The sequence below is a fragment of the Pagrus major genome, chromosome 10 (genome assembly GCF_040436345.1).
Source record: "Pagrus major chromosome 10, Pma_NU_1.0".
Classification (NCBI taxonomy): domain Eukaryota; kingdom Metazoa; phylum Chordata; class Actinopteri; order Spariformes; family Sparidae; genus Pagrus; species Pagrus major.
The window spans coordinates 21,865,800-21,984,872 of record NC_133224.1 but is presented as its reverse complement, the minus strand read 5'-3'; the positions used below and the strand labels follow the sequence as shown (position 1 = coordinate 21,984,872).

The window sequence follows — 119,073 nt, the reverse complement described above, 5'->3', positions numbered from 1 at the left end:
TGCCTTGTCGTTCATTGTCACTGCGGGGTAATTACTGAAATGCACATTACACAGAAGGTAAGGCAAGATGGAGCCGAAATCTTAAGGTCTTTGCCTTTCAGCCTATTTTAAGAGGATTTGGAGAAACTGGGGATTAAGTTAGTTCCACCACACTGTACACCGACTCCATGGAAGTCACTTCTTCATGAAAATGCAACACAGTTTGCTCAAGATGTACGCCATCTGATATGTTGGTGTTTTCAATCAGTAAATGAATAAATAAGCAGTGAAATAGGGTTGGGCTTTTTATCTGTATCATTACATTGTTACATTAATAATCCAGCTTTTCTGCCAAGGTGTAGGCTGCACATGTGTAGGGAAGCCATGTGACAGTGTGTGCAACCGTTGCAGCCCTTTGACCAGAGAGGTATTGTTTACAGACCATGTGCAGAGAGGTCTCCAGTGTGGACGAGACAGGGACGACTCACATGGGATATGTTTGAGGAGTAAAACTGCAGAAAGAGTTCATTCATACGAGGTAAGACTTATTATGTCCATATGCATTTTAGTTATACTGAGAACTTATCTCAATTAAATGTGTTGATGTGTGTATTGTAATGTAACCCGCTCCTCCGTGACAAGTTCCCGGGGTGTTTACAGAGTTTACAAAATGGCTTCACTCCAAGTCTTTCTCTATTTAAGTGGTGTTTCTTATTTAAAAACGCGACTCTTTTAAATTCGCTTCGCCTGAGCGCAGAAGTGAAGAGTGTCAACTGTCAATAACAATATCAGCCAATAGCGTCACTCCACTCGTTTGAATATTGAACGAGACAGGCGTGCTGATTGGCCAGAACGGGACGTCACGTGCTCCAGAGACGTTACGCTGTCATGGTTACAATGAAAGACGCTTTGTGATCCGCCGCGGCGAGTTGAATGGAAGGCGGTGCTCTCGCGCGTTGCCATATGGACCCCTGAATCACTGCAGGGACATACTCACGTTTTCATTCATTTTTAAAAACAACATGGACGTGTAATGTGAGAAAATGTAAACGTTTGGGCTTTTAACAGCGTGAGTGGAAACAACGTGAGAGCTTTTTGTGGAACTTTTCGTCCCGGGGAAAAAGGTAATTTTGAAAAGTTAGCGTTAGTCGTTAAATAGCCTCGTTGTGGTGCGAGTTTCGGACATGCTAACATCGAATTAACTTCTTTAACAACTGACATTAAAAAAAGCCAAAAACCTCTACTAGGCTTCTTCAGGTGTGCCCGTTGTTGGAAAACGTTCAACTTGTGTGGTGAGTAGAGTATTGGAACATTTAAAAGCAGTGGTCGACCGAAACCAAAGAGTCTGGTTGTCATTTAAGTGTTGGTGAGCAGGGAGCCAGCTGGCACTGTGTTTTGGGGGAGTGGGCGGGTGGAGGGGTGGTGGATGTGAGTAATTTGCAAGCTGTGTTCGGACATAAAAGCTGTGTGTGTCTTATCTCTGACAGATAATTGCTAAAATAAGATTGATAGCAGCGTTTTACTTGGTTTACAGATTGTTTGAGTAAGATTTTTTAAAAAACAAAAAAACACCCTGATTCTTACTTTGACATTGTTTTTTTTAAAATGGTCACAGTATGAGAAAACAACTTAATATGATTAATATACTGTGTAATGTAAGAAAAAACAAATACAGAATCAATTTAGATGATTTATCAATTAACAAAAAGTCTGTTTTAGAGGAAAATTGCCAAAAGATTGCTGATTAAAGCCTCTTAAAATGGAAGATTTCATGCTTCATTTTGTTCCAAATGGCTGTAAATTAAACTTTATTGTTTTGAAATCATGTCGAACTCTGGAAAACTGATGAGTGTTTTCACTACTTTCAACAGACCAATCAATTTTTAATTCACAAGGAGTTTGGCAGATTAATTTATAATGAAAATAACTATTAGTTGCAGCCTAAATATGAGGCTATTTTACCACAACATGCCCCTGTCGAAAGCTGACTTATTGTGCAATCCTATGTCTTAACTCTTCCCCTTCTTCATGTTTTGTATAATTTGATGTATTGCAAACAAACTGCTTTTCAAATGTTAATCTCACTTTGTGTAACTGCAGGATGACAACAACACAATAGTGTTGGCAACCTGCAAGTGTTTCAGTTCCCGCACACTGGCTATCACAGCAACCCACAACAAAGATGAGGATACAGGGACAGCCTGAGGGCGTGAGGAGGCGCCTGGATTTAAATGCAGTCGGTGAGCTCAGGGGTGTGGAGGTCATCCGTGGCCGAGCAGGATATGGCTTTACCATCACGGGACAGAGGCCCTGTCTGTTGAGTGGCATCATGCAGGGAAACCCTGCTGACCTGGTGGGACTCAAACAGGGGGATCACATCATGGCCATCAATGGAACTGATGTGTCCACCGCTTTGCATGAGACTGTGGTGCAGTTAATTGGCACCTGCAAAGGACCCTTGCGGATGGTGGTGCACACGGAAGGCCGAATCATGGGGAACCCCATCCTCAATGATGCAAAATTTGGGATTGGCCAGAAAAGTGGTGTTTTCCAAAAGGTGGGTGTTCTGCGCACTATCTCGGACGATTCAAGCAATTCTTCCTTTAACTCAAGTCATGTTATGGCTGCCAAACAGAGGCCCGTGTCAGAGCCTGACATGTCGCACTGGTCCCAACACTGGAACTCTTTAGCTGAGCAGCCAAGGGAGGAAACCTCCAGAGTGGGGGACACAGACTCAGTGTTTACTGACACGGAAGAAGCTAATCCAGACTGGAGTGTTTTAAACATGACCTTGGTGGTGGGCTACCTGAGCTCCACAGAGCTGATTTTAAACACTACAGGATCAGAGGAGAACTGTTTAAAAGCCATTCGGGAGCGAATACGACAGTTGGGAACAGAGCAGAGTACCCATACACTGGTGATGATGAAGATCATGTTTGACTGCGTCCGACTTTGTGACGACACAGGGGCTGTTTTGGCAGCCTTTCCCACTGAGAACCTGGTTTTAGGGGCTGTGTGTGCTGAAGACCCACGTTTTTTTTGCCTGGTCACTACAGCACATATAATCAATGGCCGTGTACCCGATGATGGTCCTTTGCGTGCCTCTTGCCATGTTTTCTTCATCGACCCAGAGCTGGGAAACCACGAAGACCATTTAGGCATTGCAGGACGCTTTGGCTTCAACTGCACTTCAGATCCAGATGCTTTGGGCTGTCTGGAATTCCCTCAGACTCCCCCAGATGTTCTTCACTTTGTCACAGTCCTGTACAGTGACATGGGGGAGGCTGTGGAGAAGCTTCGAGCCAAACTGGACGCTGAGGCTCAGCAGCAAGCCAAGGAGAATGGCAGCACTGGCAAACAAGGCAGCGCCAGCAGCAATGGGGACAGTGGAATTGGAAACGCGTCCCCCCCTGAGGAGAGAGCGGACAGGGATTTCCCTTCCGCGGTCCGAAACCACCCCGGGGCCAACCTCCCCAGCTGTCCATGGGATTATCTTCCGGCTGAAGACCTCACCCCAATAAACCTGTCCAAGAACGGCCAAACACTTAATCCAGAGAACAGTGCCAGCATACATTCCCTTTCAGAGTCACTACCTGGGCCTGACTGTCTCACTAGCTTTTATGGAGGTCCCCCACCCAGACTTGAGTTCCAGTTCAAGCCCCCACCACCTCCTCTGCCTCTGGATAAAAAGCCAAACTTCTTCGGAGATCCTCTCAGAGCTAGCCAAAGGTGGTTCTCAAAGCCAAAGTGGCCAAAAGCCCAAAGTAATGATCCTGAGCCTCAGGTAATACCTAACATCAACTGGCCCTCCAGCGTTAGTCTTAGCAACCTGCCTCCCCCCATGAGCCAGATCCCCTCAGACAGGTACCAGTCCGCAGAGGTCATGATGCTCCCTCCCCGAGAGGAATGGACCAAAAGGTTTCTTGAACAGAGAGAGAAACAGCGGAAAGATGGTAACACCAAGAATGTAAGTATTTTTAGTTTTTACATTTTAAACATGCATCAAGTAATTATGTTTGAATCTCAATCCCAGCCTTCAAAAATACAACAGTAGATGCTCTGCCATTTTTGTTGTTGTTTGCATATCTGAAAAAAATCTCAGATTGCCCCTTTTAATTTTTTGATTTTAAATGAAAATATTTTACTCTTGGCTATTTACCTTACTTTAAAACTTGATTTGTGTGTAATTTTCTAGATATATCCTTGTTTTTGCTCATACAGTATATATGCTGCATCCTTGCGATTTTTGTAGCTATGTGTTAATGAGAAATCCTTACACACAGTTGAATAGTTCCATTGTAGACAAGAGCATCTGTTTCTGTACTTCATTCATGTTAACAGCGCGACACAGGAAGTATTAAATGGTCACACGGAGTTGAGTTTCCAGACACTGAGGGGGTGTTAGCAAGCCTGTTTCTGGTGGCACCTAAAATGAAATACAAAACCACTATTTCAACGGTCAATTGGTGCTGAGTGTGAACTGAATTCAGAAAGCACCTGTTGTGAGTCAATGATGTCATTGTCATAAACGTGTGGAGAGAAGGAAACTGACTGTTATAAGCTATTGTACTCTTTGTCCACAAGATGGCCCTGTTTATCCATGTAGTCCCGGAAACAAGCCTCTTGTATGAACATGTTTGCAGTATCTTAGTTTCTCTCAGCAATTAGTCAGCTTGAATGTGACCATGTTTTTTTATTAATGCTACGAAACAAAATTCAGGGCATTTCAGGATATGTAAAGTGTCTGTTGGATACGATTCGGCAACAAAATTTGTAGTTTTTAAACTTCCCTTTACAATTTTTACAGTATTAACTTCCATTTACAGTATTTAAGCAAATATTTTGCTGTGTTTATAAATCAGAAGTGTTTTTTGTATTTGTCCCCCAGCTTGCAATGGATCAGAAAGACGACAATCTTGCACAGGAAGCCAGCCAAATTACAGGGTAGAGCCCATGCCATGCAGCACTAATTATCTGCAATTCTTGAACTCTCGTTCAGACATTAGACAGCCTCTCTAATCATAAGAATAGAGTTGGCTGGTTAAACTGAGAAATCTTTTCAAGAAGTGAAAGGCAGAAAGCGTCTGTCTCTGTGCTGTTGAAACAGGGTTGTTGTCATAGTTCAGGTTAACTTTATGACCAATCTGGATGTTGTCAGAGAGAGCTGTGTGTCATGACTGCCATTATATGTAAATGCAGAAGCTTCGACAGAGAAATCTGTCAAATTAGTACAAGATCTGACATTTCCAAACTCCACCAGACTAACCCTAAAGTCACTCCTCACTTTGGTAATTCTGTTATTTCCCCTTTTGCTTACACTCCCTGAGTAAAAGACTGGTAGATGAAAGTAGATGAAAGCATGTGAGTGAATATACTAGTGAAAAAATGTGTATGCAAACTATAATTCTCTTGACAGCTTGACTCCACTTTTTCAGCAAGATGCATTTTGTGTGAGTTTCAAGACCAATAATGACAAGTAAAACAAAAACAAGGGTATTGATTGTGCTGTCAGTTGCTGTGGTCTTTGTGTCTTTGCTCATCCGTCTCTCCTTTATTCTGACAGGGCACCAGGTTTTGGGGTAAGGGTGCTGTCCGTGCTTCTAAACGCCGCTCTTCTAAACGTCTCAGCCTGGCACGATCACTGGATGACCTTGAGGTAGGCACCAAGTTTTGATCTTTGTTTGTTTTCACCTTTTCATCGGTTTTCCAGGAGGTTGCCGTGCTCCTCTTTCACAAAAGTTGTTTCAAAATGGAACATAATCAGTGGTTTTCTGTGTTTTTTTCTCATGTTGATGGGAATTATGATATTCATTAAGTCTGACAGTGTTTTGTATTTGTCGTTCTAATGGGCTTGTGTACAGAACATGCTTCTCTAATGTGGGCATTCGGTTGAACCATCCCCCTTTCTCATTCTGCTCCACTCTCAGCTCTTTTTTAACCTTTCATTTCCGTCGCCTTGAACTCTGCGTTTGCTGCTGCACTTGTGGCACGAGGGGGCTCACAAAGTGGTCTTTGTGCGGGCCAGAGCCACGGTCCTGTTTGTTTGGCCTCGCTAATGAGCACTGCTGCACGAACGACTGAATATCGCGCTCACATTTTGCTCATATTAATGTTGCTGAGGAACTCCCTTTTCCTCCAGTGGTCTCTGCATGCGTGCATTACTCATGCGCGCTGATTCATCTTCACAAAAACACACGCACACTGTTCCAACAGCTCGTATTTGCTCTGAAAGCACACGAAACAGACACAAAAACAAACCAGAATGTGGTGTACTGTATTGTATGTCCATGCATTAGTCACAGTCACACACAGACACACCCACAGACCACACATTTGAGTCAATGAAGCACACCACAGATCTCCTCAGGTTTGTTGAAGCACTGCATGTTCTGAGCAGGTCTGCCACAGGATTAAAGATGGGTTTAAAAAGTTACAAAAGCTGCAGTTTCTGCTCGCAGCACACAACTTTAATGCGTTCTTTCATTGTTGATTCACTTAAATCACTAGGTCACAGCATCACTCCAAACTTTAATGGTTCTCCCCCCTCCATTATCCTTACAAACTTTTAAGAGTTAAGTTGTAAGTCATCTATTTTGGTTTTATTTCTGAGCTCCAAGTCAGCTTATGTGCAGACAGGGTAGGATTTTAACATTTTAAAATGCGAGCATCCATCAGCTGCTGATGATAAATCTTCACATTCACCAGCACCTCAAAATAGTAAATCATTATTTTCTGTCAGAAATCTACCAGACCAGCATTCGGTCCGTGGCTTGTCCTAATTTCCCAACCTCTGTGCGGAGATCCCTCCACCGATTTTTTTTTTTATTTTTTTTTATTTTTTTTTTAGTCAGTTTGACGATGTGTTTCATTATTTTTAGTTGCTATGGTTATGGCTTCCCGGCACTCGCAAATTGGGTTGCGTCTATCAAGAGTGAAATTACATCTTTTATCATCTAGTTCATCATCATCCCTTACAACGGATTGCAACTGTTTACCACTCTCCAGTAAGCTTAAAATGCTGAGAACTGAGAAGCTTCAGGCCGCTCTAGTCAGTTTTCTGTTTCACACTTTCACTAAACAAATTAACACATTAGCTGGAGAGAAAGCTGGATGCTTTCACACTTGTAGCATTGTATTGAGGCCTCTTTCTTACACCTCCAGTTTGCCTTGTTACACAATGTTTTGTGAACCTGCTATACATGGACTTGAGACCTCTGCTCTATCAGGAGCTGCTGTGACACCGACAGGGAGAGACAGGCTCAGGCATGTCTAATATGTTGGAAGTGTAAGAAAACACCCTGGCTTTTCACATGCGAGCATCATTGGTAATATGATTGCTGTACATTTTTCAAGCTCTGACATGTTCGGTGTTAAAAAATGGACCTTAAACAGCTTAAAATTTGGTTTGGCATTTATGCATTAGTGTGTTAGTTTGTGTTAGATTACACAAGACTTGGATTGTGATGCTGGAATTATGAGTCTTGAATTTTTCACTGTTAAACTTGTCATTATTTCAAACTGGTTGTGAAAATCCTTATTGAGCAGTCTGCATTTATTCTTCTTGGCTTAGTGGTATCACCATGTTTTTCTGGTTACATAAGACAAACAGAAGAACATTTTTATTGTCTGCTGAAAGGAAAAGAGTTTTTTTAATCAAAACACTAGTGGGAATCCATTTCCATTTAAACAGTTGAGTGTATTCACTGCTGTGCAAACAGAGGTGTTTGCTGTTTGTTGAACACAGAGCCATATTGACTGCAGTTGTTGGAGTGAAAAGCGTTGGATGTTCGATTTGCCCCTCTAAAACTATGCAAGTTTATATATCAGTCAGTAATAGGTAAAACAATACAATCAGGATCCCTTGAAAACATATCCATGTTCAAATTGAGATATTTTACGGATAAAGAATACAATTATCAGCACATACTGTTGGATACTATGTAACTAGTAACAACACAACAGGTGGGTTAGGGTTAATTTTTTATGTGCATTTTCAATTTACACAATGGTTTCATGGAAGCTGACTGGAGAATTAGTGCCACCAGCTGTTTAGATGAACCAACTTCTAATAACTGAATAATAGTAGAAACATGCATAAATTAGCATTTTCTTTTGTCGAGCGGCACTATGTAACTTTTTGCAGAAAGGTAGTTGATTGCTGAGTCTCTTTACATCATCCATTCATTTATCATCTGTAACCACTTATCCTTTACAGGGTTGTGGAATTCTGGAGTCAACCCAAGCTACTAGCTATTGGGCAAGTGTTGGGGTACGCCAGTCTCATGCCCAGATTGTCAAACCCCAATCAAAACCAATCCCGAACCATGAACCCAAAGCATTGGTATTTGACGATCTGGGAATGAGACTCAAAAATTAACTCTCTCTTACTTTAAAAGTTACATAGTGTTGCTTTAAAATAAAATGTTTGCTACATTTGGATGGAAATCTACTAGCTACCTACCTAAACTACTGTTTCTCAGTTTTCCGTTACGCTGCGTCAGCAATTTCTTACTGAAATGCCTTTGATTACCTAATATCCGGCATTAATATCACTGAGGCTCTACTTCCTGTGATCAATTCTTACTGTGCATCCGACTTACAGGTATTAAGACCGCATCTAATCAAAAACAGCCATTTACCCCATGCAGGTTTAAGTCATGGATGCCCTATACATTACGGGTAATAACACCACAGGGAACATTTTATGGTTGTTAAAGGCAATTAGATCCTCACCTAGCACTTGCCTCTGGGCTCTTGTATCAAGGGCTGAGCTTCACCCTGGGTTCATGGTCAGAGATCAGATGGTGATCTCTGACCATGAACCCAGCCCTTGCCACAGCAAACTAAACCCTGTTCAATTGAATTACCAGTTATGTCCATATAAAGGCTTACACATATGGAAAAGTTGGAAGCGTTACCTTTCCTCAGTGGTTTACAAAGTGGAGGATGGACTCTCCTACAGGGACATAGAGCGCTGTGGATGACCGGGCGGAAAATGACTTTTATTTCACTCAAATTCAACTTGAATTCTTTTTTTTTATCAGTTGCTTCTCCTCTTGTTAACGATTGATTTTAGACAAAAGAAAAAGTTTGAGAATCACTGCTGAAGCAACAGATTTTAGAGAACTACATGTGTCCGGTTGGAAGCAGTCCAGTCTGTTCGGAGAGCGTGACTACAGAGTAAAGCTTGAGAATGTCTTTTCTCTTTTGAAGGCAACTCGCAGAGATAACAGACAATAATGGTCAACCTATAATACCTATGAACAACACTTAACTGTTGACCTTAAATGACTCCCTGCTACTCAGTGAAAGTATCGGGGCATTAGCTCAAGGGGTTGAACTATTTGGTTTCTCGCTTGTATATTGTTGTGAAGGATGTTCTGAGGCACCGTTCTCATGGCGAGTTCTGCAGAAATACGTGATAAGCTCTCAGTCAGCGCATGCATCTGGACTCACAAAGACACCGTGAGACTATTTTGGAGTTCACCATCAGCAGACCCCTGCGGATAGCCCCTGTTTGTGGCCTCGCTGCATGTCGTGGACGAGCGCAGAACCCTTAGGACGTGTGTGGCCGTGTTGCTCTTTCCATGGCCGGTGGTGTGCGTCACAGTGGCCAGCACAGGAATGAGCGAACGCTTGTTATTTTTCTTCACATTACAAAAGGCTCTGACACTTAGCTTTTGCAGCCCCCGCACCGAGTCGGTACAGCATAAATATAATTTTTTGCTTTTTGATGTCTTCCTGTGTGTGCCTTTCTGGTTCAGCAGAGGGAGAAACTGCTGTATAATTCCGTGCTTGTATTTGCACTGATTCGTTTCCCCCTGCATCTTGTGATGAAGAGTGTTTTGATGCATGCTGTGCCTTTGTTGTCGGATCCCCTTATGTTTGGGCATGTCGAAGAATGTGCTGCTTTGTATCTCCTTATCTTATTTCCATAAAGAGCTTGTCAGAGACCTGCTGCAAATGCCCCCACAATCCCAACACACTGCTCCACCACTATGATCTCTGGCTCGTCACACGCTCCTCGTTACTACCTCCTAGCAGCTGCTTTGCGCTCCAGATGACGGTGTGTTCAACTTTGCATTGGTGGTGACACCATTAGCAGGCTGCTACGCCAGTGTTCTCACTGAATCTGTCTTCTGAGGTGTTGCTGCACGTGAAAACATCTTCTAATTTGAGTTAAAAATGCACATTGTTTTATTCAAACATACTCCATAGGTGCCTGCTGGGCAATTCAGGGCACCTCTTTTCCTCTGTGAGTGTAAAGTTTCCCCTCTCCTGTTAGGTGTGGAGACATTTAGTAGCTCTTGTTTGCACGCCTGCGGGTAATAGATCTATCCTGTGGGCGTAGTAGAAACCAAGAGAAGGCATGAAGACACAGACAGGGAGGGAGGTGAACAGAGAGGGAAAGAGGAGGAATTTACAGCAGAGAGAGAGAGAGAGAGAGAGAGAGAGAGAGAGGGAGGGAGAGAGGGAGAGAGGGAGGGAGAGAGGGGAACCGGCAGCAGAGGAAGAGAGAGGGAGCTTTTGAACTCCCAGTAGCTGTCAGGATTTTCGGCTCTCATGCACGCTCTCCTCCTGTTGAGCCCACATCTCCCCGCACTGCAAACACCGACTCGCACAGGCACCGCGGAGCTCCAGCGGATGGACTCGCTTACACACACCAGGCGTGTGGAGCAGCGCTGAAGACAAGCCAAAACACACGGCGCCATACATGGAGCAAACTTTAACTCTCAACTCTGTAAGTCATGAAATTCTGGAGTCTTCATTATTTTGTCTGCCCGCACTTCTCTGCTGTTTGGTGATGCCATCCTCATCTTTCACTCTATCTCCCCTGCCACCGTTACTTTTCCTTCTTTGGGCTCTTTGTGGCTCCTGTTGTAGCCTTACAGTGGTTAGCTTGTGTGGTCTGTCAGAGGAATGTTTTGACCAGTGCCAGCTGAACTCTCATGTGCTGTATGACACACACTGCGCCGCTGTATACAGCAAAATGTGGTCCAGTATCTATATCAGGATGCACGCTGACTTTAAATTAGACGCGCCACTAAAAGGGTTTTGTGAAGATTATTCTTGTAAATTGCACATCAAGGGTCGCTTTCGGCCTTTGAATGAAGTGCGCTCGGTTGCACTGCGCTCGCCCTGAGAAGTGACCCTTTTCGGAATCAGTTGGTGGCACTGGGAGAAGTTGGATTTGGCATGAGTGAAGGCGAGATCAAAGGTTTTCGTTGTCAGATAGAATTTAATGTTCAGTGAATGCTCAGTGGGGTTGTATGTTTTAGGTGTATGTGTGTGTGTAACAGCCACAGTTAAGTTTGAACTTGAAATGGTTGCCTGTGGTTTTGCCTTGCCTCTTTTGGCTTTGTGCAGGCATGTCCCCGCTCTGATTCACCAAAATACATTTTTTCTTTTGGTGCCGCATGACTACTGCGTAATCTTTGTGGCTCATCCAGCATGTCTGACATACACTATAGCCTGTATGCACTTCCAAGTTGAGTTCTGGTTGTTATTAATAATATAATAGCTGCTAAAATTAGATTAAATTAGGGTATTATGACTTGAGAAGACGAGCAGGAATGGTGTGTTCCTGGGGATTAGCAGCAGAGGGAGGAGAACACGAAGCACTTTTATCTCGCTGACATCACATGGCCAGCTTTCTGGAGTGTGGGTGGACAGTTGCGCTCACGAAATGTGTCCTTAGGCTAGCATTACGGGATGCAAAAGACTAAACAGCCTGACATTTTCTAAATGTCTCCACTATGATTCCTCTTCTTCCTCTCTTCTCCCACAAGAGGTTTCACTGCAATTACATAGACTGCTCTCTCCAAACCCACCGACTGGAAAAACAGTACATTAACACAACAAAACTCGAGTAGAAGTTATTTAACTGTCCAGCTGCTCGGAGTATGAATATGCAACAGCCAATATCCAGATGACCAGATGTGGCTGTGGTTGCTGAGTTTGCTGTTTGACCAAACTGTAACCACGGAAAATACCCGTTGGATGGAGATGCACTCTTGGCTGCAGTCACACCAACGCAATGACATCATCTATCGACATTCAGGATTATGATATACTTTTTTAGTTAACCACACAGAGCTCTTCATCGTCCCCTGAACCAAGACGTCTGTGGATGTGATACACAACCTCTGGAAGTGATTCATTCCCCACACACTGTTTACCTTCCTCCATCATACTATTATTAAATTTCTCTGCTTCACTGGAAGGGAATCTACTGACAAGGGTGTGGAGGTTACTCAACACCGAACAGCGTAAGAAGTGCCAGAGTCTTTTATCACCTCCCTGGTAACAGTTAAGACATGTCTGGTTTACAGTGGGCTGCTCGTCGTGTTCAACTCTTTACCTCGCACCTGTAGCTCAGACGGCGCCGGGAAGCGTTTGCCTCACCGCTTTGAGGCATTGAGCAAGACAAGCTTGTCTTGTTTGAACTGGAGAGGAGTTGCAGGGAGGTTTGGAAAGTGAATGTAGTTGGTATCTTTTTGACCTTGTGTTGGCGCAAGACGCTGCAGAACCAGGCCAAGGTCTTGTCTACTTCTCACTGTGGAAGTCATAAACATGGATTTTTGGGGCGGCCAAGTTACTCTCCCTGCGATATTGGCTTGGTGCCCTGCTTTAGCAGTGTAAACACTAACTTTCTATAACATCTTCATCCTGTGGTCATCATAAGGAAATAGGATTTATCTGTTTTTATAGCTTGGTTAATACATAGCCTCATTGCTTTAGGTTGAGGAAAGTGCTGCATATTGTTCATGTTTTGACCTTAAGCTTGTGTCATGGTATTTCTTAAGGCAGTAGATAAAAAGGTTGCTTTGAAATGCAAATGATGTAGTGCAAGATGATTATATTATGAAATATCCAGGTCTAATGTGTAGGATTTAGGGGCCGAAATGGAATATAATATTCTTAATTATGTAATTATATTAATATGACAAAGGGTTACACTCTAGTCCAATATATGTATTTCTGCATTTTTTGCCACTGTGAGCATTGTCATGAACTTGTCGCCCTGCCAAACACCCATAGAGACAAAATGCCATCTTATAGCACCTAGCCTGGAGGGATAACGCTAAGCCAAACTTGTCTTCTTTCTCAGTTTCAGTCAACCAGCTCAGGTTCCAAGCGTGACCAAAAGGATTAGACAGTAGGGTGTAAGGTCAGTGGGACTTACACAGGAAGTAAACAAATATTGCAAATCCTTGTCATTGTCAACATATAACCCTTACTACTTCCCGGAGGCAGATATTCATTCATATCATGCTTGGCCTTATCATTACACAACAAATGTACCCAAGCGCCCAGACTTTTCAAAACACTGTACACTAAGCTTTCGTGCAACTTAGTTTTGGTGGAAAACCGGGGGGGACTCAATGGGCTAATTATAGGTGTCAGGTTTCAGGTTGGAAAGTCCATTTCTGGTGTTTTTTATGGAAGAGAAAGAGAGCAGCAACAGGGTGTGGTGGCATCTTATGTGGTTTTACCCACCTCAAGCCCTCCAGGCTCATGTGAGCGCAGCCCTTTCTCTATGATAATAAATGGAGATGGGAGGGGTCGTGGTCACTGGGACTAGTTTCCCTCTCTGAACTTATTCTATTTTTGCAGAGTCCAGCTGTGCCTTGTAAATCCAATGTATTTAATTTGTTGCTTGTTTTGTATCCAACCTGCCCACTTGTGACATGCCTCGATTCCTTTTTTATTACTCAAAACAAAACAAAGGGAGTTCAGGCAATGTTGTCAAGCTGTCTGATAGCATAGCTGTACATGTTCAGGCAGAGTTAATGTTATGATCAGAATTGACATTGTTGTTTTAGGTGGGGAAAGACAAATTCTGATCTTGGGTAAGGCGACACGTTCGTAACACAGCAAGAAGTAGGGCAGCAAAGGGAAAAAAGGTAAACATCTCCAGTCAGAGGAATGCTGGTACTCCCTGTCAGCTTTTTTTTTTATCAGCAACAAGTGGTTAACACACACGCACACCAGCAGCACTCAACAAATCATTGTAATGCTCCTGTAATCCAGAAAGTAGCAGAGCCGTACCCATCTGCTGTGGCTAACCGGCTGGAGTTAGAGAACAGGCAGTAGATTACTGCCGATCAGGAGGATTAAGAGATGAAACGCATTGTGAAGATGGCCTGAGTTTGCATACAAATCACTAGTGTCTTTAAAGGCATTGAGAGCAGCCCATTTGTTGGTTGAGGGGATTACACCTAAAAGACACCTCAGCACAATTCTGGACTCATGGCTCAGGTCCAAGGGCCAGACACTGATCTTCCTGGCATTGAAGATCTTTAAATGTTTGTTCAATTAAGAAATAATTTTATTGTATTATTTTTTGATTAAATGCCTCAGATCATCATGATTGAATCACAACTGATTCATGATGATGACAATTGCATCTGTTTGCATGGATAACATGCCAATATGTTAATCTCTAATTTATACACTGGAGAAAATAGATGACGTTTTTGATTTTTATTTTATTTTTTTAAGTAAATATGAGCATTAAATTCTTAAACTTTTCTCGTAAACAACTGAATACCACTGCTAGTTGGGTAAGATAATGAGCTTATGGAAATAAATCCAGGGCCATCATTGAAACTGATCAATATCATTCTTTTAATGTCACAGCTTAGCGACTCTGTAAAAAGGGTGGAAAAATACACTCATGGGAGAAGTTATCCTTTCAAACACGTTTAAAATTGTGAAAAAGGTCTGTTTTAACCCAAACCATGTTTTCCTAAACCTAACCAATCATTTAAGTTCACTAAACCTAACCCAGTATTTTTGTTGCCCAAACCTAACCAAGTATTCTACTGAGGGGATTAAACACCTCCCTAACCTAACCAAACAGCGACAGAAAACTGTAAAGTAACAATGATGGTCCTGGAACAACATTAAGTATGATGTTCCAGGGACAACAGCAACAGGAGTCACAAAGCTATGACATCACAACAGCATGATTGTACATGAAATTGATTGGGTTATTTCAGTGACGGTCCTGGAACAACGTTAATTATGATGTTCTAGGAACAACACCAATATGGCGATATCAGATTCACATTTTGATACAGTGACTGCTGACATCTTGAACTGCCAAATTAGCTGCAAAACACCATTATTTTTTACTAAAAGTAAAACCCAGAAAGACTTGTATTGTATTGATTAAGATTGTTGCCCAAATCACATGCCTTCTGTTTTCACCATTTTCCAGTACAAGATAAAATTTTCTTGGGCAAAAAAGTTTTCTTCAGATCAAGAGCATGTGAAACTCATTTAGATCATTTGAGAAGTAGAATCACACCACTGGCATCATTCCTGAGGCACTCTTGATAAAAATAGGATTTCTCAACAGAGCATGACCTTAAGTCATGTATCATAATGTGCTATATTTGTTTCACAGTTTCACAGCCCTTGATCTATAGACACAATGCAGATAGGAAATCTAAAGGGACACTAATTGTGTTCATGTTGTTTACCATTCCTGGCACCCTAGCATCACATAAGCATGCTGACCTCATCAGATCCTTACAAATGTGATAGACTGTCTGGCAGATTTGCTGTGACAAACAAGATTTCCCACAGTAAAAACACTGGAACCCACTGCTTAGCCTCCTAAAGTCAAACACACGCTTGTCTGTCTACAATATCTTCATTTAGATATTGTCAGTGGAGTTTCCCTAAATAAATCTGTCTCCCTGTCTCTCCTCTACTCTCCTTGCTTGGTTGGTAAAGAAATGTCTCTTCCATCTTATCAGTCACCGCACCCTCGCCCTTTCTCCCTCAAAAGGAAGTTGCCTCCATGCGAGGCTCTCTCTTGATGTTATTTTCAGGGAATGGTTTGTCATCTGCGGCAGATAGAAGATTATTTTCCGTCCTCGGTCAAGATTGTCTGGTGGAGAACTTGAAATGCAATTAGCGAGGTCTTGTGACAAGCAGCGCTCATTGTCGCTCTGAAGCCTGTCTAGAAATGTTTCACAAATTGATTAAACCGAGCGGTGGCTCGGAGCTAACATGAAAACTCTTTACTTTGTGGCAGCAGTTTCTTCAGTTAGCAGCACTAACACAAGAGATAGAAAAATGCTTCTCCTGAAGGCATTTTGCTTTGAGAAGTTCCAACATGCTTTTGCTCTTGTTATGTGCGTATAGATGTGCTCACCTGGCTGCAGTGAGCTCTCCGCCTCAGGGAGGTCAAAGGGCAAAATTAAACCTTAAGGGCAGAAGTAGACTGTTTTTGTGCACTGTGTTCTGGGTTCACAGTTATGGTTGACTCAGCTTAGCACCATGAATAGCTTCTAATTACTGCGTGGCTGATTTTATCTGCACAAAACCATATGAACATTCTGTCTTTCTGTGTAGCAGTCATTATAGCATAAAGTATGTAATTATCTTCATTTGCACAGTGTCGTCAAATGTAGCATAGAAGGGACATTGCAACATGTGCACTGATAGACGTCAAACTGCGACTTTGGATGGCACTGTGTAGGTTAATCAGCGCACATTCCTGATTGATTACTTCATTCGTCACAACAAAAAAGATAAAGACAGAGGTGTGATATACATGATATACAAACAAAAATTTATATAAAGTGTTTTGGTGTCTGATAAATGTTCAATCTCATGGACCTGTTCCTTGACTTTCTGGGTCATATTTCTAACATTGACTTGAAACTTGAAACCCCTTTTCTGGCGGCAGATTTGGGAATGTGGGCTGTGTCCTACACTTTTGTAACGTCCTAAAAACTGCACTTTGTAAATCCTGCTCACTTTACAAAGTAAAAGGTTGCGTGTGCAGAGGTGGGAAAGTATTAGTATTAGTAGTAGAAACTTGTACTTCTCACTGGACCTTTTTTGTTTTTCAAGATATAATATGTTTTTAAAAACGAGCAGAGCTTTCTATGATATACCTTGTGCCAATTGCAAAATCAAACTCTTATTGAAGCCGGTCAGGAGAAGAGGGAAAACATCTTTTCCATGAAGAAAAGCCTTCAGTGCCGTTCCTTGCTCTACTTTTAATGAAGAACTGTTGTCCAGTTCTGATAAAACAGCATCCACGCTAACCTCTTCGGGGGCAGCCATTGTTTACAAGCTAGCAGTCGCTTCTCGCCGTTGTAACATCTAAACCACACCCGTTGCTGCTGCCTCTATTTCCTTAAAGGATGCTGACTAGTCCGATCATTTTTTGACCGGCCACAAGCATATAGCTTTACAAGCCTGCCTGGCAAGATGGGTTTGCGAGATTGCATACCTGTGATCTCAGGAATCCAGCTGCCTCGCACGGTAACACTTACATTGTGTCCAACAATGTTCAAACCCGGGGAAATCTGCAATTTTACTCAAGGTAACGGTATGTTCCATTTAGTCGCCTGTCACTGTAACTTCTGGGAAAACATGGGAAACACACGATGATTCGTCAGAGAGTAAAGAAGGAAGTTGGTAAATATGAGAAAACATAATGTAAATAAAACTAACGATTTATTTCTTTATTATATATTTGTATTTGTACAATTAAGTACAATTAGTCAGATTGTACAACCTAGTGTGTTTGAAGCATACGGTGACCTTGTCCATGAACACACAGCCCTACTGACGGGGTTGAGATGTCATCTGTGATCGCCCCCTCCGCACCATCAAAACAGCCGTGCAACATATGACAGACATCCAGTTTCCAAAGTGATAGACCGTGTAGAAATCTAATTAAACGGGGGAGATCTACCATGAAAACCAGGCTGTTAATAATCACTGCATCTCATCCATTATTTACGGCAAAATTAAGTCCAAAGAATGCTACGGGAAAACCTCAGAAAGAGCCACCCATGCTTTAAGAATAATAGCTGGTCCAGAAACAGTCGCTGATTGTACAGATCTGCCAGAAATGTGGAGGCACTGTGCTGCGGCTGAGACGGGGAGCGATGCCAGAACAAAAACCAATTTTCTTTTTCTGGTACATGAGCTAAATTGCTAGCAGAAAACACCACTTGATAGAATTATTACCATTTGGGGGCGTAAGAATGGCGCTCTGTGACAGCGGAGAATGAGGCTCGGAGTTCAACTCGTGGGCTACCAAACTTTTATTTTGATTAAGCAAAATTCATCTGGTTTCAATTTAAACTGACTGAGTATTTCTTGCCTCTGTCAAGTAAAGAGAGAGTGCCCCGACTGGAAACAAAACCAGAGGGAAAGGCCAATGTGGTTTTGACATGGCGAGTGTGTTTTTGTGAGGGGAATAAAGGGGGGGTTAAATCATCTGATTCCTTCATGCCACTGTGGCAGAGGCTGTATGTATTGTCGGGCGGGTTGCCATGGCAACAGCTGCGAAGTAAGGAAGTCTTGCTTTCCTGCTTCTCACCCTCCTCCTCCTCCTCCTCCTCTTCTCTCTCTCTGTCCAGTACCTTGTCAGATTTCTTCCTCTCTCTCTCCCTCCCTCTCTCTCTCCCTCTCTCTCCCTCTCTCTCCGACTTGTACAGACATGGTTTGCAGAGTTTTGGGTGGGGAATGTTCAGGTATGCGTTCGCACACACACACACACACACATAATCTGTCTGTGTGCTGCTGGTGGAGCAGACTAGGGAACAATGAGTCTCAAAAAGAGACTTTCCTTCAAGCGGACCTGGAACTTCAACACTGTAAGTAAACTGTGGTTTGCCGAGCGAGTCTCCTCTTCCTCCGCTGCGTGAAGCGGGGAGACTCCTTTTGTTCAGTCAGCTGTTTTTCTCATTAATCTCACTCTTTGACGCTCTCCCATTCAGAACAGCTGTTTGAAGCGGCGGGGACTCGTGGTTGTTTGTTTGCGGGGTGCTAGAATCAGCCTTGACTTGTGTAAAAGTTTAGAAGAGGCTTTTTTATCTGACTGTGGAGAAGTGTTGAACGTCTCAAACCAGTTTTTGAAGGAAGTGACATGCCTAAACAAGCCCAAGAGATAAAAGACATCACTTTTTAGAAGATGTGAAATACACTCAGTGAGCAGTGTTATTGGGTGAAATTAACATTTGTGTGAGTGCTGTTTATCCTTCAACGGATTTATCACTGATAAAAGTGTGTTTTTGTCGTGGTGGCTCACTTCAGATCATACACATAAATCTGTCTTGGTTTGCTCATCTACGTTCCTTCAGCATGTGGTGTCTCGGGATGCCAGACTGTACGGCGTGGGGGCTGTACCACAATAAAGCTGGAGGAGCGTTTTCCAACCAGAGAGCCAAATCCTGCTCTACGTCTGGAGCCAGGGTACTTGCTGTGACTTGAATTGTGATTTTGTCCATTTGGTTGATAACAACCTCAACGTGGACACGGCTTGCAGAGGATTCCAGCTGGGAAATGCAATTCAGCCTTGTATGAAAAGGATCAAAGAAGGCCTGTAACGCTGCAGAGCCACCCACGGTGGACTGGCTCGTCACCAGAGGTGTCAACAGAGGAAGGGAGTGTGGAGAAGAGGTGACGGTATGCCTTGGTCATCACTTTGGCCTTATTGTAGTGGAGTTGAGGGCAAGGAAGCAATAACGAGTTGAGAAAGACGCAGTGGTGTGTGTGGTCTAACCCCTGCAGCCTCATTCCTACAAATATACACACACCGGCCTCTTCAGCTCTACCTGGTCAACTTTTACAAGTGTCACAAGTGTGCTGAAGTGATTACTGATGGTGTAGCTGATCTACTGATTAAATAACTTGATTCCATAACTGATAAACAAGCTGTTCGCAGAGGAAAATAAGGTCCCCAGAACTCGTTTGAAGCTAGGAAGGTGGCAGGGTCCGCCAAATATAAACAAAGTAAAACATTATGAAATTGTCCTTTAAGGTCAGTTTGTCTATAATCTTTCGCTGAGTAGAATTTGCTAAATTGTGTCACAGCTATTCAGACTAGTTTCAGGATTTTGCAACATTACCATTCATTTAGGCACTTAAGTCTTCTTTCGAAACTGATAATGTATTTGTCATCAACATAATTCCCTGCTAACACACGCACGGTTTACAAGATCTTACATCTACTGTGTGTGTCAAGACGACAGTCGCTATTATTTATTGGAATACTCCCACTCTTATCACATGTCTGTGAATAAGTTTCACTCTCAGAGGAAGTGGATGTCTATCATATGTGTCACTATAGAAGTAAAAGCTCGACACAAATGTTTAAGGTGCACTATGATTGATTTTTTTATGCCTAAACAAACTAAGATCAGTTTGTTTGTTCTGTTTATTCAGTCACAAAAACAAAGAGAGTTTGTTTCTTTAAAAGGAAAACAAAATTTCATACTGTTTTACTTTGTCTACATGTGGCGGACCCTGCCACCTTTCTAGCTTCAAACAGTGTTCTAGGGACCTTTTTTTCCTCTGAGAACAGCTTGTTTATTCAGTTATGGAAAAAATACCACATTAATATTGTGAGTATTATAATTCTGAGTTTGAATTTCTTCCATAGTGCCCCTTTAAAAAGTGGGGATAGTACAACACACCAACGTTTCAGCCTGGAGACCTTTTGTTTGTCCAAAACCCAAATTGACGTCACATTGTGTGATGTCTGACTTGCTTTAAAGTGAACCACAGTCACAACACTGCATATATTTAAGGTTTGAGGTTTTGCCGCTTTTAGACCCAAAAGGACAGACAGATGGAGTGGGTGTTCTCTCTTTTCTCTCTCCTCTGTTTCGACTTCATGTTGGTCCTCCTCGTCCTTACCCACCCATGATTACTGTACACATGCTAACCACCACAGAGGGGCTGGCTTCTGGGTGTTGACTATGTGGGGTTGGACTCAGCAGCAGGAGCAGAGTTGTAAAGAGGCTGTGACAGACAATTAGTTGGTTTCGCGGTCTGTGTCTGATTGAGCTTTTACATGTGGTCACTCCCGAAATGGAACGAAGCATCACATCAGCACACATGACCGCGGTCACGTCCGCTGCCTTCGGATGACCAGTAGCATCAACAGAACCTACAAAGAAGGTGCAGGTCCACAATATGTCTGGGCTTGTTCTATGACTGATTGATTTAGTTGGAAACTATTAATTGGAAATGGAACAGGAAGTGAAACCAAATCCTGATTGAGTTTTTATAAATCTCCATTGTTGTGTAATATTGTCTACTATTATGCAATTCCACTGAAGCACAAACTGTGTACTGCTCACACCAAGGCACCAGCCTGGCAATAAGAGCCTTGTTTCGACGTATTATCAGCCTTGAATATTCACACTTTGAAGTGGCAGCTCAGAAAACACTCTTCTGGAAATAGTCTTCCCTTTTCAGATGAATCCTCCAACGCACCGATTTTTCAAGTGTTCTTGGACCAAGCCCGAAGATGCGCCTCTCATATCCTCCCCTGCGTTTAAATATAATTTTACGATACAGTTTGGGCTTTTAAATCTCTCTTTATTAGCCTCTCCAAAATTATGCTGATGGATTTTACAGGAGCCCAGTGCTGAGACGGTTATTTCAAATGAAAGTATTGGCAAGCAAATATTTGTTGATCCGTCATAAGATCAGTCACATGTGGTGTTTGATTAGCGCTATCCCATGGTTATTATTGAAGGGACACTAAGTTGTTTTGGAGAAGGAATTCAAACAAAGAATTTTGATATTTACAATATTAATGAGGTAATAATACAAACTCAGAGATTACGTTTTCCATCAGTGAATAAACAAGTTGTTCTCAGAGGAAAATAAGGTCCCCAGAACACTGTTTGAAACTAGAAAGGTGGCAGGGTCCGCCACATATAAACAAAGTAAAACAGTATGAAATTGTGTTGTCCTTTAAGGTCAGTTTGTTTCACAGTCACAAAAACAAAGAGAGTTTGGTTATTTAGTTTGTTTAGGCATAAAAATTGAGTCAGTGAAGATCTTTCTCTTCTGATTAAAATCTCTTCTCCAAAACTACATAGTGCACCTTTAAACCCAATTATGGAAAGTGGGCACATTCAATTTCCATGCCCACTGGGGGTGTTTGTGCTGTTTGCCTTTTATCCTGGGTCATCAGCACACGCATAAACCACTTTACCTGAATTAGCAAGTGAAAAGAGGAGCATTACGGCCCGTGATGGCCTCCACCATGATGAGCTCTGATCTTTGTGACTGCAGTTAGCAGGAATGCACACATTCAGGCCTGCGAGGGTCATATAAAATGAGGGGTGGGTCCTGCTGTGGAGGTGTGAACAGCTGTGTGTGGTAGAGGCCAGGGGTCCACCCACTTACAAATTAATGGTCCTGTGTGAGGACTCAAGATCCAACCCTTTCCCAGTAGCACACACTCACACACTCACATACAAACGACAAAAGACACACACCTCAGAGCGACTGGTGGGATGCCTGAAGAGACACTGCTATCAGCGCCGTCTTCAGTCTCTTGTTTCAACACAGGAGGTCATGAGGGCAGCCTCTCACTCATGTCTCTCTTTGTTCTCTTTCAGTCTGCTGCTTCCTCAGATGGTGGTGAGTACTATTCATTTATTAGTACTAAAACTAAACTGGACTAATTCTCTAAAAGTCTAAACCTGATCTTTTGATATGAGATGTAGAAAAGAATGCCAGCTGTGTGAGTCTTAGGTTGTGATTTAAATCAGTTTTTTCACAGCTTTGTCTTAATGATCCCTTTTTACTAACACAGTGAAATGTTTTGATCTAGTCCAGCCCGCAGTGCTCCGTCCAGCCTCTTCACCGTCTGCAATTTTTATTCCTCATTTTTTACTCCACACTCAACACAGAGCTTTGTAGCTGCCTAATAAAATGCTCTAATAAAAAGACTTAGCGAGGATGATGTATTCACTGTAGGCAGCATGCCTCATTAACAAAGGATGTTTGTCAAGCGTGTTTTGGGTTACGGTCGGGGCTAGCGTGCGTGCTGTCTGGTCTCCCCTTTCATAGCAGTTTTAATAACATTTGCTAACAGGCTGACCGAGGCTGCGGCGGGGGAGTGCAGCTCCGCTCCTTTTCACTGTGGATGTGGATCAGACATGCTCGGCTGTTTGCTTTCTAAAGCCATCTCATTAACCGAGCGGCTCACAATGTGGTAAACACAGATCCCAAAGCCTCAGTCCTAATGCATTAAACCAAGTCCAAACAAGTGGCTTGTCAGCGAAGTTTAGACAGCGACTTTCAGTGACACAGGGCAAACAGGTCATATGTTTTGATTGTAACGAAGACAAACTCTCAGAATGTCATCAACATAAAGCCTGTACAGTTTTAATGATTCAGGCGCAGTAACTGGTAAGAAAACAGGATATATTGTTTGATTTAAAAGGTCATATAAAGGCCAGCTTAGTCGTTATCTGTCCTCACTGTAAGGCTATTTACAGTACTTTTATTTCACAACGCCACAGTCGAACTACGCTTATTTTCAGATTCCCCTTACTTCTTGTGCAGGCGTCTAGGCAAGAATATAGCAAAAATATACTGCATCTGTTTCAGCTAACATTTCCGTTCTCGACAGCAGAGAGGCACACCTTTTAAAGGATAAGCTCACCCAAATAGAACATTTTCTCCTCACCCTCATGCAGATGGAAAGTCAGGTGAGGTTTTGTAGTCCTCAGAACATTTCTGGGGCTTCACAGCAAAATAGCATTGCAGCATTCTCCTAAATAACTGAAGTAGATGAGGACTTGTTTTAAAACAGGATAAAATAAAAATAAAAATGGCTTCTTCCAGCTCATTTGGCGTAAGGAAATGGAAAAGTAAAATGTTTTTCATAGTCTACAAAACTTCACCTGACTTTCCATGTGCTTGGGTGGAGTAGATAATGACTAACTTTTCATTTTTGGGTGAGCTGTTCCTTTAATACAAGTTGCCCATGCCAACCAGTTGACTTTGCACTATATACAGTATGTGTAACAAATCCCTGCTGTGACCCCTTTTGTTTTTGTGTTTTTTTTCACTGTGCGCGCTGCCCCAGCCCTAAAGTGGCCATCTGCTGCCATGATAGCAGGTACCATGCAGGCTGCAGCCCCCACTTTTAGTTCCTGGCTCCTCACTCACACTCTCCCTGCTCCCTCTTTGTGTCCCTTTAATCAGCCATGTCTCCTCCTTTTCTTTCTCCTTTTATTCTGCTCCCTCTTCTTGCCACCCCCTCTTTGCTCCTTTCCTACCGACCGAGTGACATCTGCTGTTTCAATCAGACCTGTTAGCTCCGCACTCCACACTTCCCTCATAACATGTTTTTGAACTTTGACATTCACTTATTGTTCAGCATTTGCCGGTGAGAGGTGTAGCTTTCCCCAATCCCTTGACATTTAGCTTGTAGTCTAATCTCTTTTCTTTTGTAATTATGTTTGGTGCAGTTATAAGGCACCTTTTGGCTCCCCGTTGTGAATAGATGACAAGTTCTTCCCTCTTTTAATTCCAACTGGATCAAGACTTTTATTAAACTGCTGGCACATTATTTGTCTTTCTCTTTTCCTGCAATCTCCTTAAGCCAAAGTGTATTCTTAAGGAAATTGCTGAAAATATTGTAGTGGGAGTATTAGGTGTACTAGTTGACATTTAACTAAATTAGCACTAGAACCCAAATCCAATATTATTCCAATATTGATCCATACATGTGGTTTTTTAGAGAAGGGTCAAGGAAACTGTTTTCTTTTTTTCTCATTTTGTAAGAGCTGTTCTCCTTCATGGGTCTCAAAAATGTCAAAAGGATGTAAATACAAAATGCTTAAAAAAGGAGAGTGGCTTCAACATTCCCTCTGGCAGGAATTAGCCTTCAATGACATTAGAGTCCTCTAACCTTTGTATTTCGCTCTCCCGTCCTGCAGACTACAGCGGAGTCCAGTTGCAGGGATGCTGCAGCCAGAGCAGCCTGAACAGTAATGGCAGTCTTCCAGGAGCAGGCAGCCACCGAGGGTTCCCGGAGCAGCGCGTGGCCAGCTGGGCCGGCTGCTTCGAGCGTCTCCTCCAGGATCCAGTGGGTGTGCGCTACTTCTCGGTAAGAAAAGAATAAAAGTTTCTCAATTTGATAAAAAGAAAAGTTCACCCCAATATTATAATTCAGTCATTATCTGCTCACTCTCATGCTTATGGAAGGTCAGGTGAAGTTTCGTCACATCCTATCACACTTTTAGCTTAGCATCAACCGTGGAGATTTCAGCTTAAAAAGGGTGCAAACGAAATCGATTTGGGATCTCAGTGCATGGATCCATTTTATACATTTCTTTTTAGAATTTTAGAAATTTCTAATGTTTTAAAACAAGTCCCCATCTAATTTAGTTCTTAGGAGAATGCTGCAGCGCTGTTTTGCTGTTAAGCTCCAGAAGTGTTTTGTGGTCAGACTTTACCAAAGTGTTGTGGAAAAACAGCCAAAATGTGTCTTAGTGTTTGGTATATTTTTTTTTTTTTTTGAACTCTTGTTTTGATTCATGTATGAAAGGAAACCTGCAATCAGTGGCATCTAAAGTGTTTCAGTCTGATACAATGCTCCAGTAAATGTTTGCCATTTGTCCTTAATGCATTACATTAGTTTCTATCATTACATTTTGCTGTATCACTTCTTTGTAAGCACGTTTCTTAACAAATCCCTGTTTAATATAGATCTACAATAGTTTCAAGTTCAGAATCAGTTCTCACTGTCCAACCTTAGTGAGTACAGGCATCTCATTTATGTCACCATACCGCCCACATAAAAGATGTGTCTTTGAATTTAGCCCACAACACCTTCAGAAGGCTGTAACATTAAGTTCTGGCGTCCCAGATCCACCTCGCTCCTCACCTTCCCTCAGCACTGATCAGAGCTGCACTCGCCCACACTATCCTGCGCCTACACTTACACCAGTCTTATTTCACAACATTACACCCAATAATTTCTTTTTCCTCACTCCGGCTCTCAACAACAACAACACCTGAAAGAAAAAGGAAAAAGTCACCAGTTGTATTCATATAGAAATCTGGTACTGTGTGTCTTCACAGGAGTTTCTCAAGAAAGAATTCAGTGAGGAGAATATCTTGTTCTGGCAGGCCTGTGAATACTTCAGTCATGTCCCTGCAACTGATAAAAAGCAGGTAAGTCCACAGTGTGAAGCTACAGATGAAGTCAGAGCTTTTGTTTGGTGCTTTAAAATCATACAGTGTGTGATATGTGAAGAATTTAATCTTAACCCTTCAGTTCCTGCTAGAAGTAATCATACAGATTTTTTCCAAACATGTTAGATGTTTTGGACTGAAATAGGCAACCTATGACATCACTTGTGTGTCCCCTGAGGGAGACATACCTGTAAATAAACATCTTTACCTGAAGTTAGCTTCCTTTTTACAAAGTTAACTCACTCCCAATTTCCTCTTCCCTTTTTCCTCTCCTCGGCTATACAGTCACTTACCCCTCTTCCATCCAGGATCTCAACCAAACTCAGTGCTTCATTCCCCTTCTTTTTTTGACATTTTTAATGCAAATACACATAAACAACAGGGTTTACGGGGTCGTCTGTTGTCAGCACTCCAGTCGTTCAGTGTGTTGCCTGTGTGTTTAATCAGTTGTAAGGTTTATGCTTCTTCCTGACTGTCAAAGACTAAATAATCTGCATGTATTTCCCATCAAAAAATGTGCACTTCCAACCAAAGTACCTGGAACTTTTAGTCCCAGTGTCGCAACCCCCAGAAAGACTTTTACAAAAGAGGTCGAACAGAAAGATGGGAGTCAGAGAGTTGCAGCAAAAATAAACATGAAGTGTATTAAGCATATACTGAATGACCACAAATCAACCAACTCAACGTCAAAACAAATGACTGACGGGCTGGCCAAAATGAACAAAAGGAATGGAAGCTACACAGACCAGCCCACAAAGGCTTGTTGGAGCTTGGCACCAACCCTCTATCCTAACAATACATTTAAAAAGCTGAACCAAGCAGAAATAAAGTTGTCAAAATTGAACTACGGCTACAGCTACTGGTATCATCAGAAAAATGAAAGAAACAACCAAAACTAAACTACAATCAGTAGGTCTCCAGACTAACTGCTGCTTCAAGCTGGATGGTGGAAAGAGAGCGAGAAAAGGTTCCTGCCCCCTCTTAATTGTTTCAAACCAGACCAGTTATACACTGAAGAGAACACAGAATACATCATGTGTCAACAACATGCACAGCATAGCCAGCATGGAGGAGCACGTTACACCAGGAACTTGAAGGTTCCTTTATCCTGCTGTTGTCGGCGTTTTCACCGCAGAGGATTAGGCAAATTAGTCTGCTGATTTAAATAAAAGCTGCTTTTACACGTCATTTTTGCACATCTTCAATGAAGCTACGTAGCGAAGCGACGGACAGAAACATTATTATATATCAGAGCAAAAACAAACTGGTTTGCGGTTTCAGATTATTAAAAATGGTGGTTGAAATAAAATAGTGTGAGTGCTGGATCAATCAAAAATGTTCAGTGCTGCAAGCCCCACCCCCAAAGTTCAGGTACTTTTGGAATGTACTTCCATCTAAGCAGGGACTTTTTTGGGGGTATAATAATGTCACCGGGACTTCATTTAAACCTTGATTGTAGTTCCTAAAGAGCTTCTAGTTCCAGGGGGGAAAGTCACTGAGGTGGAAATGAGGCAATATTCGTACTTTGAATAAATTATATTTGTCTCTGCAGCAGCGATTACCAACCATTATGCTTTATAACCTCTCCTCACCATTTTAAGATGAGCCCCTTCTCAAATTGTGTCATTTGAATCCTTTTAGAGGTTTGAAGGGCTTAAACTAACCACTATTCCATAAGCACAAAGAAATCTTTAGTGAACATCATTAATTTTTTGAATGTCAATCAGTTGTTAGTATGTTTTCAATAAAAGGATTTGACAAGAAAATACACAGCAACATCATTTCCCGCAGTTGTTCTTGATATTCTGCATCATCAAACCTCTTCCTGCAGCTGTCCCAGAGAGCTGGAGAAATCTACAACAGCTTTCTGTCCAGCAAGGCCACCATGCCGGTCAACATCGACAGCCAGGCCCAGCTGGCTGACGACGTCCTCACCTCCCCACAGCCCGACATGTTCAAGACGCAGCAGCTACAGGTACCTATAACACTGCAGCAGCAGTGACCTCATCTCTCTGAATAATTTAACTTTTATTCAAATGATTCACTTTTTCATGTCAACACTCAAGATCAAGACATTTTCTATTATGAATAGGAAGGATTCTGTGTGCAGAATGGGGGTTGGATCTCATTTAGCCTTTAGTCACTTTGCACAAGCATATTGGGTTCTTCTAGTGGCCATCTGGGTTTGTTTACGAAAGGGCTCTGAGCCTTTACCAGAGACATAAACACAAACTGGCATACACCCACAGAGAATCTAGCGCATACTGTACACACAGACACATAGACGTGTAGTCAGAGATGTGTATATTTTCAGCCTGCACATGATAAATTGTCAACTGTTAAGACACCTGTCATAACATAAGCCGTAACCATATGTTAACACTAGTAGTTTCTTCTCCCTTGTGTCCGTCTGTATCATTTAGTCATTCTCACTGTCTAATTTTTGACCTTATGTGCTTTAACCTTGACGTTTATGCGTCCATCACTTTCACTTACCCCTCTTCTCCTCCGTCTTTTGCTGTTTGTTGACTCTCAAACGCCACTCTTTTTCCTTCCATGTCCACAGATCTTCAACCTGATGAAGTTCGACAGTTACTCACGCTTCCTCAAGTCCTCCCTTTACCAGGAGTGCATGCGTGCTGAGGTGGATGGCCGACCCTTGCCGGACCCCTACCAGATCCCCTGCAGTCCAGCGCCCTCGAAACACAGTGCCAGCTCTGACCGCTCTACACTTTCCACTCCGAAAAAGGTGCCACTGTTGCTTTTTGACCGCACTAAAGTGACTTTTCATTGAAGTAAGACATTGTTGACATTGCTCATTAGCGTGGCATGGCAGGTTGAATCTTTGTTTTTGTTTTTTCAACCAATAGGAAGCCAGAAAGCAGAGGTCAGGGAGGTCGCTAAACGAAGACAGCCGAGATGAGAGTGCCGACAAGAAGCGTGGCATCTTCTTCTCGTGGTCCCGCAACAGGAGCTTCGGGAAGGGCCCGAAGAAGAAGGACATTGGAGACATTAACCTCGGTGAGAAGTTGATTAACGAGCCTGTTGCCTTCTGGTTACCAAGATCAAGAACTGTTCAAAGCTTTTGCAACACACAAACTTCCAAAGCGCTGATGTGTCCACGAACAAAGACACCAAAATCGCTGCCAGCTCCAGAGTTGCCATGAGCTACATACGGGGGAGGCATGTAGAAACACAGCTGCCCTGCAGTGATCAAAGTATTACACACACTCACTGCTGGTACATTGGCATACATACTTGTTGCAACTCTAGCATTCTGACACACTGAAGGAAGTATTATCCACAAAGAGACAGTGTCTTATAGGTGGCAGAATGTCAAAATAATGTAGATAAGGTGATAAATTATAAGGTGTAATAAGGTGTAAATTGCTAAAACAAAATGTTGCATAGAGCCCCTTTAACTTTGTTAAAGGGGCTCTATGCAGGGCTCTGTTGTGTTTTTTTTAAAGGTTAGGAATATCTACATCTACACAATAACTCATGTAAACCAAAAATCTTCTAAAGGTGCAATATGTCTTTTTTTGTAACTGCATTCATAGTAACAATTTGTCTGAAACTTTTGGTTTGCTAAAAGGTTTCTAAAAGAGCTTAAAAAGTGCACATAAGAAGTTGCATGAACCCTGTTTCAGCTTAGTTAAATACTTTAGTATTGATACTATACTACATTTCTTTGTTTGTAAATATCCTCTGAATCACGCAGGTGTACAAATATTTTAGATATCACACTTTTTAGAAAACGACACAAAAATTCAGCATCATTGTCGTCTCAGTTATCGCCATTTAAATCATGCAATGACATAAATGACTCCCACTAAATGTAGCTAAACTTAAATGTAACAAAACATCTTGTTTATTTTCAAACGTCTTGAAAATTGTCAAACGATGACACACCTTTCCGCCTGCCAAGATAGAAACCTTGTTATTAGTCACATTATAGGTCGACACTGTCTTGGTGTTTGCTTATTTTGTGTCATTTAATGCAAGTAGCGTTCAGATGTTTCTTATCTGCCTGAATTCATCATCCTCTGTGCTGTTTTCTCTGCAGACTACTGGGGCAGTAATGGGCGGAGGGAGTCCCAGGGCTCCTTGTCGTCCGGTACAAGTCTGGAGATGGCCACTTCCTGTTCTGCTGGCAAGATTGAGGTAAGATTCCTCTGTACATATCACCATGGCAACACAGAGCCCAGTGTCTGGTGAAGCTATCATAATAGGCTCGAGTTGTTTATTTTTTTATTCTTTACTTGTCAGCCCACTCATTTTTTGTTTATGGGTGGTAAATGTAGCCACGGATACAGCTGAATCTATGTATACTGAACACACACGATCCTATTAAATTGAGTCGTAACTTTTTTCCACCCCCATAGTCTGAAAACCGCCACTCAGTATGGGAACGCTCACCCAAAAACTGCAGCGTGATGCTCCCAGATGGTTCCTGCTCCTCCATCACCCTTCGGCCTGGTGCCTCCATAAGGGAGGTCCTCCAAGATCTCTGTCAGAGCATCAGCGTCAACATCGCTGCCGTCGACCTCTTCCTGGTGGGAGGAGAGAAGGTGAGGGACACAGATGCTGCCAACAAATTACTGACAAACACTAAGAACATCTGCTGGTAATACAACAGGAAGCAGAAAAAACGCTGCAAGCACCTCTTGAATTAATTGACTGAAGCCTCTTTTTATTATAAACCAAACCTTGGTAAATGCAGCATGACTACAGTTAAACATGTCTGATTTTGTACGGAGTCAATGTTTGAACTTAAAGGAGCGCTATGTAGTTCTGGTTAAGATATTCAAAATCAGAATTTTATATTTACAATATTAATGAGGTAATAATTCAAACTCGTAGTGCTACTTTAATCCTCTGTTATCGTTTCAATTCACTTTGGTTAAATTCAGCTTTTTTCAAATTAAAGTGGAAAATCTGCCTGTATAAAGATGCTACAGTGTCTAGTGTTTTGGTTTGTTATGAGTTCTTAATGTGCGATTTCATGCTTTTTTTTCCTCGTAGCCTTTGGTGTTGGACCAAGACTGCATGACCCTCAGCTCACGAGACTTGAGACTGGAGAAGCGGACCTTGTTTAGGTACAAATAATCAGTTAAATAATAAGTTTGCCTGTGAATTTCCCCTAAATTTCACTATGCTTTAATGTCTATGCTGTCATTCACTCGTGCTCTCTATCCTAGATTGGACCTGGTACCCATTAACCGCTCCGTGGGGTTGAAAGCCAAGCCTACCAAACCCGTCACTGAGGTCCTGCGTCCCGTGGTGGCCAAATACGGCCTCCACCTCAGCGATCTTGTGGCCAAAATAGTAAGTCGTCCCCGGTGGCTACAATGCCATAATCTTTTCAAAGCTCCTGTGTGTCCCCAGAGCAGCCTGTGCAGTGTGTGACAGTGCCACAGGGTGGAGTGTCATGGTTAGGGGTGGGAAGCAACCGCATCCTTTTCCATCTCTACACGGTGGTTAGCGCTCTGACTCAGCCCAGCCTCCGAAGATGGAGCACCGGGGCTATAATTAAGAATGACGACACTCCTCAAACATGCCGACTCTTTACTCCTCCCCTCAACCCCTGCCAGATGATTTATTTTAGTCCTGTGGGTTTCCAGGCATTAAAACTGTATTATACAGTTAGACCAGAGCTGAACGATGGTTTATGAATTAAACAAAGGCCTGTGAACACAAACATCAGTGAGGAAGGGTTGTAACATATTTAGACTTCTGTGCAACAGGTGAGGATGCTAATGTGCTCAACATGAAAATGTGTTTCTTTATAGAGCGGAGAAAGCGAGCCTTTGGACCTGGGTGCACCCATATCGAGTTTGGATGGCCTGCGGGTGGTGTTGGAGCGAGCAGACCCAGCTTCAGGCAAAGGTAACACTACCTGTAACACAATATACAACACTGGGGCTGCATCAGTTGACTGAGAATACAGAATTAGAAATTTCTTTACAAAGTTAACACAACTCGATACAAATTTAAAACATCTCGATACAACGTTAAAACAACTCGATACAATGTTGAAACAACCTTACCCCTTCTCTCTGTTTCTGTCTTTCTCTATTTCAGACAAGGCCAAGTCTTCCTCCCTCAAAGGCCACCCTCCCACCAGGAGTTTTTCTGCTACTGTAAGTACAGTATGACACAATGTGTTGCCTAAAAGCCCAGATGCGGTGTGTTGTCCTTTTCTACTGCTGTGCTGCTTCTGCAACATTCGGTATAATGAAATATTAACATTTACGAGCTTTGACAAGCTTTAATTCGGTGTGTATTTCCTGATTTTTTTGGTATTCTCTGCCCTAACACTGCCTGTTGCTGACTCACTTGCTTATATTCCTCCACGCTTGAGTTATTGCCCCATATGTAGGCAGATAGCACTCAGTCTGGATGCTAGCAAGGTCGGTAAAGACACAGAGCCAACAGATGGAGCAGGCTCATCTTCACATGCAGGTCCTCAGTAAAATCTGGACACTCGGCTCATTAGGGTGCTTGGCAGCTCGTGCTTAGTCTCCCCCCCCATACAACCCCACTCCCTCCCCTCCTCCCCCATCCCTCCATCTCCTAACAGAGTGCATTGTTATTGTTGCATCTGCAGGGAGATGAGAGGTCGACACCAAAGGACTTTTCTGTGAGAGCAAGTGGACCAGACTCAGCACTCCCAGGGGAAAAGAGAAAACAGAAAAAGATTAATATAGATGAAGCTGAAGGTAAATCGCCCTTTTCCTTTTTTCTCTCTCTTTCTCTCTTTTTGACTTGTTGGTGGGTTTCTTAGCTTTGCTTTGCCTCGAGACTAACTGCTATCTCTGGCAGCTCTGGAGGGTTATTTTCTCCGTCAGGTGTGAGACTGCTGTGCTGCATGTTAAACCCGACTAATCCTCTTCTTCCAGGTGCCCGCCTGTTAAAGTGAGATAACTTGTTTGATCTGCTTTTGCAGAATTCTTTGAGCTGCTGAGCCGGGCACAAAGCACCCGAGCCAACGACCAGCGCGGACTCCTGAGCAAAGAAGACCTGGTGCTTCCCGACTTCCTGCGCATAACTCCACCCGACCACCCCTGCTCCACCCCCGACTCCCTGAAACACACCCGGGAGAACGGTGTCTGCCCACGGGGGGCCCTCACCTCCAGCCTTCGCTCAGAGAGCCTGGACTCCTCCCTCAGCTCCAGCGCCAATGGACACTCCGGGACCAGGCGGTGCCTGTTACCCCCTCCTCGCCACCCAACTTTTGGCACCCACCTGTCCCCCATCTCCCGGCCCTTAGACGGCCGACCAATCCTCCGCACAGTGGAGGAGGACGCCCATACTGACCTGACCCTCGTGGGGGAGGGCGACATCAGCAGCCCCAACAGCACCCTGCTGCCTCCACCGCAAACCTCCATGCCGTCTTTTGACGGCAGCCTGCCTGAAGCCAACTTCACCCCGCCACCGCCCTGCTCCAAGTCTCAAGACGCAGGTGGAGAGGGAAAGTCCAGTTCAGGTATTTCTACAGTGTAACAAACCAGTGGCTCCGTGTGTTTGCGTGTGTGTCGTATGTGCATGTGTGCGCTCTCTTTCCCCAGTGGTCTAATGATAAAAATCCTCTACACTGACTCTGATGCACTTTAATGACAAATTGATCTTGACTCTTCCTCAGTTTGCCAATCATTTAAACTGTTTTATTGAACTTAGCAAAGCATGTACATGTAAATATTGATGTGTATATCTTGTTCAGTGAGTAACGTTTACTTTGATGTCACTTCCCACGCCACAGATTGTTGGGTCATGACTGCGATTCATCTATTCCAGTTTGTTCTGTAGTTCTGGGTGCATGAATGCTGATGTAACTGATTGCAGAGCTTATGAATATTAATATATGCATAATGCAAACAGATTCATGATCAATATTTGACAGTACTTTGGTCAGCAAATGTTGTACTGAAGATGATTCAGAACAACTGAACAATTGAAAGTGATGCGATTAGCAGCTGTGTTTCCTGGCATTATGGCTTCATTGTGTACAATTAGAAAAACATGGCAGCAAACCAGACCCGTGAAATTGTTTTACAGTGTCGGATCTGCGAATGCTAAACAGTCATTACAAAACAAATGCTGTATTCCTCTCCATCCCACCACCTTTATTCGAGGGCAATTCAACAATGTCAATGTCAAAAAGCTTTTTTTCTTCTTACGCAACTCTAACAATCCGGTGAGTCATTAAACGGTGTCAGCTCCGGCTGTAGCCATTTGAGTGACGGTGAAAATAATTAGTCATCCGTAGGACAAGTGCTCCTTAGCGCCGGTGACATTGTTGAATTGCCCGTCATTCTTTATCTGGGTCATTCACTCCCTCTCCAGATGCCTGTTGTAGATAATCACTGCCAATAAACTCTGTACCTGTGATTGAGTAGATCTAATAAATGTTAGAATCTGAAATCACTCTCGTCTGTCTTTTTACACGTTTTGTGATCTCAGTTTTCTCTCCCCTCCTCCTCCACCACCACCATCATCACCTCTCCTCCTCCTCCACCTCCGCATGCCTTCTCCCGTTCTCCCTCGGCTCTGTCTCATTTTGTCTTGTGGTTTCCTCCTCTCATCAGCTCCCACTCCTTTGTGTACTTTTCTGTGTGTGCGCTCGTTCTCAGGGTGTAGCTGCTCGCTGTGTGTGTTTTCTGCTCGGTGCGGCGTGTTTGTGCGGCCTTGTTAAACGTTGCTTGGTCTACCTGCTTGCCGTGTTGTTTCTTGATGGGGGTCGCGGCTCTGTGGTGTGGCATTGTGGCTCTTTTGAGTCTTCCCTGCTGTTAAACTTTCAAAGCTTGTGGCTCATTATGTGCGGAGTTCAACATCATTATCACCTCCTGCAGGTGGATTTCATTTTCTATTTCCTGTCCTTTCATGACATTATTCCCTCTCCTCCACTATGCCTGAAATTGTAAGGCAAACAATCAAGCGGGGAATTGATTTATAAAGGTGATGGTGTTTTGTGCAGCTGATCTGATGCTTTCAGAGTCCCCAGAAATGTATAAACTGAGGCCAAAACTCTCTCTGTTCAGAAATCCAATTAGAGACAACACACTTCAAAGAAAATCCCAGGAAGCCTTCTTTGAGACTCTCTGAAGTCTGCAGAAAACAAGATTATAGTGTTCAACGTGCTTTCCAACAACAGAGCTGATGTTGCACTTCAAAGCACTTGATGGAAGGTTCGCCCTGACCATCACTGCCCTGCACTAACAGCTTTAATGTAAGGTGATATGTACACAAGATTACGAGGAGGAATCGAAGCCTTTCAGCTCCTCCACAGGCTCGCTCCTCTTTTTTTCTGGTTGCTAAGTGCATCAGCCTGATTTTTCTTCCCACCACCGGGCGCCATGGTAACCTTATCCACGAGTTGACTGAGCTACAGATAGAAACTGTCACTACTGGTTTGCATCCATCTCTCTCTGCCTCTCTCTTTCTCCCACTAGCCAAAATAGAAACATAGCTGTGATTCGATATAGCCGGCTGAAGCTGTGAGAGGATCTGCGAACATGGAAATGCATCGAGTTTTAACACGCCTACACAACTTAACAACTTTTTAGAGACTTAACGAAGTTGTTACTTTGGAGTTTGGGCGGAAAAGTCACTCACAAACTTGCAGGCTTAATAATGTGTTTTAGAGACAAACGCCCTCAGAATAAGTCATCAGTCCAGACAAGTTAGCGGTGGTTTAGTGGTAATTATGCTCATTCACTGCGTCAGTGTGCTTGATTTCAGTCATTACAGACGTCCCCCTGCAGTTTGTGTATTACTTTTAAACTGACGCCCCCTGCTGTTGCAGAGGAATAGATGTAATTGCTGCTGAGGTGGATCGACACGCTTCTCCATTCAGTTGGATTGTAAATGCACATCATTAAAGGGGCACTATGTAGTTTTGGAAAAGAAATTCAGAAGCTCAGAAAGGTAATATTTACGGTGTTGATAAGGTAATAATACAAACTCATAACTGAATAAACAAGCTGTTCTCAGAGGAAAATGGGGTCCCCAGAACACTGTTTGAAGCTAGAAAGGTGGCAGGGTCCGCCACATATAAAGTAAAACAATATGAAATCGTGTTGTCCTTTTAAGGTCAGTTTGTTTATTCAGTTATGAAAACAAATACAGTTTGTTTATTTTGTTTGTTTTAAGCATAAAAAAAAATCAGTCGATGAATTCTGATTAAAATTCTTAATAAAAAACTACATAATGCACCTTTAATGTCATGAATAATTGAATATTTTAAATGGTGAGCATGAAGTCCAGCCGCTTACTCGTCTTCACATCAGGTCATGTAGATAAAGTAAAAAGTATTTGGGGCCAAATTATTCCACATCACCAAACCACACAAGTTAATGTTTAAAGGATAAGTGAGACAGAAAAATGAAAATTCAATCATTATCTACTCATCACAGTGCTGTCGGAAAGTCAGGTGGAGTTTTGCAGTCCTCAAAACATTTCTGGAGCTTCACAGCAAAACAGTGTATTCTCCTAAACAACTGATGGAGATGGGGAGTTACTTTAAAATGTAAAAAAACATAAAATGGTTCAGGATATTTACACGTTATTCAAGAAGGAATCTTCACTGTAGCTGCTAAGCTAAAAGCAACCTGTCTTACATGGGTGCACAAGCATGATCATGTGTCACAAAGCGAGGAAAATATTGTCTTATCAAAAATAAATTTGGGATCTGAGGGCAGTGTGCAGTGTTGCAGTGCTGTTTTGCTGTGAGGCTTCAGAAATGTTATGTGAACTACAAAACCTCACCTGACTTTTGACTTTGAATTTTTTTTGGGTGAACTTTTCCTTTAAGAGACACATTTATTGACATATGTACCGTTTATCCTTCAGTAAAAAAAAACAATACAGCCTGACATCAGCATTAACAGTAGCATTTAAAAACATGGGCTCTGAGGCAAGTCTGTAGTACTAAGAGTATTTCTGGCCCTGCAGGTAGTTTCTTGTGTTTACTGGGCCTATCAGGTGTAAATAACCCCCTGATTAGGCTGTTAAAATCAGAACCACAGGGGCTCTGGTCTCAATTCACAGGAACAGAACTGAGAACTGCTGCTTTGTTTCCACAATCGTTTTTTTAATCACGGCTGTAATCACCTCTCCCGGTCTGGCAGGCTCGGCCAGCAGGGATTAGGATGCCCACTAGGGGGCGACATCACACAGTATAAGTCCACTTATATGACTGATTAGAACTCAATGCATGGCGCTTGTAGTTCAGTCCAAAATACAGCTGGTCTCACAGAAATAACTGTAGAATTAATGAACTCAGCAAGTTCAGATTGTGTTTTCGTGTCCTCTCTGCAGTCAGGGTCAGAGGTCAGCTGCTCAGAGGACAGGTTTGGCCCATATGGAGAAGATTAAAGGATTCCTGGGAATAAACCCAAAACCCGCTCTGTAATGACTCAGCAGTGCACCTGAGGGAACATATGGCTCAGTTTGCCTTCGGGCCAGCCTCACTTTCTTCCTCCTCCTGATTCTGTGTCAGCTCTCAAAGCTGGCAGCCGCTGACCCCAGGCCAGCCTTATCATCCCTCCATCTGGCGCTCAGAGGAGGACTGGATCCAGATCTTTGGCAGTGGGCCTCTGTAAGGACTGTAGCTGGGTCCGTTCCAGTCTGGCTGGTCCGTCTCAGCTCCCGGCTGCTAACACGGCTGTGAGGCAGGACTCAGCGCAGCAGGAGGCACGGCCACGGTGAGCGGCTGTGTCGAGACATCATTTTTACGTGTCACAGCCGAGTCAGCAACAGGAACATTGAAAACATGTGAGAAAGTCGTATGGGTAGAAGATGACTTGCTGATAAAGCGAGACGTGCAGACACACTGGTCCACAGACTGTGCAGCTTTCCCCCCACTTCTATGAGTCGGCAAAATCAAGCACATTTGACCTATGTCAACATGGTCATTTATTGTAAAAGATTTTCACATTTTCATACAAAAAACCTCTGGCACTGGGGCTACGTTAGGACTGTCCCCTGCTTTCTCCCAGTGCATGCTGACTCTTAACAGTCATAAGTGAGTATAGAGCTGTTTCCCAACCTTTTTGGCTCATCTTTTGAAAACTGATCACGTTATTCTGCAAGCAAGACAAGACATGCGAAGATGTCACCTTCGGGTTCTGGGAAAGGTTTATTTCTAGTTCTGTGATCGATGATCAATCGAGGACATTACAGGCAGGTTAAACCACCCGTGAGATCCCTTGTGAAAAGTTATGAGCATCGAAAGAAGAGTGGCAATTAGAAACTACCTTTTAGATGATTGATTTTTGCCTGAATTGCTAATCACCTTAAGATCTATCTTGTGACCCCTAGTTTAGAGAGTAGGTTGGAGAGTGGATGGATGGATGAATAAATGTACAATCAATGCAAGAAAAGCCAATTCATCAATGTGCGTCATCTAGCAGCTCTGCATACCAGCTTCAATGCATCACATCCTGCGGAAAACCCTGTGAATCAGATCTGTGGTGATATGGCATCAATTACAGCTCATTTTAATCTACATTATGTCTTAATTGCCAAGTCAGCATCAGCATGCCCTTGAACTTCAAAAAAGATCTTGTTGAATGGTCCTTGAAGTTGTTTTAACGTTCACCTCGGTGGTTCCAGTCGTACCGTCGTCGTGTTGCTGCTGAGGGGTCCGTGTCAGGTCAGCTGTTGGAGCTCACAGGCTGTGTTTACATCTGCACTGAACAGCTGTGTATCACAGTCAGCGGAGTTAGGAGAGCCTGTGTGTTGAAGTGCTGTGTTTGAGTCACTCCGGCCTCTGTGTTTAGAGTCTGTGGGGCCACCGGGTTCACATGAGAAGTGGGGAGTTTATCGGCCATCGTAACTGTAACCAGCAACACGGAAACTTCAGTTTCAAACCCCCGCTAAGAACGCTTCAATTGGGATTTATTAACTTGTGCTCTGGGCTTTTTGATGAGCTAATAGAGCACTGAATCATTTGTCAAGACGTACGAGTGATAATGTTGAAACGCACAACATGTGACATCAAGGCAATTAATTCATATATTTCATCCTGGCCCAATTTCATTCAGTTCTTTCCCAAGTTTTGGCAAGGGAGTTTTGTCTTTTGTCTTGACAACAGCTGTCCAGATTACACAACTATACAATGGTCGGATTATACAAACACATTAGGCTGATGTGTTCACTTGAGCGATGTAGAATTAACAGCATGTGTACCCACGCGATGGGTGACAAAGATTTGAGTTCTTAGATCATCTGAGTCACACTGAGCATCTGGCCTTCATGCAGTTTAATGTGAAGCCGATGCTCACGCACAGGTCAAAGATTAAGCGAAAGCTAAGTGTGATTGGGTTTTTTTTGTATATTCTACATACATTTTTGGAAAATGGAGATCGTTTGTTTGTTGTAATTTGCTTATTTAAAGGATAAGTTCACTGTTCGGCATAATCCAAGTCTCTGGAAGCAAATTTATTTGAAAAGACAACGATTTACAACCTTTTCAAGCCAAAATCTTTACTATAGCTGCTAAGCTGAAAGCGTTAGCGAGTACCATGCCTGGAGTGGGTGCACAAGCTTGACCACGAATTGAGGGTGTAAATAGACTTGAGTTGCGTGCTGTATGAAGCCGATTTATGTTTATTTCCGTTGTTTTAAGTTCCCATCAACTTCATTTTTGGGTGAACTGATCCTTTTAAGCTGCAGTTATCAATATTTTTACATAGCAAATGTAAAAGGGGACACCTGTACCGTAGTGACAAACCCACAGAAAATAACACAATCCAGCAGCTTCACCTTTAAGCTTCTGTTCTTCCAATTTAAGCATTTCTTGGGCTACCTGCCCAGCACCAACCAGACAGGATTAGCAACTAGCAGGTGAACATGACGGAGCAGCTGGCAGCTAGACAGGATATTTTTTTCTCAGGATTTGGTGGAGACCAAAACAACTTACTTTGATTAGACAGGGGGACCAGAACACGACTCCAAAAGAACAATATAATGTTAATAGGTTATTGTTGTTTAAAGCATTATACGTAACATTTCTGCATTAAAGGTGCAATATGTAAGATTTTGGTTGAAAACATTCCCTGTGCTAGTTGTGTAAACATAAACAACAGTCCTCTGTGTGTCCCCCAGTGTTTAGTTACAAGATGATAATGTTGTGTTGTTGTTCTTTCCTCTCTAATGCCCCCTAGTGGACAAAGAATCAATGACTGCAGCTTTAATTGTTTGCCTCTTTGCCATTTTTTCACGGCCATCCTCATAAATAATTCAAACAGACATCTTGACCATGAACTCCTCTTAAATCTTCCACGTCTTTCTGTTCTCTCCTACGCAGAAGCAAGAACGGACCCGAGCTCCGACACCAAATCGACCGCCAACAGAGCCGACGCTGCACAGACGGTTCAGGAGGTGATGGATGTGGAGGGGGTACATTTAGAGGAGGGAACACTCGAAACATCCCAGGGAGAGGACTCTGAGCTCAGCCTGAGCTTCCAGGGCTACGTCGCCGAGCTGCGGCAGTGCCAGAGCAAGATGAGGAACGCCCAGATGCCCCATAACGGCCGCAATCCACCGGAGGGCAAGGACTGCACGACGGACCTTTACAAGGCCACCGTTGTCTAAAGGGAACCTCCCCACTGCTGCACTTTTAAAGCCTGAGGCACTGTCTTTGAAAAGGGAATGAGTCAAACGATGGGCTGCATGTACAAAGCTGTCAATTTACACTCCAAAAAAATCAATATTATGGTGATAGATATTGTATATTTGTTATGAATTTTTGCCGTCCTCTCGTTGATCTTTAGTACTGGTTGTAATTTTGGGACAGTGATTATGTTTTTGTTATGGTATAGTTTAATAATGAAGTGCAAAGCAATTCTTTGATGAGCCATGTTTGACTGAGGACAACCACGGACGAAGCCAGAGAGTAACTGTTGGGTACCAATTTCTAATTAGGCAACAGCTCACGAGCTGAAACGATGGTCCTTACTTTTTAATGAGACGTCAAAATGAATTAAAAAGTGTGTAAGTGAAAGGGATAAACCATTAATTAAGCTATTAATGTAATATTTATAATATTAAATGCTTGAATTCTGACAAGAAGATCCTCTAACCAGCTTTTTCCACTGGGCCTTCCACAGAGGAAGACCATGAAACGCAGCTGAAAGCTCCATTAAAAAGACAGGAAATGTTTCTCCTCAATAGCTAATGTGTGATCTCTGGAGCATTAGTAAATGACTTACTAACCTTTAACTAAGCTACACCAATAAAAGATCTTAATGTCCACTTACTTGCCTTTTCACTAGCCTTCCACTGAGGAAGACCATGAGATGCAGTTGAAAGCTCAGAAAACAGTAAGTGAACCTTGAGTTTGAAATGAACCCGCCCCGTTAGAAAGTGGTACCCACTTTTGTTGGACCGTATGAGAGGCAGGACTCTGCTTTCAGGATCAGAAGGGAGGCAAATCACGATTTTTTTCTTGGATATTTAAGTATTTCCTGTTTACATCTTCTTCCTGTGTTTTACAGATAATACATGACGGTACCTTTATTGCCTGTACTTCCTGCTTCTGTGGTGTTGAGGTTGTCCACATGTTGAATGATTAAAAAAGCTTTAATGGCTTTAATTCCAACACAACTGATGCTCTTTTTCTTTTGTGCATTGTGTATGATTCATTCTTCAGACAGCAGGGAAATCCTCAACCTCTCGTCCACATTGTAAAAAAAACGCCTGAAATGCTCCCGTGTTGTAGTTTATGACCTGAAGGCTTACGTAAAACACACTTGCAGCCCTGGATTCTCTAGATTCTCCAGCTAAATGTGTTTGCCAAGTTAGTCAGAATTGTCAATAATTAACTGTGTCTTAGATAATTTCTTCTTTGGGAACAGCGTACCTTTACCTGGGGATTTGTCACTAATGTGGAAGTGCTGTTCAGTCGTCCAGCCTCCCCTTCGTATTCTTAGCTCAGCATCTGGAGGGAGATTATTCCAGCTGGTGAAAATTAGAGGTTAGATTATGGGTCTGGAGAGTTTGTCTTGACAGAGCATGTCACTGCTGGAATGCTGACAACACACTAGGGCTATAAATGGTTGGTTGGCTTCACTTTCATACTTCCCTTCTTTCAAAGGTACTGTCATTATTGCATTCTTTGTACAACAGTAAGTTCTTTCCGGATCCTTGATACACCCTCGAATTGGACTTCCTCTTATCTTAAATACGTGAGATATAACTCAAACAACCCACCTCCGAGGGCTTTGATGGCGAGACTGCTTCCACTCTCTGCCTGTTCCCATAGCAGCCACTTTAGCACTGTGTATGATGGCGCTTTTAATTTGAAAAGGAGCACGCGCTTGCACTACTTCAGTCTCATTTTGCAGCAATGAACCACAAAACACCAGACTTCCACCCTGATGTAATACGTTTTTATCTCTTAGTTTTTACTTTTAAAACATAAGAAAAATAGAAAACTTACCTTTCTTAATCACCTGTGCTTGTATTTAAGTGTCATCCTTTATTAGGTAAAATTTAATAAGACCTATTGAAGGTCTAAGTGAGCACAAGTGACTGACGGTGTTCCAGATTTACTAGTTCTCTTTCTGTTTTGGATCCCGCTCACCTGTCCGTTAAGACTTTATGGCCTGTAAGAACTTGTTCCAATTGTTAGAGCGCTTCACTGATTTGGTATTGCACTTTCATAACGCTGGGAGAGATTTATAAAAAATAAAAAATAAGCCATAAAAGAACATTTATGTAAGTCTGCAACTATCTTAACATTAGCTTGCCTAATTTAACGTTATGCTCAAGAGACTAATGAGGTTGATTTCACAGTTAAAGTTATTGTTTTCATATGAGCTCGGTCTTCATACATGCTGTAATATTAGTGTGAATATTTCTGTTATAATTAGTCACTGCATTGATACAGCACTCCTGCCAAGAGAGGAGAGAGAGCTCACTAGTTCTCATACCTAGCTTAATATGCTAATCCTTAGCTCAATGTGAATTAACGGAACAGCTATTTAAACTTCAAATAGTTGTAAACTATTTATCTCAGGCTGTTTAAACTTTGAATTAGGTTTAACTAGGCTATTTCTCATACTTATTTAGGTTATGTAAACTTTGAATAAACTATATCTCATTCCTAGCTTAACATGCTAAACCGTGGCTCAATTTGAATGAGCCCCATTAGCTAACTGAACTTTAACCTGCCATATACCTACTACCAATGATGACTGCCAGTCCCGGGGAAGGTAGGTATTATTTGGGCTATTTAAACTGCGAATAGAGTTAATTTCCCCCCCATAAGCCTTCTTATTTAGACTATAGTTCGAATACAGCTAACAATATCTCTAGCCTAATCTGCTAAACTGTACATTAATCTAAACATTAATCTGCAGCATACTTCTGATGCTAATTGTCAAGACCTGTGGAGAGTAGGTATCATTTAGGCTAATTAAACTTTGAATATAGTCAACTATTTCTCAAAAAGTAACTTCACAGGGCAGTAACGCGTTCACGTTACACTACATCTGGCAGCACCATGTCCCGGCCGGCCGGGCGGCCCCCGTCCCTCCCTCTGCCTCTGCCTCTGCCTCTGGAAAGTTTCGCTCTGTCCTCTCTCCGCAGATGACTTGCAATGATAAACCGTGGGCGTCTGCAGCAAAGGTGTAGAGGGAACACCAGCAGCCGGGATATAGGATGCCTCAGAGATAGACAAGCCTAATGACGCAACCGGTTTACTCAATACAGCTTGAAATTGTGAGGGACAGGATAATACTTGCAGGGTTTCCCACGTTTCCTATGACCAAAAGCAGGCTGAGGACTCGGGAGCTGACAGATATAACGTGACGGGCGCACAGACCCTCTTCCGAGTCGTGGATCAAAAGCTCCTCCGGACCAACAAACTCTCATGATGGCATACATTATGTTACTTTTTCTACCTTGTGTTTTCAGTTCACGGGCGGTAAGTTTTTAAACCATCCTTCTTCACTTCTGTGCGCATTTAAAAAAAATCCACTTTACGCGTGCGTAAAAGGAAAAGACAAACTTCTCCCCTTCTCTCCGATTTCAGCGCATATTATCCGCTGGGACCGAAACAGCCATCTCCAAAGAGCCACAGAGGGAGATCAGGAGAGGTGAGATCTACCTCAGTGGTTGTGATATATGCTCAGCCAACTGAGAAAGCTGTAGGTGCAGGATACATGTAAATCATGTGCTTGTGTGGAAGTCTGCGACCTGCCATGTAACAGCGTGGTTTACTGTCTGAGCAGGAGAGGATCATGGATTTACTGTCCCCTCATCAGAGCTGTGGACAGAGTCAGAGGAGTGTTTGTGTGAGGGGCACAGGGGGAATCTGCAACAATGTATTCGAGGCAGTTTATAATCAGAAACACAATACTAACAAAGTGTTTCCCTCTCTGTTTCCAGTTCTTACTACATCTGGCAAAGAATGTAAATTCCCATTTCGTCAGGGTGGAAGGATGCATCATGACTGCATCACCTTCCTCTCCTCAAGCCCATGGTGAGTCCCTCATTAGCCAGCCTGTCTGGATGTCCTGTTTTGGTTACACAAACGATCAGTAATGTGTGTATAAGTTACCACACACCTGTCTGACTCAACTCCTGACAGGTAGAAGTGCCGCCTCGTCATATTTTTTTGTTCAGACCTTCTCCACGCAGGTGTTTCGCCACAGGTGTGTGTGTGCGTGTAAACAAATACGCTGGTGTTTTCCATCCCACGCTGTGGTTAATGGCAGGGATTTGCTGTATGGACACCGTTACAGTGTGTAATTGGGTTGTGTAGTCATATTTAATTGCAGCTGGGAGAGATGAGGGATTTATACAACAGTGTCATCAGGAAACATAATGAAATATTTTAATGAGGTAATTGGCTTTGAGAAATTGCTCGTTGGTGAATTGTAATGATTTATGTGTCATGATATTGTGTTATTATAACACGTCTATAAGGCGTTTTCTTCTTCATGCAGTTTATCTTCAGGGTGAATAAACAGCTGTCACAGTTAAACCATCACGGTGCGTTTTTTTATGGCCTCAGATTGAGACGCAGCAACACGATCTTCCTTTTATGAGAGCTGAAGAAAAACAACAGACTTGCTGAAGGGCTTTTTCAGTCATCGTTCCTAGGAAGTGAGACAAGAAGGGTGGTTGCCAGTGCGCGCTGGAGCAACATGAATGCAATCATATATGGCCCAACATCTCTGGTCCACCTACACATCACGTTTCTGCAATATGACCCTGCGCGTTTTTGCGACGTGCTCCTGAGCGCCGTGTCGAGATAGGTTGGTCATTATGTCCTGCAGAAGTACGCTGCTGTTACTTTGATTAAAGTAGTGGATGATTGACAGAGTTAGTCCGTTATGGTTCAGAGAGATTTTTCTCTTTTCTTTAAAGCCTACCCACCTAAAAAAACACTGCACTCCCTTCATAGAGACGTGTAGCCATTTAGGTACAAGGTACATTTGTTGAGGACAAGTTCAGGGGGCTTGAGGCCTGGGAAATGAAGCTGCTTCGTAGTCTGGTGGTATGGCAGTGGATACTTCTGTATCTTTGGCCAGATGGACAGTAGTAGGACAGTAGTCCTCTATTGTAGTATACATGATTTTATGCAGTAGCTGCTGAGACGTTTCACTTAAAACTACAAATGTCAACCTGCCGGTGGTGCTAGAAGAAAAGTCTGGGATACAAACAAAGACAAAGACAAGTGGCGAAGTGACGAAATGACCAATATTGCCAAAAAGCGGTCCTGCTCAGAAACATTAAAGGGAGAGATACCACAGTTAAACAATATGGCAACAATCTCTGACAGTTGATATATAATCTGTTGCACCACCCTAACGGAATTGCAAATGTTTCTTTCATTTGTAATCCAGGTGACTAGCTGTTGACTGTATTATATGCCTGCCTCTCCTGTTATAGGTGCTCCCTCACACACAATTTTGACCGGGACCGGCAGTATGGCTTCTGTGTACCAGAGAAAACTCAGCCAGATGGTTTGTTCGCTAAACACACAAGTGCATTTAATCAGATATTACTGCAGTTTATCATCAGAAATACTGTATTTTATTTGTGTTCCTCCCCCGTTGTTTCAGTTTTTGTCCACACGTCGCGCAGAGTCACAGGTCCATGTCAGGTGAATCCATGTCAGAACAGAGGCGTCTGCTCGCTGACCCCACATGGACGATCGTTTGAGTGTTCCTGTCCTGAGAGCTTCACTGGCAGACTGTGTGAGCAGAGTAGGTCGACTTATTATGATTTTATGAATGACAAGTATAATACCTCTGTTTTATTTATTCTGTGTATCATCCATTCGATATCACTGTGCACATTAAGCTGCTTATTGTCAATCACCACACAAAGTCTGCCAGGAAATGATTCCTTGAAAACACGTGAACTTACAAACTCATCACATTCATGATGATTAAAGGTGCAATATGTAAGAATTTTAGTTTAAAACACTCAAAAATAAACTAAAATTATCAACATAATGTGAAGAAATAACAGCGTTGACGCTATGTCAAAGACGTCTATGTACTGTGATGCAGTTTGCATGCTAACCAGCTAGCCCTGGCCCTGAAAGAACTCTTTCTTTCAAGTCCAGCTATCTGCCTGGCTAACTGAGCTAACAAGCTAATAGCTACAGTTGTGGATGTATAAACAGAATACAATGAGCAGCAGTTTTCAGTTATTAGACGTGATATGCTGCCTCTATTTGTTGGGAGTATGAAGTCAACAATCAGGTGGTAAATTCTTACATAGTGCACCTTTAAACAAAACAGTTTGGCAATTATGTCAAAAAATAAGGAAAAATGCCCATGGAAGTATGTTATTTACTTCTTCATTTGAAATCTTGTGAAATTTCATGCTCTACTTTTTCCCTCTCGTACCTCCTTTAAACAAATTTCCACCTTCAGTTCTAAAGAAGCCATGGTGATGGAAGAAAAATGTTATGCGTCATTTAAATTGTTCCTCTTAACTCATCAAACAAAACAAAACAAAACAAACTCACTAAAATGTCTCCACTTTGAAAGCATCTCGCGCTGCCATCAACCTCTGCTCCACACGCTCCACTGAGCTCTTCAGTCTCCTCTCACATTTCAACCTATTGCCTTTTATGTGTCGCGTCTGCTTTTTTCAGAAAAGTGCTATGAAACCATACACCTGCGCTATTATGACACCGGAGAGTCTTGGGGACGGATCCACCTCCGTAATGTGGAACAGTGCACATGTGTGGCAGGGGAAATCAAGTGTGAAAGGGTCCGCTACACAGGTAAGATGTGCTGTCAGATGTTATTCGACTGTGCTTTGTTTTTCTGCTTTTGTTGGGGTGATGAGAGTGAAACCAAGTAAGGGGATGTATTAAAAATGAGTTAAACGCTATGCACCTTCACAAACTGTTGAACTTATGTCAATGAAGCTTCCCTAAAACTTCATAGTGCACCTTTAAAAATGCTCTGTTAGGACAGACTTCTTTATGTTTTTTTTGGGTTTCACAAACTTTTTCTCAGATATCAGGCTACGTAAATACACGTATCAAGTCTCCTCCCAGCACCAAGAAATGCTTTTATTCTTTGATCACAGCTCCATAGTTACAAGAGTAACCTCACCATGGATGAAAAGACAGATTATATGACTCACTGTGACTCAGGCACAGTTGTTTTAGGACACACCCCATGGGTCCGTAAGGTGCTTTCATCTCAATGGGGGGATGTTCATGGGCATTTAACAGATTCCCTGGCACAAAGCAGAGAGAGGCAGTGAAGTGGTTCATGCTCCCTGAACTCGAAACACTTTTTGTCATGATGGTAGCGGCTTATTTTACAGCAGTCATGGGGAAAAAAACAAAAAACTTTTCGCTAAATTCACCTGAATAAGTTTTGATTTTCAGATGAACAGTTATCTTTTGGCTCATTTGAACGCAGATGTGGCGTCAGTGTTCTTTGGCATATTATACAGATGTTTCAGTAGATCGAAAGAAAATACCCCGGGGGCATTTACTTCATGCTTTATATGATTAACAAAGAACAGGACCATACTGAAAACATAACATTGACAGTATGATGAACAGTTGATATTTAGAAAATTTTGGCAGACAGTTGCTTATTTACACAACCAGGAGACTGACTCCTGAGGGAAATTTCTTACTTTTTAGCCACTAGACCTTCGCATATGTTTACCAGCTAGACGCCACCATCTGTCTGGTGTTTGGTGCTGGGCAGGTAGTGTACAGTCGGTTTATTAGAGCATCACAGCTGGCTGCTACAACTGGAAGACAGCACTGATTAGAGTGAACCAAAACAATGAAGTTGTGGGCCATAAAACCAAAACAAAGATCTGAATGAAACTGAAATGATGCGTAGCGACAAGGGGAAATGCAGAGAGTAATAATTTTCTGTAGGTTCTATGCTAGCTGCATGGCTAACTAAGCAAACTAGCCAACGGCAGCTACAGTTAGTGGTTACTGTGGCTATTATTTCAACAGGTGGTGAATTCTAACATATTGCACCTTAAGATTAGAGGTTATTGTGGAAATGTACAGTATGTGTGGTGTTAAGATGCGACCTGGTTTGCCTTCATGTGTCCAGTGTGCCGTTCAAACCCCTGTCAGAACGATGGAGCGTGTCGACTGATCGTGGCCACCGGCAAGGAGGTGTGTAACTGCAGAAATGGCTACAGTGGACCGTACTGCAGCTTTGGTGAGTAAAAGCAGGACTGTAGTTACAGGTAGTGATATTCTCTACCCTCCTGTGTATTTGTTGTATATGCGTGTTCGTGCATGTGTACGTGTGATAATGGTTTGATGAATGGCGGCAGGTGAAGACATGAGCGAGCTGCTGAACTTGTACTCAGTTGTTGCTACTGTTGCTGTTAATGCATACAAACAGGGCTTGTTCTGACTGATTCCAATGTGAAGGAAGGAGATCTGTCATCGCACAAGATTCTCATCTGCATCCGAAAATTGTCTGATTGCATTTTCACTGTTTACATACCTGTGTTGTACTGCGGAATGGAGACACGACTCAGACGTGTGTTTGTTTCCTATGCATGTGTGTGCAGAGCCGGAGACAGAGTGTTATAACAACCGGGGCACAGGTTACAGAGGGGTGGTGGGCACCACGGCGTCCGGCGCCCGGTGTCTGCGGTGGGACTCCGACCTGCTGTATGACGAGCTCCATGTGGGCACGGTGGTTGCTTCATCCCGTAGAGGCCTCGGGGAGCATGCCTTCTGCAGGTGTGTGTGGGGGCTGATTCATCCTGCTAATGTAGCATCATGAACAATGAAGGATATGAAAGACATGAGTAGATTTATTATTGATTTGATATTGTGGTTGCTATAGTACCGACTGTTTGAAGCTAGAAAGGTGGCAGGGTCCGCCAAATATAAAACAGCATTAAATTGTATTGTCTTTTAAGGTCAGTTTGTTTATTCAGTTTATTTAGTCATGATTATATTATATTTAGTTTTTTAACACATAAAAAACATCAGTCAATGAAGATCTTTCTCTTCTGATGAAGATTTCTTCCCCAAAACTACATAGAGCACCTTTAAAGCTGCAATATCCAACTTCTCACCACGAGCTAGTAAAGCCGTCTGCTAGTCCTACACCTTATCTGTCAAGTCCATGTGCCACCACTTGTCACTCATGTGGATGAGCCCTTTATACGAGGCCTGCTCAGAGGCGACGAGCCACCATTCAACCACCACGAGCATTAAAGAAGCACATGGTGAATCCAGCCTGTGTGTGGGAAAAGCAGGTCTTATCTCCTCCACATTCTCCCATTTCTTATTGCCTCCCTCAGTCGTTGTTGTCGTTGCTATGATTACCCAGCAGCCATATGGCATCCCTACAGCGAATGATATGTGCTGCAGAATGTCCCGAATATCAACGAAAAGCCCATTTCAAGCACACGTCGGGATTTAGGCTCAAACACACAAGCTCAGACTGTCTGTAAGGCTCAGACTCAGACGGATCGTGTGCCAGAAAAGTTGCATATTGCAGCATCAACATCATTGAAACACATTATCCTAATGACTGAAATAATACAGTAATGGAGCCCCTGTAAGCCAATTATCTACTGAGTAATGGACGGTGTACACACACTCTGTCCGCTGTGTTTCTGTGTGTGCAGAAACCCAGATGGGGACAAGATGCCGTGGTGCTACACGCTACAGGACAGCGCCATCTCCTGGGAGTACTGTGACGTCCCCTCCTGTGTGATGCCTGTGTGTGAGTAGACGGTTGACGCAGGAGAGGAGTTTCGTCGTGTTTTCTTGTTGAACTTTGGGCTAACGTGTGCTGTCAAGCAAGGTCGAAATCACAGAGCCTAATTGCGTCTGTAATTCATCTGTAACGTAGCTCGTTTCATCACTGAACGGGTGTAGTGAAGTACTTTGATGCTCTGCCATACGGTTGAGGCGTGATATATCTGTTAGCTTGGCAGGCGTTTTTTTTTTAGCTTCATTTTTCTTTCATCATTTGTTTATTAATCCTTGCCACCCCTGCATTGCTGTTTTTTTTCTTTTAGTCATTAGTTATTGGCCTTGGCCTCATGGACCCTCCAAGAATGGCAAATTCATCTAGCTGTCCTAGAGCTCAGTTTGAACTGATGAAAAGTTGAGACTATTCATCAAGGCCGCTTCGACATCTTCATTCTCTTGGCTTTCATTAAATGACACAGTCAGCTACATTTATCATCAGCCTCTCCAGACCTCATTAAATGCCTCTACTTTTAATTTGAAATCCAATGTTTGTGATTTTTTAAAAAAAGTGCAGAGAACACAGCTAATCTCTGCTCAGTCATGCCGCTCTGAAGTGTTGAATGCAGCCAGGTTGACTGGTTCAGTGGCAAAGCTTGTTTTTTTTTATTTTTTAAAACGTGGGCTAAATGAGATAAGGAGGAAATAAAGGCATGACTCATCATGACTCAACAAGTCATGTCAGGTGGAGCCGCATGTTTATGTGGTGAGTGGGGTTTTGGCGCATTGGAGCGTCTGTCATGACGCCAGGGGAATGCACAGAATCCTCAAGCTTCCCCCCATCTGGCTTCTTCAACATATGGTTTTTAACATGAGGCTGCTCTGTAAGTAAAAATAAAGGGAAATAAATAAAATGGCACTCCTGTGACTTCATACTATGTCACCTTGGTGTTATATCACCCTATAGAACGTCTTCTTTGTGTTCTTGCAGGGGAGAATCAGCCAGCGGAAAAATCGAAAATATTCAGAAGAGGTATTTAGGCAGTGTGTTAGCAAAATACATTAGCTGGTAGACCGATTTGTATTCTGGTGGTTTTAGTTCTTCTAGCTTTAGTTCTTTTTAGAAAATGTTAGAGTAAAGAGGTAGTTATGCTTCTATGTTTGAAATAATCATTTACTTTTAACTTGTTTCCACACGCAGCATCTTCTCGAAGGATCGTCCAGATTAATGTCCTGCCCGACATTAAAAAACCCAAACCCCGCAAGCCAGCCAAAAAGCCAGTGTGTGGGAAAAAGCACAAGAAGAGGTTATGGGTTGCCAGGGGGCGCATCATGGGCGGAAACGCAGCTCTGCCAGGTACTCACCCCTGGATGGCGGCCATTTACATCGGGCAGGCGGACTTCTGCGCCGGCACCCTGGTGTCTTCCTGCTGGATCGTGTCTGCGGCTCACTGCTTCTTCCGCAGGTATGTCAGGGAGGCGAAGCTTTGTAGCCTTTTTGAGTTAATATATAGTATAATAATGTTAATGTAAAAAAAAAGGTTGTACTTGGGAGCCCCTTTCAGTCTGTCCATGAAAGGCTGAAAGAACACCATTTCATACCAGAGCATTATTTTCTCTAAACTGTTTTCTGACCACTGCAGTTGAACAGGGGGTCAAAACTCAAAAGGCGTGTGATTTAAAGACTTTGACACCTCTGCATCACAGCTTTACGAACACACTATATTTAGACAAGCATCCAGTTCGAGGAAAACCTAAAAACGTGTCGTGCACAGATGCTGTTTCCCCTTTAACGTCAACAAACAGGCATCTGTTGTCATTGTTCAAGTTCAGAGACGTTTAGCTGAAGCTTGCAAATATCACTGCAAAGCTTTCTTTCTTTCAAACATACTGTCACTGCTAAAGTGCTTCTAGTATCCGCTGGGATTTGATTTAACTAATTAAAGCAGTACCAGAATCCACAATGTTCATCACAGCCTGCAGCAAGAAAGCTATGAACATAATGAAGAACATACTGGAGATTTCGCCATTATCAGAGTCTTATAATCAGTGGGGCAAAATAGACAAAAAATATTACAATTATTGTAAGTGCATACTTTGCAGTAGCATTTAGTGATAAAGGTGTGTCTTCTCTCAGCCCCCTGAAGTCTCAGCTTCGCGTGGTGCTCGGCCAGCAGAACTTCAACGTCACCGGTCCCAACACCAAGACATTCGGAGTGGAGGAGTACATCTTTCCAAAAGACTTCTCGGTGTTTAATCCAACACTACATGACATTGGTAATCATGAAATGCACGCACGCACGCACGCACGCACGCACGCACACACACACACACACACACACACAGAGCAGTGATTCACATAAACTAGAAGACCTCCTGTCCCCATTCAGAAACTCACAAACTCACTGCAGGCCCCAGAAGTCTGCGTGCACAGCTGTGCGTCACTGAGCAGCTGTGTCCCTGTGCTCCCCCGCATGAATTCAATCTCTCTCTCACACACAAACACACAAACACACACACACACACACACACACACACACACACACACACAAACACACAGACACTAACTGTTGGGTGTGGCAGTTTTCATTTGGAGAAGGAGTCTCCAAGTCTACCACTTGTTTCATCATTTTAACTTCACGTTTCGTTCTTTTTAATAACTCTGTGTTTTCTGTTTGTCAGTTCTGATCAAACTGAAGAAGCAGGACGGGCGGTGTGTGAGGAGAACCCCATTCATCAGACCCATCTGTCTCCCAGACAAAAGCATGACGTTCCCCGATGACTACTGCTGTACTATCAGCGGCTGGGGACACATGCATGAGAGTGAGTGATGAGGAAGTCATGGGAGTGCTGTTTAATTTCAGTGTCATCGTGATAACAGCGATCTAACAGTCATATATTGCAACAGAGCTATTGGAGCGAGTTTGTGTTTGCATGTTAGCTTCACTTTAACAAAAGTATTGACTGTACGCACATGAAGTTTTTGGAAATCAATAGCTTGTTTCAAACTATTGATTTAGTTAAAAGGATTGAACCAGTAAAATTTTGTAAAAATTAATCTCTGAAATTGGGTGGGGCTGTACTGTAAATAATGTGTAGTCACTAAAACATGAATAACAGTGATGACTGTAAACTGTCTGACAGATGACAACCAAGCTAACAGGAGAGCGAGTCAGTACACCTGTGTAGTTGGGCTTTGGGTGTGTTTGTGCCCTCAAATATAACTCGCAACAATACAACAATATATATACGACAATGTAATTGAATGACTAACTGTCAAAATGTCAAAATAGTAAACATTTAGACTTTCTTTTTGGTGTCTTGGCATTTTAATGTAATGAGTTGTCTGTGTTTTATTTGGCAGAGGCAGAAGGTTACTCAAGTCTGCAAGAAGGTGGCGTAAGACTGATTCCTCATAATGATTGTAGGAAGCCAGACGTTTATGGCAACCACGTCACTTCTGACATGCTGTGCGCCGGGCACGGTTGTGTCGACGCCTGCCAGGTAGGAAATAATTTCAAGAAAAACAGTGATTATTAAATCCAGTGCTGCTAAGTTGATGGTTATGTTCTTATGTTCTTCTTGTTTTGAGTTTTTAGGAACCCATTTAGAGAGTACGTACAGAAATGTACATCGTGTAGTACTGTAGCTCAGGGTCAGGTTGCACTAGCTTTTTCTATTTTCTTAGCATTCTTAGCAGGTGTGACATCATTGGCACGTTTTATATTTTGAGGTAAATTGTATTTTAATGAAATGTAGTTTTAAAATATAATTTTATTTAACAGCAGTTTGACCAATTGTGAGATCAAGTGTGTCAACCAGAACCCATTTACTGTTTTACTTTTCTTTTAAAGTGTGTTATATATGAGCAAGCTACCGTTAGCTATGTCAGTTGGTAATGTTAGCTACATAACAGTTACACCTAGGAGTTAATAGATGTAAATATGTAGTAAAATGATCTTAATGTACAATTATCTTTGTTTTTATTTAGTTTTTAGTAAATATCCGCTTATTAGACACCATAAAATGAGGCTAGTTTGAGTTTGAACTTACGAAGAGCTAGCACAACCTTCTTCCACTTCCTTAATCTTATCGCTCCAGAGAATTGGAGATTATGACTGATCATAAAGTAGACAAGGGTAAAAAAGACTCCTGGAGCCCACAAAGTTGTTAACCTCCTCCCTCGGCTCTGGAAGGGTCGATACCAGAAAGTTGACTCGAGGTATCAGAGTAATGGAGTGGCACTTAAGATGGCAGCAGGGATTCCCCCGAGTGAAGTGCCAGGGGAAGTTAGCGAGGGTCTGAAAACTGCAGAGATGTCTGTAGCGCCAGACTACCCACTCAAACCTGCTGTGTAAAATATTTAAGCTCCTTCCTCTTAAATTAAATGTCACAGTTATTTATTTACCTCATATATTAGGTTTCAAGTGTGTGACTCAGCTGTTTGTGTGGCTCCGCTTTGATCTGTGCATGTATGTTTATCCGTGCGGACTGTATCTACTTGTGTGTTTCCCCAGGGCGACTCTGGGGGCCCTCTGGCTTGTGCGAGGAATGATGTCAGCTTCCTGTATGGGATCATCAGCTGGGGAGAGGGCTGTGGGCGCTCTGGAAAACCTGGTGTTTACACCAAAGTGGTGAACTATATCGACTGGATCAATTCAGTGATCAGACGCAAACCCAAGGCTTCATGAATGGACCTTACCTGGACATTAGCTTGAATATATGAGATATTGTACTATATTGTATTCTGTTTTTTATTCGTACTGTTTGTGGAAGTTTATAGGTTATATTTTTTAACTGTGAAACATTTTGTGACTGAATAAACCTTTACTGACTTGATAAAGCTTTGAGCGTCTTTAGTGCACTTACTACCTTTTTCAAAAGCTTTCAACTGTAAGTAATGTCACTCAGTGGTTATGTTGCATCGTGGGTAATGTAGTCACCAGGTTTTGAAAAGCAGTCCACTGCTCTAGCATTGCACTCCTATAACGCTGTTGGACTCGTTATGGACAGTTTAAAAACAAATGATCAAACTCGATACAGCAGATCGAGAGATTTCACCTTTTTCTTCTTCCCTTTCAAAACCTGGTGCCTACAGTACCCACAATGCAATAGCCACTAAGTGACATCACTGGAGGTAATTTATAATATTACATTCAGCTTTGATTTAAAGTTAACTTCTGCAATGCACAAATGTGTATAAAGAAAGCCCACACGTGCTAGTCCACTTGCACTATTTAATTTTTGAGGTGTATTTTGCGACATAATTCACATTTTCTGACAATAATTACGACAATAACAGTGCATGTATATTTCTTAAAGGTGCAATATGAAAGACTTTTAGTTGAAAACATTCGAAAATTAACTACAATTACTAACAGAATGATAAGAAATAACAATTTTCATGTTATTTTGTATATATATTGTATTTCGGTGATATATACTCAAGTTAGTGTTGTAAACACCTCTCCTCGAGCTGCAGGGCTAGCTGCGCTAACGGCAGCTACAGTTAGCAGCAGTTAGCGGTTACTCTGGTGATATTCTTGTTTTTTTTTGTATGAATTTGTTCAGTGGCCAATTCTTACACATTGCACCTTTAATTTTTCAGACCCACAAATGAAACGTGGTATTTGTGGCATGAGAGTCATGCTGAGTGAGTCTTAGTCCAGTAGTCTTCCCTGCAGCAGCAGCAGGTGGTGTTAACAAGCCCAGGTGGCAGCAGCAGCAGTAGCAGCATGGTGGGGCACAGACGGACAGACAGACAGACAGTGGTCATGCCATTTTCCATGTGCCTTGCTGGGGGCGAGTTTGCGCCCCAGCAGCAGCAGCAGCAGCAGCAGAGAGAGCAGCTATTTTGAAAGTGACCCCTCATTCAGGCAGCGACTCTGCAGCTGTCAGGAACCATGACTGAAGATGACGGATTCTGTTGTCGTGGAGGGATATGCCAGACTCAGAGATGGAAAAAAGGTGTTTAGCTTGACTAAATTTGCGGACGGATATTGGCACAAGTAACCTCAGCGCACTTAAAAAAAAGTTTCTCTCTTACTTTTGTTTTTCTTCCACAGTGGAAAACTAGGTGGCTCGTTCTCCGCAAGCCGTCCCCTGTAGCAGGTAAAGACAGACACAGACTGTTACTGGTCAGGTTTACACATTTCACACTGGTTTGTCTCGAGACTACCACTAATATGTTTGAGGTTTTTGCGCAGCGGGTTCAACACTAACGTACATAAATGCGCATGTTAGCTGCGCCACAGTGGAGGAAGCTAGTTAGCAAGTTGGACACATCAGGTGCTATCATGCGTGTGTTTTCAACTTGCATCGACCTTCTTTGTCTTGAAAAAGCCTGGTTTCTTAATATAAATATGTATATAGGTATATATTCAGAAAATGGGCCTCGTCTATGGGCTCTCGTAAGGGTCAAAAAGGTAGAGTTTGTGAAATATAGTTCAGAAAGAGTTTTGGACCCTGTGGTTATAGTTCACCCTTGTAAAAACCCGTGGAAAAAACTCATAATGGGAAATTTAAGTAGTTTGTGAGTCAGTAGAAACAAGAAAAATGTTTGTATTTGCAGAAAAAGAAAGAAGAAAGACTAATTTGGGCAAAACAGCGTGGTTACACAAATTCGCTGAGAAAAAATGACCTTTTTTGTGTAATTGGCGTACAGATTCAAAGCTAAAAGGGCAAGTACATTTTTTTAAAAGTACATGTGAAGTGCAAATGTTTGACCTTAATTCGGCTGTAAAAGCAAGGTTAAAGTTCATACATGTAACTCAATGTTCATTTCCACTGTTGACATAGTTTACACTGATTTTATTTTGAAATTCTCAAGTATTTCCTAAGGTGCTACAAACACAGGTTTTGAAAATACCTTTTGAGCCTTATTTGTACCCATCCTCAGAGTTAAAGTGCTAAAGACTGATAGTCTGAGCCCTGCCGTATTTTTAGATGCACCGTGAGTGTGCTCTAAGTGAATTTGTACTTGTTATTCAGTCAGTCACATTTATTGAGGAGCAGTATGAGGTTGTCTAAACTCTTAGAATCATCAATTAACTTTGGCATTTTCTGCATTTTATAAATAAGATATTGGGATTCAAAGTGATGAAGTGACTATATTGCATTACACAGAAACATTTTCTTTTGGACATCTGGTGCTGGACAGCTTAACATGCTCCACAGGTTAGACTGAGGTTGAGTGCTGCTCCTCTTCAGATCTTCAATGTCAGTGTTATCACAGCTGTCTGTGCTCATGCCTCAGTTATGTGGGTTAAGAGGTGTGTGTGAAGGAAAGAGATGCGTGCACACACACACACACACACTCAAACACACTCACACGGTCTTGTTTTGTCAGTTGACACTGATTGTTTGAAGGTGCCAAAAGACTAGAGGACATCACAACAGCTACTGTATGTCAGAATTCATCTTATTAGCGTTTGACAGTGTAATTAAATCTGGATTTTTATATCAAACAAAAGAAATCAGTGTTTTTTTAATCCTTTTGTTGTGTCTTATACTGACTGTTTGATTCCTCTAGACTGCCTTGTGCTGCTGATTTTCAAAGACAAGTCAGACAAAGCGCAGGGCAACAAGGAGAGGGCCAGTGTCACCTTGGAGGAGATCTGTGGTCTGGAAGTAGGACAGTGGTATGAAGGCGTGGCTTTCACTCTGGCCATCCTCTGCCTGAACCAGGCTGCCCTACTGGGCTTCGACAGCAAGGAAACCCTGCAGGCGTGGGACGCCCGCCTACGGTACAGCCTCGGAGAAGGTGAGGAGATCCGTACTTTTTGCTCTGAACTTTTAAAGAAATGTGAAACACTATAAATCTTGCAGAATAATACCACATTCGACCTCACTCTGCTGCTGTAGTTAAATCAATTCTTAGCAACCAGATTGGTTCATCCATCATGTTGGAGGGTTTCAAAATACACCGCTGTCAAAAATAAGTACCATGCAATTTGCCAAACTTAGGAAAAAACAAGCAATAGCTCCAAATTCCTCAAGTAAAACGAAAGCAAGACAGTAAGACAAACAAACAAACTGCCTCCAACAGTAGTGCCTGTGCTACAGCCTATGTGGTTTGCAGGAAGATTATTCAACATTCAACATGAACCAATACAGCAAAACTCTGTTGCCCATATATTACATTTTTTATTGGGGAACAGTGGAGGAGAGAAAGGGTCAGCAGTCCCTGAACATATCCAGAGGCCTGATGTATGAAAGCCTTACATGTGATCAGCATAATCTTGAATTCAGTCCTCCGTTTCACCCACAGTGAAAATGAAAGAAGGCCAGAAACAAGATCAAAGTGGATAAAAAAGCATTTAGGAAAAGCTGCAGCAGCTTCTTGTAGCTCCTAGTATGGGAACCGCGTGGTACAGACGTCCAGCTGTGATTAAAAAAACAAAGGCATGAATAATTCACCTCTGAATCAAGATGAGGTAGACAAGAGCGTCATTTAGAAATATTTAAAAGTTGGAGAAAACAAGACCAACATGGTGAACAAGGGCTCCAGGGTGCGCCTGGTATTCAGCAGGTCTTATTAAAGATTGTGTAGCCTATAGAGATAATTTTTTACAAACACCAACTGGGTGTGTAAACAGTTGCCTTTGAACAAATATTAGCCTATAAACATATTTTCTGTAGATTATTTTGTGTGTGTGTGTGTGAAGCAGGGCTCTGTGCTGCTTCACACATTGCTCTTTATAATGGAAATATGTCTATCAAATAAACATTTCTGAGTTTGTATTATTATCTTTATTAATATTGTAAGACAAACTTTCTGCATTCAAATTTCTGTTCACAAACTACAAAGTGCACCATTAAATTAAAATAAATTATTGGATACACCTAAATCATGTGCAGCTAAATTAAAAAGTAAGGCGCTACAGACTGTGTAACCCTGCAACCTGATGTGTTGTTAAGGATTCATATACTGATCAAAAGTAACTTTCTTGATTTAAGCATTAGCGAGATGCAGTTGGTTGTTTTTATTGAGGTCATGAGTGATTTTCTAAAATGCTGTTTTCCTTTTAGGCTTCGCTAATTAAAATATGAAATGTAAAAAAGCTTTTTCGTCCATATTTAAAACATCAGAAGCTTTATTAAAAGGGATAAAAACAGTTTTAATGAAGGTGCAGAGCAGACATCAAGAGGCCTACACCAGTCACGAAAACAAGAAGTGTGGCGTTTTTACCAGTTTGCTACTTCTATTGGTTTGATATTTAACAAACTAACACTACTGATGCACTGAACGGACCGTCCCCTAAAAAACCTGACATGCCTCTGCTTCATCTTCTATTTAAAACAAATCACTTTGCAAATGATCAGCTCGTTTTCAAGCTCTGCTGAAGCCTGATAACCATCCATTCATATGAATCAGGCATGTTGGGGCAGGGAAACATCTAAAACATGCAGGGCAGGGAGCCCAGAGGAAAAGCACTGATCACATCGTGCAAACTTTTTTTATTGTCAGAGATCATTTTAAAACTTGTCCTAAGTTTGGCATGATGAGAATTATTGTTGTGATATTGATTTTTGTTTGTGTTTCCATGCCCTATAAATCTCTAGCATCACAGGATTAAATGTAAATTTATAGCCCAGTGTCGACACTCATTTGACATGTATACAGCGTGCTGTGTGGATCTGTTATATAAGTTATGTAAGTGATAAACAAAGAGGAGCTATTAATAGCATTGGGCTGTTCAGCTGGGGCCTTGGGTCAGTAATGACACTCTTATTATTGTGTGGCAGAGGACGTGCTGCTAAAGACAAATTACATCACAGTCGTTCCCTCTAATCAGGAAAATATACATGTGCTCGCTCGTATGCTTTTGCAGGCTTGCCTGGTTTTTAAGGGAGCTAAATAAAAGTGTGTGTTGTCTTTGTATGTGTGTGTTTGTGTGGCCAAATGAGAGTGGTGTGTGTCCAAGCCTGCAGTAATGTCACCTGCCAGCCTGTGGGCTGAGGGCCACAGTGGCCAGAGCTGTTGTTGTTGTGTGTGACACCATATGAGTGACGATGTGACGCAGATGGCCGACATTTCCTCATCATCGCCTCCATCAATCTCACCTGGCGAAGTTTGTTCTGATTGCTGCTGGGGAACTCGCAGCTCGAAACGCACATTAACATCCAGTTTTTCCTCTTGGTTTCTTATTAGCAACAGTACACAGACTCAATTACACAGATGTTTTATGACGGGCTTTGACTGATTGCATTGGGCCTTAGATCTGAGCCCATTCAGAGCTCAGCCTGCTGACTTCATTCTCTGTGTGCAGCTGTTTCTCCTTTCACTGCTGAATGAAATCAAATCCCCTCTGAAGTAATCATTGTGTGAGGATACTGTGTTTTCGGTCCCCTGTGAAACCTAACTAAAACCGTTTTTTAACCAGGGCTCTCTGATCCTTCATGTTGATGGATTCAATCATGTTGATGGATTCAAACCAAAGTCTAGACAGTTTGTTTACTGTCAAGCTGCTTAAATCTTGAATGTGAAGTCTGCAGTATGGTGCATTCCTCCACTGAACCCAAAACATGCCTTTTTTACAGAATGACGCTCACAAAGGGAAACAGCTCGCTGGCGCTGTAGTAAACGTAACAAAAAATCTGGAAAAGGGCCCCTTAACAGTTTGGCCCGTCTGCTATTGCAGTCCTAAAGACTTAATTTACTGATCATTGTATGTATGCATGTAGTTATTTGTATACTAAAAGTGAGGATATAGGGGATGTATGGGTTTGCTTCTCTGGCAGACTTTAATGGCCCAATAGGATAGTGTAGGAGAGCCACATCCAGAAAGATGCTCCTTTGTGTCTGAAAATTGATTGGGCATTGTTGGATTATGTTTGAAGTTTAAAGTTTCCGTCTGTTTCTGCTGTTTCCTTAGTTCACAGATTCAGTGTTGGAGTCTTACCAGGGACCAAGTTAGAGAGCGGACCTGCAACTCTTCATTTGTGCAACAACTTACTGGCTCTCGCCCGGGACGTCCCTCCGGTTATTATTGGCCACTGGAACCTTCCAGACCTGCGCAGATATGGGCCTGTACCCAACGGATTTGTGTTCGAGGGAGGAACAAGATGTGGTTACTGTAAGTTTGTTGATCTTTATGTTGTTTTTATGCTACATTTGGATGTGTTTAGGTTAACTGTCCATTTTGCTGTTATGTGGCTCCTTAAACTAATATTTTGCTGGCAGATGGTTGTTCAAGGCTTCAAGATAATTGGGTGTGAGGCTTGAAGAAGATCCTTGTTTTTAGGAACAGTTCTGAGACTTATGAGCATTGGACATCTCGTAAATGTAGTTGGGAGATAATACCACAAATAACAGTGAGTAGCTGACAAAATGGAGGCAGAAAAATAAAGAAATATTAAAGTTACAAAATAAGGGACAGAAAAAAGTCAACAATGAAAATCAAGCCAGTTTTGAGAAAAGACACACTCTGTGAGAACATTAAACACTATCTTCACCATCTTATGACAATAATGACTCTTGTGCAAAATTGGGCTGCATCATTAGAAGCTAATAGCTCATTAAATCTCTATCTGAGCCATGTTTTCCTTATGTCCCTCTCAAACAGACCATATAATCACCGGCTGTGATTCAGGATGATTCATTTGTAGCCTTTGTTTATCAGAGCCTGTAAAAGAGCGGCTCTTTCCCAGTACAATGACTGTCCCAGTACAATAACATTATGTGCAACGTTTTACAGCCCCTTCCTGCATCCCTTTGTGCCATTTTCATCTGGGGCTGCTTTTCATGGTTTTACAAAGGTGCAATTAAAGGACATCTTAATGCTACAGCCTACAGTTAGATTTCATACTCATGTTTCTGGAACGTATCATGTGCCCCTGATGTGGCCATACAAGTCATAGTCATCCTGGAATTGTTAATGTTTAGAGTTTGGTCTCTTTAGTCAAGTAGCCATCCATACCACTGTCCTTTCAGACTACTATTACTACTTAAATCAATTCAATTTTTTAGATAATCATAATCAATGTTGTTCCAAGACCATCATTTGTAAGAAGCTGTTGTGGCTGAGTGGGTTGTGTATAAGACTCTTACTCAGTAGACTGGGGTTTGTATCTCATTTGGAACATATGATTTACTGTACACTTGTTTTTACACACGTTCTTTTCCATTTCTTTTCAGTTTTCTGTCATTTGATTAGGTTTAGGCAACAAAAATACTTGGTTAGGTTTAGGAAAACATGGTTTGGGTTTAAATAGAACCTTTCATGTGTGTATTTTTCCAGTCTTTTTCCCCAAGTCGCTAAGCTATGACATTACAGAAACGTGATTGGTCAGTTTCAATGACGGCCCTGGAGCAACATTCACTATGATGTTCCAGGAACAACCATACATATAAGATCGTATAAATCCACATATTGGGTCAGCTATAACAATTAATTTAAGTGCTTGAAAGCTGCTTTAAGCGTTGTTTTAGCAAACTTCCTGTCTGTTTTGCAGTTAGCAATCCCCTCCCTCCTCTCTACGTCACCACACTTGCATGACTCCTTTCTTTTTTTTTTTTGAGGCAGCTCTCTTTTTTTCTTCGCTTGGTGTGTTTGGTAGTATAAGCCGTCACCAGGAGTGCTGGAATTGATGGCTTTCCATGTTCTGCTTGTGAGAGGATCCTGTTCTGTGCGTTCGCCGAGCAGACAGGACTGCCTCTTTTGGAGCTCTCCGTCCTGATTGGATAAAGTGGGCAGGGATACCAGGAAATGTATTTTCTCTTTAACTAGCAAGAGAGGAGAGGAGAAAAATACAAGAGAAATGAAATATCTATTTAATATATATTTGTGTATCATTATGACAGTAGCACTGCATACACCCGGTCCTTAAAGACATTTGGTTGCAGAGTTTGGTGTGGAGGAACTTGACCCCATCCACCACCAAACAACCTGAGCCTTATTGCCCAACAGTTAGTGTCCGACCATGATGATGCTCGTGGCTTAGTGGGAGCAAATCCCTGCTTTCAAAATGTTGTGGAAAGACTACAGCAGCACATTCATGCCTGTGGTGTTGGAGTCAGATGTTTAACAATGACATATGGGTGCAGTGGTTATGTGTAATGTGTCTGGGTGTAATCAAATCCAAATATTAGTAATACAACTGAAATAGCGGGCTTTTATTTGGTAATTTTGATCTATCCAGATGAGTAATGGCGAGCGTATGATGTTAATGGCTGTAAACAATTTTTTTCTTGTTCTCAAAAGAAAAACAACAAAAAAACAGCTGCTTCATGACAACAGGAAACTGTTGGAGGGAAATTATTCAGTCCGTGCAGGATCACCCCTGCTGTGCCTAATATTCAACTTAATGCGTCACTCCAGACAAGTTGTTTTTGAGAAACAAGAGCTCGTCCAATGCTCAGCCCTAACAATCTTAAGCTGTGTGTGTCCCTTTGATAAGCTACACCACAGTTTATGTATTTGCTTAAACATGAAACCATTAAAGCAGAGACGAGTGCGTGTCAACACCTGGAGGAGACAGAGACACGAGAGCGTTGTGGACGACCTCGCTGGAAACATGACACTTGTGAATGTGATGTGTGATTTATTTAGCTCCATTAAATCTTCAGCAGTGGATCTCACGTAATATCAAAACAGTCAGACATGAGCTAAATGTAAATTTACAAAAAGGAAAAGGAAATGTGTGTGAAGATGAAGGCGCGTCTGAGTGTTTGTGTGTGTGTTGAAGGGCGTGCATTCCTGTGACATGTAATCTCTCAGCACAGTTTATCCACAGCACAGGGAGACGTGGTGTAACGGTGTTGGTCCTCTCACTTCTGGTTGAGGCAGCTGTAGAACTGTGAGCTACATTCGTCCGACCTTTTGTTCACGTCCTGCTTAATCGTTTATCCTCAAGGTTTGTGGGTCTTCAGTAGGGAATGTGAGCCAAGTAGTCAAAGTGTGATGGAGAAGAAAAGTGTTTAACAGCTCCTTTCAACATTTACTATATGCACTGTGTATAACAAACTCAACTGAATCAATGCTTTATTTATCCCAATGGGAAATTACAGCAGTCAAGTCACACAGGTATCACAAACAAAACACACTCAAAGAGTTAGAAAATAAAAGAATTTTCTCAGCTGAAATGAACCAGCCCTAAAGAGACAGGAGCGTATGAGAAAACTGATGTGGTTTGTGGCATTAAAACATCTAAACATATTGTAGTAGTAACCCAAAATAAAATGATGAACCTGAAAATGAGCATAAAACGTCTCCTTTAATCATATTAGTAATACATTAAGTAAAACTGCCAAACACTTCCTTGTTCCACCTTCTAAAATTGGAGTATTTGATGCTTTTCTTTGTTTTACGTCATCTTAAAATGAAAATCCTTTGGTTTTGCACTGTCGGTAAACAAAACGAGCAATGTAAAGACATGATTTTGGGCTCTGGGGAATTATGATGGGAGTATTTCACTACTTTCTGACATTTTAAACACTAAACGAATAATTAAAAGTTGTGACACAGCAGTTTAGAGCACTTTGGCAGGTGTTTATATGTCTGTCTGTGGACAGATTTTGCCCCCACGATAGCATCCCAACCGTGAAAGATGGAGTCAGGAAACCTTACAGGTGTAGTTGAGATCAAAATAAAGGCCAAGTTTGAGTGCTTGTGTAATAATGTAGTAATGACTCCTGAGTTGTAGTGGGTTGGAGCGTGAGCATGTTGACGGGTGTCGTGGCTGGTGTGAACCGATTGCCAGATGGTATAGAGTCTATTCCTTGAAAAAATAGTGAACATATTTAAAAATAATTGTTAGTTGCAGCTCTACTTAATGTACTGCTTTTATATTTCTTGAATGATAAGTGACAGATCTCCTCAACAGCACAAACATGAGGTTTTAAGTCCAAATTTTTGTATTGACGATGGATCAGATACCTATGTGTAACGTGAAGTGTCTTTTTTGTAGTGACGAACCTGAACACCCAGCTCTGCGGTTCATCACAGCTTTAAGGAGATTTTTTTTAACACCTGTCAAACTGTCAAATTATGCAGTGCTGATTAAATGTGACTCAAGATTCTGTTACTGCATTGCCTATGTGTGCCTCAAATGTTTTTAGAAATATATGTTAGTGGACTGTTTAGCGGTAATATGAGAAAGTTTGTGTCCAAGCACACAACAGAGTAGCGAAAACAAAGCACGGCCTGTCATGTCGCACTAATTTAAAAAATATCTTTCTTCTGAATAGACAGTTTAATGAAGAGACCATCTTTCCAGCAGTGAAATACTTCCCTTAAGGAAGAGATTCATTTGTTGGCGACGGTGAATGTTTGTACCTCCGGAGGAAGCTGGCGCTAGACATCTTTGATTTTGTCTTACTTGTACATATTAGTGGATCAAAAATAAACTTTAATGTCTGCACGCTTGGATGACACTGCTGCCATAAGAATGAAAGGCCAGTCGTTGCTCTGAGTGAAAATTCAAATTAATTTACACTTCCCACGTACTGACTATGATTTAATAAGTTCTGTTACTTTATATGGATGCTGTGTTTTATCACTTTTTCAGAGGAGAGAGCAGAAGGGGCCACTTGTTTTTGTTCCCACACAGAATCTTTATCGGGTTGTAAACTAAACAGGCCCCGCCACCTGTTCTTTGTTTTGCTTGGTGTTTTTTTTTTTTTTCTTAACTCTAGCTTTTGGCAGCACACCTGAGTGCGTGTGTTTCCTCAATATTTGAAGGAATTAAACCTCAGAGTCTAACCAGAGTAGGTTCAGTGCTAGAGGAGGTAATAAAATGAGATCCTTCCTAATCAGATCCATATCATGACCACACTAAGCAGGCCATACATCCCCACTGCAGACATTTTGCTGCTGACCTTTGACCCTGATCACAGCCAGGGAAGTGTTGGGAATGTTATTGAGGTCTTCCTTGACATGGGTGGTCTCAGGGACAGGGCAACACTACGACCCTTTATAGTGACACCTTGTAATGGAGAGCCATTTGTATCGTCAGAGGGAGGTCGAGGACCTCTGTGGAGCAGCACCTTTAACCTTCACATTATTGTATCTTCTTTGATGACGTTCTAGATTGATGTGAAAGACGAACTGGGAGCAGTAAAGAGGAAATTAGATTACTTGTGACTTAATATGAAATCAATACGAGCAGCCAGGACCAGGACCACTTTTTTTCTTTTTTGGAGCAAATGTGTGCTAAAGTGCTAAAAGTTAGAACTTAGTGCTTGGTCTTGGTTCATAAAGTCCTTGACTACCAGATGGAGTGTCTAACCCTATTTTTTACTGTCTTTACACATTTATAGACTAGATGAAGAATCAATTACTTCAGAATGAAAATAATTAATTCCTACCAGGTTTAAATCTTACTAATTTAATTCTACCTTCTTGCAGAGTAAAGTTCTGGTAAAGTGGTCTGTTTAGCCCTTTAGTGGATATTTCAATGCAGCAAAAAAATAACGTAACACTAACAAAGTCTGCTTTCTACAGGGGCCGGTGTTTTTCTGCTCGCATCTGCTGAGAGCGAGCAGATCAGCTTTCTGTTCGACTGCATCGTCAGAGGCATCTCCCCCACCAGAGGCCCTTTTGGACTGCGGCCAGTTTTGCCAGGTCAGTGCCAGAGGTGTTTAAAGCTGCTTAGCTGGAAAGGACTAGAAAACCGACTACACGTTAAGAGAGGGACGGTTTAGAGGTACAGACTATTATTTAGAGAAAGCAGATGAAGCTCTATGCGATCCTTATTTGGATAATTACTAACCGTGCTGTTGCCAAGGGGTGTGGGCAAACACTTGAGTCAACACTGGCCATTTAGATTGTAGCAAACCCTGCTTGGCTCCCCTCCTGTGCCTCCAGGGATTTATCATAGCAGTTAGGTGCGCTGCCTTCCTGGAATCCAACCATTTTTGGCAGAATGAGTCAGAGGATTCCTCCATGAATGGATGTACTTTGATGTGACTAAATTATGACTGACAGCAGTTTTTTTTAACATAATTGGATAATCCTTTGAAGCAATTTATAATTTTAGTCAAATGCCCAAACCCCTGACTTAAGTGTACTGTGGTGAATGTAAAGCGTAGGGTCAGCTTAACATGGGTAAGAGAATAACTTCTGTACTTACTGTGATTATGGCAGCAAATTCAGTTGTAGTCTATGTATAGTTGAGGGTGAAGTGCTACTGTTGAGCGAGCTGGGGGATGGACGGGATCCAAATAGCCATTAGATATTTTTACTATTATTACAGCAGGGTTGTCTGGCAAGATTTCAATCTGTCATAGGTGTCCAGCACACTGGAGAAATGATGGAACTGAAATATAAACACCATAATCTTCATCTGTGGATATTTAATAAAGGAAGTTTTATAAGTTTTCTAAAGATTTAATAGGGTGAAATATTGCCGTACTTCCTCTGTAGGTTTGTCTGTTTAATGAGCACTGAACTCTGGCATGTCCACCCTCAGCTCTTCTCCTCTGCTTCTCTTGTGCCACACATTGTGAAAACTTGACAGTCTCTGTGCTAAAAAAGTTTATTTTCCACTGCTTAACTTGCTTGTGAAATATCAGCTTTGTTTACGTATTTTCAGTGCAGAACTGTAGTGATTAATGATTTTTAATTTGCCAAGAAAAATGCCAAACTTTATCTGGCTCCAGCTTCTCAGCTGTGAATATTTGCTGGTTTTCTTTGTCTTATGTGATAGGAAGCTTATAATAGTTGCATTTGGACTGTGACAAGCAATTTACAGACATCAGTGTGGGCTCTGGGAAACTTTTTTTTGGCTTGTTTCACAATTTTCTGCTGAAATGAATAATGAAAACAATAGTTGTTTAAGCTTGTTTCTCCACAACTTTCAGATTATCCAACTCACAAATTTAAAGCTGCTGTAATCAATGTTTTTATACTAAAGGACCATCCACACCAAGAATGGTAACTATAACAACAACTTTAAGTGCAAGGTTTTAAAAATTGTTTTAACTCAAGTGTAATGACAATGACAGAGGGGGACGATATCATTGAGATCACTTTCAGAGCGATGAGATGAATGATAGAAACACTGACAGCCAATCAAAATGCATCTGAATTCACAGAGCCATCAATCAGCTTAATTTTGGGGGACATTTTTCTACAAAATAATGTTGCAGGAGGTCTTACTTTCCAACTGCAGCTGACGTCTTTTATGTAAGCTAATCGACGGCAGAGTGAAAAACCCAAAGTTATTGCCCAACTCTGCAGTTTTAGCGGCTTTCCGATCTGCAATTTAATTGTTATGATTTGTTTTTGGCTGCATTAAGCAGTTTGTTTTCAGTGAAAAAGCTCTGATAAACCCACCGTACGCTATCTGTCCAGCTCCAAACAACAGAAAGGCAAAGTTAGCCACTAGCCTGTTAACATAGTCGAGCATTTAGCAGCTGAAGAGCCAGATATTCCCCTCACAAGCTGGTGGAGACCAAAAACAGAGCTAAAAAGATTATGTTCACTAGGTGGACACAAACATGACTCCATATAAATGTTTATTTTGCAAAAGGAGAATAATATGTCAATGTTGTGTATACAGTCTTGGATCTGTTGACCCCAAGTGGCCATAAAATTCAGTAATTGCAGGTTTACATTTAAAATAAACTCTTAACTTTAACTTTCCTATTTAGGTATCTTCAAACTGTCTCTATCGACCATATACTATCGAAAAAATAGAAATAGTAGAAATGTTCTCTCTTGCAAGCTGTTAAACATTATCGGCTCTCCTGCTCTCCACTTTAACACTTACAATTTTCCACACTATCAGTTTGAACATTTTTTTCTCACCTAGTACATAACTTAACAGGAAATGTGGAGCGGGCAGCTGTGGGGGCTTGTGGATATTCTGGATTTCACACATCTCGCCGCCCAATCACAGGTTGAGCTCATACTCCTATTATTGTGGTGCGTAGTAGAATAAATAGCAGGGAGGATGTCGGAGGGAGAGCAAGGGGTCAAAGTCACAGTTCACACAAGTAGAGCAGCCAAAGCCTCCTAATCACTCCGAGCATGTATGTAACTTCATCCACAGGATTCCAGTGCTGCCTCCCCCCTTCATTTCATACTCGCTCACCCTCCCCCTCCCCTCTTATTCCTATCTGCAGCATTTAATTGTGTCTCTCGTGCTCACTTGTGTTTCACCTCTCAGTTCTTGTCTTTGTCCCTGTCACTAAATTTCTCTGCCTCTACTGCCTCGATTGATTAATCGCTGTTTTGTCCGCAGGGTCAGTTATCCGTATGTCACCCTTGCGTGCCACACTGTTTCCACCTCTCTCTGCCTTTCACTGTACGGCTGTCTGTCTGTTTAGCCTCCAGGATACACTCGAGGGGCATTTTATACGAACGTTACTAGAACTAGAAAAATTGCAGATATAACAGGTGATCAGGCTGTCTAGTGTGTTGAGAATGAAGATTTCAATGGCTGTTTCAAGATAAAGTAAAAACATTTAGCTGAACAACTAGTTAGACTTACCTGGCTTTATATGTGTATGAAAAATCACTGTAGTGGGAGTAAACAAACAAGATTTTAACGTGTTTGTCTGGTTTTGTGTCTTTTGTCTCCTCCTGTTTCCAGTCTTTATGCTAAGCTAACTTGCTGCTGGTTGTTCGGGCTTCAAATAACGATTATTCTAAAGACCAATTAATCTGCCAATTATTTTTATGATTAATTGACAGTTTTTAAAATTATTTAAAAGGTGCAATATGTAAAAACTATGGTTTGAAACATTCAAAAAATAACTAAAATTATCAATAGAATGTGAATAAAAAAGAGTTTTGATGTAATGTCAAAGACGTCTATATATGGTGTTGCAGAGATGTCTACTGAAGTAAGCATGCTAACCAGCTGGCCCTAGCCTACCCTTTGTAATACCACTCTGAGTTCCCAATCTGAAACAGTAGCTACACAGCTAACTTAACTAACTGGCTAACGGCAGCCAATGTTAGCAGCATCTAGCAGTTTCTCTGGTGATATGTCAACAAATGGCCAATTCTTAAATATTATAATTTATAATATTTCCCCCTAATTGTGTATAGCATTTTTTGTTGTAATGCCACAAGTGCTGTTTAAGTGAGTTTATTTAGTTTTGATTCCTTATCTCATAACTGTAGATATGAGAAAAATGTAACAAGGACACATTTTCAAAGCCTGTTTTCTCTTCAAATTTAGGATTTTCTGGCTTCTGTGACTGTCTAAAGAGGAGGAGGCGTTAGTGCAGCTTAGCTGGGATGAGCAAGCCACAAAAATACAGCGTGTGACAGGCTGTGACACCTGTTAGTCAAGCAGATATTACCCAAGACGCTCCCTGTTTTGATCTGTCTGGCTGCGCTCCATTTGGTCGTGCTGGCGTGCCGCTTGTTACATATGCGACTTAGCGGAGTGCAGATGGCACATGAGGAGGCATGTATGATGTGAATCTCTATCAGCCGATAATCAAACAGCAGCAGGTAGTGGAGATGCTGTGGTAAATTTTAATTTCACTTCTTCACAGCTTGTAAGTGTTGGCAGAGGCTGTATTACCTTTTGATATTTGGATGCAGCCATGACGAGCCACGTGAAATATCCGTTTGTGTTGTTTTCACGATGGTGCTGGTTCACAAACAGCCTTTAATTTGTAAGGATTGTAATGCTGTAATTACAGCGGAGCAGAACTGCCATCTTTTGAAGAAAACTTCACATCTTTGTCATATTAAGGAGACATGTTTTCATCATGACAAAAACATTTGGTCATAATGAGAAAACAAGTATGTTAATGAGGACGTTTTGGCTGGATTTTACCAGTATTAAGAGGAGCAGTCCAGGTGAGCAGGCTCACATTTTTAACTGATAAATATCGCCATGAAACTTCCCCAGTTGATTACGTACATTAAGACAGTTATTTTTTGTATTAAACCACAGTACACTAATTAAAATGCACACATTCTCAGGCACTTTCAGAACAGAAGTTAAGTGTTCATGTCCAGAACAACATACCTGAAAAAAATAAAACCAAAACGTATTGCCCAAAATCTCTAAATGCTGTAGTGGAAGTTTGACTGTTACATCTATGATTCATTTTGTACAAACATTTCAAATCTTAGTTCGATTCTTTCTGGTTCTGATGGTGATTTGACCTCTAAACTCGTCAACAGTGGGCAGAATACATTTCCTGAAAATGTGAAGCTCTATCTGTTTGGATTCTTTGTTTTGTTGCGCATCTAGGGGAAGGGAAGGGAGAAATCTTTGCCTCCTCCTGTTTGTATGATGTGTGTCTTTTCACATAACAGTCGGACAAAGAGCTTTTGTCGTCTGGTTCGAGATATTCAAGGAGGGAAAATAGTTCATAATTGACATAAATGTCAAACGGAATAAAAAAGTTCAATGTTTGTGAAAATATTTTAAATCTCAGCTCTTTGTCTTTAGAGCTGCAAGTAAGGATTATTTTGATGATCAATCAATCTCTTCTCTCTTCTCTACGTCTTTAAATTGATTCTTTTGTCCAACCAATAGTCCAAAATTGAAAGACTTTTCATTTACAATTATAAATGACAAAGAAAAGCAGCAAATCCTCACATTTTAGCTTGAACAATGATTGAAACGATGAATAATTGGCCATTATTTTTCAATCGTCTAATTAATTAATGAAGTAATTGCTGCAGCTCTGTTTGTCTACAGACTGCAGGAGGTAGTTCAGCAAGTTCATCTATTTGGATTCTTCAGGTGCATTATTGTATAGCCACATTTTCAGCTGGGAATATGTGCCTCTTTAAAGTTTGTATGATGTGCATCAGGGTAAATACCACCAGCACCTACAGCTTTTTGTCTTCCAGGTGGCAAGGCAGGATTTAAAAGGGAAAGTCATATAATCAACATGTAACTATATGAGTTTGTCCCAGTCTTTCTTTTTTTAATTTAGGACACTGTAAGTGATACTTCACCACATTGCTGTTGCAGGCGCTAATGGATAAAGAAAAATAAAATCGATCCAGTGTTAGAGTTGACCTTGGACGGTCCAAGGTACATTAGATCCTTGAACAGCACCAAGAATCTTTAGCCACCAGCAGCAGAGTGCGTACCAACAGAGCCATGTGGCAGCGCTATTAATAAACCCTGTAGTGTTGCTCAAATACTGCAAGGTGTTCCCCTGTGTGACCCTTTTATCTGTGTTCGTACAAAGACCACATAATAGTACACAACGCTCCTGCCAACGTGTTTGTTAGTTTTCACTTGAGGCTGACATTTGATTTTAATGAAGACACAGAAAGATGAGCGAGACTCTCGTGGGGTGAATTGTCCCTTCTCGTTTCTCTGGAGTAACGGGATGTGTTTTCACAGCTGCGCCCGTGTCACCGCCATACAAAACGCTCAGCTGCATCACATCTGATCCCGTGTCTCAGTGACAGCAGCAGGACTCACTAAACTTACCTTGTCGTCACACATTAGTTTGATGACGGATGCTCTCTCCAACAGACCCCAGCGCCAGTCAGACGAGTTCGGAGGAGAGGCTGAACCACGAGGCCCAGGAGCTGGAGAAACGACTGAGCATGCTGTCTCACAGGAGCAGCACAGGTAGAGAGCCATGTTACCATGTTACTGAAACCAGAAAATGAGTTGGCATTTTTGCACTTCTGGTTCCCTCGTCTTAAAGTGACTGGGTTTTCTGTTCTAAAAAAAGTCTGTGGTTTACACAAGCATAAGAGATTTTCATCAAATAACGTAACTGTTGATTCAATTATTATTTAATTATTGTTATTAATTAAAGTCTTATCAATGTTGTCTTTCTGTGTAGCCTCATCCTCGTACTGCCCGTCTGCTGGGGGAGACGACCGCAGCATATCCGGTTCCTCCGACACGTCAGACACCAGCCAATCGGACAGCAGCATCGGCAGCCGGCTGGCTATTTGGAGCGAACAGGCCTCCAACCCACCTGAAAACATCGTCCACGCAGGCGCCAAAGTGGCGTTACAGAGCATCGAGAAGCTTTCCGTCAACCAGGGAGGCGGGACGCGACCTGCTGCCAAGCCCCCCCGGCAGCTCCAGGAGATAGGCCGGCAGAGCTCGTCTGACAGCGGCATCGCCACTGGCAGCCATTCCTCTTACTCTGGAAGTTTCTCCTCCTACACAGGCAGCCTGGACATCAACCCTGGGGAGGACTTTGGCTCTGTTTTCAGCTTGCCTCCCCACTTGGCTCAAGACCTGAGCCCTTGTACTTGCCCCACAGCCCCTGGACATGAGTACCAGGTACCCACATCACTTAGGTATGTCTATGACACCCCCAGGAATCTGTTACAGGAGGGAAGTGGGGGTGCCAACGACAATGAACCCTCCACCCCAACTAAGGACACTCCAGCCTCTTCAGGCCTCACAACAGACTCAACAAAGGAGGATAAAAGCTGCGCCGTGACCTGTGAGGGTCACTCAGAAACTACTGAAAGACAGTCAGGGGGTGAGCACGTACAGGGTCCCTCAGAGGAGAGTAAGAAAACCAAGGTGGTGCCCTCTAGTGAACACCCAGACTCATGTCACATCTGCAGCTCTGTCTCCAAAACCATCGTGACCATCTGCTCAGTTTGTGGTGGATTTAAGGTGAGTAGAGAAAAATCTTTCTGTGTCAGTTGTTGCAAAAAATAGTGGTGTATTTTTTAATTTTTTTATTAGCCATCTGTTTGCATCAAGACTTAGAAAAAACTCCCGTACAAATAGTCTCCTGAACGTGCTCTGTTGTGTAACTCTCTGTCATACAGTAGCAGCTTGTGTGAACAGGCCTTATCATCACTCTATCATCTGTTCCGCGGCACGCTGTCAGGATGACCTTTGTGGTATCGTGCAGGCGGTGACGGTGATGCCGCTCTACGCTCAGTGTCAAAACAGCAAACAGTCTCGTGGCCCATCTGTCTAACAAGTTAGCATTTTAGCAGCCAAGCGAGGTCGACGCTGTCATTGTATCCAGCAGATCTAGACCTTGTTAGTCACTTGAAGCTTTTCTCTTTGCAGACCTCTACCTCCTATTTCTTACTTGATACTTGCTTAAGGAAGTGTTGTCCTTTTTTATGAGAAGTAAAAGTAAACTCCAAGCTTTTGTTTTGTAAAAAAATAAGATCTGAGGTGTTGCTCTCAGTATGAACTTTGAGCTGTCTCCTAGGTGATATTGCTTTTTTTTCTTGGCTCGGCAATCATGCTGATGGTGCTGACGGCCATTTCAGAATTTGATTCCTCTTGGATTGATGACTATCTTCATTATCGATTCATTATTTTCTAAATCTTTGCTTCCTAAAATGTTTGAAGATAGTTATACATGTCCATCACAATTTAGCAATGGCCTAGTTTACATATTTAACTCACTTGTTTGAGTTTAACATAACGAGGTTGAGGAAGATGAGGTGTAAAGCAATTCGAAGCCTGTTAGATTTTTCAGATAATCAGAATTTGTTTTTCGTCTTTTTTATTGTATGACTGCCGATGAAATAAATGAATGAAAATGTGCTCTGGTGCAGTTCGCAGTTCAGTGTCAACATCAACTGATCTACTACTGCTGCAGGGTTGATTCACCTGGGAGCAAATCCTAATTGTATACATTCACATTGTGCACAGCAGCCAGATGTCAGCTGGTGTAAGTGGTTTTTTTTTGCCAGTGTAAAAGAGGTAAAAGTTACATTCTGTTGATAGTTTTTCTAATTTGAGATTAAGATTTTAATTTTCACAGCAAATGTATATGTTTCCAAATAACAGTTATCAGTCTCCTTGATTATTAATAATCCTGTCAGTATCGCTTTAAAAAAAACATTTGTCAATCCCTAAAGAAAATGAGTAAATATTCACATTTATGAAACCAAATCATATTTGGTGTTTTGCTTCAAAATGACCTGAATATCAAAATAGTTGCCAACTAATTTGCTTCCCTTGGTTGTTGTTGCTGGAAGTAAAGACAGACATGTTGGATTTGAGGAGAAATCAGTTTTTAGTCTTTGATTTGTTGCTTGGCTGTGATATGTTGTTATTTCATGTATTTGTGGTGTGAGAGCGCCACTGTTTTAAGGCTGAGCCTGAGCTATGATTTAGATTTCCTTCTCATCTGAACATCCATGTGCAAACTCAGTAAAAGCTTCTTTGTCCGTGATGGTCACTTTTATTGAATACACTAAACATATAGCTCCACCTGCTGGTAGTGCATTTATTTAAGAATACACGTTTGATTATCTAAATAAAATGTTCTGTTTCTCTTTGTTTCTCTTTAGTCGCTCCTCAGAGAACTAAATTAAACATGAGAGTTATTGGCCAGAAGCTGGTGGATCAGACATGAGCAGTGTGGGAGGGCATTTCTCACCCTCAGCGTGAGCAACACAATCCACCCCTGTAGTGTTTATTGGCTCACAGTTAGAGGGCTAGTTCAAAAGAAAACAATAAACCATAACTTGAATCCTACAACAAATGTAATTTCACACTTTTGACATTATTTACATTAATTATGATCATTTATCAGAATTAATTGTACTATAAAACATACTGAGGGGGAGTGTGGTTAATAAAACTACAAGAAAAAGTGTGGAGCGTGCTCTCTGTGATGGATGTAGTCATCTGACAGCTATGGACGTGACATTCACAGCCTTGACACCTCACAGAAACTAAACAGTCCACTGTGGTGAGCTTTCAAAAGGAGAAGGCTGGTGATATTGTATATCATATTGTATAACCGTCAACATATCCTACAAAAGAAGGCCAGAAACAACAAAGCATTGGTTTGCTAACAAGTTTTATCTGTGTAGCCAAAACCTGTTATATCTCATTCTTCGGTGCCACTAAAGCTCCATTGTTGTCCAAAAACTACTAAAAATGAACCATGCGGCTGCACTGGGTGATGTGTTCCCTTTAGCCTTTATGAAAATACTTTAAAATACAATTCAATTGCAGCAAACAGGTCAGACAAAGTTTGTAAATTAGCTTTAGCTAACGCGAGCTGTGGAGTGTAGTCACTCCAGCCTGTCCTTTCAAATTTTACATCTTAGTTTTTCATTTTTCTTTGGGGAATTACACGTTCTGTCGGCATAATAATTCTTAAAATTCAAAACAGACGTCTAAAAGTGAGATTCTCAATTTTGACCAAATATGTATGTACTGCATTTTGTCCTTGTAGGGCACTATAGATCACATAACTACCGTCTAATTAAGCCAGTGCGCATTAAAAATGTTAATTATGCATTTTTTTTCTGTTTTGTCTCACAGGGGACACCGTACATCCCTGCAAGTGGATCAGTGATACCTGCCATACCAGGTAAGTGTAATCACTTCAAGTACTGCATGCGTTGATTCCTGCATCTTTGAACAGAGTTGATGCATGTTTGAGAAAAAGCATTCACTGTTTGCTGGAGAAGCCAGAGCTGACTGACCTGATTCAGAACAGCGTTGAAGGGTGTCTTTGCCTCCAGAACATCATATTTTCAATCCAGCAGATCAAAGCGTTGACAAATCACCACGCACACCCAGCGCCAGTGAATATTATATTGCAGTGAAGGAAATTCTGGAGAAATCCTGTGCCTCCCCTGGCTCTGTGAGGACGAGTGAGGATTCACCGCTACCAAAGAAAGGAAGAGAGAAATTAGCCAGTCTCTTAGCTGATCTGTTAGGCTTTCCAAGTGCAGACAGGCAGCCAGAGGCAAAGGCTAACAGACTGAACTTGTATGAGTCAATGAGGCCAAGATTTGGAAATGAGCTCAAATCTGCACCAACCTGTGTGCCACCGACACAAGATTCACAACAAGACAGAAGAGCTGTCATTTATGAAAACTGTTTCAAGTGTCAGGGAGAGCGCTGCCACCCACTGCCACGGATCACACCTCCTGAAATGTACCGCAACAGGAACATTTCCACCTTAAGAACCTTTCCAACCGCGCTGCCCTTGGAGAGAAGCCGAGAACACGAAGTTGCTGCTAATGAGGAGCTGCTCCATCAAGCTCGCAGTGATGGATCACAGCATGTGGACGGCCATTGTCAGCATGAAGAGATGAATTGTCGGACGGCGACCAGCGAAGGTAAGAGGCCCTCTTCAAAGCTTCTGCAATTCCTCTGGTGTCCTTTTCCTCCTCAGTGCTTTGAAATTGATCTTCTCTTTGCTTCTGTTCTGTTGTTCTCTTTATCATCAATAAAAACACACTTTCCTCCTGGCTTCTGTTTTTTTTTAAATCAACTCCCTTGTTTTCTCTCTGCACTTTGTGATGTTTTCTTTTGTTGTATTGCTTTTACAACTAAACTTTTTGAGTGCTGTGAAGAGTAGAGGGGGATTACTGTGAGAGTTATAAAATCAAAATGGATTTGCAGGCTCTAATAGAGACTGTTTGTGCCAAAACAAAATTGAAGGAATCCTTATCAGAAATGTTTACCAAACAAAAAAAATGACAATTGGGCAGATCTATCTCTCTTTTTAATTCTCAGACATTTATCTACCTTAAAAATCCTCTACTAGTCGGGCTATAATAGTGTTAATGCTGATGTGTTGGTCAGGCTCCAAAATAAAACCTTTCTACATTAAGAAACTGAAGGTATCAGTGATAAGTGTTGAGATTTTAATTAAATGACGCTTAATTGTCTGCTGCATGTGAAGACTTTTAACCAGCATGCAGGTTGTGATTAGTACTGCTCTTCTTTCCCCATGTGAGTTAATAGTTTGTGATATAGTGAGATGATCTGCTGTTATTTGTTCCCATCACTGGATCTGCCGGAAATCTTGCATTTATTCCCAAGACGGCACCTTGTCTGCTTTGATTCACAAAGTGGATTAAAAAGGCACAGTGTGGGATTATTTTCCTCCCTGGCAAAAAAAAAAATAAGAAATGCAGTTTAGTTTCTTATTTTTAAAACACACTATATTTTTCTCTCCTACCAGACAAAAGGCTTAATAGTAAAGAGGAAAGACGCAGAGCTGATCCTGCTTATGAGATCATGGAGAGTCGGGCGCCTGAGAGGAACTCGGAGGTAGGCCAATCCAAAACTCTCTAATCCGCTTTATGATATCAACCGCTCACACATTTTGACTGTGTAACTCATTGTGCTCAGAGTTCAGCTAAATATTTTTTGCGGGAAAATGTCTGATATCGTGGGAATACCTATTGATTGGAATTATAATGATTAACCGCTTAGGGGTTAGTTTTTAAAGGAGGCTGAAGTAATATCTGAAATCATCATGTCAGAATGTGTTGCATCAGTTTTTCTTGGCTACTCTAGTCGAATAGTTTAAGCTTAACAAGCTGTGACTTGATTTACGCGTACATTGCGCTTCAAAATGCAATGCAAGCATGATTGAGAAACGCGTCTGCCTGTCTGTATCAGTCCCCACATGTTAAGGGTGAAAGGTATGGATAATTTGTTTGACAAACTTTAGCAAAATAAATGATGAAAAAACACATAACGAATATGACTGGTTGCACATACAGGGGATCCTCGTTCATATTTTCCTTCTTATTTGGTTAATTTTGCTCATTTGAGTGACTTTTACACAATACTTATACTCATTCCATGAACCAAACAGGAGCAGGAAGAATAAAACTCATATTACCAGTCCCTTTCTTAATAAAAACCTAAGATACTATACCTGTAGATACATCACCATCCCATTTTTTTCTTTTTTTCTTTTCACAAATGATATAAAAATGTCAACCCAACTTAAATGTTAGTTCATAATGTCCATTTTTTTTCTTTATAAATTCTCTTATATTGAATATTTTAGTAGCATTTTAAGTCACTGTCAAGAGAATTACAGTTTCACTCCATATACTGAAATACACATCTGCTTTTAATGTAGTGCCTGCAAACAGACTTTTACAATTAAATGTCCTACTATGATCCTCTTAATTCGATCTTAATATAAACAACCTCAATTGTGCAGAAAGCAATAAAAAGTAGCTACACCACATGGACGTTTCAGGGCTTAATGAATGGACAAATACGTATCTCTTTTTACAGCAGAGCTTTGTATAAGACACAAAGCAAACACTCCCTGAAACAGGCGATGTTGTGAAAGTAATAGGCCTTTGTCCTGAGGAAAGTCAAGGCGATGCCTCAGCCTTGCACTGTATTTTTAAATTTTAAAATGTCCAGAGACGCTTTTGTATTTTTGGCCATTGATCAATTATGCAAACTCACGTCAGATGCCCCAAGTCATAATAGCTATGTACATGTGTGGACTAAAGCGCACAAGAAGCCTAATTCACCTTTACAATAATTCACTACATGTGTGCAACCGGAGGCAAACTCATTAAAATATGCAGTGTTTAAGATCAGTATGTATGATGAAATGGTATCCCTTGTTGAAAGCCCCATCTGTGCGATGATCCCAGTCTATGTGATGGTCTGAAATCATACTGTACTTAATGTATGTGCAGTCTCTTAGGCATAACCTTATGCTCTATAGACTTGAGCATGGGTGTGTGATGAGACAGATTAATCTCAGAGGTGTTCGTTCAGCTAAAAGAAGTGAAGCAGGGAGCAGTAGGGTTGCATATGACCTCAGAAGTTGTCACTGCCATTTTATGTTGTTCTATAGAGGCTGAATCAGCTTTAAGGTCTTTATGGCATTAGTTTTATCCAGGTGCACCTAACTAATTGGCAGCTGAGGGTGTATCAGCCAAAAAGTTTACTACTTTCGAATTCTGGCCATATTCTACAAATTACACCTTTAATGCACAGACATGAGAGTGGTATCGACCTCCTCATCCAACTTATTAAAAGAGAGCAAACAAGTGTATTTCTCAAAGAAATAAACAACATAATATGGAATCTTTATAAAAAATTGATTCCCTTCATTCTCCAGGCTGCAAACTATTGACCCGTGGAGTACCCTGATATGGAGCACCATTATTACAAAACAATTCAAGCAGTCATCAAATGAAGTAAGCAACTGCTGGAAAAAGCACCAATACAATCATCTGATGCCCATTAGAGAGATCTGCTTTCATGTGCTCGCCTCATTCATTGCTAGCGTGATGAGGGTCCCATCAAGGAATCCCTCTTCGTGAGCACTGTGGCCTCTCAGTGAGACTAAAAGCAATATGGATGCACTCCACTGCCAATTTTCCCACCACAATAGCTGTGCTTACAGTGACTGTCTGGAATCATAGATTATGTGGCAGCAATCTAAAAGGCAAGGTTACCCCTCCCATTCTTGAAATGAGGCATTTCAGACATTGTTTCCACAAGTAATACAGTAAATTCTGAATATCGCTCCATAAATACCTGATGTGTCCAAGGAGCTGTTGAGGAGAAAGTCATAGTCACATACCTAAAGGAAATAAAGTAAATCAGCAGTTGTTTTCTGTCTGTGTGTCTTGCAGGGAGAAGAAAGGAGCAAGTACGAGCTAATGGGCAGCTGTGGTCAGCAGAGGTTCCTTCAAGAGACTGAAGGTGAGTGAGGCTGACATCACAACACCCAGTGATGACCAAGCCAGTTAAACGTAACAGATTGTTGTGACTGTAGCTGCACAAACGGATGCTTGGTTGTTTTTTTTTGTTCAATGGACCATTTTGGGTTTTTGGGTTTTTTTTTTTTTTTTTTTAGTGCCCTGAACGTTTCCAGCCGTGCATTATCCAGGTGTCTTAATATAACAAGGACACACTTAGAGAAAGTGAATTAAATGGATGAGTCATCGTGATGCACCTGAATCAACGTAGCTACAAGCGCGTCACCTGCTGCTTGGTGTGCATGAATTAAAATGAATGAATAAACACAATTAAGCTCCTTCAGTGTCTGAAAATAGCAGACTGGCAAGAGGCAGAACGGCCACTGTTGCTAGTAGTTACCTGTACATGACACGTACGGTACAGTGCTGCATACAGCCAAAGTGACATCTCCTTGCCCGCATTAAAAAGTTAATTTATTCTCATTATTACTTTACATAATCTTCAACCTAGTTGTAAATAAAAAAGACAGTTACTGAAAGTGCATACACCTTAAATATAAGATAGAGCATCTTGACTCGAGGTCCACTTCTTAGCTTTCAACTGCATCCCAAAGTCTTCATGGGTTGAAATCTCCGTTCTATGACTCCAGATTAGTTTGAGTGATAAAGATTCCTTTTCATTGTGTGGCAGACAGAATGCTTAGGATTCTGGAAATACCCTTGAAATAGAGATAAGGGTTCAGGGGATTTTTGTTGAGGTTTGCAAAATGGTAAGGTCCTAACTGCAGACTCAAAGGCAGGTAAGCTGATAGCTGATATCCAAAGTCCAAAACACAAATAACAAAAAGCAGGAAAAAGAGAAATACAAAACTGAAGACAAACCAGAAACCACAGAGAACAAAGTGGGAACAAAGAGGACACAGAAGAACCAACAAATAAGTAAGATAAAACACAGACTTAAATACACATTAGCTAAGGAGCAAATGAAACACAGGTGTACACAGAAGTGTACAAAAGGCAGGAAAATGACAAAGACAGGAAGTGGAAAATCATTGAAGGATGAATCTTCAAAATAAAACAGGAAATGAACAATAAAATGAAATTATGACAATTTTAACTAATAACCCTCTGTTTTATGAGTCTGTAAACGGCAAAATAATTTACCAGGTTGTCTCCTGGACAGAACAGTGTAATCTGACAATGAGACAGTGTGCAATTCTTACAATTCCTGTTAATTAATTCCAATTAATGCTATGCTAAGGTAGAGTTTTCATTAATAAATTAGTGATGATTAAATATTTGCTTGAGTTTAAATCGAGCAGTTCTTTGAAAGGAAAGTCTTTTGCAAATCTTTATCAGCTTTTGATTCATTTCTAAAAAAAAACAATGTGAAATTACCATTAAATAACAAACCATAAAACCCAAATCATAAATAATGTGTTATTTTCTTGATTTATTTCACTTTTTTGTAAAATGCTTACATTATAATTTGCAGGTAAATGCTTGTTTGTATAATACTTCATACTATCAAAAAAGAAAACTGGAATCAGACCTGTGGCTCAAATGCAATTATAGTACATTAGAATGACACATTGGGGCTAACTATGAGCCTGTAAAGCAAGTACAGGTGTGAGTCACATTAGTAATTTAAAGGTAATTTAGAATAAAGGACTCAGTTCAGCGATCTCTTTTCATTGTGTAGTGGAGGGCTGACTCTATTTCTTCATCAGTGCTTTATGTAACGCCTTAAACTCAAGTTACATAAGAACCAATTGTGTCAGGAGGAAACACAGATATGTAACCAAACAGAGAGTGCAGTGATGCGCGACAGGATACCTGCCCTGATGGTGAGGTGAGGGGACAGTTGTCAGGGGACGTTTGGCCACTTAAGCATCCCACACCCAGAAACATGCCCTCAGTCTAATGCACACCTGCTCTAGAAAGTCCCAGCAGCTGTCACAGTGTGGCACCAAACCCATCAGTCATGTTTCATGTACCTACACGCACACACGCACGCACACACACACAGCTTGCCTCCCATGTCATCTTTCCCATCATCCTGCCTCAGCAGGCAGTTAATGGACGGGGACGTGCTGGAGGCGGCCAAGTCCAGGGGCACAGGTTTACATGAGGATGCAGGCTCGATGGCAACTGAAATGAATACAAAATTTGTATGTGTTATAATAGTAGTTTGGTAACACTTCATATTAAAACAGTGCAGTTAGCAGTTACAACTAATGCTGTGATATTGACTTATTTTGGCTTCATATTAAAACTATTCAGGTTGTTCTAGTGTGCAAGAATTCAGGTTTTTAGTGGCCATTCACCCGTAGCACTACTAATCTTTAAGGCTCTAAAACATTGTGCAATAACAGCAATTTTAATGGTTCACCGTATGTCTCTCTCTAAAAAATGTATCTATGTATCTAAACTTTATGATAAAAGTGTATGTAGGGAAAAAGAATCCTATATAGACGTCCGCAATCAGCAACTTATTCAAACTGTTTGGCACTTTAGATGTTGAATCTGCTCGTGTTTTGTTCCATTTTGTTGGCGGGTGAAACTGGCGAGGACAAAGTCTTGAAATGATTGAAATTTTGGCTTTCGGCAAATTTTGGTATTTCAGTTTCCCAGAGAAGTTTAACAAGAGGTTTGTTCATTCAATGGTAATCTTTTAGATGACGTGACATTAAGCCACAGCATCAAAATGGACACGTGAAGGGTGGAAAACCGGATTAAACGGGCCTCTCACCCTGAAGACACAGCTGTCATTAGACCCGTGTTTTTCCCCTAAGAAGCAGTTGACTCTGTGAGTCCGGGTCACTGAGCTCAGCCAGGTATTGCCTCTAACATCGACCCTAGAGGCCTCACAAAGTGTATTATGGAAACGTCCCCTCAGCCTCAGAGCTGTGGGCAAACCCACTGTTGTAATGGCAGCCATTATAAAACCCCACAGTGCTGCGAGGGGCTGCTTGGTGCCTGATCAATTAGGTATCAGGCCTCTTAGATGTTGCCAAAGGCTGTACCCACAGAGACTCTGCTGGCGTCTAATGGCCTCTCACTGATTGTATGAGAGCCCCCTGGGGTTGATGCCTCTGAGCTGCAGGTAATGGCCACTGCCTGCTGCCATTAAGGAAGAGTCAATAGCAGGAGAAATCTTTTTTGTCACCCAAACGTTGTGTATTACCCAGCCTCTGTAGAAAAAGTACAGCCCCGATGGTTTCATCACAATACAGCTGTAGCAAAACAGAGAAATATAAACCCATCACTGTGGAAACTAAAATAAAGTATTTTATGCAGCATTTCATAGTTTGAAGATATGATTCTGACACAGGACTGAATGTACTAAATTAATTCATTTTATTTACTGCTGGAGGTGTATAAGAACCATCTTTCAGAGAGCCTCATGAGTGTTTGTGTTTCTCGCAGGATATATCCTCAGATGAACTGCCTTCTGTTGTGTAGCTAAACTACCTGTTTTCTGTGATCTAGATATTCTCTCTAATCCTCAGGCATCAGTAGTCTTGCAGTTACTGACGTGAAGTGAGCTCAACTGATTTTTACAGGTGCAGATGAGCGCTGTTTGTTGTGTTATGAAGTGGTAGTGCTCGGTTGAATTGTTGTATTGGTTAATGGTTAATAGTTTTCACAGTTGCACAGCGCTTGACATGAATTACATAAGCACTTTAATGGCAGGAGGGCTGATCCAAATACTGCAAAGCTTCTTCTGTTGTCATGGTAACTGATGCCTACATGAAGCGTTGAATATTTGCAGGTAATTCTCATTGAAGCTTCAAAGAATCCAAAAAATAGTATTGCGGTGAGCCGTAGGTAACACTTTATAGTAGTCATCATAAAAATAAGGTAAATTTATAGCTTTATAGTTACATTGTAGTTAATAGTTATTTGACTGTTTTATAAACTATCAAGGTTTATTAACATCAGTTGTAACTTTATAATGGCCATCCAAATAATGTTTATAGATGAGCTACACAGTATTTATTAACCATTTAAAAAGGGATAATAAACCTCAGCTGCATCTTTACAATAAACAATTGCTTAATAAGTGTTTATAAAGCATTTCATTGTTTGTTAGGAGTGACTATTAATTGATGTTTAACTATAAATCAACCGTTTATTGGCCAATATTCTTTTTCCCGTAACATAATCAGACATTTTAGATAAGAATCTTGATTTACTGGTTGGGCTCTAGTTTGTACATTCACAATTAGGACAATAAGTAGCTTAGTGATTTGTAACTAACTAAACTGCAACTGTTTTGATAATAGATTTTTCGGTTAAGTCCGTTATTTAATGAAAAAGTCAAAAAATTAAAGGATTGGCCGCTTTTCTTTGTCTCATACAGTATAGTAGTAAACTGAATATCTTTGGCTCGGGGACACATGATGTGCATTTTTCCATTCTTTTCAAAACCTTTTATAGATTAAACAATGCAGCCAGTGACACACAAGCAGAGTGGATTCTGTTTAAACTGGGCTAGAATATTTAAAAACCTGTAAAAGTTTAGCATTTTGGGCCATCCTTGTTAACTGCTGGAAGAGCTCAGCTCTGTCATGTGACAACAATGACCTAAACAAGCTTGGGGGTAACATCAGCAACAAACGTCTCTATCGCTGTTCAGGAGATATGGAGTATATCTTACATCACCCGTCACTGTTCACAGGGGAGAACAGGAAGTATTCAAGTTATGCAAATTTCTCAGATATCCTTGAGTGTACTCTCCCACTGTTTCTGAAGGTTGTAGCTATCTTTGCTGACATTGTGTATACAGGCATTAATAAAAGCATCGGACGGTTCGTGTCACAGAGCTGAAATATGCACATATTTAATGCTGTTGTTCTGAAACTGTATCAATGAGACGTTGAGCTGAACAGCATTGAACGAGTCGGCACTGAACTCGACTGTGCACCTCTTTATCTGGGGTGCTTTTAGGTTTATGACAGGTAAACCATTTATCAAGCGCTATAAATTACACGGGCAGAGCACTTTAGGCAACACTGTGGCTATAATTTGTGTTTGACAGGAAAAGCTGTTCAGTTGAAATGGGTTGAGGCGACATTTCCTGTTAGTTTGACTTGACCTTTTTCTTCTGCTGACTGCACTGTTTGATCAGTTGCATAGACTCTTGGAGATGCTTGGTTCAGAATGAAACACTGCTTGTGTGCAGCAGCAGTTAAGTACACTGGTCTTAGATCAATCATGCAAATGCACATGCTTTAAAGCAGTCATTTTAAAGATATAATATATAGGTGTTCTGCAATAAATGTCTAAAAACGACTAGACCTTTTTTTGTTGTGTACTTACGTTATCTTTCGTTATTATGTTTCCAAAAATGGTCATCAAACCCAGAGAAATTCACTAGTTTAGTCAAGGTGACCGTGCGTTTTATTTGGTCGTCCGGCGATAATTCCAGGATAGAGAAATCTTGCAATGATGTGTACCTCTGTTGGTGTCGCAAATATTGGAAAAAAATGAATTTTGTGTTATTTTGCAAAGCTGATGTGTGTTTATTTTTGTTTTACTCATAGTCAATGAATATCAGGCTGTAGACTTGAAATTTGGGTCAGTGAACACATCAGGATATTTTCACACGTTCAATGAAGGAATTGGTTATTGGATACAGAGCTCTGATGGTGGAATTAAATGGGCAACAAAGCAAGCAAAATGACTATAATGTATCTCCTAATTTATCTCTGGGGCATGTAAGCTAATTATTCCTAAGTAGCCTTTGGGGGGAAAGAGGGCAATTCACTAGGATACACTTTGTGTCAGAGTAGCTGCTCATCCTGTAATCTGTTGCTGTGCTTAACTGTTGAAAATAATAGTCATTTTATTACAGATGTCTGTATTTGAATCAGTCTAATTAACATTACGCTGTTGATAAGGACTGTTGCCTCAAGAGCCGTCAGCCCTGGAGGGGGAAATCTTTTAGCTTTTGATTAATGTTATAATGACAAATAACTCCAGCCTTATTCTTGATTCCTTCATCATTATCTTTTAATTAATGTCATTATGACAAAAATAAATCCTGTTTCAAATAAGTATCTCTGTAAAACTGGTGTTATTTTATCATTTAAATATTATCAGCAAATCCCATGAAAAGGCGAAAACCAACAGTGAATTAATCCAATGTGTTGTCTGGTAGAGCTTATTCCTCTGTGCAGTGTGACTCCATTGTTGTGAAGAAACTATTAGAAACACATAAAAGGGTCATACTGTTGCTTTAAAGGGACGCTGTCAGTGGAGAGAAATGGAACTGAATTCCTTGAGAAAACACTGAGTCATTCAAAAACCTGTGAAATAACTGGCCATGTTCATTGTAATGAAGGAACGGTCATCCAAATACAAGTGCATGGGTCATTTATGTGTGACAATAGAGTTATTTGGCATTGACATACAGACTGCGGCTACACAGACAAATCTTGTTAGAAGGATGAATAACTTGTGGGTTTTGGTCGCTGTGGGCATTGTACTGAAAAAAGTAAGTGTTCAAACTAATTAGCACTTTGCTCCTCTTGCACTTACAGGGGCCGTGTTAGTTTTCCCCCCAGAGGCACCGCTTCCTGAAAGGCCTCGCAGCGAAGGTGTGACGTATGTGAATATTCCTGTTAGTCCCACATCCAAGAAGCAGCTCAACTACATGGAGCTGGAGCTGCAGGAGCCAGGTCCTGGCACCCGAGGGGCCGTCGCACATCTCCCACCTCCAAGTAAGGATGTGTCCTGAAATAACTTTCAAGGAACTGTGCTGATGGTGGCTGTGTTTCCGTGGAAATGTCAAGCAAAGCTAAAGTCAACTGTGAAAGTGAACAAGAAGTGCATTTTCACCATCTGGTTTGGACAGCTCATCAGTCATGCGATTTCAATATTCACCAACTTTTTACGCGCATTAATTAACAAAAAAAGCAAAAACCACCTCAAGCATGCAAATGCATTGTTCTTCTTCACTGCCTTTGATGGCACATTGCCGCCACCTATTGATCAGTAATAGTGTGAACCATCCTGGCAGGAGAGTATGCCAGGCGTAGTCCACACTTTAACAAGGAAATTTCACCGGAATATCTCAAATTTCTCTTGTCATGCTTGTAGTATGTTTTGAAACAGGAAACATTGAGACAGCCGGCAGGTAACAAAAACTATCCTAGGTACGTCAGAGACATTGAATTATGGTATTTATCCTTATTTGACTGATAATTTTAACAATAGTTAGATTGGTAGCTAACCTTAATGAAGGCATAAACAGGCAGACACACAGTAGTCCTTTGCTATTATCAGACACTATTATTAAATCCTGCTTACTTGATTTTAATGCTCTGTTCCACTGTATAAATCTGATCATAGTATGAATCTGTGCACTCATGTATCAGAGTACTGCCCAGTTAGACATGCTGTAAATGCCAATCATCATAAACTAGAAGATCATGAACGCCTTTTACTGCTCATTCATATCTCAATTTGATAGTCTTCAAAATTTAGAGAGTTTTCTGCAACAATCTTTATTTTTTCATGCTGATCCCGAAAGAGAAAATGAAAGTGAAACGACCTCAGTCCCTGGCCTTATGTTTGCATCTTTGTCAACACCGCGTACAAGGATTTCTTATTTGTGCAGCACTGTGGAAAAGCAATTTTGTAAATGACACATTTTCTGTTCAAATCTTGCAGACAGATATGAAAGAATCAACTTGAAAATAAACCGGGATATCAATACCATGCGGGGATGAAAAGTCACCCTCGACACATGATTGTTCTGTAATTCTATTTTACTTTGTCGGAGTTACAGGAATCGCTCCGAAAAGATTGAGCCGATTTCCTCTCGTCTCACTAAAAGACAGCTGCGTTCTTGTAATCAGAGACGCAGCAGTGAGCTGTAATTGACAGACAAGTCGGCTATTAGCGTCATTGCCCTCAGGAAAACGAGGACCGCTCGGGCTCCGACACGAGAGAGGTTAATATCTGATGTCAGCAATACAGTTTAAATCGCGGCATGCAGCCTCATTAATCTGTCACCTAGGAGGAGGGTGTCCCATCTTGCCGTTGAAAGGGGGTCACAGGGCATTCAGATCACAGCTGTGACTTCAGTGGCTCAAATAGGATCCTCCTCCTGGGACTATTGATGTGTTGTTAAGGTTTGATTTCCTTGAGAGACTGTAAAACACATAACTCGAGCAGGAGGCAGGGCTGCATGCTCATTCTGCTTCTGTGATTAAATCTTGACTTCATGCCCATTTGATTTTCACACAAGGAAGGGCTCATATGATGGCAACGCTAGTGACGTGCATATGGAAGACAGTGCATGAGGGGAATTTTAAAGGCTTCAGCCGAGTCATTTGCATATTCTTTGCTCAGGCGCACACCTTAAGTGATCATGTTGGCAGCGAGGGCAGAGATCCGCCTCACACTGAACTCTCTTTAGTCGTGATTGTTTGGAGGGTTTTTCTTTTAAATAAATCAGCCTATGTAGTCACCTGCAACAAGACTGTCCTTCATCTTAAAATCTGCTTAATGTGCTTCAGTTAATGATTATTCTTTTGTCCAAACAATGGGCTTTAAAGAGACTCCTGTCTCTTTAAAGCCCCCCCCCCCCCGAATACCCAGTGTCCTGTGATTGGTCAGCTCAGACACACGCCTGACTCAGCACAGCTAACAACAACAGAGCAGCTGTGCTTAATCAATTCTCGCGTGCCAAGCTAGCCTCAAGAGATAAATTATGTAAATGTATGATGTGGTGACGTAGTGTGATGTCACAAAGTCACAGAATTTAAAAAAACAAAAGAGCATAATAGGTCACCTTTAAAACTGGAAATGGGTCAATGGCTAGCTTGGCTCCATCTGAAGGTTACAAAATCTGCCAACCAGCACCTCTGACATTCGATAATTAACACATTTTAGCAGAATGTGCAAAAACTGAAGTATAAAAATGACTAGTTTTAGTATCCAGGAAACCACTACATCAAGAAATACGATTTTTTTAACCACCCATAAAGACATTTTTGCTTTTAATGCAGATTACACAATTGACATGTGTTCATTTCTGAACTTTTGAGGTGCTTGTAGATAGATTTGGTTACATTTGGACAGAGCCATGCTAGTGGTTTCCCTGTGTTTCCATTCTTTATGCTAAGCCAAGCTAAGCTAAGTGGCTGCTAATTTGCTACCAAAAGCACTTAGCTTTGTCATTGCAAGCCAGAATAGAAAGTGTGGAGTTTCTATGACTCTGTAACTTTCTTCGAGTTAAAAAAGGGTCTGTTTTTATGTTTCGACAGGAAAGAGCTCCACTAAGTACGCCCAGATTGACATCACCGCTACAGAGACGGCCCACAAAGTGGGCACGCAACATGCTCTGGGTCGGCAGGAGGGCCTGCACACTTTGGATCTGAGAAGAAAGGGGACGCCACATTGACTTCTTCATCACTGAACTGTTGATCCCAGCAGGATGTTTTTGCCCAAGACCAGCGTACTTCATCTAACTGTAAAGTTTGCTAGAAAGATGGCTCTGAGGGGTTGTTTCAAAAAGATCCTCTGAGGTTTTCTGTGGGATTCCTTCTCTCTTCCATCTCTTGAATACAGATTTTTTTTTTTCAAAGTTGCTCCATACGGTCGTTTGCCAAGTGTCCACTTCTTCTCCGATTCAGACTTGTCTCTGTCATCTCAAATCAGCTTGAAGATGGAGCCTCCTCAGAATGGTTTTGGCACAGGATCAGGAGGAGCATTTCAATCTTGGTCTCATTTGTGGACTTGGCCGTCTCATTAAATGGCATTATGTCAGTGCTGGAGCCTGAGGCGAAAGTGGAGGAAGATGTGCCAGTCCTGAGCTGAGTCACTGGTCCCAGTAAACCCCCGGGGGCAGAGGCATTTCACAGCTCACTCGGGTCGTCCCTAATAACATGCAATACGCTGTTTTTGTCCTTGTTTGGGTGACGGAGGCAGGGGAGATGGTTGATTCTCACGAGAAGTTCACACTCATTTATACCTCTGTGACAACCACATCAGTAATTCCACACGTAGTTGCACGAAACTCACTTTTTAGTATATTCATATTTAGGGAAGCTTTCCATCCAGTCTTACTCAGAATGCTGCAGATTTAAGGATCGCTTTGAGAAAATAAAGAGAAGATTCATGTTTGTTTAAGTAATAACAGGATAACTGTAAAAATAAATGTTTCTGCATAATACTTCCACATGATTTGGTGTAGCTAATCAGTCAGTGTTTTTATCAAAGGAACAGAATCTCATCGTTGCAGTTGTTTTTGTCTGCATCAACAGGATACTGTGGAAAAGTCTTCATAAATCACTGGATTATCCTACTCATCCAGCAGCAACAAATATATCCCGGAGTTGACTATGTGGTAGTGATGGCTTTTGTTTTTCAAAATTAAGTATTTGAAGTTTTTGTATGAACTCAGTGAAGTGGTTGTGAACACAGGCGTTTTTACCAAAACCACAACAATGGAAACAATTATCTAAAAAACGTTTCTTAGAGCTGTTTTAGTCAATATTCAGTATTGTTTTTGTCTCATACTCTATTTTGATATCTGTAAATACATTTCCTTTCTATTTAGGTGATGTGGATTGTCATAAAATATACATGTGAAGGCATAATTTATGTACAGTAAAGATGTATTGAAAGAGTTCAAGGACAGTGCCTTTTTCCCAAGGCGCTATTTTTCTCTTGTAAATTATTTATAACATAACTACAGCTTTGATGTGTGTGTTCAGTTGTTTTTAGAGGTACTGTAGGTCATATATGGGATTTTCCCCCCATGTACAGTTGTAAACCAGTTTGGTACGATATTATATAAAGCATCCCTACAACTGATGAGTTTGTTTTTATTCAACAGTACGATTTTAATGTGATTAGTAGTTTTTCCTTTAATTTGGCACCCATCTTTAGACCAAAGGGTCTTGGTAAGGTGTTGGGCCACCACATGCTGATGGATCAGCTTCAACACACCGAAGCATCGATTCTACAAGTCTACTGGAGGGATGGAAGTCCAAAATATATTCTGTCTGTCCTAGATTGTGATTTTCATATCAGGATGTGGAGGGGATGGTGGTGGACATACCAAGCCAGTGACCACAGTTTAAGACTGTGTTTTCAACATTTCTGAGTGTGAAACCTCTGGATAATTTTGACGAGGGACCAGGGCATCGCAACAATTATAAGCATGGGTATTTTTAAGGGGAGTTGGGACAATTTTCAGCCATGGTTTTGGCAATAAAAAACATATTTTTGGAGAGAAGCTGCGACATCTCCAGCCGTGTTTGTAGCAACAAAACTGGGTGTTTTTAACAAGACCGCAGGACATCTCTCTGGCCATGTTTGTAGTGAACACAGCAGGTATTTAAAGCCAACACATGATTTTTTTAACCCTACTAAAGTAGTTTATGTGCCTAAACTTAACCAGATCATAAGCACAGGGTCGTCACAACACAAAATTGAAAATTGGACCTAAAGAAATGTTTATATATCCGTAGTTTTCAGAAACCTACACTGGGGACTTTATTCTAGCAGTTGGGGTGGGGCATCTGATCAGGATAGAAATGTTTCATCATTAAGGTGATCACAGCTTTCAATTGATTCTCACCTTCCCTCTAAAAAGGTATAAGTGGACCCAAACCATGCCATGCAGCAGAGTGCCACCCACAACAGAGCCACTGGATCCCCTCACTGCAGGAATCAAGACCTCAGGCATGTACCTCAATCTTCTCTTTACGCTATTTCAATCTAAATGTATAACTTTAGTTGTTCCTATTGAAACATTAGCCAGTTGAGCAGTCACTTACATCTTTTCCTTTTTCCAGCTTGATACAAAATCAGAATCAACTGGGCCTGCTCAGCATTTTTAAACCTGCCACAGAGCATGATTGGATGTTAATTGCTTAATTGCATCATGCAGTGCACTTATCACATGATATGGTGTCTGGAGTGAGCCACTAGAATAAGTATGAATTAAATGTGCATTTGAACAAAGGACACAATCTTTACCTTGCCCCAGACTTGTTCTTGTCCCTTGGATGCCCACACGAGGTAGTTAATAACAGGAACACCTGTGGAATCAAACACAAATATTTACTTTGTCAGGCTTAGAATCGCTGAAATTGTGGCAGAGCGCTATTGATTGACAGGTGATTGCTCTGTGATGGAGCAAGGTTTGCTTCCAGTAATTGTGACTCAGCTGCAGAGCTTGCATGGAGGGTGTCAGATGACCGGCGGTTCAGCAGAGATTCAGTCTGTATCTGCAGTCAAAACATCTTCGCAGAAAGGATCGGGGCAGTGTGAGAGCTTTTGGAAGACATTATTTTCACAGTGTGTTACAGATTAGTCTGTTAAAAGGTCCAAATTAAAAGCTTTCACACAGAGGTACTATTAATAGGAAAAATGTTCATGTTCCACATATTTTCAAGATGGTGGTGCACAGTCTGCCAGCCTTCAGAGCGCCGTGGTTCCAGTTGGCTTCTCCCGCAGTCACTCGCACTATGGATATTAACCTCACTGACCTGGAACAAAACCATACAGGGCAGCTAAGTGTTTCTTGGAAACTCGTTTACTCATTCAATTTAGCTGGAGAGAGAAGAGAATTTAAGCATTTGGCCGTCTCTGTGGTCAAATACTGATCACTTAATGTGAATGCCAATGAGACACAGGCAGGACTATGCAAATCCACAGACAGCTTGTGTGTAATTGCATTGCAATTTGTCAATTCTTGTTCATTTTAATCTATGTTAATTTTCCACCGTGCCCGCCAACGGTGGATACACCACAGGTCTATTTCAGGACCACCATCTGTCTCTCAGGGTTGAGTCACGTTTAACTTACTTGAGACTTGACATCCTAAAAACTTGAAAACCTGAAAGCAAAGAGTCCTGATCTGATGAGATCGCAGAACAAAAGACAGCAGCAGGCCGGCCGTGCATGGGCACATATTACGCCTAGACATTGAAAAGACCTGGAGTCAAGTCAAACGGCATGTTACTGGTTAATAGATTTGGATTTGCAGATTTGAAGACTTTCTTTCAGTTCTTGACACCTTGAGGCTGCCTTCATACCGATATGTAACCATACAACCTCTTCAGATCTGTGTGTACATTGGATTCAAAGAACAAAGGCTGTAGATGAGTGTACAAAAACCAAGGGCCATTCAGTTCTTTTCTTTGTACGGGTTCAATTATCTGAAATCTCCTTCTCGCCTCGAAGAAAATTACATCTACTGAATAAGTAATTGGTACTTGCAAATCAAACTGTCTGCTTCCCTTTGTCAATCTTGCACTTACTTGTCAGAAAACAAATTCAAACAACTCAATCTGTTTAATTATTCATGCAAGGTCATTTTTCCCCCCTTTGCTTTTTTGGTACTTCATCACTGATCTCACTTCTCCTTACACAGGACTTTATTGGAATAAAGACTAAATTTAATTAATTATGCAGGAACTGTGAAGATGGATTATTTTCAGGCAACAGCACTTGAAGGCCAGACAGGAAATTTCTGCCAAAAAGTACCAAAAGGAACATTTAATACATTACTGTTTTTTTCAGATTCTGATGTCTAATGACCATTTTACTTGACTTCTGCGGTAACCCTGTCTCTAATTTACAGTACAAGGATATATATATGTAGCATGAGGAAAGCCTATAGGCACAGTTCTAAATAACAATGAAGAAGTAACTGTGAGCCGTTGATAAGAAAGTATTTTATGGAAAAACTTCATCCAAACTGACTCTGCTGTGGAACTTAAAGCTGCACTAATCAACATTTTTGAAATGACAATGGATTAAATGATTGTGTAATATGAAAGCCAGAGAATCATTTCTTGATTCTACAGAGCGCTTTATTGTCTTTCAGCTCATTGTTTTGGTTCAGTGTCACTGCTTCTCATTAGCCGTATTTCCACCAGCAGTAGACAGCTTTTATCAGGAAAGCACTGTGCACTACTTGCCCAGCACAAAACAGCCAACAGGCAAGTTAGCGACTGGCTGGCGAACAGATTAAGCAGTTTAAGAGCCAGATAGTTCCCTCAGGAGCTGGTGGAGACCAAACCAGAGCTCACAGGACACAAACACAACTCTAAGGTAGCCTCTAGACAGGTCGCTTTAATGTATTATTATGAGGTAATTGTTGATTGCACAGTTCACCTTCACTATCCCGAGTCTGTGCAGGGTGTTTTATTTTGAAAAATGTACCTGTGTCCCAGTCTGCTCTGTCTCAACGTGATAATTACAACACCACCTAACAATTTTCCACCTCTGCATGCTGTGCGATATTGCCACTGAAGGTTAATCTAATTTTTTCCGACATGTTATCACAAAATCATTAATTTGACCGTTCGGACAAACAGAACAACGTTATTTTCCCAGTGACTATCGATCTGCTAATTGTCCTCTCTCACTACATGATATTGTCATTCGTGTCACTCATTTCCTCTTGTTTCAATCAATTCTCATTCTGTGGAGCGCACGGCGATAAATTAGATCAGAGCGACACGTGTTCTTCAGGTGGTGTCTGGCACGGCAACAGAGAGCATAGAGGACACTGGAATTACTCATTTGTAGGGTGAATGTCGTTGCTTGAGATACACTCCGAGTCAGAGCGGACCGTATGTGACAGTATGTTAATGTTAGAGGTCAGACCGGCTCATGAACCGAGTTATGAAGCAGTTGTTTTCAGATCTGGAGCACGCTACGTCACAAGTGTTGAGTCCGGCTTTGCTGAGTGTTTAACAACGCTCTCTTAACTGGCGCACTGATGCTTGAACCTACAACCTCTTGGCTTCTAAGTAAATGTTATGCTTCCACAAATAGCAGCTGATCGGTTTATCTGTCGGAAGTGATTTGTTGCAAATGGTCAAAGCCTGCAGGGTTCAGTAGCATTTCCAAACGGCAACCCAATAAACTCCAGCCACTGACCTTTTTTGCTCTGGTCATTGGTTCCTGGTCATTGGCCTCGTTCAGCCCAACTCAATTACGACCCCTTAATGTCTCACACAAACACACAAAGGGCCTCTTGCAGTCGTTGCCCACGAGGCACTTCAAGGGGAAACGCCTTGATCTTATTTGGGTTTTTTTTCCCTCCAACGCTGGTTTCATTCTCTTTAGGACGCAGCTTGTTTTCTTTGAGTTTCCTCTCACTTGTACATTTACGCTGGTAACTGCCTTTTATAATTTGCTAATTACATTCTGGCTTAATAAGACTGCAATATTGAAGGCATTCAGCGTGGTTTAAGGACAGCTAAGCATACAAACACCATCATGATCTCAGCGTGAACTCCCGCTGAAACTGAAAATACACACCTTGAACAGAACATCAGTGATGGAACATTAGCTCTCTTAATACTGTATGTTCATTGATTCACCTGATGAGATGTACTGAGTGTTCAAAGATGCTCTTCAGATCTGTTCAAAAATCCGATATCTACTGTGGAGGGGACTACTACTTTTTTCAGTGTTTTCTTTGGCCTGTTTGCGATCGGATAGCCATGTAGCAACAAAAGTGCAGATGAAAGATTTAGATATATTAATTCAAGTTGTACCTTGAAGGAGCGCTACATTGCACGTCCGGCTTTTCTCAATGTGTTTTATAATTACATAGTTGTGTTTACAGTGATATATTTGGGGGATGTTGCGTGTCAGAATCTGATACCTGATTCAGTTTCCTTCATGTGGCTGCGCCTTTTCTCCCCATTCGAGTCTCCCTCTCTGTCTGTTTTCCGTCTTTTACGTCGTTTTGTCTTGCATCATATTATTTTTGAGGATGGCAGGGTCATGTCCACTCTGGTGCCTCCCCAGAATTTCTGCCTATGACTGGATGGTTTGCCTAAAATGCATAGGTGGCAAAAGTACACGCATTCTTTACTCAGGTAGAAATATAGATAGTTGTGTTAAAAAAAAGGACTAAAAGTGCTGACTCAACTTTGTTATGTAAAAGTAAGAAAGTACAGGCAGTGTAGGAAGTAATGCTCAAGTACAGTAAGTCTTTGTACTTTGTTACTTCCCACCTCTGCTAAAACAACTGGGTTAATGAATCTTTATAAAAGGTGTAGTTCACTTCAGTTTCCTCCTACACTGAAGACGTCTGCCCTCCTCACGTCGACAGTTCTTGAAACTATTACAACATTTGTAGAAAGTAGAAATGATGGAAAATGAGAGTGTAACTGTATTCGGGAAGACTTTCCGCGGGCTAAATGTTCTGTCTCGGCCCTGATAACACCACAACGTTAAGGGCATTTGGACGCAATCGCTCCCATCCAACAAATTCGATCTGTCATCTCTCAGTCTCTCATTATCTATGAAGATGCTCCAGGCTACTCGCCTAATCTGCAGTTCTGATTCACTCACTCGCAGCCTGATGATCATGGTGCCAAATATCGATTGGACCGTCTCGGCTCAGGCGAGTAACACATTCGAGCTTTTAAAATCATATCCCTGCAGGAAATCGTGTGAAATGGTCCAACAGCTGCTGCATTTTACTACGCGTAATAAAATGTTATTTCTTTATTTTCTGTTCCTGACCTCCTCCTTTCTCTGTGACACGCTGGCTGAGCTGTGCTGCTGTAGTAAGCCTCGTTTGGGTGTGAGTTACATAATGCACCAAATGGAGACGGTTCTTTATCTGTTAGCAGTTAACGACAATGGGTGTCTAGCCAGACACAAACACTTCAGCTCGAAATTTTCACGCTCATCTGCTGACCGTTACTGAGAGGGGAAAAAAAACAACACATTGTGTCGAGTGGCTCAGAGAACAAGTGCAACAACAACAATCCACTTAGTGACATCATTACCTCACCACTGAAGCACATCTTTAGCTTTGTTGTTTTTATTTTTCACCTTTGTCTTGTCTATACCATCTATTGATTTCCATTAGTCCTCTGTTTGGACAAAATGAAGCACTGATGGCTAAAGAAGATGATGAGTTTTTTACTATAAACTAACAATTTCTTTCTACTTTTATATCCTTTATCTTTACCTTATTTTAACTAACCTGCTGTTTGAATCTTGATATCTTGATTGACAGACATGTATAACAAAAGCTGCAGAGCACTTAACACAGTGAGAGCTGTGTGACACAGTATGACTCAACTCGGCACGACACAGATGATCTTCTAAATGGCTTGCTGATTCGGGAAAGGGAAATATCTTCTAAAGGTCTGTCGCCAAATCAGAAAAGTGTTTATTTTGAGCAACATCTGGTTCCTTGTGTTGATTGCTATTTCTTGGGATGTTAGATTTATTTCAGTTGCTTCCCGTCATTAGAATGAACAGTCATTTCAATCATAGGCATTTCAGTTGTTTTGATACAGAAAGTAGCAGTTAAACAGTCCACAAACGACCACCTGAACAGTGAGCTAAAGTTTGCGCTGCATGACGTCTTATAGTTGGACAGCGAAATATATTCTTAATTCTCTGGTTTTGTGATCTATTTGTCATCTAAATTCATTCTTGTTTGTGCAGCCTCCAGCCTACAATTCAAGGTCAGAGATGTTATTTTTCAGGAGCCCTCTCAGGAAGAAAATCACAGGCAGTCACCCGCCCCTGGCGCCCCCATGTTCAAGAAAGCTCAAAGTTCCCCCTCGGTAGATAAAACATGATAAAGTGCCAACTGGGTGCCCCTGCAGAGAACAAAATGTGATGAAGTGCCCTCTTCCAGTGGAGAAAACAACTTTCTATCATATATATATTTGTTTTACACTTTTTGTTTTTACACCACATGTTTGGATTCTGCTTCTTCCTCTGCGACTTCTTCATCTTCTCCTTCTCCTTCTCTATTTCCTTCATCTTCATTAGCGGTTCACAAACTAAATTTAAAGGTGAATACCACCGCCTACTGTATGGGAGTGTGTAGATGCTGCACCTTTTCCTTCTGTGGCATGATATCCCATTTATCACATTTAAAGTGACACCTAATGCATTTTGTGCCACAGTTAAAAGGGGCATGTAGCACTTAGCGCCCCCTAAAGTAAGACACTGACATCCCGAAATGAGGAGGCCTGGAGGAGTATGACCGGACCAGAAGGCTTGTCGGTGTGCTGCATTATGTCTGACACATTCTGACCGAGTGTGACCTGCTCAGGAAAACACACTATTATCCACCTGGTTGGCTGAATGATCCCTATATAATCTTGGCATTCAGAGCTCCAGCAGAAGCTACAGCCTCTCTTGTTTTTCGTGTTTTTCAGTACACTGAAGGGGAAACCGGCACATCTGTGCACAGCAGAAAACGTGGCCTCTGATTAGCTCATTAAGAATCAAATGAGGCACTCGACACACACCAGACTTTATATTTCAGAGATGAGTCACAAGGTTTCAGAGGTGTAGTCTGTGAAAACAGATAACCATTGCTCAGCAGAATATTGGTGAGATTATCTCACCTGTGACTCGACTTGTGTGCAGATACTGTGTCATACTCTTGTACAAATCTGACAATGTTATGATGATACTTCTAATCCAGGAGCGGAGCTTTAACTGTGTCCTCTTTTTGCACCATTGTCTATTTAAAATGTGAGACAGGTTCACATCTCTACACTCCTGTTCGCTAGCAAAGCTAAACTAGATGTGGATCATTCACACAGGTTGTCTTTTGATGCCACGTCTCTGGTTCCTGGGCAGTGCTGTACCTTTTCAACTTTCCTGTTACTGTATTCTTTCAAGATGTGCAAGGCTGATCTCTATATTTAAAAGAGTAGCTCGCCATTTTTGGGAGAATAAACTTGTTTGCCTTCTTGCAAAGAGTCAGACAAGAAGATTGATACCACACTCGGATGTCTTCGATGGAAATACGAAGCTACAACAAGCGGCTGCTTAGCTTAGCATAAATAGTAAACGTTGAAGGAAATTTGACATTTTCACCTTCAGATTAAACAAACAAGATATGGTGTATTCATTTGTGAGCTTTAATGGTGCTAATAGGTTTATTTGTTTTTACCTATAGACAAAGTCAGGTTAACTGTGCCGCTCTGTTACCTGTCTTCATGCTTGGGTAAGCTAATGGTCTACTTACTCTGGCTTCATAGTTAGTGTAGAGTACATTCGTTTAGTTAATGCTTAATCATAAATGACTGTGGCGTCATTTGAAACCTTTAAGAGGATGCAGTCAAATATTTTCAAAGCAAGTAAAACTGCTCCACAGTAGTTTCTAATTTACCCCTATAATTAAGTTTGTTATACAAATTTTGTGTGAACTATAGAAATCAAGAACAACTGTGCCTCCGAATATTTTTTCAATTCTGTTATCTTGTGATCACAAGGTAATTAGGTTGTTATCTCTAGAAAACAAAGCTCAGTTTCTCGTGATAAAGGGGTGTTTTATTTTTATCTCGAGGAAACAAAAGGCCCTTTTTTTTTAAATGAGATAACGAGATAACAACGTTTTGCTTTCTTGTGATAATTGGTTGATTATCTTGTTTTCTCAAGGTAGCTAAAAAATCAACTTGTGATTACAAGAAGGCGCCATTAAAAGAAAATCCTCAAGTATTGCCTTTTAAAGCTACAGAAGTCGAGGTCATTTCAGCACACTTCTTTCAACACTCATTACAAAACATCAGACGTCAGTACTTCATTTTTGCTCAGTTGTCTGTGTGCTCCTTTGACAAATGAACTCGCATTGCTTAGAGGAGATGAATGTCTTTTTCCTTGACATTGAAAAGACTATTTTAAGGTTGTATTGTGAAAATATCAAGAATGCTCAAGGTTAAGCCATTTTGTTATACTGGGCACTGATTCAGTGTGACTTGGTTCTGTTTCTGTAATCCACTGCCCTCGAAAGAACGACAACAAAGATGCATTAAGAGAGTGTGGCATTATCTATATTTAAATCAGCAATAAAGGACAAGTAATGGAGTGAAAGATGGATATTTAGCATGTTCTCGTTCATTCCTATGTTGTGTTTTTTGTCAAAAATATGCAGTAAAGAATAACTGAATAAACAGTCTGTAGCTGATATAAAGCATCAGTAAACACAAGGGTGAAATCATGATCAGGCAGGCTTAACTCCTACGGGTTCATTGCTTCTTACTTTATGTTCTTCAACAACAGATGTCCATTCAAGTCTCATCTGTCTTTCTTCAGAATCAGCAGTCGTCAGTATTTTCTCTGTGCAGAGGGTTTGGTTTTATTATCTAACTACCTCCACAAGTCCATATGTGTCAGCTGCTGCTCTGTGTGCACAAGAGGACACAGATTCTCTTACAGCAAAATAAGAACATACTGGATTTACAAAATGCACCTGAGAATGTACAGAAAACATGCATTTAGCACTACTGGCTGCTGTGTTTACCATATGGCTATTCATGTACTTGGACTATTTCGAGTGAAGAAAGACAGTGTCAATTAGCCGGGGTTGGTTATGTTCAGTTCTTTCTACATTCAGCTGAAGTGAAGGCACGCGGTCGCATCAAGATACTTCATTAGAAAACAGCAAAAATATTTATCCCCTATTATTTTTCATCCTTGAACACAACATAATCAAGCATCCACAAGTCATATATTCACATTTGTAGGTGTCAGACCTCCGTACCATACTGAAATCATCACAATGTTTCATATCATGTCCTTCGGAGTTTTTCCGAAGGACTCGGTCTCGCCTCTGAATCAACCACATTATTACTTGAAGATTTCTTTTCAAGACCAATCACGACAACTGCAGGGATGTCACTGTATTATTTGCTACATACTGTACAGTATTTAACGATGGTTTCTATGAGAAGACAAAAGTCACTCAGTCACCCTCGGTCTCAATACACTCTGGTCTTGGTCATGACTTGGCCTTGTTTTAGGTGGTCTTTACTACAACACATTACATGTTTATGACCTGACTGTCATATCATGAGGTGCAGAGGATGGTGGTGGATTTAAGTCAGGCTGCCAAGCCAGTGACCACAGTTCAAGACTGTGTTTCAACACTTGTAAGTATGATAGCACTGGATAATTTCAAGGAGAACTTGAACAATTTCCAGTCAAAGTCTTCCGCTGTGTTTCTGGCAACAAAACCAGGTATTTTTCAGGAGACCTTATGAAATATCCTGCCATTGCGATGACCAAAGCAGGTTTTTTAAGCCAAAACATATTTTCCTAACCCTAACCAAGTGGGTTTTGTGCCTACACCTAACCAAACCATAAGCACAGAGTTGTCACAAGTTAAAATTGAAAACTGAACCTAAAGAAACACAAAACCGTGGTTCGCAGAAATGGACATTGCCATCATTAATTGGTGATTGGTTTAGTGTCATCTAGCAGTGAGATTGCAGTTTGCAACCAACTGAATACCCCTCCCCTCAGTCTCTCATTTACATAGCTCATATTTTACACCTCAGAGTAAACGTAAATGTAGTAGTAGTCGAAGATACAGTAACGGTGTAAACCCATCATTTCTGTCACACAATTATGGGGCCATTGTTTGAAGACTAGCAGCATGCACTGGGAACTCAGCGCTGCCTTTGTTGAAGTGACAATTTATTCAAACAGCATTGTTTTAAAAAACACTAATCTCTCGTCCTCTCTCTCTTTTCCCTTCGCTCGCACACGAGAGGACGAGTGGGAGCAGCATGCCACCTCAAACAATCAATCGAATGATAGACCTACGCAGCGTGATAGCATCTCTAACGGTGTGTAATGAACACTCTCGTGGATAATTGTAACAAATATATTTTGATGCACGGTCCCACAAAGAGACATTGACATGTCATGATGATAACAGATAATGGGTGCTCACTTACAGTGTGCGTATTGACTTGGTATGAGTGTGAAAGAGAAGATAGAAACCACAGTCATATTCCACATTGATTACCTTTCACTGCAGACTCACAGAGCAGTTGATCCATGAGCGATATAGTAAATGTGTCTTATAAAATAAAACTGTAATGAGCATCTCTGGACACCAGTATCGATTGTTCTGTCATGGCCTCGTGAATTCACAACTAATAACATTTTTTTATGGCACCGCTGCAAAGCTTATAAACTAGAACACTAGTTGACTGACTGTGTCAATATATGTTATATGTCATTGTAAACAGAGTGTACTATTTGCTTTTCTCCAGAGTTAGATCAATACCACTCTCATTTCAATGTGGATATTAAGCTAGAGCCAGCACAGGGCCATCTTAGCTTAGCATAATAACTGGAAGCAAGGGGAAAACTAGCCCGAAGCTCATTAATTGTTTAATTCATACATGACTACAGTTCAACACATCATCTCATCAGCTTTCTGCCCGAGTCACATCGGATAGATTTTCTTTGGCAATAGTGGCTATGCTAAGTTTTTGGTTTTGATTGAGAGGCCCCAAGAGGCAGAAATTACATACTGTGCATTTAATGCTCAAACATGATTGGCAGCCTGTCAATCTTCTTATTTACTTTTGGAAAGAAGGGAAATGCATGCTTCCCAAAACGCTGAACCATTCCTCTAACTGAGAGACTATTTTTTGATAGATTTTCTTGCAACAATAAAGCAGCTGAAAATAAACATAGCTGTTTTTCTAAGAAAGACCGGCATCCAGGCTACAATTAGGACTCAGACACTTTGATTTTTGGTTTGGTTGCACCCTTCAGGAAAATACCCCGAGCTATGAAAAGTGTCTTTTCAAGGAAGCAAAACCACAGAAAGAGCAAAGGCAAGTCATTATAAAGCCATTATCAGACCAGCAGTGTCATTAAGACTATTAAGACTACCTCAGGACCATAACAGATAGAGCTTTGCGATCAACAGTATCAGAATAACAACACCAGCTCCTACAGTAGGTATGTGTGTAAATGAATGTATCTGTGTGATTATGTTGCTGTGTGAGCGCATGAGGGAAAACACTGATACAGAGGCCACCCCATTATAATTGCAAAGTTTGGTTTTCCACCCTGCTTATAAAATGAGAAATCAGATAACCGCAGGCTTCCTGGCTGTCCTGAAAGAGGCTTGATAATGGATTGAAGAGGGGGACAGAATCAATACGGCTGTCCCCACTCTGGGCCAGGAAACCATCACTGGAGAGACGACTGTTCCTCTGTAATCTGTGAGGGATGAACTGGCTTGTACGGGCCTCTCAGTACGATGGATTTAAAGGATGATTTTCTTTCTTTCTTTTTTTATTTACGTGCCCAACCGTCCTGGGTTCACCAGTCACTGAAAGTACAGTTTCAGTGTTTGAACATTTCATTACAAGATTACAGTCTATTTTACAGGTCTTAAACTGAATATTCTGCATTCTCTCCCCAAATCGCTATAAAACAGGTTCCCTTCCTGAAGCAAGCAATCTGTCAGCAGCAATCAGGAGCCATTTGCAACAGTGGGTGGCAATTCTTTTTCAATTTCAGCAAAATGTTGAGATCAGGGGTTGTTATTGGTGAACTGCACTGCTTTGTAACTGGAAACCAAAGTCCTTGAGTAGGTTTGATGGACATTCTGTACTTGTGTTGCCTCATTGTTCAATTCTGTACCACCTCTCCTGCCAGAGATTGTTTTACTTCATCATCAAACCTCGGCGTGTTCAAGAGGCAAAGATACAGGAATATTTGTTATTAGACCTTGAAAAGGGAACGATATTGCTCATAGAATTTATCTCAAACTTACCGTATAAACTGAAAGTAAAGCCACAAAAGCAACAAAATAAGTATTGGATAAATTGTCAACAATGAAACTAATAATGGAATATTTCAAAATAATGTCCTGAGGTTTTAATTTAATTATGAAGTCACGCCAGGCTCTCTGATTCAGTAGATGATGTGCTGCTGTTTATTTGCCTTTTAACAACACGATTTTTAAACTAATTATTGGTGAATACTGTTTCAAGAGTAATTAGTTCTCTGGGCCATTTTTAACAATAATAATTACAAATCTGACTTTCATCTCAAAAAGTAATTTTTTTTTATTTCACTAATTACCGCTGAATAAATTAGTCTGCACTCTCATTAAATAGGAGTCAGAAGCACTAGTGGACTTGTGATTAAGTGCCCTGTGGGGTGCCCTCTCTTCATTATGAATATATCACGAATTTCTGCGCGCTGGTGCCCTTCGTATACGGCTGGGGCCCTTATTATGTTTTTCGCCCCTGCTCTTCAAGCATCCTGAGTCCACCACTGGTCTGAGGTTCTTTCTTACACTTCCCGAGTATCTGAACTCAGCTTTTCCAGTCCAGAATAAACATTATTTCACTCTCAGCCGTATTCAGTTACCACGTGTAGTTCTCAGGGTGAATTGATGGCATCAAGTTGGCACCTTCCTTCGCCTGAAACATCCAGGAAACCCCTCCGATCACACTCACATAAAGCTTTATACGCTTGGCTCTAAACCAACACCCTGCAAACCTCAATGTCTATATTTAACTCACTGGGTTAAAACATTGCAAGTTGGAGCTTTAGATCATCCACAGAGTCTAAAAAAACTAGACATATGGATGAACATTGTTCAGCATAAGGTCAGTGCTGTTATTAAAGGGTAACTCCACCAACTTTACGCATTACTCTTGTGGAGTAATACTGCATATGTGAAAAAAAGTAGTATCAAGCCTCTTTTGGCTCCAGAGGAAGCTGAATGTAATCTCATTAATTGCCTCCAGTGATGTCACTCAAGTTGCATTGTGGGTAATGTAGGCAACACTGACCTCATGTTAAACAAGCAGCACAGTTGAAAAACACATCAAACCCCGACTATAAAAACAAAAGTGTTACATTCACCCCCTGAAGAAATGAGTCACACTTAAGTGCTGGGAGATTCCCATGTGTGCAGGTTGCAAATGATGTATCCTTCCCTTGTCCTTCGTTCAGCAGGTAGTGATAGCAGTGAAACAGCAGGAGAGCTTTCAAGGCGACAATCACCATGGCAGTTTGGGAGTGCTTCCAGGGACAGGCGCAGATGCACCAGCTCTTCAAAGAGTGACCTTTGACCCTCTTTTAACCCAACCCCATCTCTCAAGAGTCCTCGAGGCAAACATTAAAGCAGCTGAGTCGAGATGAGGAACATACTGAATATGCTTTGGCCTGGAAGGATTTGGTTATGCTTTGGGATTATTGATGCTGGAGCGAGCAAAAAAGATTAAGCTTGTTAGGATTCAGATTTGTTGGTTTTTTTTCTAGTTTTGGACCATTTCTTGGGATCAAAATAGAGAGAAAAGTCACTCATCTTGATTCAAACAAACAATGGGTATAATCAAAACTTAATATTATAGCTTTTAAGAATATACTGATGGCAATAAAGTAAAGTTTTATAATGGAGAAAATCCTGAAGTATTGGTAAACTTGCAACAGAAGGTGTTATATAAGAAGTTAAAAGTTCTGGAAACTTTTGTGAACACCTGTAAACACAACAGCCAAAAACTTTTTTATGTTTCTAATCTTTAGAGAAAGACCGAGGCGGCTCCATCCAAAGCCACCACAGAGCAGATGGACACTTGTCCCTTCTGCGAGGAAAGCTCTTGACTGTTGATCCTCAGGTGGTGCGACTTATCTTTGCTCAGACATGGTTTAGCACTTAAGTCTAACTGCTTTTTTGTACCAGGGAGGGTTTAAAGAATCCTAAACTTCAATCTGTGGCTCTCAGAGGGAGAATCAGCTGCGAACAACAGAGATTGAGGTATTGGGAGGCCGGATGATTTTGAGAGAGAATTGCAGGTTCAAATTCTTTACTTCGTTTCCATAAGAATTGTTGAAAGGAGTCTCTTCCAGTAAGAAACTCCTCTTTGAAGAAACTTTTCTGCCAGAACTTTTTCAATTATCGTAAAACCATCAGTTACCTTTGAACAATAAACCTTTATTCAAGTGAAAATTATAATCCTCAAGATTTTAGTGAAAACAAACCAGTGACAACACTAATTGCCATCTAGTGGTAAGGTTGGTACCCCTTGCCTCCCCCCTAGGGAATAAAACTACATAAACTGCATAGTTTAAGCCTAAGCATTAAAACACCCATAGAAATGATATATTCCTAGATATTAAATCTCCTCGGCTATATGATGTGTCAATCATTTGGTGGCTGGTGTGTAAGTGGCGTAGACGAGAGGGGATAGAACGAGGAGCAGGCATCCTAACTAATCGAATGAGATGTCAATCGAATGGCATCCATCTTAGGTGTCTTGGATATGGAGGGAAAATGGCGTTCTGCTGTGAAATACAGGAGTTTTGTCACCATTTATGCATGGAAGACTGTTTTGGACTTAATATTTTACCAAAATGGATCGACTGGATGTTTGGGAATCAGAGAAGACAGCTTTTGTTGGATTCTGACTCACTTCTGAACACCCAGATGCTTCATCGGTGAGTTGCCAAAGCTTATTTCATACTCTTCTCTGCTGCTAGTTTGTTTGTTTGTTGTTTGTACCTGCCTCGTGTGATTTTATCTTGAAATGGTTTACATGAATCGAATCACAAGAATCTAAGCTTTTTAACTATATATGGCATTGAGTTAAACTGAGGCATGTATATCATGTCAGCCAATAGATCCCCTTTAATCTTGCACACAGGACATTTAAACGGCACTTGCTGTTACCACCACTATCCACAGTGTCTCCAAAGTAACCAGGAATGAAACTCTTTAGTAGTTCTAGTAAAGTTCTAGCCCCAAATTTAAAATATAATTTCTGAGGTTAATAGGCGAGGCATAATATTAATGTTATTTACTTGTGTTTTATTTGCATTCTCGTTCAGCAATTACTTCTCATCCTCCACACTGCCTCAGAGCACTTGACTTGACTTGCGTGAAAAATATGCTAAAATGCATGAGAATCCAATTCTCCCTCAAAAAGTCAATAACTGTTAGCGAGCTGGGGCAGCGAAGTGAAACTAGCGTCTCTTATTGAGAGTGTGCAGGAGGCAGAGAGAAGGCTCATGATCCCACAGTAATTCATCTCGTCTAAAAGTCCAAAAAGCTTCAGCTAACCCTTCATTTCATGGAGTGCTGAGTCTAAGCCGATTACTACTTTGTCATGTACTGAAAGAGTACGTACTATGTATTTAGGAAAGTTTCCATTGAGGGACATTGTGTACAAAAATTTACATTTTGTGCTCCATTCATAAGGATACAAAGATTAGCTGACATTTTCAGTGAGTCAACAGCCATCTTCATTTCTGAGCGTGGCCTTTCCATGGCTTGACATTTATCCCGCACTTGATTGGTTGAAGGGGAGGAAGTACTCTAACCTCTTCTGCACTCCCTACCTATCCCTTGTTCTCCTTGTCTCTTTCAATTAAGGACTCTGCCCTCAGGGCTGCCTAGAAAACGCTCTAAGGCTTTGAAGCATCTTATGGCCACAAAAAGGGCACAAATTTAGAATTCATGGCATTTCAACTCGCATGGAAGGGCTTCGACACGCAATTACATGTTGTTTGGGCACATCAAGCAGATTGTGTGCAACGCCGCTGACATAAATGCACAGTCACACAATGCCGTGTGCAGCGGAGGATGTTGACAATAATGTAAAAAGAATTTCATCCAGGAACTTTTCAGGCGTATCACCGTGATGTTTGGTTTTAATTAAATTCAGAGAGGATGAAATGCATTCTGTGCACAGTGTGTCCTATGATTCATAACAAGCCTAATCAACTAATAATCAACTGAGTGTGTCTCTCTTATCGGGCCTGAGGCATGTGGAATAAATTTGTCATCAAGGAGTTTTCACAACAAGATGGATTTAGAAAAGAAATGAACCCATTTTCTCACATCTTACCATGAAACCCCTTCAGAGTCAGGAGCCACTCAGATCTACACTTATTACATTTAACACTATCAAGGTGTTCTTTATTTCTACTACAGCTTGATGTTTCACAATATATAATTGAGTTTGGTAGTGAAGATGAATGCCGCTTTATACAAAATGCCAAATATCAAACAGATCATCGCCCTTGTGTGTCTGATAGTTCAGTGCAGGCTGGAGGGGACGATGTTCACCAACATGAGAAGAACAGACTGTACCCACTAACGCAATTAACTTGGTAGCTTCATTTTACTGAACAAGAACTCAATATACCAAGAATGACTCAAATGTCTTAAAATTAGATTATATTTGCCAGCACACCACTCTGTATAGAAACTGCTTTTTAGTCCCACATAACACTTTGCTACAGTTAAGTTCGCTATGAAAAGACTGCATTGCGAGAACTACGAGATGACTAAACTACAGTCTTTATAGCCACACTAGGTACGTGACTGATGGCGGTATCGGCTGGTTGCATGCTCCACCGCTTTGGACCAGATCAAAATATCTCAACAACTATTGGATTGATTGACATGAAATTCTTCGTCCGTTCGTTCATAGTTCTCAAAGGATGAATACCATTAACCTAAGTGATCCTCTGACTGTTCCTCTAGCGTCACCATGAGGTCAATATTTTTGCTGTTGAGTGAAATCTAAATATCTACTAGCCAGATTGGCACAAATGTTGACAGTCACTTAATCCTTTTAAGATAAACTGCAATAACTTTGCAAACTGCAAAACTACGTTCCCATCAGCCTCAGCTTTACTTTGCGTTCAGTAGGCTACTTATTAGCTAATGTTAGCATGGTAACACGCTAAACTAAAATGGGGGGCATGGAAAACATTATAGTCCACCTGCTAAACATCATTAGCATTGTCATGTTGAGCATGTTAGCATGGTGACATTAGCATTTAGCTCAAAGCCATGATGTCCCCATCAGACTCAGCTTTACTTTGTGTTCAGTACTAGTTAGCGAATGTTAGCTTACATTGAACGGGCGACATGGAAAACATTATAGCCTAAACATCTGCTAAACATCTTTAGCATTGTCATTTTGAGCATGTTAGCATGGCGACATGTAACATTAAGCTCAAATCACTGCTTTGATTAAGGCACTTGAGTGGCTGCAGACGCTTATTGACTCTCTCTGAACTATAAATGCTGTAACGTTAAACCATTTTGTTGATACAAATCAGGAAATCGGGGATTCTGTTCACTGTGTTTTCTTCCACTTCTAGCCTTCCTTTGTTAAGTTTGGCTAAGTTTGCTTGCACACTAATACAAACTCATGTCTTTTATTTACTACATGAATCACCTTTAATTTTTTTTAAGGGCATTTAAGGGAAGAATGTGTCATCCTAAAACGGTTTGTTGATTAAATATGATTCATCAGATGGCGAAAAATACATTAACACAAATGTATTTGCCTCTTGGAATCAATTAAGAAACCTTGAAACCCATAAAAGTTCAGTGAAGCAAAAGCAATCAAAGTCTAGTTTGGCTCAAGTCTGCAGCTGCAAAGGAGCAATATAACTAATGCGGGCGCCAGGCAACTGAGTCAAAGATCTATTAACCTTCACTTTCTGAGTGTTTCATTATTATCAGAATGAGCTATTGTTGCACGTGGAATTCAATTTGTGGAGCGCCTGTGCTGCCTTTCAGGGATGGTGATGGGGAGCACGTCGGCCCGCACATGCGCTTTTTTGCCTCCCGTCCCCGGTCTGCTCGCTGAAGTGATCCGAGCAAGCGGCTTACTGCGAGTGAGCAGATAGAGTTGCGGAGACATCACAGTGATGGCACTGATTCATTATTTCATTTTCACGCAGCGCCAGACATTATTTGCACAGATGTTCAGAGGATCCACTGATGTATGCCATTGCTGAGCCGCTCACAGCTCAATGAACTGATAAGTGCCGCAACAAAGCAGTCAGCCTTGTTTGTATTACCCTGTGTTCCTGCCCACGGTGAAAGAGTAATGCCAGGGTGCGACAGTGACCACCCCTCTCGCCCCAAAGCCTCAATTACTTTATGGAAAATAGTCCTGTCTCTTTTCATGAAACCATAACTCTCTAAGTAACTCACAGGCTTTACAGCAGACAAGAGTTAGAGTGTAATTACATTTGATGCTCTCAAGACATAATTCTTAGAAATGATGTTGCTTGAGGACTACAGCAGCGTTGTAATGTAACACTTTAAAAGCTCACTGGCATTTCTTTAAGGCTCCTGGGCTGAAATTCTTCAAATCTAAATGCATTTTCCTCATGTGTCTTTTGTCAAGTCAGATTTTTATGCTCCAATGCATTCAATCCAAGACAATTTTCTCCTTCAGGATACAGTAAAAGCAACCTCGAACCCCGTGCTGTGACGATTTCATAAGGATGGGTTAATTGACTCTTTCCTAAAAGTCTGTTTTTGCCGATACAGAGCATCTTTAAAACTGCTGACAAACGCGTCCTCTGAACTGTGCAGCAGAGTTTTTCAAGCTGGCACAGTCAGCCCATTACCGCAGACGAGTGCATAAATATTCATTTGGATCTGTTATCTGCTGTGGGCTGAGGGACAGCCCAGGGTGCTCCGAGTGTAACTGTGTCCTCAGCTTTAAAATGGTGTCAGAATCCACTCTGCGACCTGATCGATTGAAATATCTGTGATTGCACAGAGACAAGTTGTGTCTGACCAACACATCCTCAGAGGCCTATCAACTCTGCAGCTCTATTTCTTTCAATACACGAACCTTGAAGTTTAAAAAAAAAATCAAATAACAGCCTCTGAGTCAGCAACAACTCAAGTATCCCTCAGTTACTGTTGCGAGCCTATAGCCGCCAAATGTCCTCACATGGCACAGATGTAGTTTACAGTGTTAACGATGCAGATTTTTCATTAAAATTCTTAGTAATTAGTGAAATAATGGGTCTAAATAGTGTACTAAACCTTGTAATAGAGGAGACAAAGCAGTATTTTGAATAGAAAAATAACGTAACAACAGAGATGACAGTTGTATGACACATATGCCACCCCTTCCCCCAAAAAGACAATTCAAAACATATCAGCTGCACTGATGCGAGCGCACAGTTAAGATTCACAACAGTTTCAACTGATTTTGTGCAACTGGATTGCCAAGACAGGTGGAGTTTGAACATTTTTTTAAATGCTGGAATGAACTGAAGGTGTCACGTTACGTCAAAGTTAACTAAATTAAGGAGCTTTTATCAGATTTGACCAGTGATTCTATAAACGCAGATTTTATATCCTGGTCTTGTTACCCGAAATAACTACCTGAGGGGATTGTCAACATGGCTGTCAAGTGGCAGGCTTGCCTAAAGGACCAAGCTAGCTAGCTGGTTGTGCAAATGATTGATTGCAGCTTATGTTAAGCAGACAAACCCACCGATAACCCAATTCCTTTTTGATCTTGTGGTTTTGATTTTGGGAAGACAAAAAAGAAGAAGACTGATCCTTCAAGCTCTTTGTAGAGAGGATCTCTTAATAGAGCTCCATCAATGTGGAGAAATCCAAATCTTGACAGGCCTGCTGTGCTGTGCTGTGCTGTGCTGTGCTCTACAGTTGTGAAGCAGTTATGCTAAAAATTAGGAATAAAACACTATAATTTTGACTATGATTTATTTGGAAGATTTGTAGATTTTCCACCTTAAAGTCAAACTCAATGTTTAAAAACTTAATATACCTCAAATTAAAAAGGAAAATTACAGATGTACTTGCCAGATGACAACTACAAGGCTGTGTGGCTGGTTTTCACATCACTGATGGTATTCAATGAGCCAAGTGAAAACCATCTGACCACACGCTGAACTGCACCCGCACCATCTCAATCCCATCTTTTCCGCTTTTCCTCACATGTAGGTAATAAGAAAATGAGATTATGGGCTTCTGATTTTGATTGGATCCCATTTTATGCCCAGTGGATTGAAACGATGAAGTGCTTTGATGCTGAAAGCTGTCAGTGATGTGCAAGTCCACAGGTCCAGTCTCGGGTCACATGTCTCGATGAATGACATGTGATGCTGTACTTAAAACTTCATGTTCTCAAACAATCAAATATCTGACTATAAACGAGTACATTACTGGAACTAAATCCAATTAGGTTTAACATCTATTTTATTCACTGCTCGCCAAATATGGAGTAGGTTTGTACTCCATCTCTCATTAATCGTTTTCCTCCCAGTAACAGTGAATGAAAATGAAAAACCCATGTTTTTAAATTTAGGTTCTTCTGCAATGGAAAATATCTTGAAAGTTAAAAAGACCAACAGAAGCTCCTCTCTACCACAGAAAACCTGGGTGTAATCCTGGACGACAGACTATCCTGCACCCCCAACATCACCGCGGTGGCCCGATCCTGCAGATTTGCCCTCTACAACATCCACAGGATCTGGTCTTTCCTCACAAAGGACGCGACACAACTCCTGGTTCAATCGCTGGTCATCTCCCACCTCGACTACTGCAACTCGCTCTTGGCTGGACTCCCAGCCTCTGCAACTAAACCGTTGCAGCATACCCAGAACGCTGCAGCGCGCCTCGTTTTCAATCTACCCAAACTCTCCCATGTGACCCCCCTCCTCCGTGACCTCCACTGGCTTCCTGTTGCGGCCCGCATCAGATTCAAGACCATGGTGCTGGCCTTCAAGGCCGTCAACCAAACTGCACCCGTCTACCTCCAAACACTGATCAGACCACACGCCCCTGCGTGAGCACTTCGCTTTACTACATCAGCTGGCCGGCTGGTACCGCCATCGCTAAGAGCAAACAAAGACCGTCCAGCGAAGTTGCGACTCTTCTCTGTTCTGGCACCTCAGTGGTGGAACGAACTCCCGACCAACGTCAGGACAGCAGAGTCACTCGCCATCTTTCGCAAAAGACTCAAGACTCACTTGTTCAGACTTCACCTCGACCCCGCATAGCATTACTCCCTCCCCTCCCCACACCCCCCTACCAAAAAAAAATAAAATAAATAAATAATATGCACTTGTATGTTCCTACCTTTAGCACTTACATCATAGCACTTATGAAAGGTATCCTTGATAAATGGCTGCTACTTTGCTCGGAAGAGGGCTTGAATATTGTTTCTATCTTTTCTACTTTATCAACGGTGATGTGTTGTGGTTTCTTTCTTGTGACAAGTGTACTTATTGTAAGTCGCTTTGGACAAAGGCGTCTGCTAAATGCCCTAAATGTAAATGTAAATGTAAAACACCTCATCAGTTGTCCCACCTTTAACTCCATGACTTTGTGACATCACAGAGTCACACATTTGCCTTTATTATGCTTTGCGGCTAGTTTGGCACGAAAACAATTGATTTAACACAGCTGCTTTGTTGTTGTTAGGGTCAGGCATGTGTGAGCTGACCAATCAGAGCAGAGGGGGGGAAACAGAGCTGTAGCACTCGTCAGTATGAGAAAACTGATGTGTTTTTTGAGCACTAAAGCTGTAAACCTATTCTAGTAGTAACCCAAAATACAATTCTGAACCTGAAAATGAGCATAATATGTCTCTTTAAATGCACAAGGGGGACCAAATACTAGATATTCTGAAAATCATGGACATTCTTTACTTTCCTTTTAGCTTTCTTTTGATATCCACTGCCTCCTGGGGAATAATATCTTGCTCTTCAGCTACCAGACACTACATAATATTAGCTAGTAGTACTGTACACTGTTGATGGTGAAATCAGCTTCCTGCTGCAGCTGGACATGGGGTTAATGAGAACAGTTAGAGTGAACCAAACTGATGTTGCGGGTCAGAAAACCAAAATAATGAGGTGAAAGTTGCTAAAACTCCACAAAAGCTGAGGGCAGGACCAGATAATTAAATGTAGGTTCATCAGTACAAACAACCACTTTCACATTACACATAGTCAGTTGGTCCAAAAAAAAAGACTGTTGTAGCTTTAAGTAGCAGTAAGAACAAAGAAACTATTCTACATTTAAAAAATGAGGCTGGAAATGTCTTTGCACAGAAGCAAACCTCACTGGCAGTCTTCTTTATTTTTTGGTAAGAATGGATTCTTTGCCTCAATAATAAGTGAAAGGACTCAAAGTGGATTTTATATTCAACACTGAATCCACATGGCCATTATCTTTGCTCATTCTTCCATAAACAAAGCTATTCAACTGGCACGTTTTATCTGCTCCCATGCAGAGCACAGCTTAAAATGAGCGACATGAACGTTTAAGAAGGTCATGATGGCAAAGCAGATGGTAAGTGTCCCTCCAAGATAAAAAAAGGAAAAGAAAATGTGTGCCTGATCAATTATTCATTAAGTAATTTTGAGGTGGATGTGAAAGCAGGAGCTTCCATGCTGCTATGTATTTATAATATTTGACATAGTAATGCAATTTTCTTTCCATAATAATTAAATAATTTATTGCTTTTTAAAAGGATAGAATCTCTTTAAGTTTGACTTCCTAAGCAGCAAGGTCACAGTCTCCAAGATACTTAAAGGTGTGATATGTAGAATTGGCCAGCTGTTGAATTCATACCCTCAACAAATAGGGTCATTACATCACCAAGTAACTGCTAACTGCTGCTAGCTGTATTCTATTTATAAAGACTGCAGGTACTGTTAGCTTGTTAGCTCAGTTAGGCGTGAAGCTAGCTGGACTACCGTGGGAGTGTTGGTATTTAAATCGCTAGCACAGGAACTTTGGACCGCTTGGAGAAAGAGGGTCTCAGAACCAGGACTAGCTGGTTAGCATGCTAACTTCAGTAGATATCTCTGCGACACAGGACACAGATGTCTTTGTCGCAACATGAACACTGTTATTTCTTTACATTCTGCTGATGATTTAGTTTTAGTTTTACTTTACATATTGCCCCTTTAAGCAGAGCAGACACAATGAAGCAAAATTACTCACTGATATCATATATTCTGAAGGTCAGTGAGGAATCAGTGTTGTGTCTAATTAGAAATATGTGATATAGAAAACTGCTTGAGAAGATAAACAAAGGGTACATGAACACTGATGCCCAAAGGGCCCCCGAGGCTCTGTGTTACTCATACACCATGACTCACACTTGTGCAAAAAGGACAATTTGTATCTGTTTGATTAAATTAGAAAAGGCATACATAATACAAAGACAATCACGACCGGCTTAATCTCTTGAATAACCATCGGAGAGAAAAAAATGTAGAAAAGACCAAAGAACAACTTTAAATTATCAAAGCTAAACCAGCTTGAACTGATCTCCTTCAAATACAATGGGGGGAAATGGAGAGCATAAACAGCTATTAGCCTATGTGCATCCAAACAAGAAGCTAATTGACATTTCATTTGCATGCTCGTCTTTTAGTGAGGTTGAAATTTATCATAACAAAGGCCGAGCGCTGCCACACACGGTCAAGCTAAGGTTGTATTCAATGTGGTGTGCATGTCCAGGGCCTGAGCAAACAATGTGTGTACACATATTAGCCCAAGTTAAAAAAAAACACACTCATTTAAAAGACTCATTTATGAATCCTGTTATGTAAATGTTATTCTCTGAGCAAACAGATTTAATAGATTTACATGTATATGAACTGTGAGGCTCAATGTCACAGTCAAATATTGATTTTTTTTCTTACTGTAATTCTCCACAGCTGTCACGTTGGTTAAACACCAAAGCTTAACTTGACAAAGATTAACTAAATAAGGCTTAAATCAACACTTATGACAGCATGGTTTCTTTTCGCAGACATATACAGACACTGACTTCAGTGTGGCCACAAAAACTCAACAACAAATTAATAGGAAGAATCTAACCTCTAATAATTTCTTCAATGACAGAATCTAATTTACTGCTTTTATTGATGTTTGTTCTAATTGGAGGCCATGACAAGGTGACATGATGTCATGGTTACGGTGATTTCCATCACCGTTTATTCAGTCAAGTACACTGAGAGCCAGTTAAAGATTGATTACTGATCTTGGTTGTCAAATATTATGGAACACCTCACATCTGCGCTTCATATTTCGGTATCGAGCAACACTATTTTATCCTGTAATAAAATAACACATCATAAATATTTAAAACCTTCTGATCAATGCGCCAGAGGTACAGATGAAACAACTGGCAAATCAATCACACTTGCATTATGTGATAAGGATCTGGCTACAGGTAATGTTGTATTGATATTATGTGTGATATACAACATATCATATAGTAACCATATATAATATTTTATATTTGCACCATTTCCTACTTTGTACTGCAACTGCTGCGCAACAATTTCCCTCTGGATAAATGAAGTTGGAACTTACTTTATCTTATGTACTGTGATTTAAATTGTTCAATATCTTATATATCAATATCTAATAGCCTTTTGGAAACCCAGTTAAACTGTTAATACACATAATTAAAGCTGGGAAAAAAAACAAAACAATTCATCATCATTTCATTAAAAGACTCATTTAACTAATTGTTAAGAGCTCACTTGTTTCAGATTCTCAAATGTGAATGTTTGCTGTCTTACTTAGTCTATATAATAAATGATTCATTGAACATTTAGACAAAGCTTTTGATGAAATAACGAGGGCATCCAATCATGGGTGCAATATGTAACAATTTTGTTTAAAACTTTCAAAAATTAGCTAAACCTGTCAACAGAATGTGAAGAAATAAAAGTTTTGACATTATATCAAAGACGTCTATGTATTGGGTTGCAGAGATATCTGTTAAAGTTAGCATGCTAACCAGCTAGCCCGTAGCCACTTTGTAGGGTGATAGTTGGATTGTAAACAACACTCCCCCGGTGCTCCGAGGAGTCCGGGCAGAGTCTGCTAACACGACCGCTAGCTGTATGGCTAACTGAGCTTACTAGCGAACAGCAGCTACAGTTAGCAGCAGTTAGAGGTCACTTTGGTGCGAAATGGACGGGTGGCCAATTCTTACACATTGCACCTATAAATAAATGCCAGAAAAATTAAAGGATAAGTTCACCCAAAGTTGAAAAAAATTCAGTCAGGGCAAAAAAGATTTCTGGAGCAAAGTCTGACTAACATGAATCCTAATTACCAGCTCCACACAGTACTCTTGTGTGATTTTAACATGGGAGTAAGCTTACGCTGAGGGGATATTTGCATTAGCTTCCTATGTGGGTGACATTAAGTCAAGACATCAGTGTCTGACATCACCCTTGGATCCATGATGGATGAGTGTTGACGCACTCCCCTCCATTAAGTCATCAATCTTAAGAGACTTCATGACTGACGTTGTCTGAGAGAGACCAATCTGCGCTGAACGTGCACTGAAGGGCTGCTGCTTTCCTCCGCATACGTCACTACTAATGAGGAGGGCTCTGCTCTTTTGTCGTGGATCGTGGCCAGCGTCACATGATGGAAATTGGGCTGTATTCATGTATTCATTCTATTAAGAAACAAATGAAAGGCGGAAAAAGTCTCTCAAAGCCTCTTTTGTAAGGGCTCTTTAATGAAGTAGAGAGCCAGCTGAAATGCCTTGGATATGTGCATAAATTATGAGTGATCTGCTCATCCCGACATTATGGTCACACATTCTGGTTATGCAGGGTAATTCTCTGTACTATCTCTGCTGGGCTTTGACACAACTGAGCTGCTCTTCTTCTTCTTCTTCTTCACTGCGAAATGCTGCTCCCTTACAAGATCTCTCCATTATTATTGATCAAAGCAAAGTAACACCTGCTGCACTGCGTTCACCAAACCTTGCATTTGTGTGCTGTAGCTCCTCGCAACCTTGCCTCAGTCCTTTCTTTCTCTCACATGGAGCTCACCCAGAGAGCTGCAGCCAACATAACCCTGTTTTAGCACACTCATCGCTGGCCGTTTCCATCCGCTGGTGTTTGCTCGCAAGACAACCCAGCGCACAGCATTACCACACCACCAGATGCAACACTGATGCATGTATGCATGTCTACAGCGGCCTCCTACCCCATTATGTAATTCGGACACGAGATACCCATAATAGTTGGAGATGAACTATCTATGGATTGACCCGTCAGTTAACCAAGTAATTGCTCGCAGCTCAAGGAGGAATTTGGGGTTCAATGATTCGCTCAATAAGTCGTGTAGGAGAAGCCAGGGATCGAACCTCCATCCCTAAAATTAATGGCCAACCCTCTTTATGTTTGTTTGCACAAACACAACCTGGTTTAAGAATAGCACCACGTGATCACAAAACTAAAGCCAAAAAGTAGTGTGCACAAACCCCAATTTTACATTAGGTAAGAAAAAAGCAACTAGAACCAGTTTAAGATCGGCACCAGTGCACTTCTGGATCAACAGTATCTGGCACTGCCTTCATTAAACACCCACCAAAGAACAGAGTCATGCTGAATGCCCTGCAATGATGCATTAAATTGCCCATCACTTATTAGTTTTATTGGCTGCCTTGGGTAGTTGGCTCGTTGATCATTATGACTGGGTTCATTACTGAAGCCCGGCACACTGTACTCGTGGTCCGCTCTTAATTATTGATGCTTTTTCACAGACGAGAATAATATTCGACAACAGAGATGAATAAGTAAAAAGTCTTGTTCCTCAGATGTTGGACTGTTGTGAAATATTTCTTTGCTTGAGGAAGCATGTGAACTGTAATATGTGTGGGTATTTAATTATTTATTTCAATTTGGTCCAGTCCCAATCCTGTTTATTTTAAAGGCTCTGCTCAGTGATTTTTGAATATGCTAAAACCAAAAAATACATAGATAGGAAGATACAGCAGAACGATACGACAGAGAAAAGGACAAAATTGCAGCAAGAAATGATGATATTGGTATCATAATTCAGAAAGAGCTTTCATATTTGTTTTTTTACCATTTTTTTTCTTAGTAACCATTAATCACACACTGTACCTGAGCACCTCTGATTTAAGGCGCTGCAACACATGTGACTAGAGGGTTGTGGGCTTTCCAGTTTGTGGTTGATGGATAGGT

The 119,073-nt window shown here is 41.3% G+C and overlaps 3 protein-coding genes across 4 annotated transcripts; all 3 read left to right on the top strand.

Moving 5' to 3' along the window:
• The first annotated feature begins 966 nt into the window (after window positions 1-966).
• On the top strand, window positions 967-41,483 carry LOC141003183 (regulator of G-protein signaling 12-like). Its single transcript, XM_073474461.1, has 18 exons — window positions 967-1,103; window positions 2,080-3,946; window positions 5,543-5,635; window positions 22,383-22,404; window positions 24,717-24,886; window positions 25,864-25,956; window positions 27,809-27,952; window positions 28,544-28,726; window positions 28,848-28,998; window positions 30,044-30,141; window positions 30,363-30,548; window positions 31,003-31,076; window positions 31,179-31,305; window positions 31,770-31,866; window positions 32,062-32,120; window positions 32,588-32,699; window positions 32,927-33,466; window positions 40,289-41,483. The coding sequence occupies exons 2-18, from the start codon at window positions 2,162-2,164 to the stop codon at window positions 40,573-40,575; spliced, it is 4,221 nt and encodes a 1,406-aa protein (XP_073330562.1). The 5' UTR covers window positions 967-1,103; window positions 2,080-2,161; the 3' UTR covers window positions 40,576-41,483.
• Window positions 41,484-43,798: 2,315 nt separating this feature from the next.
• LOC141003387 (hepatocyte growth factor activator) lies at window positions 43,799-54,852 on the top strand. The gene is made up of 14 exons (XM_073474712.1): window positions 43,799-43,909; window positions 44,018-44,081; window positions 44,374-44,467; window positions 45,883-45,956; window positions 46,056-46,199; window positions 47,102-47,233; window positions 48,549-48,659; window positions 49,021-49,195; window positions 50,095-50,192; window positions 51,363-51,627; window positions 52,299-52,438; window positions 52,844-52,984; window positions 53,526-53,665; window positions 54,679-54,852. The coding sequence occupies exons 1-14, from the start codon at window positions 43,856-43,858 to the stop codon at window positions 54,850-54,852; spliced, it is 1,806 nt and encodes a 601-aa protein (XP_073330813.1). The 5' UTR covers window positions 43,799-43,855.
• Window positions 54,853-55,943: 1,091 nt separating this feature from the next.
• On the top strand, window positions 55,944-90,862 carry LOC141003212 (protein Dok-7-like). Of its 2 annotated transcripts, none has more exons than XM_073474501.1 (13): window positions 55,944-56,128; window positions 56,227-56,272; window positions 57,693-57,923; window positions 61,039-61,239; window positions 66,607-66,726; window positions 72,575-72,673; window positions 72,894-73,690; window positions 76,325-76,373; window positions 76,552-77,130; window positions 77,982-78,070; window positions 80,425-80,494; window positions 87,039-87,218; window positions 89,772-90,862. In XM_073474501.1, exons 1-13 carry the CDS (start codon window positions 56,075-56,077, stop codon window positions 89,906-89,908), a joined length of 2,652 nt encoding a protein of 883 aa, XP_073330602.1. In that variant the 5' UTR covers window positions 55,944-56,074; the 3' UTR covers window positions 89,909-90,862. The 2 variants fall into 2 exon arrangements, with proteins under 2 accessions (XP_073330602.1, XP_073330601.1); XM_073474500.1 differs by having other exon boundaries at window positions 76,549-77,130.
• The last annotated feature ends 28,211 nt before the right edge of the window (window positions 90,863-119,073 follow it).

Coding starts and splice junctions, on each gene's coding strand:
- LOC141003183 (XM_073474461.1), top strand. CDS start 2,162: ATGAGGATACAGGGACAGCCTGAGGGCGTGAGGAGGCGCCTGGATTTA. Junction 27,953..28,543: donor TCAAGACGCAGCAGCTACAG/GTACCTATAACA, acceptor CCATGTCCACAG/ATCTTCAACCTGATGAAGTT. Junction 30,142..30,362: donor GTTCTGCTGGCAAGATTGAG/GTAAGATTCCTC, acceptor CCACCCCCATAG/TCTGAAAACCGCCACTCAGT.
- LOC141003387 (XM_073474712.1), top strand. CDS start 43,856: ATGATGGCATACATTATGTTACTTTTTCTACCTTGTGTTTTCAGTTCA. Junction 47,234..48,548: donor TGAAAGGGTCCGCTACACAG/GTAAGATGTGCT, acceptor TCATGTGTCCAG/TGTGCCGTTCAAACCCCTGT. Junction 52,985..53,525: donor CTGGGGACACATGCATGAGA/GTGAGTGATGAG, acceptor TTTATTTGGCAG/AGGCAGAAGGTTACTCAAGT.
- LOC141003212 (XM_073474500.1), top strand. CDS start 56,075: ATGACGGATTCTGTTGTCGTGGAGGGATATGCCAGACTCAGAGATGGA. Junction 57,924..61,038: donor ACGGTACAGCCTCGGAGAAG/GTGAGGAGATCC, acceptor CTGTTTCCTTAG/TTCACAGATTCAGTGTTGGA. Junction 76,374..76,548: donor AGTGATACCTGCCATACCAG/GTAAGTGTAATC, acceptor TTTTCAATCCAG/CAGATCAAAGCGTTGACAAA.